Raw genomic sequence first — 138078 nt, 5'->3', positions numbered from 1 at the left:
AAAAAATACTTTTAGGCTAATTAAAAATTAAAAATATTTGTTAGCGACAGTCTAAACCATGTATACAGATAAAGTGTGACACTATATTATATGTAATATGTAGACATTGGCTAAATGTTTATAATAGTATTGATGTAGATGATGTTTCCGAGAATGTTCACAAAATGTACATATGAATAAATAGTGGAATTCTTCTCCATTTCGTTGATATCACATAAAGTACATAATCTATCTTTCCAAAGTATATTATTTCAGCGCCCAGTTTATACCGGAAAGTAGTGATTTGACGTTCTAAACTTTACAATAGTAGTGCATAACATTTGAGGATTAATATTCAAATATGTTTCAAAATTAAATTGTTGTTTAAAGAGTTTATAAGTATGTATATATTGCCTCTCGAGGATAGCGACATATTGTTACTCCAGGTTTGTAAACATTGATCCTCTTGTCTATATTTTATTTTTGTGAGAGCCAGTTGAGTGATTAGATTAGATTAGATATGTTTTAAACGTGCTCACATACCTTTATGGTTTCGAGCACGCCTATCCCCAGTCCGGCCTCCGATATAATCGGTGGTCTGACTCGGGGCAGGAAAAACCAACTATAATAAAATTTTGAAATTTTAAACTGGAGGTCAAAAAGAGTAAATATATTATGTCGACATTAATAATTTTGAATGCGTTCCCAAAAGAAATACAGAAATCCCTACTCTACACCTATATAATTATTTAAAATTAACGCAAATTTAGATGGGGAAGTCTAAAAGTAAAAATACAAACATTATAATTTTTTTTTTTTTTTAAAACAAAAAAACAACAACATTTATTTAGTCCCCAGAGGCAAGGGAAAGGGTATAGGGGTAAGCCCGGCCCATAGAAAAGTTATATTGAATTTAATATTTATTTAAAATGATTACCAATCGTATTTCGGGCCTTGGTGTGACCAGGAGGAAGGGGGGGGGGGAGGGGGCGAGAAGTGGGGCCGGAACTTTCACAGAAACCTACGGCCAAACCGCCTACGCCTTATGGCCCCAAAAAACCTAACCACCGGCACCACAACCACACACCCCACCCCCCACCCCACCGTGTCCAACCGCAGCTCGATCCAGTCATGGCAATCATTTGTAGAAGGTCACTAGTAGAGTGACCTAAAGCTTTAGTAGAAGGTCACTAGGAAAGTGTCCCAACCCAGTTACCTGCCCTGTTTAATTATATAATTGTTTAATTAAAAATCTAAAACATAGTTAAAATAATGATAAAAAATATAAAACAGATTAAATGAGCGAGCATGCCAGTAACCTACATTATATTTTATTTTATTTTATTTTTAAAATAGATATTAAACAAATTAAAAAAGACGAACTATATACATGTATAAGGTGCAGTTTCCGGAACGGGGAGGGGATTACTGCCAGATAAGCCTCCCCCCATAATCCAAGCAACAATCACACATTCAATCATACAACATATATACATTACACAACAAAACAAGACAACAAAAATTAAAACTAATCGGCTAAAGATAAAACCCCGCCCAGCCCCCCCCCCCCCGACAAAACGGGGGGCAAGGCGGAGAAACCCCAACCAATCTAATACATTACACAACAAAACAAAACAAAAAGTAAAAGTAATTGGCTAAAAATAAAACCCCGCCCGGCCCCCCCCCCCAAATAAAACGGGGGGGGGAGGGGGCAAGGCGGAGAAACCCCAACCAATTTAAATATTTAAAAAAAAAAAAAAAAAAAAATTATATATATATATATATATATATATATATATTTAACTGCACCCCCCCCCCCACTAAAATGTGTGTGGGGGGGGGGAGCAACGGGCATACAAATCAAATAAAATAATATAGAGTTAAAATTTATTATATATTAAAAACTACAATAAACAAGTAGCCAAAAAGATTAGCCTATAGATACCCAGTGTTATCCCAAGAATAACCCTAGAATTGTACAACAAGAAGGTGAGAATTACCCCTAGCTTAATATTATAATGAGAAAATAAGGTTAATTAATAATAAATAAAAAAAATTAAATTAAATAAATTATTAAATTCCGGGGAGAGCGACTGGGGGGTAAGAAAGGAAAAATAAATATTAATTTTAATTTTATTTTAATAGTTTTAATTCATCCAGGTACCGGACTAAGCGAGATAGCACTCCCAAAACGCATACCCTAATGGACATTACGTGCATATAATAAGGGGGAGTCCCAGTCGGGGCCGGAGAAGCAGCAACCAAGTATTGCCCCCGACCCCCGGGAACTTTCCAAATGCGATTCCAGGACCGCCGCTCGGTGCTGTTTACCTGATTATGAGCCCGGCGCCCAGATGCAATTTAATAGAAACAAAACATTAAATAAAATATTACAAATAAATGATACACGGTAAATCAAATATTTAGATATTAACCTTTGTCTCCATCACATAGGCCATTAATAACCTATCTATAGTTAATTTATACTGTTTATTTGGATTTAATAAAAAAAATTGGATTAAAAACAATATTATTTTTATGAAAAAAGTTTTTTAATTTAGTTCTGTTATTTGTATATTTATTGCAGAAGAATAAAAAATGATTTACATCTTCTGCCACATTACAATGGGTGCAATTAGGACTGCTACTTTTTTTTCATTTTAAATTTAGTTTGGTTTAAAGCGACAGAAACACCCATACGTAATCTAGTAATTATTTTAGTAGATTTAATATTAAATGATATAGGACCCTGTGAGGAGACAACAGGTTTAATATTAGCGTGCCATGCTCTCGTCCTATGGTTCCACTCTGTTTGCCATAGACGGTCAACGCATGGCACAATTATTGAATAAATTTCACTATAATTATACTTAATTTTAACCTTAACTTCCTCATCCAAAACGGCTCTTTTAGCACACTGATCAGCCATTTCATTGCCATGGATACCCACTCAAAGACGACCTCCACCCCTGCCTGAACAATTTTATTGTAAAACACGATAATATTTTTAACAATTTCGGGCCTGACACTGTGGGAACCATCTATGGCATTAAGGGCACTCAAGCTGTCAGATAATATTATAAATTTATTTTGGTCGTCCAGTTTATTATGGTTATTTAAAATCCACACCAGGGCATATTGTATAGCCAACAGCTCCGTGGTGTAGACCGAAACATTATCAGTCAGTCTGGCTCTATAATAACTATATCCATTTAATTCCTTGACGGCAAAGGCCATACCAGTTCTTCCATTTATGGGGTTCTTGGAGCCGTCTGTATAAATTTGTAAATAATTTTTGTATCTTTCCCCCATAATAATTCTAAAAAGAGTATTTTTAAACACTGGTAGGTCTATTTGTGCTAATTCATTTTTAATAAAAAGATTTACCTTAGGGGGTATAAGAACCCATGGGGCTTTGAATCTAGCACTACAATCACTTATAGGTAGATTCGCCACTCCAAAATCATTAGCAAAACGTAATAGATAAGAATAAATGGATATATTGGAGTCCCTGACTGACTGAGTATGTAGGGAAGTAAGTTTATTTATTGGGTTATCTCTAACCAAGTTTTTAGTTTTATATAAATGTTTTAGTCCCTGCTTTATTCTTCTAAGGGTAAGTGGTAGCACTCCAAGTTCAGCTAGGACACTATCATGGGGCGTGCAAACAGAAGCTCTAGTAATAATACATAGTGCCCTGTTATACACGCTCTCAAGCCTCCTAAGCTGGGTGTCACTGGCACACCCAAAGGCCTGCGCACCATATTGAAGTCTTGAGACTATGAATGCCTCAAAAATCATGAGCAGAGTTTTCCTATCATTGCCCCATGGGACAGCTGATAATATTTTTAATAAATTTATATAATATTTACAATTGCCAACTACATTGGCTATATGCTCGACAAAAGAGAGACGCTGGTCAAAGGTCACTCCCAAAAAGCGGACCGATTTGACTTGAGTAACTTCTTTACTATCATACATTAAATCTAGTTTTGGCATGGGCTGACCGATTCTGCCCAGAAAAGAAATAGAACAAGTTTTAGATTGGGAAATGGTAACCCCCCAGTCCTCAGACCAATTTTGTAAAACATTTAAATCCGACTGGAGGTCTGTTTTAACCAATTCAAAAGTATTCCCTACCCTCCAGAAGGCTGTATCGTCCGCGAACAGACCGATACTTAATTGAGAATTTTTAGATACATTGTCAGTGAGTGATTTTGCCAAATCATTAATAAAGATGCCGAATAACGTTGGAGCTATCACTGACCCCTGGGGGATGCCATTTTCCAATTCCAAACAGGGTGAAGAGTAACCTTTAAATATTACCGTAAAACTTCTATTATTTATAAATCGATCAATAAAATTAAACATAGATCCTCTTACACCCATTTTATATATTTTTTGTAACAATCCGTGCCTCCAGACCATGTCGTATGCCTTTTCAATGTCGACGAAGACACCGGCCACCTTGTGTTTCCTCCTAAAGGCGTTTTTTACCTCGGTCTGTAAACGAACAAGATGGTCAGTGGTAGAGTGGTTTTTTCTAAACCCACTTTGAAACTCTGTAAATAATTTATTGAGCTCCAGGAAGTGGGTAAGGCGAATATTAACCATATACTCCATGGTCTTGCAGACACTGGATGTCAATGAAATCGGACGGTAATTCTTTGGATCCGTAAGGTCCTTTCCCCTCTTTGGGAGAGCAAACACTTCTGCGTGCTTCCAATTGAGGGGAAGGTACCCTTGTTTCCAAATTAAATTAAACAACTCCAAGAAAAGTTCAAGTATATTGGTGGGCATATGTTTAAAAAATAAATAACTAAATTTATCTGGCCCTGGGGCTGAGCCTTTACGATGCTGAAAAGCTTTGAGCAATTCTTGGAGTGTAAATGGAGTGTCATAATCGTTCCCGCTTTCACGGAACTTGGAATTCAGGGGAATTTTATTATATTGTTCCATAAATATTTTACGTTTTTGAAATTTTTTAGAAAAATTAGCAGTTGCAGAATTTTGTTTAAAAATTGCTCCCAGAATATTTACTTTATCCTGATTTGTTGTATATATTTTACTATTTTTTAAAATATTAGAAAAACTGCCCGGTTTCCCCTGAATTCTTTTGATCCTAGACCAGACCTCCCCACCAGTCGTGCCTTCGCCAATAGAGCTGACAAATTTCTGCCATGAGGCCTTTTTTCCCTTAGCTATTGTATGGACGTTTATATTTAGCATTCTTAAATTTATTTATATTTTCCTCATTTTTATGTTTTTTAAGTTTATTTCTTAATTTATTTATTTCTTTTTTAAATAAATTCAACTCATCGGTCCACCAAGGGACCGAGTTTATTCTACCTTTTTTCCCTCTTACCGGTATAGTTTTTAAAGCAATATCAATTATAGTTTTAATTAATTTATCATTAAAAACATCAATATTAGTATTTATAATCTGCTCAGGATTAATATCGGCACACATACTCTCAAAACGTGGCCAATCAGCTTTACTAAAATTCCAATTATGTTTTTGTTTATTCGGTTCTTCCCAAAGACAGTTTTTATTAAAAACGGTTTTAACAGGGAGGTGGTCACTACCAAATTCATTGAGCACTTCCCACTCACACTTAGCTGCCATGCCCCTTGAAATAAGGGTGACGTCTAGACATGACCAAGTGTGATAAGCATCTGAGAGAAAAGTCGGGGTGCCATCATTTAAACAGACCAAATCATTACTATCCATTAAATTTTCAAGTATTTGGCCTGAAGCATTGGTAACTTTCGAGCCCCAAACAGAATTATGACTATTAAAATCACCTGTAATTATTACATCCAAATTACTGTTACCAATAATTTTTTAATAATCATTAACATTTATTTTAGCATTACTGGCACCCGGATGTACATAAAAATTAAATATATTAAAATTATAATTAAGGCCATGTATAGACACGCCCAAAGATTCAATATTGGGATGAGTGGCAACATGTGGAAGTCTAGAGTGGGCGATGCCCTCCTTAATGAATGTAGCTATGCCCCCCCTAGAAGTGACCCCACTATTGAAAAAGAGACCAGTATAGCCTGAAATTTTATAATCTAAAAATACTTTTGATTGCCTCTGTTTATTTGTTAAATTAGTGATCCAGGTCTCTTGAATGGTGATCACATCAAAATTATTATTATTATCAGTTAAATATTTTTTTAATTCAGGCCCATGTGTGCGCAAACCTTTGGCGTTCCACTGTACCACTGTTAGACCTTTAATAACATTAGCATTATTCTTATTAAATTTACAGTTACTATTGTTATTATTAATATTATTATTACTATTTATCACTACTTTAGATCTTGTACCCATTATAGGGGACGAAACAATACTAAGTTAGAGTTAAACAAAATTATATGCAACCTAGTTAACTGTGTTGTTAATGTCTTGCAACAGGTCAACCAAGTTGCGTTCCCTAAACCATTTAATAGTTCTAGACTGGACCGACCCTATTTCTATTTTAACAGCTAAGTGCCTGTCAACAATTTGACATGCCACTTTAGTGGCTTCCTCAATGTCAGCAATATTGTATTTGGAAGGGGGGGTAATTTTAAGTGCTCCATCCAAAATAAGGCCTGAAATTATTCTAACGAACTCGAGCTTACTAACCTGATTATCTACGTTACCATTATAGATTGATCCCCCCTGAGTTCTAATGGGTCTTTCCTGGGTCAGTGGTCTGGGTGGGGGGCACGATTTACCAATGGGGGAAAAGAGCGAACAGAGGCGGGGGGTGCAGCTGGAACTCCCACGTCTCCACCATGATGGCGAACTCTTATCTTGGAGTCCGCCAACACCCTGATAGCTTTTATGTGCTCCGGGCATTCCTTAGAATGAGTGCAATGAGGACCCCGACAGTTCGCACAGAAGATTTCTCTTGTGCACGGACTGTCCGGGTACCTCTTGGGGTGGCTGGCCCCACACCGGAAGCATATAGGATGTTCCCTAGTAGATCTGCACCTCTTAACAGAGTGGCCCCACCTTTACGTGCCTTTACGTGTATTTATGCTGTGATTTGTGGGACCAGAGGGGTATCACTATGATTTTACTCTTGTTCATATCAACCCAGGGCCTCCTTTTGTACAGAATGTAGCACACACATCCATTGTCCAGATTAACGTGTGTGGTCTAGAGGCTAAGCTAGATTTAGCGAAAACTGAATTGAGTAACTTTGATGTAATTGGTATATCTGAAACCCATGAGTCCAAACATCCCAAATGACAAGATTTTCATTAAAAGATAATAAGAACCTTATCGTAAAGATAGATTGACTAACAACTGGGGTGGTGTAGCAGTTTATGTAAAATATTGTAATTTCGAAAGAACGCACGGATATGGGCATTCGTGGTTTGGAAGCTATTTGGGTAGAGTTAAATAATACAAATAGTAAATTTCTAAATGGGACCTTCTACCGAGCCCCGTCTTGTGGAGTAGAGTCGTGGAACTTAATCGAAGAATCATTTTATTCTTGGTTAGATGATGGAAGTGAAAATGTTATCATAGTTGGCGATTTTATGGCTAATGTTTTAGAACGAAATAAACCAAGAATTGATTACTTTTGTGTATCCGCTTCCAACTGTCTAATAACTAATAAGTAAGCCAACTAGAATAAATGAAAATTGCAAAAGCACCCTTGACCTAATTTTTGTTTCTTCGTCTCTCAATGTGACACATGCAAACGTACTGACTCCATTTTGAAGCGATCATTCTCCAGTATTTGTTAATTTTGGTATTAAAGAAAATAATAATAATAATAATAATAAATATGGGACTATACAAACGCCGATATGAGTGGCTTAAAAACGTTTATAGTAATTTTGATTGGGATGACCTTTTCAATCGAGAAAGTATCGATATTTAGTTGAACAATGTTCAGCTTTGGTTTTAAATACAGCAAAACTATTTATTCCCTCCAATGATAAACCCTTTATGAATGGACATCTTAGATAACTAATTAGGCAAAGACATAAACTGCATACTAAAGCTAAACATATGATGAACTTTATTCGCATTAGGCCTAATGGCCCTTGAGCACATATTATATACATATACACAGATATATAATGTTTGTATACACCGTGTAAATCGTACTGACATATAAATGGGATACATTAGCGACATGGCGCCCATGAGTATTAACATGATGTTTATAAAATAACTAAATGCAAAATTAAAGATACACATAATATATATAACAAACGTTCTACTTACGCATTCACATTCACATGCAGGGAAAACTTACTTGTACAAAATTATGTTTCTTTTTTCAAAGGCTTTAAAACAATACACAGCTAACCGTCTTACTATTCTTTTATTGTTGTTATTTATGAGTTCTATAAATTTGAACATACTAGGGTTATTTTTATAATATTTTGGTATGTAATGTCTGATAGATTTGTACATAGGACAAACAAGTATAAAATGGAATTCATCTTCTATTAAATTACAAGTAGCATATTTACGATTTTCCAGTGCAAATGGGTTAGGTTTTTCCCATCTTCCCGTTTCAATTAATAATCTATGAGCAGCAATGCGTAGTCTCGTTAAAGCAGTTCTATATTTTCCAACAGAAATACTGTCTAAATATGACTTATAAGAAAAAGTATTTGAAAAATGTTTTTAGTGATGCTCTTGAAGAAAGGTTTAATCGCGAGCACCATCCCTGTATAAACATATCTTTTAATCTTTGCTTTAATAATGATAAAAACACCATCTCATTCCCTACACCCTGATTTTTCCAGACTATAGACAAACCAGTATTATTTAACAAATTTCGAACACGCATAGCCCAGTTATTTTAAGTGGGGAACAAAATCATATTACTTATCATCATATCATAACATATTTTTGTAAATTTCCTGTTGTCACCTTTTATAATTTTCAACCAGAACTTAATAATTCTATAATGTCTGTGCACAATCAAAGGAAATCTACCTAATTCGCCATATACAAAATCAGTTTGAGTAGTCTGCTTTACACCAAGTAACTGCTTACACAATTTCAAATGCATTCTTTCTACTGCCGTTCCCTGAATAAACCCCCAGACTTTGCAGCCGTAGCTTAGAATAGGATGTATTAATTTGTCAAATATATCACACACATGAGAAGGTTTTAACGACACAAATTGTTGTAAATACTTTTACATTTAGTACATTGCTTTTTGCGCTTGTCCCACGAGAGTATTTTGCATATCAGTAAATGATCCAGCTGTCATAAATACAACACCTAAATATGAAAATCTGCGTACAATTTTTATTGGATAATTACCATATCTAAATTCTAAATCATTTGATAGTCTACCACCTTCACGAAATACCATAACTTTTGTTTTCTCAATATTTACATATAGCCTTCATTTAATACTATATTCATACAATGCATCCAGACAATTTTGCAAATCTAATTCATTTTCCGCTAATAACACTATGTCGTCTGCATATAAAAGAATAAATAGCTTAAGCATGCCTATATCCACTCCACCAACACCTTTGTAAATGATCTCATCCTCCAAGTCATTTATGTAGACAAGACAAGACTTTATTTACTCTCTGGCCGTTGCACAACGGCGTAGGAGGAATATATACATAATATTTTTATAAACACGTGACAAGATGAAAGAGAAATACAAAAGTTAAATTACAATGATTGTGAATTAATTCCTATGAACATTTGCATACAACATAACGCTGTGAATATTCATAAAAATACAAATATATAAACTGTTTAGCCGGTAGAACTAGTTAAAATTGTTATTAGTAAATTAATGTTCAATATATATGTAAAATGTACTTCTGGGGGTTGGGGATGTGAAATATCAAGGATGTTTAAATGCATTCATAATAAACTTTTATAAACTTTGCTAAATTATTTAGTGTACTGATTCGTTTGTTTTGCATTAGTTCTTTGAATTTATAAGTACTTGGTCTAGTATAGTAATAGGGATGTAAAAATTGAGTCCTAGAATTACTAAAAAAGTGGCAAATGAAAAGATAGTGAAACTCATCACCAATTTCACTTTCATTGCACAGGGTACAAATTCTATCTTCTAATGAAATATTATTCCAGCGTCCTGTTTCTACCGGTAAATAATGGTTTGATGTTCTGAATTTTAAGAGTGGTTTCCACAGTTTTTCTGGAAGTATATTAATGTATTTTTCTAAAATTAGTTGTTCCTTATATAATTGGTAGGTTTTGCCTCTCGAAGATATAAATATAAACCTGATAATTTTCAGCCCAATCTGTGAGGCGGCTGTTGAGGATTTTCGTAAATAACTTGCCCAGACAGCTTACGTTACAAAGTACGTGTTTACCACTCATAATAAATGCATTCAAAATACGATCTGGACTCTTAGAATTATGCAAACTATCAATTGCCTTCATAATTTCATCACAAGAAATAGCAATATTTAATTCGTCAAACATATTAACATACCTGATGATTGGGTAATTTTCAAGAAATTACGAAACTTGGTTATTGCCGAGGTGCGAAAAGCAAACGCAGATTACTTAAAAAGGTTAGACAATAAAATAAATAAGTCGGCTAATATAGGTGAGAAAGACTGTTGGAAGCTAGTACTTACCTGAAAGGGCGTAACGTTGCTAATTCATCAGCTACACCATTATTAGTTAATGATACTGTATTAAATAATACAAATGATATAGCTAACGCCTTTAATGACTTCTTTATTACACAGTCAACACTTGACCACATACCTCCTGAGGTTCCAGAAGTTGATTCTTTAACTAATGCAAATCTGGACCAAATATAATTTTCCACAACAGAGGTAGAAGATATTTTAAAGTCACTAAATCTTGCAAAGTCTACTGGTCCAGATCAAATTAGCAATACTTTATTAAAATTGCTAACTACAGAACGTTTCTACCCATTAACTCGGCTTTTCAATCTTTCAGTACGATGTTCATATTTTCCCTCCGTTTGGAATCTGGCAAATATTACATCCATCCATAAAAAGGCTCTGTTCACGATATTAGTAACTACAGGCCGATATCGATTGATATCAATACTAAGTAATTTATCAAAAGTTTTTGAGAAATGTATTTTAAAATATGTGTTCAATTTCATTAAAGATAATAATATAATAACAAAATTTCAATCGGGATTTATACCTGGTGATTCTACGGTTAACCAACTTCTTGACCTGTATCATTTTATTTGTCGAGCAATGGATGAAGGCAAGGAGCTTAGAGCTGTTTTGTGTGGTATCAGTAAAGCCTTCGAAAGAGTATGGCATAAGGGCATGATAACAAAATTAAAATCTGTAGGGATTTCAGGTAACCTCCTATCTTGGTTTGAAAACTATCTGTCCTTTTCAAGTACTAAAACAATTCCTGCTGGCGTTCCCCAAGGATCTGTTCTAGGCCCAATGCCATTTTAATATATATTAACTATATAGTAAGTGGAATAGAATCAAACATACGATTATTCGCTGACGATACTTCTATATATACTAAAGTGGGTGAACCATAAACTGCTAGCAATATTTTAAACTCGGATCTAAAACGTATAAAAAGCTGGGCCAAAAAGTGGCTTGTTAAATTTAGTCCTGCCAAAACAAAACCTATTACTTTCACACGAAAAACATCTCCCTTGGTTAAGCCCACCTTGTATCTCGGTAATGAGAAAATTGTAGAAGTAAATTTTCATAAACATTTGGGACTAGTTTTTAAACAGTCTGGCGGACGGCGAGTTCATGTGCAAACTTTATTGATAAAACGTTTAAAATGACAAGTTGTCTCCACTCGCTTAAATATAAGCTACCTAGGAAATCATTGGAAAAAATATACAGCACTTTTATCCTTCCTCTCTTTGACTAGGCTGATATAATTTGTGATAATTGTACATTGGTTCTATCTCAGCAGTTTGAAAATATTCACCTAGATGCTCTTCGCACACTTTGTGGTGCTGTTCGTGGAACGTCTTATCAATCATTATATAAAGAAACTGGCTTCATACCTTTAAGAGAGAGAGAGAAGAAAATGCCACAAATTATGTATGATGTACCGACTCTGTAAAGGTATGATTCCAGCTTATTTGTTCGAACAAATGCCTATAAACTCGATACCCGTTTCGTGATGCCGATCTCTTGCACGGATATAGAAGTCGAACAAAATTATTTTCTGATTCCTTGTTCCCTTCAGAAGTTAAATTATGGAACTATGAATGCTAGAAATTATTTATCCATAAGTTGCTTTAAAAAACATTTAAATGCAAGTAAAATTAAACTTCCATCATATTTCTACACGTGTAGACTGGTCTGAAATATTACACTGTCGTCGTCGCCTAAGTATTAGCGACCTTAACGGACATAAATTTACCCGTTTTATTTCAGACAATCCTGTGGCAGTTCTATTGAGAATTTCTAAACATTTCTTACTCCAATTTCCAATCTATGACAGACAACGTAGACAATTTTCATCTTCCCATTCCAACCTAAACTACAAAACACTTTTACTTGAAAACTCAAATTTCGACGATCAATGAAATGCTTAGTTGTTCAAAATGATTCAACAGTTTATAACCAACGCTTTGACAATTTCTGACAAATCAATCTCTCTCTCTCTCTCTCTCTCTCTCTCTCTCTCTCTCTCTCTCTCTCTCTCTCTCTCTATATATATATATATATATATATATATATATATATATATATTAAAAAATACGTCGTAGTGTTTAAAAACTAGTCTTCCATTGTGAATAACTTAATAATGTATGCAAAATGAAGTATTTCTACAAATATCAGTTTAGAGTACATACACACTTATACATTGGACCTACATGTATATCGGTGTTGTCTTACTATGGATCTCTCAAGTAACAGTGGACATTACTTTGAAAACACTGATCATTATTTCTTTGAATGTCAATTTTATGACCAACAAAGACAAATTATTTTTAAATAATTTATTTGTTGTTACTTTTAGTATTATATTGTTATTACTTACCAGTTGGGCTGTCTCAGAAGATAACATATTAATACTGAATACTGTTAAACCATCGATTACTTCTATCTGTTTTCTCGTCAGTTTATTCAATCTTTTTTCACAGACGTTTACTTTGATTGATTGATTGATTGATTGATTGAAAATTGCAGTCACGATTATTGTACAATTTAAAGTTTGTAATTTGGAGGACCTCGTAAGTTGGATAACTTGTGTCCATACTTGTGTATGCGTACGTGCGTGTGTATGTGTACGTGCGTGTGTGTGTGTGTATTTATATGCAATAAAATATATTTTCAATCCACAGTAGAGGAAGTGACTGTGGTAAAGTGACACTAAACAGAGTTATCTAACTTGACCTGTTAACGTGTGGCCGTGCTCATTTTAGGGAATACATGTACATGGAATAGCATATTACTGGGGTGGGGTGGGAGATGGGAGGGGGGACTTGTCCTGACTTTTTCTCCTTGTTATTTATGTGCCATGCTTTCCACAAAAGCATAAACTGACACAGTATTTAGAAATATGAGTAAAAACAGTCTCTGTCTCTGTCTCAATCACTGAATTGTATCAACGTTTCCTGACTATACTATTAACATCATCAGGAGAAGACTTTTATTTATATTTAGTCAATATTTAGAAATGACAAAAATAAATGCAAGCTTTTTAAAAAGCAACCTCAAGCAATACATCCCCACCCCATTCCCCAGAAAATAAATAAAAGTAAGTTGTGAAAAGTTAAAGTGAAACGGAAATGCTAACGACTGGAAATTTAGCAATCTGACTTGATTGTACACCTAAGACTTTATATAGCAGCGAAATCTTAGGATACGAACATTTGGACACGGAATATCCATATTAATTTTCTGGACCATCTTTATTACATTTTTAACATGTAGGTCTCTTCGTGTTAGCAGACGTCCATACACACACACACACACACACACCACACACACACACACCACACACACACACACACGACAGAGAGAGAGAGAGAGAGAGAGAGAGAGAGAGAGAGAGAGAGAGAGAGAGAGAGAGAGAGAGAGCACACATACATGCATACATACATACATATATATATTTGAAGAGTTCATGTGCAAAACGCCATAGACCATTTCCTTGTAATCCGCACAATGAGGGCTAGTTGTAAAGATGCCGTTTTGCCGCACAACGCGTTTTATTAAATCAGTTGGACAAAACCCGTTTTCTTTCAAAACGCGACATACCCATTCGATCAAAATGGCAGCGTCTATATCACAGGCATATATCTTCTATTTTATTTTGGAACATGAATGATTTTGAGCTGCTGGAAATTGCTGAATTGAATGAAGAATTGAAAACTTCCAGGTGTATATGAAACAGCCCAAAGCTAAAAGATTCCCAGTCTGGAGCTCCACGCGGTAAGACGTGTTTGTTTCGCATGTGCACACTGCACGTGCTTTCGTGTGCTCGACGTTGTTTTTGTCAGCGAAATGAAGTTTTGTACTGGGATGTATGCGGCCATTGGAACTGATTGAACGCTGGAACGCTTCTCATTTCGACAGCCGGCACCACCGGGTTGGATTCTTTTTTAGCGAGATTCCTTGCCTTCACGTCATTTCTCCGTCTGGCTGTCGACTTGGGTTTTTTCGTGACTCGTATGACGGCCATTCTGCAGAACGCCACGGTTGTTCGCGTTTAGTCTCTGCATGTCCGAGCCTGTCCTAGCAGCACTGGAAGATTGACCGCCCCACTCTAAGAAGAAATAGGAAGCGGGGTCGGCCCCTACTACTCTTTTTCTAGACTTTACCTTGCTTTATAGTGATACCATCTCGTATCCTCCGGAGTCGGGCCCGTCCGCACCACTATACCAAACTTTAACCTGTGCACCCAAACGGCCTTAACGAGGCCACTCGCGTGGACATATCGATCGGACTTTAAACTTTTAGATCTGCGTTCAAAATTTTATGTCGAAATTACTTCTTTTTTTAAAAATATTATTAAATAGTCCGATCCTCTCTTCTTTCTCTTATTTATTTTTGGACTGTCCTTCTAAAATGCTCGAAATTTATATAAATATTCGGCCGAGCAGTCAATTCTTTTTATTTTTGGCTTGTAACTTTTTTTTATTTTTTATTTATTCTATTAACTTTATTACTAATTGCTATTTTCAAAATTCTGCCCATTTTATATATATATATGGTATATGGGCACGTTAAACTAGTTATCATCATCATCCTGACTCGGGATGGGCGTGTTCGAAACCTTAGTGGTATATGGGCACGTTAAACTAGTTATCATCATCATCCTGACTCGGGATGGGCGTGTTCGAAACCTTAGTGGTATATGGGCACGTTAAACTAGTTATCATCATCATCCTGACTCGGGATGGGCGTGTTCGAAACCTTAGTGGTACATGGGCACGTTAAACTAGTTATCATCATCATCCTGACTCGGGATGCGCGTGTTCGAAACCCTAGTGGTACATGGGCACGTTAAACTAGTTATCATCATCATCCTGACTCGGGATGGGCGTGTTCGAAACCTTAGTGGTATATGGGCACGTTAAACTAGTTATCATCATCATCCTGACTCGGGATGGGCGTGTTGGAAACCTTAGTGGTACATGGGCACGTTAAACTAGTTATCATCATCATCCTGACTCGGGATGGGCGTGTTGGAAACCTTAGTGGTACATGGGCACGTTAAACTAGTTATCATCATCATCCTGACTCGGGATGGGCGTGTTGGAAACCTTAGTGGTATATGGGCACGTTAAACTAGTTATCATCATCATCCTGACTCGGGATGGGCGTGTTGGAAACCTTAGTGGTATATGGGCACGTTAAACTAGTTATCATCATCATCCTGACTCGGGATGGGCGTGTTGGAAACCTTAGTGGTACATGGGCACGTTAAACTAGTTATCATCCTCATCCTGACTCGGGATGGGCGTGTTCGAAACCTTAGTGGTACATGGGCACGTTAAACTAGTTATCATCCTCATCCTGACTCGGGATGGGCGTGTTCGAAACCTTAGTGGTATATGGGCACGTTAAACTAGTTATCATCATCATCCTGACTCGGGATGGGCGTGTTGGAAACCTTAGTGGTATATGGGCACGTTAAACTAGTTATCATCATCATCCTGACTCGGGATGGGCGTGTTGGAAACCCTAGTGGTATATGGGCACGTTAAACTAGTTATCATCATCATCCTGACTCGGGATGGGCGTGTTGGAAACCTTAGTGGTATATGGGCACGTTAAACTAGTTATCATCATCAAAGCTAAAAGGCGGAAGTGAGGCTGAAAAGATGACTTAGGAAGTTAGGTAAATTCTACTCGCAGTCGTTCATAATCCTGTACTTCAACATTCGTAACAAATAATCTCAATAATCATCTATAGTAATAAGATGATAAAGTTAATTAAGATTAATTAATTAATTTATTTATTAATTTATATACGAGTATTAATGACATTAACACGAGCAAACGATGCAGGATGGAACAAGTGATAGAACATGGCTATACATCTAACGGAGATGCGTAGTCACCCCCCCCCCCCCCACGCACACACACACCACCCGCACCTCGGAATAATGTGTCCCTTTTATTTTAAAAGTGCCATTTTTGTCTAACTAGAAACATTCTAAATTACTATACACTGAATGGTTTTTTTACAATCTTCTCGCTATATATATTTAGGTTTGACACAGCCTTGCAGAAAGAAATATCTCTATCTGTTTTCTATATAGACTAACAGTGTTCAAACATCCTTCCTCATTAATTTAGATGTTTTCTTCTCTAAACTCTGTTGAGGTAATACGATTTTCTTATTTTAATATCTTCATGATTTAGCTCTTTTTTTAAATGTCTGGTTTTGTAGAAAACAACTGAAAATAGGGATATATATATAGATATATATATATATATAGATATATATATATATATAGATATATATATATATATATATATATATATATAGATATATAGATATAAAAATGTATGTATATATATATATATATATATATATATATATACACACACACACACACACACACACACACATACACACACTTAATGTTTAAGTGACAGTGTATGACATTTGTTTTTAGATGAGTTTTAGCGTCGTCCACCCCCCACCTCTCTCTCTCTCTCTCTCTCTCTCTCTCTCTCTCTCTCTCTCTCTCTCTCTCTCTCTCTCTCTCTCTCTCTCTCTCTCTCTCTCTCTCTCAATCTATCTCTTGTTGTTCATGTTGGGTTTTCGTCTCCGCACTCTATCTTCATAAATGTGGAAACTCTGCCTAAAAAAAAAAGAAGGCAAAAATCTGTGAAAGTCCATTCCCGCAGTAACCCTACAGTGAGAACTTGCGACCAACACAGGCGTGCGCCACCATCGCTTGCTCTGAACGTGCACGTTCAATTATTTCCAAAGCCATCAGTTCTGCCCCGGGTTGAGTCACTGGCCTCCAGAGGCCGAACCCGGGGTGGTCATGTTCGAAACCCTAGTGGGGAGCATGTTAAAAACATTATAACATAACCAAAGCCATCTCAGCCGATTCGTGAAATAGGCCGAGAAGTTCCGAGTGCGATGACAGCGTTTACGAAATTGACCGAAGTATTCCGAACACTTTCGAGGACTTCCAAGTGTAGTGACCGGAAGTTGTGTAAATCTGGGTCGCATTTGATAAATGACAGTCGTGCGAAGAGTTAACAAGATATAATAGGTACTTAGCTTGTCACTCGTGTTGTTTTTGCTCAACGTAACACTTACATAATCAGTTATCTTTTTGCTACTCAAAATTCTTACTCAAATCGCCAGTATATATTTTAAAGGATTCTGAAATGATAATCGCAGCAAGCTTCTTTTTCATTTACTAAATAATAAATTACTGAGCTTCCGCAAAAAATCGGAAATATTTTTATTTCTTAATTTTAAAGGGGTAGTGTCACCTTTTATTAATAAATATGACCTTTTATGAATATACTTATTTAATTAATACAAAACAGTGCAAATTGTTCTTATTTTCTAACATGTTTTTTTTTTTTAATATATGTTTTAGAGTTAAATATAGTTTTAAGTTTAACCTTCTGAGTACTGCAGGTGAGATATATCTCTCCCGGCGTCACACCAATGGGCATACTGTACACTGTATACAGTGCATTCCCCAATTGGCCTCAGACCACAATTAATTTCGCTATATGTTTCTATATAGCCTTAGTGGCTATAACATTTTTATTAATATAGCAGGCCCGTGGATTTTTGTATGTACCTTTGCCTGCCTAGGGGACACATACCCTGAAAAAGGACAACCCCTGTTGTCAGCTTTTTCTCCCAGCATATTGGTTTAAACAAACACACCCTCTAAACCAAGCCAGAGTACTCCCATTTTACACAAAAAGCACTACTTTTGCATGGGCTGGAATTACCACAAACAAGTCTTCAGTGTCAACATTGAACAAGTTACACATGTTTACAAACTACATGATCTCTCATGTCACTTCAGTCAAATAGTTGACACTTTATAGCTATCTGCCATGAAATAATCACAGTCAAACAGCAGACTACTTGCGCAGTCAAATTTCCGGATTTTGGACAACCAAATGGGAAGATAACTAATCTGAGGCCTATCAGTCCATTTTTTCCCCTAAAAACTGGCACACACTAATGCATTCCAATGATATACATATTAAAGCAATGCTCAGTAAGTATCGGGATGTCATCTTTAAAATTAGAGTATATAGAGGCTGTGTTAAAACACCTACCACAGTGCCTTGTCATAGCCAGTTTTAGCAATGGAAACTTGCGGGACACCAACTTCAAAATGTAATAACTTTATCAAATGTTTGAATTTTTTCATACAATAAATAGCTATGTTACATATGTTCTATCTGTCTTGGAAAGATTTTGAAATATTTAAAGAAAACAAAATCAATCATTAGATTTTACTTCATTTTTAATGAAATATTAAACTTAAATTCAAATTTAAAAAAAAAATTAAAATCTGTATCTGTAAAATTTTGCATTTTAGATATGATAATTGGAGGCTTATTAAAGATATGTTGACTGAATTCATGGTACCTTATTAGAAATGTGTCAGAGGGATGGTGAAAGTCACAAAATTGGGGCCATTTGCAGCAAATTTTTATACACTAATTTGAGGGAAAATTAGACATGATAGGCCTCAGATTCAATTTTGACCTGCTACATTTACTGAATCTACTTCATTTACTGTATTAGACATGTAGCCACTTGGTAAAAGGCAAAACAGCCCCTATAAATGCATATGAATATGCCCTACAGATGTTACTTAGGTATACACCATAATATGTTTTTTGTTGACAACAACTTTGAAAATGAAGATTTTGGCACAAAATGCCAATATAAATCCTACCAAGAGGTACTTGCACCATATTTTTCAGTTTCCAGTGATTACTGTTAACAAGTGTAAACATGTGCCAGTGTCTTGGAGACCTCAGTGTAGTATTTCTTGATTGGAAGGATGTTTGTAATAATGACCACTGAATATGCATTATGGATTATTCTGCTATATGTATTACAAGCCAAATGTTAACCTTTTTGGCACATTTTCTGCAATAAACTTGACAGGTGTACCAGCATCTGCAGTAGTCTAAAGGTTAATATAGGCATAATAGGGCAACGACCCCAGTATTTGACCACTTAAGACAAAAAGGATTATATAGGTAGTACTAAACCAAATAACTTCCGGCTGGGACAAAGTTCGAGGTGCACCCAACTTTTGATGGAGAAGTGAACACCACAAGTCCTGTGATTGATTATAAATGTGAGTGTGTTGGTTGTAAAAAATAATAGTTTCTTCTGGGTAAAACAAATATGCAATTTTATTTGATACGCTGCAGGTAGGAGTTTTAGCCACATATGTTACTATTGTCGTCTATGGGATTTGATTTGGTAGTATACACCCTATTACATGTTCATTTTATTGGCATTTGCTAATATTTGTTTTTCTTTGTAAATACTTACTGGCAATGCTATTCATTGAATAGACCCAAGTTTTGTTCATGCGGTATACGCCGACTAGAGTAGGTTTGACTTGTTTTTTAAGTTTGAGTTCTGCAATGTACAGTATGCAGTATTCGACCACTTTCTAATTAACTAATAAAATTAAACTTTGAAGTTTATTTTATAGTAAATGCAACATATATCAAACAACTAAATCCAAAAAGTGTTGATTTTAAAAAGTAACACATATCCATGCATTTACGCATGCATGCACATGCTTATATACACATTCGCACACGCACATTTATTTTGTGATGAACAGTCTCTTTGGTCCTATCTCAATTTACAAATAATGATATTAGACTGAAAATAAAAGAACACAATTGTGTAAGTCCTGACAAACAGCACCAAAAGACATGAAAGTAGTAAATTTGTGGTTCTTGGGAGTTTATTTTGGGAATGTATCCTCAAGCTTTTCTGTTGGTCAAATGCTGGGGCAACCCTCTCTATCATATGTCATTATTTGATCACGTTGTCACGTGATCGAAATTATAATGATTGAAGTCGGATTGCATTGCCAGCAGCTCCATTTGATTATAAATAAAAACATTAAAGACATTTTCAAAGATTTCAAATAGATTAAAAGTATTGAAAATGTTCACGGGATGTTGGATGGTGTAATAGTATGCTATAAAAATGGCCGACATTCATATTATTGCTATAGCTGATGACTATACACATATGTTCATTCACATGGTTATCGTCTGCTATTGCGTTTCCAGAAGAAAGAATGTTCACCCTGTCGCGTATGTTCAAAATACGTTCGGAAAATATATATACTATTCAGTTTAAACGAGAATAGTAATTAATTAAATACACTGGTCGAATACTGGGGTCACTGCCCTAATTATAGTCCGTCCCATCATCCTGCAAAACTTTCAAAAAAAAAAAAATTCAGTTTGGTTTGACATAAGAAGAAAAGTAAAAGTGTTTTAAAAATAACACAAAATTACTGTTTGTGTGTGCAAGTTGCAAAATAATTAGTTCATCAAGATAAACGTCTCCGGCACGATATTTATTATTGTGATGTGTATTGCTGTGGCGTAATGTTTATCCATTGGATTGAATTTTCCATTTGCAATCACGATTTAATAAAATCAAGCATATGTGCTTTATTTAAGAACCTCAACACATACAGCAACATATTTTAATAAATTTTAGACTAAAATATTAATTACAATACCTTTGGTAACCTGTCCAGGATTACTAGTAGATGTTTGAAGATGACACATTTTCACATTTAAAAGTTATTAGTTATTTTAAGGGTTTTATTTATTTATTAATTTTTACTCTTTTTTTTTAATAATTTTTTTAGTTATAATTACTGGTTATTAGAACTTATTTTAAGGTTTTATTGAATTTAAAAAAATAAAAAAATATTATAAATATTTTTTAATTAACCTGCACAACCCCCAACCTAAAAAGTCTTTGATAAATAATAGTTTCATTAATCTTTCATAATATTTCTATTAATCTTTTGTAGCAAGTTCTGGGAAAAGGTGAATAGACACCATCCATCTATGTCTGTCTCCCCCACCCCCCTCTGTGTTGTGTGTGTGTGTGTGTGTGTGTAAAGGAAACAAATGAAAAAAGCATGTTTTTATTTAGTTAATAATTTAATTAATTTATTATTATTATTAAATCAATAATTTATTTATTGTTATTTATTTATTATAATTACTAATATTATTCAGTAATTTATTATTATATTATTATTTATTAATTGATTTTTTAATATTAATTAATTAATTAGTTTATTATTATTTATTTTATATTATTATTATTGTTATTAAACGTTATATTCCATTAAATATTGTATATTGTGGATGAAACTCGTGAACCTGAGACGAATAATTGTAAAAATAATCCTATCCCACCAACAGTTTTCAATCACATTTTTAATGTGCTTATAATGGCTGGCGGGAATATTCAAGATTTTGTTCGTAACTGAAAATTGGATTAATACAGAATTACTATTTGAACAAACTGTCTATTGATACGTAAAACGTAACTCGGGAAGTTTTCTTTATACAGTAAGTGTTTATATTTATTGGTACATCACATATTTCGCCACAAAATAATTAATTCCATGATTGTATCGATTCTGCCTGAAATCTGGGTGGAAAATGCACGCTTGTTTCGGCCATTAAAGTTGTAAACATAGCAGGTCCAATAAATGTCAAAATGTTAAAAAAACGGACCGTAGATGTTTACCTTGGTGAACTACAAAATAATCTGCTGAGAAATAATAGTATGAAAAAAGGTGTTCCCTGTGGGACGGACTATAAAGTCTGAACTACAATAACAACTACGATAAATTATTCGCCTCCTTTTAATTACCAATAAATTTTACCCACATTTTGTCAGGACAGAAATCATGAAAAAACATTGCAGTCATGGATGGGTGAGGGTGGGGGTATGTGGGTGGTAGTGGTGTAATGATATATACTAGAATATTCGGTGCACTGAACAGCGATCTATATTGGTTGTTGCATTCGTATTCATCACTAGCTGAACCTAATACACGAATACACACATATATATATATATATATATATATATATATATATATATATATATATATATATATATATATATATATATATATATAATGCTTACTGTACAATTTATATTTCTAATTCACACAAACCAAAACACAATACCGATTTGATTGTTTTGATCATTTCCAGACCTGTTTTGTATTAGATCAAGGACATAGACCGATCCTTTTTCATTCAATGCACTGGACTGGTATGCTACATGTACCTTCATTTTGCTTCTGTGAAACAAAATGTATGACATCGTATAAGTCTTGTGCAACCAGCCTAACGTGAGTCACGGGCGAGAATATTTTGTTAGTGTATGCAATGTAACTTCAATATATGCAAGAGTCTAAATAGCTGATTAAAGCAAAATAATTTTGTATTTAATTTTAACAAGAAGTTTGGCAATACAAATAATATGGTTGTATGGTAGAAATACCACAGTGCCGCCCCCCCCCCCCCCCCCCCTCCCCCCCCCTCCATCTAAGCCATGTAGCCAAACATCCCTTACGCATTGCAGCAACAAGTGTGAAAATGTTGACATGTTAGTGTTCCTTAAAAACAATGTAATTCTGGACTAGACAATAGACACCCATGATTAATCAGTTTTTACTTTAAAAATATAAATAAATACTGTTCTTTCATTCTGCAAAACGTTTTCACTTTTGTATTCATGGACATGAATATTTGTATTTGTTACCTCATATTTGTGATATATATTGTATTCGTTACACCCCTAGTGAGTCAGTGAGGATTGGGGGAGGGGTTGGTTGGTGGTGGATTAGGTCACTCAACACCAAAAAATGTGTAGTATATTTTGTCAGTATAAATGATGGAAAAATGATGTCGCTAGATTATGTCATATCCTTTCACCCCTCTTGGAGAGTATTCCATACAAAAGCCAAAATATCACTTGCTACTAGTGGAAAAATGTGGCAGGTTTCCTGTCTTAAGACTATATGTCAGAATTACCAAATGTTTGACATCCAATATCCAGTGATTAATAATACATCAATGTGCTTTGGTGGTGTCTTTAAACGAAACAAACTTTAACTTGATGTACATGCATGTATGTTTGTTGATTAATACTATAGTCTTAATAATTAATGCTTTTTATTATATGCCAGTCTATCATGGGTCGTATTATGGTATGACGTTGTCAGTCCATATGTCCATCTGTTAACTTTTTCTTGTCTGGACCGTATCTTGCATACAGATGCATACTAGGTTTGGTTTTTTATTTTCGGTTCAGGTTTTGGTCCACATTTCGATTTATTCGCTGTTCGATTTATTCATGATACTTTTCAGAAGTAGTACAAGTATGCCAATTATCATACATACATTTTTATAAACTATTTTAAGAGCAAGACATTTTATTTTTAATGGTCATTTGTAAAATAATTCTTAGTATAAAATTATATCTTGACCAGAAAACAAAAAATTGCATTTTTACCATGCCATGTTAGCGTGTTGGGCCTGGGATACTTGGGCTATGTGTCACCCAGGATTTGAGTTCAGAGAGTTGTCGAAATAATTCGGGGGTGAGAATGCTAATGATAGTTTCTCCGTTATTTTAAAAAAAATTCAGTTGTCTTTAGGTGCATTCTGGAGTACGGTACATAATATATGGGTGTAACCATGTCATGTACACATTGTAGAAGTTTAAAAGAAAGATATATGTCAAGACATATTTCTGTAATGTTTATTATTACTTTGATGATGTCAAATCTTTGATGAAAAGTATATATATATATATTTTTTAAAGTATGGATTACTTGTTATAAGCACAAATACATAAATATAAGCCTACTGTTGATTATTAACTCAACACAATTTACATAAAAAGCTATCACTGATTAAAAAACAAAGATAAATAAGTACATGCACATAATATTTAATAGTGAATTATTTAACTAGTTGTGATTATTTTTTGTTTCTTTTTGCTTGTACTGAACGTTAAAAAATAAATCTGCAAAGATTTATTTTTAAAAAAGTGCAAAGTAATTTGCATACATTGTAGTTCAAGAACTGCGGACGATTTAGTCCCGATAAAAACTTACGGAAATGATCAATGTTGAATCGTTTTAAATGACTGAAATTAGGCGCCATTTTATAATTCTTGAAGTTAACAAATCTTTACTTTTTTTCAAATTTGACAACTGGGACGAAACATACTTAAAATGTTTAATCTCATGGCGGATTAATCACTGAGGTCAGTCCCTATTTTGGTATATTACAATTTTTATGGTCCCGGCAAGAAATTTGTGGTTCTGTGCAGGATCCGAACAGCACCTATCGCCAATGCAAACATGTCCAGCTTAATTAATTACGGGAATCGAATGCTGTGATTGGCTGAAATACTTTACGGGTCATTGGGATTACCATCAATATGCGGAAATGTTTATGTATGTATCGTTAAAAAAAAAAAAAGCGAATTGAATCGCCGTTCGCAAATTGGGAAACGGTGCACTGAACCGTGGGCCTAAAACCACGGTTTTCGGAAACATCGAATAAATGTCCCATCCCTAATGCATACAGGACCATCAAACCTCACATGTAGGAACAAGTTAGGATGGTGGTGTGTCACATATAATTACTAGGTCACTGTGTTTAACATTACATACATAAACTATTTCTCTGCCAATATAAATGTGTCACCAGAGTACCCATGCTAAACAATATTTCCCTTTCTAATAAAGAACAGTAACTTCAGTTGTAGTTGGTCCAAAACAAACTGTTCATCCATCCCATTGCAAAAATTTCACATATTTATAATTAAATCATACCTGTAACATATTCATTAATATTTACATGGTTTTCCGTCAAACTCCTGACCGGCGTATCATGTACCTCACCAGTACTCTTGTTTATAAGATGTTTTATTGCATGTACATGGATTTATTGCTTTTTAATAATAATTACAATCATTAATTATTTAGATGTGTTATAATTATGATATTATATTATATAATAACTGTTAAGCAACATATTTCCGAAAGTTGCATCTTTATGGAAAGGGAGATAACTCATGACAAATTTGCTACACCAGCTAATTTGATATATACATGTAAAGACAAAGTGATCTGGCTGATATTCTAAACCAAGTATACAGTATTTAATATCTAATAAAACCTGTCTAAATCAAGTTTACAGTATTTAATATTTAATCAAACCTGTCTAAACCAAGTGTACAGTATTTAATATTTAATCAAACCTGTCTAAACCAGATTAAGCTGGGGAACTAATATTTATCCGATTTAGATTCAGGTTTGTTCAGTATCCGGTTTAGACAGGTTTCACTGTATAATAATAATAATAATAATTAAAAAATTATTTATTTTCAGAGGGTAAACACATTAGTAAAAAATGACTAGTCTCCCTTGAGGCTCTCTCTAATCTACATATATATAATTATACATACATACACAGGGCTGGCCAAAAGTACTCATCCGCTCGCTTCAGATGAGTAAAAAGTTTCTCGGACGAGCAAAATTTATAATTCAGTCGTCCGCCGGTCAACCGAAATTTCCAAATACAAAGTACCTGTTTATTCCTTTTGTACACTTACAATTTTTATAATTTCGTAGTCTGCAGCAAACAAGCGTGTGTGTGTGTGTGTGTGAGGCCCCTGATTATTATATTGAGTACCGTATTTGACCAGAAGTAGGCCAACGTCTTTGAATTAGCACTCCTCCATTTTAAGGCATTTAAGAAATTAGGCATTTATTCGTAAATCATGGTATTTTATGTCGGTTTCTGTGAAGTAAATTGCTGAAAATGTTGAAGAATCGAGAAAAATCTGTTAAGAACATTACGATCCAGTACGTTACTAAAATGGATAAGTAGACTCTTTGTAAAGTTAGTTTTCTCTTTATCTGTGTGAGCTCGCACAACATACGTGTGACGTAAAACGAGGTCAGGGAATTTCCACCGCACGGTCGGTTTTTCACTAATGTAGTAGTATTTTATATTACGAAATTAGGCTGTCCATCTTAGTTTTCACATTTGTTTCCCAATTAAATTGATATATTAAATATACACATACATGCAATTAACATTTAATTGACAGTGAGTAGGCGTACATGCAGGAAGATTTGTAACGTGATCAAAGCAGTCTCAGACTCACGTCGAGAGTGCCAAACTTTAGAATTTCTAAGGAAAACCGAGTGTATACTCCCCCTGAAATTGTGAAAATTAAATGTCCAGAAATGCAATGACCTGCATCTACAAGTAAAATTCATCCTGAAAAATAGTGGGGTATACGTTTTTTTAATATTTAAACTCTCCCCTCCCAAAAGAACAAAAAACAACCCAGTCACACACACACACACACACACACACACACACACCAAAAAAAATGTTATTCACTGTGAATAGGTACTGGGTTTGGATCCCAGTCGAGACATGGGATTTTTAATCCTGATACCGACTCCAAACCCTGAGTGAGTGCTCCGCAAGGCTCAATGGGTAGGTGTAAACCACTTTCACCGACCAGTGATCCATAACTGGTTCAACAAAGGCTATGGTTTGTGCTATCCTACCTGTGGGAAGCGCAAATAAAAGATTCCTTGCTGCTAATCGGAAAGAGTAGCCCATGAAGTGGCGACAGCGGGTTTCCTCTCAAAATCTGTGTGGTCCTTAACCATACATGTATGTCTGACGCCATATAACCGTAAATAAAATGTGTTGAGTGCGTCGTTAAATAAAACATTTCTTTCTTTCACTGTGAAATTGTTAACCCACAGTAGCATATTATCGATGATCATTCTAAAGTAAAATATTAAAGTTTTAAAATTTTGCTTCATGCCAATAGCAATTTTTTTTTTTTTTTTTTACATTCACAAATTAAAGAAAATAAACATATTTAGTAATACAGGGCTTACAAGTGCTTTGTATTATGTAAAATTGTTTGAAACATACAGTTTAATTTTGATTTAAACTGCTTACGTTAATATTTTTATGGGCAAGTGAAATATGAGTTACTTGCCCAGCGGGCAATTGAGAATTTTAGGATATGGCCAGCCCTGCATTAATACCGATTAACTAGACGAGGTTGATATTTTACATATTAAAAAACATGGGTAGTGAATTCTAGTTATTCTTTAACACTTTTAAAATAACATTTTATAATCCAATTTTTAATAAATCACAGTACTAAAGTTGCCTCCATTGGTAATATGATGTCATCATAATTAGCACAAATTAGTTTGACGTCACGCATTTTAACTAAAACATATGAACACATTACGCTCAGGTAACGATGATTAATTAATCAATGTGCTCAAGTGGTGTCGTTAAACAAAACAAACTGTAAACTTATTGGGATGAGAGAGTGAAGCTTCTGCCCATGTTTTAAGGTGCTCTTCATATAGAAAGAAGATCACACATGTACATGCATGCAAAACAGTTTGACACTAACAGTTGAGTAGTGCACCAAAGGTTAACAAATTATACTGAATACTGAACAAGTCCTTTTTAAAACTAAATGGAGTTTGTTGATTATTTTTCTCATTAGGAACAGCCATCATGAGTGTACTTGCAGCAGTAATGTACACATAGGCTTGTGACTCGCATAGATAGGATTACAAGAAGATAGGATTACAAGAAGATAGGATTACAAGAAGATACATGTAGGATTACAAGTACTATATGGTAGCACTTTCTAGATGAATAAGAAATGTACACCAAGATCTATTTCAAGGTAAGATTCTTAATTGCACATGCATTTGCTGAAAATTCAGGAATACTTTCTATATTTATAAAACAAGGCACACCTACATGTAGATATGTGTGGGCAGAACATTTTGCCAAATCATTTATTAAACTTCAAAACTTGCGGAAACCCATCTATTTTCAAACAAAATATCAAGTATTACATTCAGTTATTTTGCCAAATACAAAGTTACATGTAGTTCACATTCCAATTGCACATGCATGGATTCCTGGCAACTTGTAAACCGTATCATAGAACATTATGACAGACTACTCAACAAAACATGTTGATGGGGCATTGGAGGATTTTATACTCGCTGTTGGTGATTATACAGTCATTGTCCAATTATTAATTATTCTATCAGTAAGGAACACAAAAATTCTGTCCACATCCAACAAATACTTATCAGAGACATTTGTGAATTATTGCTTTTCATGAAATAAAAACTATTTTGTTGTTAACGCCCAAGAGTTCGGATTCATATGCAATAAATATCAGATATGGGCTGAAATAATATTAATGTGTGTGTACGCCTATGTATATTTGCAGATATTTATCTTACCTTAAAGGAAGGGACTATTAAGGCATTTGGCCTGGTATGCATAGTCAACAATATTATATATAATGCACGTTATTGTTTAATATCAACAAGTATAATCGTACAGTTAATTAATAAAACGTTTAAATGTGATGGCTATTATATATAACGGGCGCAGCCATTTTGTACCATCCCAGTGAATACGCCCTATGGCGAGCTGGTGGTTACGTAATACCTAACGTCACATCACGTCAGGAATTGGTCTTCGAACTGAAGAAACAAAACATACCTGATTTTTGCGGATGCATCGCAATGTTCTGTAATAATATCCATCCCAGTAAGCCAGCAGCAAGTATATATTATTTTTCAATACAAAATAAACCACCATTGTCAAAGTGTTGAAATAACTTTATTGTTTTGTACATAAATTAACCCACGTACTGAAATAATAATCAGTGTTTTCTTGGTTAATTGGTCTTTTCTTTCCATGGCCTGTACCTGTGGTTCCTGATTGGCAGGTGTATATTTAGATGGTCCCCAGACACTGTCTAGACACACTTAAAAAAACGTGCCTCTTTTATTAAGATCATAGGGTATTGTGTGATAACCGCGTGGACACCCCTTAAATTGTAATAGCATATCAGCCGTCCTGCTTTATTACTGTAAGTAATTCTGTAAAACCCTTGATTAAGTAGAATTTCCCATCTAAAATCGCAAAACTGACCAATTACGTAGTCCCAAAGAAAAGAAAATTATCACTTGGGTATCGTGAGTGGTAGTTTTTGCTCCAATAGCCCTAATAATATGCATTTTTTCTTTGGATTTTTTCAAAGAGAAAAATACTATAACTCAATTTCATTCTATTGATGCAAATTGAAATATATTTAGTTAAATAGTTTATTATACTATCAAGTCATTTATGTTGTTTTACAAGTCAGGTTGATGAAAGCGAAGCACCTTGTCGGAAATTAGAGCGTTTGTTTATACTGTGCATAGAGGAGTTGGACAGAGCTGACGTCACTTCGCCCCAAGCTATACCACTGGATGTCACAAAAACGAAACAAAATGGCTGCCCCCAGTTAGCGGGAATAATTTTGTTTTTTATTAACTCTAATATTACGCGTTTTTCATTTGTTAAAGTGTCAGTATGTGTTGGTGGTCCGGGTATGCATCTTTCCAACACATACGGCTCTTGTTTGAGTTGACCCTACCTTTAACCTGATTTATATATAGAGTATTATTCCGATAAATACATGTACTGTACATTCTGGATTCTTGTCAGTATTTCTTTTCACAGAGTTATTTAAAATTTCTTTCGGCATTGGGAAGAAAAATAAAATGATATGCATGACACTTGAGCTACTATAGACCATTAGAATGAGGCCAGGTGATTTTCTTCTTGGGTTTCTGATAATTGAACATGTGCGTAGCCTACATATATGTATTTATTGGTTACACTAAAGTAACCCAGTTTCCTTTTGCATAACCTGACCTGCCCATGTTTATTATATCCTATTCAGACAACAATTTGTTATAAAAACATTCATTGATTGAATATTTCATGTCCTGTAAAAATTTCTAAAATGTCCTGGAAAAGTGTAAGAACCCTAAATAAGTTCTATAGTATAAGCTAGTATCTGTGATAATGTTTTTAAAGATTCATTTTTCGTTTTGTGTTGATAATTCGGTGCAATATTGGTGTTTGTTTACCACAGTTCCATACACTTGTTTTTCATGGACTGACAATAGCATTTATTTTTGTCTTTTTGAAGATTAATTTAAAAAATTTTTTTATCTTTCATACTACATTCTGCATGTACATTGTACAATGTAGCTGTCTAGACTATTTTCATTAATAATTTTAGAATTTTAAATTGATGTTGATCATCATACTTTTGTATAGCCTATTAATGTTTGTTTGCTGGGGTATATTTCAACATTCATTCCCAAAACAATCCACCCACTCCACCCATCCCCTATATCAATCATTGACCCAACACAAGAATACCTTTATATCAAGCGTACATTGTAGAAAACAAATATTGGTATAGTTTGATAAGAATTGCATCAAGTAGGGGAAGGGCACCAGTTAACACTGGGTCAGGTGCAATGTTACAAAACATTTATTAAATTGTTAGTCACACCACTGCAACAGGAAATAAGATGTAAATAGTAAGTGACATGGTACAGTATGACCAGTCTGTTGACGTGGCACACTGGGGTGGGTGTGTGGGGTTGATAATATGCGATAATAGCTCATCACACATGTACATGATGGGGGGTACACACTGGATGGGGGAGTGGGTCAATTATATGTGATACCCAGTGATGTCATTAAAAATAAAAATAGCAGGTGAAAATCAAATTATAGGCGGCCATTAATCAACAAAAAGTCGACAAGCATTGTTTATAGGAAGTTCGATACCCGGCGACAATTGATTCGATATCTGGTGAATTAATGATACCCCTGATACCGGCTCATCCCACATGTACATGATGGGGGGGTACACACTGGAGGGTCAATAATATGTGATACCGGCTTATCCCAAATACATGTACATGATGGGGGGTACACACTCTTTTTCAGTTTTGCTGTAACTTTGTATTTTATTCACGTTTTATTTTAATAATAAAAACTGAACAGCATAAATGCTAAATCTTTAAACTACAAATGTATGTGACGTCATTGTGTATGTTTGCTAAGTTGTGATGACCTCACATTTAATATCGAAAATGTCATTGGTTTGTAAGTATCAAATCAACCAATAACACATTGTAGGCACTGATTATACGTTACACTAATTCCAAACAGTGTTTGTAAATTTGACCCATATTGTAGTTACAATCTCAAATATACATACATGTATGCATGATTGCTGTGATGAAATCAAACCCAGAAGTGATAAAATTATGCATAAATTATCTGTGCTTTTATTAAGCTGGAATTCACTCCTTTGTTGCTATTAATACAGCTGTGTTTCTATATATGTATCTGTATGTGGATTACCTGCCGGCAGGTACAGGTACGCCGCAGTACATCATCAAAAATTAGAGGAGGAAACAGCTTGCCTGTGTGATTAAGTAGCTGTTGTTTATTGTCTGACTAGGAGCAGCAGTGTTGAAATTACCATACATATGGCTAGGTACATCTACATGTTATACAAGTTACAGTACATTTGTACACATGTGTACTATTGTTTATATTACCATACATGTGGCTAGGTACATCTACACTTTATACAAGTTACAGTACATTTGTATACATGTGTGCCATTGTTTATATTACCATACATGTGGCTAGGTACATCTACATATTATAAAAGTTACAGTACATGTTATACAAGTTACAGTACATTTGTACAAATGTGTGCCATTGTTTATATTACCATACATGTGGCTAGGTACATCTACATATTATAAAAGTTACAGTACATTTGTACACACGTGTGCCATTGTTTATATTACCATACATGTGGCTAGGTACATCTACATATTATAAAAGTTACAGTACATGTTATACAAGTTACAGTACATTTGTACACACGTGTGCCATTGTTTATATTACCATACATGTGGCTAGGTATATCTACATGTTATACAAGTTACAGTACATTTGTACACACGTGTGCCATTGTTTATATTACCATACATGTGGCTAGGTACATCTACATGTTATACAAGTTACAGTACATTTGTACACACGTGTGCCATTGTTTATATTACCATACATGTGGCTAGGTATATCTACATGTTATACAAGTTACAGTACATTTGTACACACGTGTGCCATTGTTTATATTACCATACATGTGGCTAGGTACATCTACATGTTATACAAGTTACAGTACATTTGTACACACATGTGCCATTGTTTATATTACCATACATGTGGCTAGGTACATCTACATGTTATACAAGTTACAGTACATTTGTACACACGTGTGCCATTGTTTATATTACCATGCATGTGGCTAGGTACATCTACATGTTATACAAGTTACAGTACATTTGTACACACGTGTGCCATTGTTTATATTACCATGCATGTGGCTAGGTACATCTACATGTTATACAAGTTACAGTACATTTGTACACACGTGTGCCATTGTTTATATTACCATGCATGTGGCTAGGTACATCTACATGTTATACAAGTTACAGTACATTTGTACACACGTGTGCCATTGTTTATTGTGTGCTGGCTTTAGGTACATTGTATATGTACATGTATGTCCACCTTGCATATAGTATATGGTCAACCCCTGCAATTAAAAAAATGTCCATGGCAAAACACATGCTTAGGGAAAAAATTAAATATAGTCCACAGCAAAAAAAGTGATGTGGAGAATTATAAACTTCATGGCATTGCCAGTTGCCGTGGGCAATAGCAGGGGCTGCATGGTTCATAAACTTGCCCACATGTCCATCACCATTGGTTTTTTTTATGTTGATATGAAATGTTGTAGTTTACTTTATAAAAACAAGTCTCCATTTAAAAAAACAAAATTCGCTGAAATACAGGGACGTGCAACTAAGAAAGGTTGTTTTTAATTAATTTATTTGACAATTTATATGACAATTTGCTACATACACACACACACACATGTAAATGTATACAGTATAAATTAATTGCCTTGGTGCAGTAAATTCAGCTGCATATACCTTTTGTGCATGCTTGCACTGTAACTGTACTCCAGCTATCACCTGCATTTATGCTGCAAACAGGATGCATACATGTGCACAGATCAACCCCTGCAGTTACCCATGGTAATCGGCAATGCTGTGGAGATTTTAATTTTCCATGGTACGTTTTTGCCTTGGGACTACATGTATATTCAGTTTTTTTGTCACGGGCATGTTTTTTTTTGCTGTGGGTTGCAGAGTGTTTGCTGCAATTGGTAGGAGGTACATTTCAGTTCCACAGTAAGTGCTGTGCAAATCAACTGCATGGTACAGGCAGGGCTAGCTCTGGGCGAGCAGAAACTTTCGCCAGATTATCCACGAAACTTCAATAATGATAAAAACCCACTTTATTTTCCAACGAAATATCAATAATTACATTAAATGTTTTCGCCAAATTCAAATAAAATTCAACAGTTTTTAAAATTCGCAATTGGTGAATTTGTCGAGTGACTAACGGTTACATGTTTACATGTAGTTAATATTTCGTGTTATTTCAGAGTTAAAAGTAATGTCAAACATACTAGGTACTGGGGTGGGGGGACGCAGCCCAGTGGTAAAGTGCTTGCTTGATGTGCAGTCGGTGTGGGATCGATCCCTCTTGGTGGGCCCATTGGGCTATTTCTCGTACCAGCCAGTGCACCATGACTGGTATATCAAAGGCTGGGGTTTGTGCTGTCCGGTCTGTGGGAAAGTGCATATAAAAGATCCCTTGCTGCTAATGGAACAATGTAGCAGGTTTCCTCACAAAGACTATATATTAAAATGACCAAATATTTGACATGCAATAACCAATGATTAATAAATCAATGTGCTCTAGTGGTGTTGTTAAACAAAACAAACTTTAACAAGCAGTTCACCACTGAGCTGCATCCTGCCCCAACTAACAACTCATCCCTGTTCTAGTTGGGACAGCCAGGGGTCAAATTTTTCGCTATTCTGCTAATAGTAAATTTCGAAACGGAATAGTAAAACAATTCTTCCAATATTCTGTCATGAAAGTGAAAATAAAGCACAGAATACAGAAAATCGCCTGCGACTATTCTGCTTACACTTTTTCTACAACTACATTTTTCTGCAGAACAAATCCTCGCGCTACTAAGACCGGTACAAAATAAATGTCTTTTTGATCAAGACTAATGTTTGGAGTGAGTTCGTTTGTAATTCCAGCTGGTACGCAGTAATGCATAGACTGGTTTATAAACAATTGTTCGTTACGCAATGTTGTTCAGGGCAACGTAGCACAGTCAGGAAAACTAGTGGTACATTAATAATTGAAGGGATAGTACATTTTTAGACGGAATAGTGTTTTTTGAAATTCACTATTCCTTTGGGATAGTGGTAAAAAAAAATTTCAACCCCTGGACAGGCCAGACTTTAATTGAATATACGGGTGTCAAATAAGTGGAAGGGGTGCTATCAAAACATTAAGCAGTTACTGTCTTTTTAAATATTTATTAGAAGATTTGGAAGAATATTAAGATGGTTTCTAGCTGAACATACCGTAGATGCATCGCCAATTGTCCAGGCCTTTCCACGCTTGTAAACGCTGCAATAAATCATGCGACGTTGGACCAGGAAATGTAAAATGACAGTAGAAAATGTATGGGTGGTTTTTTTTTCTCAAACCACAAGAATGTGTTTATGACTGCGAATATCGGTATGACATTGTAAGCATATATTGTTGTAAATATGGCAGTAGGTCATACATTGTATATATAAAAATTCCAAGTAGCGACTCTTGGTTTGTACATACTTGCTGATGAATTGCAGAGATTTTGAAAAAAGTTAGGTATCATGTGAATGTAATGAACGACGTTTATTATGGCGTGGTGTCTACCCATTCAGCAACAGTCATTGTTTCATGTTGTCCACTTCTCACGTGCCACCAGGCAGATTTTAACAAAACTATTGGATGTCAAACATTTGGTAAAATTTTTTACGAAACCCACAACATTTTTCCATCAGTAGCAAGGGATCTTTTATATGCACCATCCCACAGACAACATAACATAAACAGGCCATATATTGTGAGAGCGATGGTTTCGTTCATGCATTGTTTGCGTTAGTATAGTTTGCGTAAATCATTTTTCATTTGCATATTGAATGTATGACATCATTTACATGTTCATGATGGTTTACCTAAAAACAAAATGGGTTAGCTGAATTTGTTTTTGCATAACCCATCAATGGTTTACACAAATGTTCACTTCTCAGAAGCTAATAAGCCTCAGCCTTTGATATACCAGTCATGGGGCACTGGATTGATAGAGAAATAGCCCAAGGGTCCCACCGACGAGGATTGATCCTAGACTGACCACGTAACAGCCTTTGATATACCAGTCATTGTGCACTGGATAGATCGAGAAATAGCCCACGGGGACCACCGACGGGGATCGATCCTAGACTGACCGCGCATCAGGTCGAGCACATTACCAATCAGGGGTGCACAAATCGGGTATTTTTAATCTTGGATGAGCCCTGAGTTCATCAAGTATTATGACTGTGACAGCCCAATTTAAGCGAGATCGAACCACCTCTGTGGATCCATTCAAATGATTGGGTTGTTTCTCGTTCCAACCAGTGCACAACAACCGGACAAAGGCTGTGGTATGTGCCTTCCTGTCTGGGAAAGTGCATATAAAAGATCCCTTTCTGCATTAGGAAAAATGTAGCGGGTTTCCTCTGATGACTACGAATCAGAATTACTAAATGTTTGACATCCAATAGCCGATGATTAATTAATCAGTGTGGTCCAGTGGTGTCGTTAAACAAAACAAACTTTTGTTCAGCCTAAGCGAAGATGACCTGTAGATAAATAATGTTAAAAAAGAAATAAAACTAAACTGATAAGTAATGATAATAATAAAAACATTTTAAATTTCAGTTTCATTTTAAAGACGGTTCAAAATAATATTCATAAAATGTTTTATGAAATATGTGGGCAACCAAGAGATGATGTTGGGCAACCAAACTTCAGCTACTGGTTGCCCACCGGGCAACTATCACAATTTCACATTTGTGCACCCCTGCCAATGGGCTACATCCCACCCCTTTAAAGTTTAACAACACTTGGTCCAAATGATCCTTTCATGGAAATCACAAAGTACAATAAAGTACACTTAGAATGAACACATTTACAACAAACTACTGCATAGAGCGACCTGGTCACATGCAAAGTCCCATTTATTTTCCATTATATATTATCAATAAATTTTAATGTTTAGAACAAACTATGTATAACAAACCAAATATTTTTTTCCAAATTGTTAATTACTATATAAATTAATGTGTGTACAACGAACCAAACATAACTGAAATGTTACTTTTCAAGCAAAAACTAAGCATGACCACACCAAACAGATAAAAGAATGTTTGTTTACAAATACTTAGTAGAGTGCATGGTTAAGTTATTGAACAATTAACAGAACGTTCTCACTTCACTGCCGTTGTTTTGCTTGTGGTAAGTCCCTTTTGCTTTTTCTCACCATTTGAGCGGTATCCAACACAAGCCTGACACGTGCAACACGCTATAGCCCTACCCACCCCAAATTCCCTGGACTGAAAAATAAGCCCTGGCCCTTTTATCCTCAATACCAAATTTAAAAAAATGAGCCGATGGATCAGGGGATTATTTCAAATTTAAAGCAGCACTGCTGGCCAAGATGAATAGTGACTGTATCAAGGCATGCAACAGAACACATTCATTTCTATCTTGGTGACAATTAGCATGGCTAATCATGGCCTCATTGTCTATCATAACCCAGTGGTAAAGCACTCACTTGATGCGCGGTCAGCTGGGATTGATCCTCGTCAGTTTGCCGATTAGGCTATTTCTCGCTCCAGCCAGTGCACCATGACTGGTACATCAAAGGCTATGGGATGGTGCATATAAAAGATCCCTTGCTGCTAATCGAAAAAAGTAGCCCATGAAGTGGCGACAGTGGGTTTCTTTTCTCAATATTTGTGTGGTCCTTAACCATATGTCTGATGCCATGTGTTGAGTGCGTCGTTAAATAAAACATTTCCTTCCTTCATTGTATATTGTCAAATGCTTTGCAAAGAGTAGTTCAAAAGAACCGTTTCTTGTAACAATCAACAAAGTTTAAAACAAGTTAACGGTGACAGATGTAGAGTAAACTGGCAACCCTGGTTTCATGTGTTATTACCCTGACCAACTAACTGATGGCTGATTAAGAATTATCGTCGCTGAGGAGCTGACACACATGCACTGATATTGTTAGAGAAATTATTGTCAAATCATATATACTGATACCAGACATGTAACATAATGAATGACAATGCGACAGTTTTGAAAGTTATAAAGCCCACGCTAAGTAAAAAGACAAAATCAAATTATAATTTTAAAAAAAAAAAGTGATTAAATTAACTTTTGATTTAAAGTCCTGTTTATGCATTTTTGTGTTTATTGATGAGAATAAATTGGTTTAAAATTTGTGTATGCTATATGTAACATTGTAAGGTGTTTTAAATGAAAACAAATTCAATATGGCCGACTTTGAAATGAAAATAGCCAACTTCAGATGTGTACAATAAACTACTATACTATAATGCACTAATTATCATGGTCCGAAAGTAGGTTAAATAAGAGTACTTTACTATACTATAATGCACTAATTATCATGGTCCGAAAGTAGGTTAAATAAGAGTACTTTACTATACTATAATGCACTAATTATCATGGTCCGAAATTGGTTAAATAAGAGTACTTTACTGCATTCTAATTTTGTAGAGGTGGGATGTAGCCCAGTGATAAAGTTCTCATTTGATCTGTGGTCAGTATGGGATCAATGCCTATCGGTGGGCCCATCGGGCTATCTGTCGTTCCAGCCAGCACACCACGACTGGTATATCAGAGGCTGTGGTATGTGCAATCCTGTCTATGGGATGGTGCATATATATAAAAGATCCCTTGCTACGGGTTTCTTCTAAAAGACTACAGGTCAAAATTACCAAATGTTTGACATCCAATAGCCAATGATTAATAAATCAATGTGCTCTAGCAGTGTCGTTAAACAAAACAATTTTTTTTTTTTTTAATTTAATTTTGTGGGCCAAATCAAAATCATTTGTTACAATATTATTAAAGAAAAATACTCTTAAAAAAATTACTCTTATCCAAACCCTTTACTAAACAACATTGAGACTAAATTTACAAATTACCCCTCCAGCTATAATACATACCTATGACTCAGACATTATTACCTTGAAACATACCTACTTAACATCGCCCAACTGACGACTTTGATCACAACAAAACCGGCCTCGGTGGCGTCATGGTTAGGCCATCTGTCTACAGGCTGGTAGGTACTGGTTTCGGATCCCAGTCGAGGCATGGGATTTTTAATCCAGATACCGACTCCAAACTCTGAGTGAGTGCTCCACAAGGCTCAGTAGGTAAGTGTAAACCACTTGCACCGACCAGTGATCCATAACCGGTTCAACAAAGGCCATGGTTTGTGCTATCCTGCCTGTGGGAAGCGCAAATAAAAGATCCCTTGCTGCCTGTCGTAAAAGAGTAGGCTATGTGGCGATAGCAGGTTTCCTCGAAAAAACTGTCAGAATGACCATGTTTGACGTCCAATAGCCGATGATAAGATAAAAAATCAATGTGCTCTAGTGGCGTCATTAAATAAAACAAACTTTACTCTTCTTTTTATCACAACAAATACACCAGCAGAGTACTCAAGGGTGATTTCATTTATTTTCGTGCTTATATCCAATTAAGGTTCAAGGATGCTGTCCTGGGCACACACACCTCTGCTATCTTGGCCGTCTGTCCAGGACAGTGGGTTAGTTGTTAGTTGGATAGTGGTTAGTGAAAAAGAAGAGGGTGTAGTGGCATTACACCTACCCATTGAGACCTTAAGAATTTGCTCTAGGTTGGAGCCGGTACCAGGCTGTGAACCCTGTACCCACCAGCCTGTAGTCCGATGGCTTAACGACTGCGCCACCGAGTCGGTCACTTGACCCGAATCCGAGTACCTGTACGTTGTGTCTGGTATACTTGTACATTGTGTCTAGTATACCTGTACGTTGTGTCTGGTATACTTGCATGTTGTGTCTGGTATACTTGTACGTTGTGTCTAGTATACCTGTACGTTGTGTCTAGTATACCTGTACGTTGTGTCTGGTATACTTGTATGTTGTGTCTAGTATACCTGTACATTGTGTCTAGTATACCTGTACGTTGTGTCTGGTATACTTGTATGTTGTGTCTAGTACACCTGTACGTTGTGTCTAGTATACCTGTATGTTGTGTCTGGTATACCTGTACGTTGTGTCTAGTACACCTGTATGTTGTGTCTGGTATACCTGTACGTTGTGTCTGGTATACCTGTACGTTGTGTCTCGTATACCTGTACGTTGTGTCTCGTATACCTGTATGTTGTGTCTGGTATGGTATACCTGTATGTTGTGTCTGGTATGGTATACCTGTATGTTGTGTCTGGTATGGTATACCTGTACGTTGTGTCTGGTTAACGTGTATGTTGTGTCTCGTATACTTGTATGTTGTGTCTAGTATACCTGTATGTTGTGTCTGGTATACGTGTATGTTGTGTCTGGTATACCTGTATGTTGTGTCTGGTATACCTGTACGTTGTGTCTGGTACACCTGTATGTTGTGTCTAGTATACCTGTATGTTGTGTCTGGTATACCTGTACGTTGTGTCTGGTATACCTGTACGTTGTGTCTAGTATACCTGTATGTTGTGTCTAGTATACCTGTACGTTGTGTCTGGTATACCTGTACGTTGTGTCTGGTATACTTGTATGTTGTGTCTAGTACACCTGTACGTTGTGTCTAGTATACCTGTACGTTGTGTCTAGTACACCTGTACGTTGTGTCTAGTACACCTGTACGTTGTGTCTAGTATACCTGTACGTTGTGTCTAGTATACCTGTACATTGTGTCCAGTATACATACCCAGGGCTCGAAACGGCCTGTGGCCAGGTCGCCAAATGCGACCAAAGTCCCGTTTGGGCGACTTAAATATTAAAAAATAATGGCTTACCGTGTTTTGCCAACATTCATTTATATTAATTATAAACATTGATGTTGTAGACCGAATGCAGTTAGGTGTAATTTTTATAAAGCAAAGGCATTCGGATCCAGTTCATAACCATTCAGAAAATCTCGGGCAGAACATTCCCGAATGCTGTCTTAGTTTTTGTCATCTACTTCATGGTGTTCTGATTTCTGGTTTTTTTAAATCTTGTTTTAATTGGGGGTTTTGATTGGCCAGTCAATTTGGTGCCTATTGAATTGACTAAAGATATGATACAAGTAAAATCACAATCATGATGTCATCCGCCGGATGGAATTTTCTTAAACACACATCAAGAACCAAAGGGAAAAAGCAAGCATACCAAGGAAGTTTACTTTGTTTTCAGTTCTGTCTAGCGCAAATGAAGGTAGGTTATGTTAGGATAAGGAGAACTTTACCCCACTTGGTTTGTATCTATTTCTTACAAATACTTATACTATCAAACACTGAACACGTGAACAACACTTCGCTAACATGTGAACAATTGTGTAGCCCAGTTGGTTGTACATTATGTTTTTGTATTATATGTGAGCTACCCCTGGGAGACGAGTCATGCCATGCAATTTTGTGTTAACGATGTAAACAAAAAATTATTAAGTTCAGACATTTTGTAAAATTGTACAAAATAAGTAAATAATTTGCTCAAGTCGTGTTTTCTTTTATTTTTCATTTCAATACTATGTATGTTGGTATCTTTGCTATGTAGAAAGGGTTCTTCAAATCAATATTATTTTATTGAAGCACATTTCAAATGCTTACTTAAATATTTGGCTTAAAACCTGAAATATGATTATTTTATATTTGGGCTACCTAAAGCAAGTTTGGGCCACTGAAAATGAAATTTTAGTGGCCCAGATATTTGTTAGTTTTGAGCCCTGCATACCTGTATGAGATCACTGATCCTCACCAAGCCATACACTTGTGATGCCAAGAACAGCTGTTTTTTATTTATTGCCTATAATTCACATCTCTCTGTCTATACAGGTACATATAGCTGTTATTGCTAAATTATAGTATGTCATTTTCTACTTTTATTCTTGTTCGGTATATCAGTGTGTATTGCACAGGTCAGAAAGAATGTAAGCCGGATCAGTTTACAGAGAACTTGATAGCCACAGAGTGTTCATGTATGTATCATTGTGTGTGTGGATGCTGCAAGTGACACCCAACCCAGTTGGGAAATACACAAACATACATATATATATATATTACTGAATCTGATCACAGGACCACTGAAGCATGCGATGGGGAAAATTACAACAGGACATGTAAGTACAAACACATGTACGAATTGACAGTACAGTGCAATGTTGGTTTTGTCAGAGTTCTTTTAATTCGCCACTCTCACACAACACACTAAACTGTCACCCACCTTATCACTCTTGTCTCTTTACAAGACTACATTGTAGTTCTCACCTAGTGTGAGGTGTAGCTCTGTAGTACTACTAGTACTAGTAGTAGAATGCTCACAACATGTTTGCAGTGCAGTAGGCAGTCTTAAAAAAGTGTGTTTTGTTTAACGACACCACTGGAGCACATCGATTATTTAAATCATCGGCTATTGGATATCAAACATATGGTACTTCTGACTTGTGGTCATCAGAGGAAACCTGCTACATCTTTTATATGCACTTTCCCCACAGACAGGAAAACACATACCATGGCCTTTGTCCAGTTGTGGTGCACTGGTTGGAACGAGAAAAAACCCAATCAGCTGAATGGATCCACTGAGGTGGTTCGATCCTGCAGCACAATCACCTCAATCGAGCACTCGACCAACTGAGCTAAATCCTGTCCCTAACAAGCACTAGTGTGTATTACATAGTTATATCATTATAATTTTGTCTTATGTGGAGTTTAATGCCTGAAATATCTCTCCCAACTCGTAATTCCATTACTGTTGAATTACCCTACTAGTATTACTAGTAGAATTCTCACTACATATAGCTTGAAGTGCACTGGATCAAAGAATCAATCTGTATCAATGGACTGACCCATTGGGAATTTTCCTGTTCCAACCAGTTCTCCATGACTGCATAATGTGCACATCAAAAGCTGTTGTGTGTGCCTGTGCTATACCACTTATACTATACTAAATGGGAAAATAGCTGTGTGTAGGTTTCCTTTCATTATTCAGACCAAATATGTGAAAGTTACATTGTGTACCATAAAGGTGTGTTAGATACATGTATGTAAAGTAGTCTGATGTAATTTGGAAGAGGAAGGTCTCATGGGGGTGGTCTGTGTGTTTATATATATATAGTTTAATGAGAGCACTCGGCTCAAGAACTGCATTTCAGTGACCTATTGGGGATTTTTCCATTCTAACTAGGCACATCAAAATCTGTGGTATGTACTGTCCTTGTGGAAAATTGATTATAAAAGACCTCTTGCTGATTGATCACACGGGTAGCAATGTGCAGGTGTTTTTCATTTTATATGTATGTAGAGAGAGAAAGGCAGAGAGAGAGACAGAGATGGTTAGTCATTGTTACGCCTCTAGTACAAGGCTGTACCACAACCTTTGATTTTATCAGTCATGGGACTTCATATTCCTATACTTACCTTTGTTTGATACCCAATGGCTGATGTGTTTTAATGTGCTGATAGATACATAATAACTTACATTGTATATACTATTCATCTATAGATAGATATGTAATAAATTATATACTATTCATGTTTAGATAGATATGTAATAAATTATATACTATTCATGTACTGGTAGATATGTAATGAATATTATACTGTTCATGTATAGATAGATTTGTAATAAATTATATACTATTCATATATAGATAGATAAGTAATAATTATATACTGTTCATGTACTGATAGACATGTAATAAATTAGTGTTTTCACCAGAAGGAAGGTGACCTCATTAGATTTGCAAGTAAACAACCAGCATGTCATAAAAATAAGCAAACTATACTTGTGTTTTTGTGTCATCGAAGGGCAATCACCGACCTGTTTTCGCACACAGTCTATACAGTTCAAATGTGGGGGAATCATGCATAACTGGTGGTGGGCAGGACCTGAAATATTAGTATTTGAGCAGTTTGTCACATTTTGTCATATACATGTAATACAGTCTTTAGTCATGCAGCTTTATGTTTCACATTGCCAGTGCTGAGTGACTCGACATATCCCCACAGAGGTGTGAACTTGTTCTTCTAGTTGTAAGCTGGTACTGTGATCTGAATCCATCACCCATCAGCCTTATAGACTAGTGGTCTTACCTCTCTGCGTTGAATATTTCTGATGACCTACATACACATGAACACAAATATACATGTACATATATACAAGTACACTGTTTGTAAATAACAATGTGCTATTTGATATACACATACTATATTTACGGTGTTATTAAATACATACTGGGACGTTATTAAATATATACTGGGGCATTATTAAATATATATTGGGGGGTGTTATTAAATATATACTGGGGTGTTATTAAACATGACTTCTTCCTTTCATATCGAGTGTAGGTGGGTTACAGATAAGATGAATTTGGTATTTTTAATTGACTAGAAATGTCACTAATCAAACTTTTTAAAACAGACAGTTTCCTGTAAAGCAAGTGTCAAAATAACATGTTATTAGTTTCTATATATCTTTACATGCAGTTTAAAACGTCCTGCACTGTCATTTATTCATTAAACAAACACTCTCTTCTTTTCCTTTCACTATATACATATGATTGATCTGTTAGCTATTACTTGCATAAACTGTGAAAAAACCAAAAGCATTTTATTGCTTTAATATCGAGTTAATCATGTCTCAAAGCAGGACAACTTCACTCAGTCTGTCTACATATCTTTGTGCATGTTGCTGACATTCACTTCACATCATGTAACACATATTGAATTGGTTCATTTGTCGTGCTGAATATTTATAGCTGCAGCCACTGCTTGGTAGTTCACTTTATTTTACATTAGCTTAGGTTTAGTAAATTTACATTTATTGATTTTTGTTTACATCTTGCAATAAGAATAAGTGGTAAATGTTTAGCCAGATGTTATTATGGGATGCAGTGGCATATATACCAATCGGGCTGTGAATGTAGCAGAATTTCATGCTTCTGTGAATTTCCATGCTTCTGTGAATTTCCATGCTTCTGCGAATGTTACAGAATGTTACAGAATTCCAAACGTTCCTTTTTTTTTTTCTTTTTTTCTTTTTCTTTCATTGTTTTATTTTCTTTTCATTTTTTTTGGAAATGGTGGGGTGGGAAGGTGCCTGCCCCCGCCCCCCCCCCCCCCCCCACCACCACCATCAATTTTCACCCAGCAAGAACACTGTATACACATTTTCATCCATAGAACAATTTTCATGTCATATTCACCGAAAACTTGGGCAACTTAGCTTATGCTAGTAGTCCATGATTCCATTTATAATAAATTCTTGTTTATTGAAGGTTATTGACATAAATTGAAGAAATGTACATACAGAAAAATAACCTTTCAGTCAAGTTCATTTGCTGCAAAAGTCTGTTAAAAAAATTGCTGTCGACATACTCAAAATTGCCATCGGTGGGCCCTTTCACCAATGCCAGTTTCTTTTTTTAATTGCCGTGGGTGATAAATTCTTAAGTTTGAACCATGACATGTACCTGTATATATGTATATATGTAATTAATTGATCTGTCTGCAGGTATGTGTGTACATTAATTATTAATTAATCTATAAGTATTCATTAATTTGTTAAGTGATCTATTCAGGTACAGACAGATGCACATGTATGTTAATTAACTAATTATTTAATTAACTGGTCTGTACCTGCATATGTCTGTAATTGTAAATTAATCTGATCAGAAGAATTTACAACCTTAGTGTATTGTATCTTTTTCCATTGTGTACGTTTCCATGGTACTCTTGTATATAATCACTGTTTACCATTAGAGTTTTTATTTTTAGAAATACAGCTACAAACATACAAGACAATCATGTGGTAGAAAGTTATTTTTGGTGGCAGTTATCTTTAATTAAGTACATCTACATGTATATGTGACTGACTCATACAAGTAAAAACACCAGGACAATCTTACAGGTTTGATGTTACTTATATACTACCAACAAAAAATAAGGGAATGACTGATGTGAATGTAACTATCGTTGACATGCACTGTTACAATACAGTGGCGTTGCATCTGAACGCTTCATCTGATCAAAATAAAATTTCACATCATGCATGAACAGCATGTGATGCACGTGCACACAGAAGATCACGTGTATGTGCTTATCATGGAACTCACAATCACCGATGCAAATGAGGTAATCACATGCGTGAAAATGGTCCCAAGACAATACCTTGATGAAGAGACGAAATGACGAATTGTCGGTACGATAGAAGGAGGTACGTCAATATGCCAAGTTGCCCGAATGTTTGGTAAATCAAAAAGTGTAATTTCTAGAGTGTGGGATAAGTACCGTCAAACTAGCGGGGTTGCAACGAGACCTGGGCGTGGCAGGCCTAAAAAGACGACACCTCGACAAAATTGTACCATAACATTAATTGCTCTACGCAATAGATTCAAATCAGCTGCTGCTATCAACAGTGAATTCCATACAATAACAGGAAGGCGAATTTCAACATCGACCGTCGAGAACAGACTCTACAAAGCCCACCTGAAAGTGAGGCATCCTCTGAAGGGTGTGACCCTAACAGCTCACCATAGGCGGCAACGATTACGGTGGGCTAGGCAACACTAGGGACGGACTGTGCGACAATGGCGTTACACCTTGTTTACAGACGAATCGAGGTTCTGCCTCAGATTCACAGATGGCAGAAAACGTTGTTGGCGACGTAGCAGCGAGAGATATGCCCGGGCTACAATTCTAGACCATGATCGGTATGGGGGTGGTAGTGTCATAGTGTGCGGAGGGATCACAAATGACAGGCAAACAGATTTGATTATTGTTAATGGAAATTTGACTGGCCAGAGATATCTGGACCAAATTTTGCGTCCTGTCGTTGTTCCAGTGGCGAGAAGTATTGGCAGAAATTTTGAATTTCAAGATGACATTGCCAGACCACATCGCGCTCGGATAGTCACCGATTACCTACGACAACAAGGCATACCGATAATCGACTGGCCCGCTAAGTCCCCCGATATGTCCCTTATAGAGCACCTGTGGGACGTTCTCGGGCGGAGAGTGTACGCCAGGGACCCAGCACCCTCCAAAGTGGCCCAGCTTGCGGTAGCCCTTCAGAAGGAATGGCGGGCAATACCCAGAACAACCATACGTACATTAATCAACAGTATGCCATCAAGGTGTCGAGCATGCATCGCCCAAAATGGTGGACACACCAGATATTGATATACACGCCCCAAATTGGTTTTCCAGATGTTAATCGAAATAAAACATTCACTATCATTTCACCCGTTCACTTATTTTGTGTCGGTAGTATACATACATTAACATTTATCAGGGATGTGATTTTTTAACTTTTCATCTGGTTTCAGCTTTTTTGGTGCAATTTGTTTTCTTCACAAATTACTGTAGGTAGGATTGATCTAAAATGGCTGACAAATTACCTTTGTGTGTAAACATAGTTATAGAATAGAGGTGTCAGCTTTTTAGAGATTATTTTTGCTTTTATTCTTAAATGTGTACCACATCCCTATTTATGCATTTCTGTTGTTTGATACCAGTACTTATTTAGTGTGCTGTTAAGATAATGGTACGTAGTGTTACAAGGCTGTAGATTACAACAAGTTTATTTTGTTTAACGACACCACTAGAGCACATTGATTTATTAATCATCGGCTATTGGATGTCAAACATTTGGTGATTTTGACATATAGTCTTAAAGAAGAAACCCACTACAATTTTCCATTAGTAACAATGGATCTTTTATATGCACCATCCCACAGACAGGATAGCACATACCACTGCCTTTGATACACCAGTCATGCATGATGCACTGTCAAGAACGAGAAATAGTACAATGGGCCTTCCAACGGGGATCAATCCCAAACTGACCACGCATCAAGTGAGCGCCTTACCGCTGGGCTACGTCCCGCCCATAGAATACAACAAAGTTAAGACGATAAACAAATTGTGGATTAAAATAACCTGAAGTACTTTTCTCAGTATTCTCCAGCAGCTGTTAATGACAGTATTGAACTAAAATACCTTGCTGCACCCAGAACAGACAAAAGACTGTGTTGCAACATCATCCATATCAAAGGCTACCCTGTACATACACATGAATGTATATCTGACAATGATAAACTGTGTGACTGATCTACATTGGTATGCCAGACACACAGCACCACTGATGTGGTCAAGTCCTGCTAAAAAAAACCTGTACCACTGTTGCAATGCAAGGCGATCAATCATCTGTTATAAATAATATAATCGGTTTGCACGAACCGATCAGCTTTCAATTACACAATCCGTTACAGGGCTTGCTTGGGTGGACAGAAAAGTTTGCCAAATTATTATTTTTTTAATTCAGCACCTATATAGGCTATTTTCCAACAAAATATCAATTATTACACAATTTTTTCTGCCAAATTAACTGTTTTTAAAATTCGTAAATGGCGAATTTGGCGAGTGGCAGAGATAGCCCAGGGTTAAAGTTATATGAACATACAGACCCAGGCTTTCTGCCAGAGGGTAAACAGGTAAGGTGCCATACACAAATATTTTTACAGATTTTATTTTCTTAACCCTAACCCTAAACTTAACCCATTTTCTTTCTGGGGGAGGTTGAATTCAATTCCATAGCGCCATACCCAAAAATTTCTTCTGGCAGAAACACTGATGTATGAAGGATTTGAACTATAACGACCATTCACCTTTAATTGTATTCACGGGATAGCATCTTTAACATTTAATATCTTTTTGTTTATGTACATGTATGTAAAAGCAAACACAAACCCCAATGTATTTACATCTAAACTTGATAAACAATTATAGTTGACATTTTTCCATTCAACTGATGATGGATTTTATAATCTATCATCGCATCTGTAGGGCCAAGCCAATGTTTTATTACAATTGATCAATGGAAGTGATGTTCCAATGATCAATTGGAATAAAAGCTACACAATTTTAAAACTTTCAATAATAATTGCTAATCTATTTTCACTTGATTAGAAATATCACTAAGCAAGATTTTGAAAGCAAAATGTTCCATGCATCACTACACTATCCTCAAAACAAATAATTATTTAAACTAGAATGCATAGTGAACAAATTGCAGCAAGCCATAAAATAATAACTGTGGTACCCGCAGTCTCCCCCTGTATTTTAGAACAGTCCTAATTACATACTATGTCTGGTCGGGTATATTCTTATATTATATAGCTGATTTACTCCACCCACACCTCTCCTCTTGAGGAAATCAGTAGCCCTCCCTGTTGTTAGGACTTGATTAATATGTTTGTTTTTTCTGGTATAGGTAACATGTGCTATAGTTACGACCCTGTGTATCCTTGTATTAAACTTGATTTCCCCCCCCCCCCCCCCCCCCCCATTCCACCCAAACCTCTCCTCTTGAGGAAATCAGTGGACTTGTTGTTAGGACTTGATTAATAATAATATGTTTCTTTTCTGGTATAGGTAACTTATGTTCCTAGTTACGACCCTGTGTATCCCTGTATTAGATCGTATTTCCCCCCACTGACTGCACCCAAACCTCTCCTCAGATTGAGTTTATCAGTGGCCCTCCCTGTTAGGATTTGATTAATGTTTCTTTTCTGGTATAGGTAACGTGTGTTCTAGTTACGACCCTGTGTATATATCCTTGTATTACACCTGGTTTCTCCACACCCTCTCCACCTGTTGAGGAAACCAGTTAACCACAGCATAATCAATGTGCTTCTTTTCTGGTGTATTGACAGGATTTGCCACGTAGCTCAGTCGGTTGAGTGCTCGCCTGAGGTGCTTGTGCTGCAGAATTGAACCACCTCGATGGATCCATTCAACTGATTCGGTATTTTCTCATTCCAAGCAATGCACCACAACTGGTCAAAGGCCATGGTATGTGCTTCCTGTCTGTGGGAAAGTGCATATAAAAGAACCCTTGTTGCTAACAGAAAAATCTAGCGGGTTTCTCCTAATGACTACATGTCAGAATGAACAAATGTATGACATTCAATAGCTGATGATTAATTAATCAATGCGCTCTAGTGGTGTCGTTAAACAAGAAAACATTAATTTTTAACTTTTTTTCTGGTGTAGTTACATGTAATACAAGTATGACCAATCATATTGTTCTGTTGCAGTTAGTCCACCCCTCCCCGTAAAGAAACCAGTTAAACATGGTCGCGATGAGACATGATTAATTTACGTTCATTTTCAGGTAGGTCATGCAGTCTCTTCTTAAAGGTGACCCTGTCCCAAAAGGCCTACCTCTTTTGAGGTAAGCAGCCCTGTCTCTGTTGTGAGGTGATTAATGTGTTTATTTTCTGGTAAAGGTGATGTACCAATACCAGGCTGGACCCAATGCAGTGTCCCTGTGTCATAGGTGACGCATCAAACTGTGACTTCTGCGTCTTTTATAGGAGAGATAAATTACATCATTTAGTAATGGTTTACAGTTGAGTGGCTGGGTAAATCAGGGTTCATTCAGTTACGGTTATCTATTTCGACACACACTGTGACGCATGTTGACCCGTTTCCTGAAAAAAGTGTTTGTGTTGTAAGTAATATAGCACACACATAACAGCAAAATTAATTGCATCGTTTACATATAGAATATACATGTATAGTTACTGTTACAGTAGTGATTGGCTAGATATTTTCATGTACTGACATCTACTCAGTCTGAATAATGTATTTTGACATTCCCTTTGACACAGGCACATTACAGGGCACAATATTTCACGAAAATTGGTGTTCTGTTCGCGTGTCAGTTACACAACTTTAATTCATGAGAACCACCAATCGGTTACGTAGTCATAAATTACAGTCTAAAATTAATATCAGTAATGAAAGTGATAATTAGTTTATGTTTTTAAGTACATTTGAACCACCTATGTAGCACAGAACCCGTAGTTCAAGTGTTTTAGGATTATGTAGGCCTAACTCATCGGTTACGAGAACTTTATTCACTAAACTGAATAATCGCTTACCTAAGTAATCCTCATGTGAACTGACTTCCGGTTACCTAAGATTTTGAAATATTGTCCCCTGCATTAACAGTGATATGTGTCTGAAATATAATATGATTGGTTGTTGGGAACATGCTAAACCTATACAGTCCCTATGACACAGGCATGTTGACAGTGATATGTGTCTGAAATATAGCGTGATCGGTTGTTAAGAACATGTTAAACCTATACATGTACATATAGGTGTACAATGTAGTGCCATAAACAGCTGACCTGGGGCCTAATTCACAAAGGTCTCTTAGGCTCTGCAAGACAACAAAGCATCCTCTTTGTAAGTCTTTTAGCACTGCACTGCGAGATCGCAAAGTTGTGAGAGTTTAGTGAATTAGGCCCCTGCTCAATAACCTGACACAGTACTGCATTAACATAGTTTAATTTGATTTGTCCTGCACAGTACTTTACTCAGCTAGCAACATATCACTGAATTTGTTAACAACATTTTGGTAATTTAATATGGCTATATACAGTTGTGAAACCTCTCAAAACCAGAATTACCTCAAAACCGGACGTTTTTCGCAGCCCCTTTTTAAATATCTGTACCGGAGAGAACCTCTTTAAACCAGATACCTTGTAAAGTGGACTTTTTACTTGGTCCTGAGGGTGTCCGGTTTAAAGGAGTTTTACTGTACATGTGTGTAGCCATAAATTCAATCATAAAAAAGTTCAAGCACTGGCTATGTGTGTGGTAAAATAGAAGTTACAAATCTAAAAACAAAACATTGTCTCATACCCACACATACACAGTATGCACATGCATGCATGCACACAAACACACACAGACACACCACACGCACATGCACAAACACACACACACACACATACACACACAAACACACACACATACACACACACACACACAGATTGACACACAAACAGACACACACACACAAAAATACACACACACACCTCATTACAACATATTAGTAAAAAGGTAACGTCCATGTACAGATACCACAAATAAATTCACACGTGAACACATGTATGCGCGAATGTACAAATACACATAAATATTATATATGTATATATTTATAATTTATATAATTATAAATGTGCATACTCATACACAAACGCACACAAACACAAATGCACATATTACATACACATGTATGTATATATACAATGTACTACAATGTACTTGTATGTTGCCAGTACAATTTCCAATATCTACGTCTACAATGTACATACATGTACATTATTATTTTATTTGTTCAATACATCTTAACAGGTTATTATATTTGTGGGTTTTATAAACAGTTGTGGTATATTTTTAATATCCCTATATCTTTGACGTACTGTTCCCTACAACTCGGGTATACATACGTAGATAACATTGTGAATACAAAATGTTTAAATGTTACTTAAAAGTATAATTATAACACATAAATGTACCTGTTTAATATATATTTTTTGTGTTTGTCTGTTTGTCTGTAATATTTTAATTATTACCCTCCTGCTAGAAGTCAAGACTTCATTTTTATGAAGTTTGACATGGGAATAGGATCATGTTATGTTGAACGAGTTCACTTTTTGACTGTCAAAGGTCAAGGTCACTGTAAAATTAGGATTTATGTCCTTATTAATATATTCATTATTAATATATTTTTATTCATTATTAATGTATTTATTTATTATTAATATAGTTTATTTGTTTGTCTTATTAATATAGTTTATTTTGTTGGTTTTATTAATACATGTATATCTTAATTTAATTTAATTTAATTTCTTTTTATTTAAACAAAGCAAACATTCTTTATTTTAATTTGTGTATTGCTATACAAACATATATACATGTGTAATATATACAAATAGTTTACAAAATTTAATTTAATTTAATAATTGCAATCATTTCAGATGTGTTCTGTTCAACTGGCCGATGATTTCCACCCACACCTCAAGTAATCTGCCTGTGTAAGACTGCGAAGAAAACACGAGGGGAGGGTAAAAACAATGTAATTATTTACCCGTCTGAATCACCTTGTTGACTTGTCTCCCAGTTTCGCTCTTTGTCTTAGCCGAGCCACTTCCTGGGCCTCTCGTCACGTCTGACAACCAATGATGCATGGTGTCACGCTGGGTGAGCACGCGTCACATGACTCGGAGAACGGCGTCGCGAGTCACTCATTTGACGCGGCGCTCGCACAGGAGACGGAGCTAGCTGTCGAAGAGGAGAAACCAGAGGAGGACGAACACTGCACCAAGACTAAGATCTGCGTAGAGAACGTTTCGCCGTTCACGGAATATGTGAATATGGACGACTACCGGAGGGAGAGTCAGTCATCGGTGGAGTCAGACGAGAGTTACGAGGGCTCAGAGGATCAGCTGATGATGCTCTTCAAGATGGGACATGTCAAGCAGCTGAAGAAGTTCCTGCGCATGACGACGTGGCCCGACGACCACCTGATCCGACACTCGCTGTGGCTGTCACTGTGCAAACACCTCCACAAGGCAGATGGGAACCTGTACGATGAGATGGAGAAGGAACTGTTCAGTCAGTGTGGTTAGTGCAGCTTTTACATTTGTTTGGTGGCCAGCTTACAGTCAGTGTGGTTAGTGCAGCTTTTTCATTTGTTTGGTGGCCATCTTACAGTCAGTGTGGTTAGTGCTATTTGGTTTCAAACATTTGGTAGTTTTGATGTCTAATTTTAGAGAGGAAACCTTCTAAAAAAAATTATTGGAAGCAAGACATCTTTTATATGCAACACATCTTTTATATGCAACATCCCACAGACAGGATAGCACATGCCACAGCCTTTGATATACCAGTCATGGTACACAGGTTGGAATGAGAAATGGCCCAGTGGACCCGTAGAAAAAGATCGATCCTAGACCGACCACTCATCAAGTGAGCACTTTACCACTGGGCTACGCCCTGACCCCCAACAGGTATATGCCACGATTAAAAAAAATAAAAAATAAAAATCTTTATTTATAGAAGATAGCTCAATTAGTTCTAGACTATTCTTTTAGAGGCCTTCTTAAAATTCAATGTGTCGTTAAACAAAACCTATTAACTTTAATTAATAGGTGGACCTATTTCTGACAGATTAATTTTAAATTGTTTAAAATGATATGAAAATGAATGGTAAATGTTTTCAGCAAGAGGGAAGAAGTGTTATGGTGTTTGGGATGATTAATCTCCCTCTGTCTTCCTTGGAACACTCTTCAACAATGTACTTTGTAGATGTTTAGAGATCAAGCATTTTCACTGGCCCTCTCTCTGATCCACCATTACGATGAATACCGGTACATGTTCTCATGATCACAAACACAGATCCAAAAATGTATTTCCTATAAAATTTGTCTTTGCAATCTCTGCAATTTCCCACGGCAGTCGACAATACCATGGAGATTGCCGTGGAGTTTTCCGTTCTCCATGACACTTTTTTTGCTATGAACTACATTAGAAATGTATTTCATGGCATGTTTTTTTGCAGTGGACATTTTCTTAATTGCAGGAATTGCTTTGCCATACTTAGAAAAAGTGCAAGTAAATGATTGCTTGCTGCTGTTGCTTGCTGCTGTTCATTAGGAATAATCTACATGTATATTGCAGCAAAAGGCTTTTTCACCAAGTTTCAGAATATTCTACATGTATATTGCAGCAACAGACTTTTTCACCAAGTTTCAGAATATTCTACATGTATATTGCAGCAACAGACTTTTTCTCCAAGTGTCAGAATAATCTACATGTATATTGCAGCAACAGACTTTTTCACCAAGTTTCACAATAATCTACATGTATATTGCAGCAACAGACTTTTTCACCAAGTTTCACAATAATCTACATGTATATTGCAGCAACAGACTTTTTCTCCAAGTGTCACAATAATCTACATGTATATTGCAGCAACAGACTTTTTCACCAAGTTTCACAATAATCTACATATATATTGCAGCAACAGACTTTTTCTCAAAGTGTCAGAATAATCTACATGTATATTGCAGCAACAGACTTTTTCTCCAAGTGTCAGAATAAATGTACCTTTTTACATGTTCCTGTGAGACACCAAATAGCCATAGTTATAAATACAATGAGGTGCTGTATAATAATCTTTTTTCCTTTCCATGAACATTGAGAACAATTAAAAAATGTTTTTGAAACATCAAGTCATTGACTCATAGCTAAGTTATTCTTGGCCTGTATTCATATTTACCATGCATACAGCATCCATCAGTGTTACTGTTACTTTATTAACGTGGTTTATGCACATATCTATCATTAAATGTCGGCTGTCGACATCAGCTTAGACAATAAAGACATGACAGTGAGCTTCATACCTGACATCTCGTGTCACTCGCGTCTTTCCTACACCGTGTTAAGCCTTTCTTCTGTGGACTTTCACATGTTGCGTGCTCAGACTTGTCCTGGAATTCACTGTGTGTACTTTGTCTTCACCACCAAATGATGAATCTCTTAAGACTGCCTGGATTAGACAGGCCATTGAGAGCAAGATGAGGCCCAGTGGGTATACTGTCTGCTGTACACCAAAACAGTACTAATCAGTGGGCAGGTAACTCTTTAATGAATATTAATAAAACCCGTATACACCAAAAAAGATTATTAAGTTTTAAACCTGCTCCAACTTGCATAATTGTTGTGGGTTTTTTTAATTATTCAGTGTAATTTTAAACAAAAAGAGAAGAAAAAAAAGTTCCTTAAAAGGTAATTTGAAAGTAAATTGCTTTGACCTACAGGTTGTCTGACCTGTCATTTGCAAACATTGTGTATTGGACCATCCTAAAAACAAACTGGCATGGAAGTATATGTATGTTTCATCTAATATTTAATGAGAAACATAGTAATGTATATGTAAGTCGGGTTACGGCAAACATTAAGACTCGTTAACCTAGCCTGTTATTAACTGTCCTGTACTACCATCACCAGGCATTAAAACTCATTAACCTAGTCCGTTATTAACTGTGCTATACTACCGACATCAGACATTAAAACTCATTAACCTAGTCCGTTATTAACTGTGCTATACTACCGAAACTGCAGTCACCTAGCAGGCATTAAAAATAATTAACCATGTTGTACTACCGTCACCAGGCAATAAAACTCATTAACCTAGCCCATTATTAACAATGCTGTACTACTGACACTACCAACACCAGACATTAAAACTCATTAACCTAACATGTTATTAACTGTGCTATACTACCGTCACTACCGACACCAGGCATTAAAATTCATTAACCTAACCTGTTATTAACTGTGCTATACTACCATCACTACCGACATCAGACATTAAAACTCATTAACCTTGCCCGTTATTAACTGTGCTGTACTACCGACACCAGGCATTAAAATTCATTAACCTAGCCTGTTATTAACTGTGCTATACTACCATCACTACCGACATCAGACATTAAAACTCATTAACCTAGCCTGTTATTAAACATGCTATACTACCGTCACTGCCGTCACCAGGCATTAAAACTCATTAACCTTGCCCGTTATTAACTGTGCTATACTACCGACACCAGGCATTAAAATTCATTAACCTAGCCTGTTATTAACTGTGCTATACTACCATCACTACCGACATCAGACATTAAAACTCATTAACCTAGCCTGTTATTAAACATGCTATACTGCCGTCACCAGGCATTAAAACCCATTAACCTAGCCCATTATTAACTGTGCTATACTACCGTCACTACCGACACCAGGCATTAAAACTCATTAACCTAGTCCATTATTAACTATGCTGTACTACTGACACTACCGACACCAGGCATTAAAACTCATTAACCTAACATGTTATTAACTGTGCTATACTACCGTCACTACCGACACCAGGCATTAAAATTCATTAACCTAGCCTGTTATTAACTGTGCTATACTACCATCACTACCGACATCAGACATTAAAACTCATTAACCTAGTCCGTTATTAACTGTCCTATACTACCGACACTGCAGTCACCTAGCAGGCATTAAAAATAATTAACCATGTTGTACTACCGTCACCAGGCAATAAAACTCATTAACCTAGCCCATTATTAACTATGCTGTACTACTGACACTACCGACACCAGACATTAAAACTCATTAACCTAACATGTTATTAACTGTGCTATACTACCGACACTACCGACACCAGGCATTAAAATTCATTAACCTAGCCTGTTATTAACTGTGCTATACTACCATCACTACCGACATCAGGCATTAAAACTCATTAACTTAGCCTGTTATTAAACATGCTATACTACCGTCACTGCCGACACCAGGCATTAAAACTCATTAACCTAGCCCGTTATTAACTGTGCTATACTACTGACACTGCAGTCATCTAGCAGGCATTAAAAATAATTAACCATGTTGTACTACTGTCACCATGCAATAAAATTCATTAACCTAGCCCATTATTAACTATGTTGTACTACCGTCACTACCGACATCAGGCATTAAAATTCATTAACCTTGCCCGTTATTAACTGTGCTATACTACCGACACCAGGCATTAAAACTCATTAACCTAGCCCGTTATTAACTGTGCTATACTACCGTCACTACCGACACCAGGCATTAAAACTCATTAACCTAGCCCATTATTAACTGCTATACTACCGACACCAGGCATTAAAACTCATTAACCTAGCCCGTTATTAACTGCTATACTACCGACACCAGGCATTAAAACTCATTAACCTAGCCTGTTATTAAACATGCTATACTACCGTCCCTGCCGTCACCAGGCATTAAAACTCATTAACCTAGCCCATTATTAACTCTGCTATACTACCGTCACTATCGACACCAGGCATTAAAACTCATTAACCTTGCCCGTTATTAACTGTGCTATACTACCGACACCAGGCATTAAAATTCATTAACCTAGCCCGTTATTAACTGTGCTATACTACCGACACCAGGCATTAAAACTCCTTAACCTAGCCCGTTATTAACTGTGCTATACTACCGACACCAGGCATTAAAACACATTAACCTAGCCCATTATTAACTGTGCTATACTACCGACACTGCAGTCATCTAGCAGGCATTAAAAATAATTAACCATGTTGTACTACCGTCACCATGCAATAAAACTCATTAACCTAGCCCATTATTAACTATGCTGTACTACTGACACTACCGACACCAGACATTAAAACTCATTAACCTAGCCCATTATTAACTGTGCTATACTACCGTCACTACCAACACCGGACATTAAAACTCATTAACCTAGCCCGTTATTAACTGTGCTATACTACCGACACCAGACATTAAAACTCATTAACCTAGCCCATTATTAACTGTGCTATACTACCGACACTACCGACACCAGACATTAAAACTCATTAACCTAACATGTTATTAACTGTGCTATACTACCGACATCAGACATTAAAACTCATTAACCTAGCCTGTTATTAACTGTGCTATACTACCGACACTGCAGTCATCTAGCAGGCATTAAAAATAATTAACCATGTTGTACTACCGTCACCATGCAATAAAACTCATTAACCTAGCCCATTATTAACTATGCTGTACTACTGACACTACCGACACCAGACATTAAAACTCATTAACCTAACATGTTATTAACTGTGCTATACAACCGACACTACCGACACCAGGCATTAAAACTCATTAACCTTGCCCGTTATTAACTGTGCTATACTACCGTCACTACCGACACCAGGCATTAAAACTCATTAACCTAACATGTTATTAACTGTGCTATACTACCGTCACTACCGACACCAGGCATTAAAATTCATTAACCTAGCCTGTTATTAACTGTGCTATACTACCATCACTACCGACATCAGACATTAAAACTCATTAACCTAGCCTGTTATTAAACATGCTATACTACCGTCACTGCCGTCACCAGGCATTAAAACTCATTAACCTAGCCCATTATTAACTGTGCTATACTACCGTCACTACCGACACCAGGCATTAAAACTCATTAACCTTGCCCGTTATTAACTGTGCTATACTACCGACACCAGGCATTAAAACTCATTAACCTAGCCCGTTATTAACTGTGCTATACTACCGTCACTACCAACACCGGACATTAAAACTCAATAATCTAGCCCGTTATTAACTGTGCTGTACTACTGACACCAGACATTAAAACTCATTAACCTAGCCATTATTAACTGTGCTATTCTACCGACACCAGACATTAAAACTCATTAACCTAGCCTGTTATTAACTGTGCTATACTACCGTCACTACCGACACCAGACATTAAAACTCATTAACCTAGTCCGTTATTAACTGCTATACTACCGTCACTACCGACACCAGACATTAAAACTCATTAACCTTGCCCGTTATTAACTGTGCTATACTACCGTCACTAAGCATTAAAACTCATTAACCTAGCCCGTTATTAACTGTGCTGTACTACCGTCATTACCGACACCAGCTATTAAAACTCATTAACCTAGCCTGTTATTAACTGTACTGTACTACCGTCACTACCGACACCAGGCATTAAAACTCATTAACCTAACCCGTTATTAATTGTACTGTCACTACCGACACCAGCCATTAAAACTCATTAACCTAGCCCGTTATTAACTGTATTGTACTACCGTCAATACCGACACCAGCCATTAAAATTCTTTTACCCTGGGCCATTATTAACTGTGCTGTACTACCGTCATTACCGACACCAGTCATTAAAACTCATTAACCTAGCCCATTATTAACTGTGTTGTACTACCTTCACTGCTGACACCAGGCATTAACACACTAATAACTTAGACATGCATTTCACACTGGCATCACACAAAAACAGGAAGTAGTTTGGAAAAAATTATGGCTAAAAGTAAATGGGGAAGAAAATGTGAATCATGTTTGTGTTTACCAGGCTGAACATGAACTAACCACACGTCCTGAACAGCAGTCCTGAACAGCAGCTTATTTTCACGTGTACACGGAGCTTGATATTCTTGCCGTATTCATTACGGTTCAAGTACATGTATGCTGTCCAGGGCATAGTCCTCCCATTCACCAGGCTAAACATGAACTAATGACACATACTGAAGAGCAGCTTATTTTCACATGGAACTTGATATTCTTGCTTATATTCATTTGTCTAAATTGTTAGGACAGTTGGTTAACTTTGGTTAACTTTTTTATACTCAGAGACAGAGAGGGAGGGGTGAGGGTGTGCTTAAAATTGGTTATTAGGCTTATTGGTGTTATGTTAGAGGGCTTCAGAGGAGATTAGCTAAAGAATTTATTATTATTGTTGTTGTTGTTCAGTGTAGTGGCCGTATTATTATTGTTATTATCATAAATTGGTGTAGCAGCCTTATTATTATTATAATTATTATTCAATTATAAATCAGGAGCCCATTAAAACTCACTGTGAGTGGGAGCCCATTAAAACTCACTGAGTGGAAGCCCATTAACTCACTGAGTGGGAGCCCAATAAAACTCACAGTGGGTGAGAGCCCATTAAAACTCAGTGGGTGGGAACACATTAAAACCCAGTGGGTAGGAGCCCATTAAAACCCAGTGGGTGGGAGCCTATTAAAACTCACTGTGAGTGGGAGCCCATTAACTCACTGAGTGGGAACCCAATCAAACTCACAGTGGGTGAGAGCCCATTAAAACTCAGTGGGTGGGAACCCATTAAAACCCACTATGAGTGGGAGTCCATATTGAAATCTTACAGACGAGAATAGTAACTACTTACAGAGTTTCAGTGTTACACAACATTCATACATGTATATGCAATACTAAACCTGTTTTCACTAGATATATAATTTTTAGAGAACAATTTAACTTAATTGTCATCTTTGCATCTGACTGAATGAAAGTTAAGTCAAATACAATGCACCATGGGAAGTTCACAAGTTTCATAAAAATTATATTTAGCAAAAACGAGTGTGGTATTTTATTTATTACCTACCTTCAAGTAATGTAAAATCTTACAATTACTTCCGACATAACAAGACATGGGAATGTGCACAGCTAAGAGGGAAGACAACGTAGCTCAACACAATGACATCATTTAGCCACTAATATGCACCTGGTGGTGTGTATGTAATTTGTATGACACACCCAGACATTCACCAGGTGAGTAATAAATATAATTACTACAATCCCTCACCATGACAACCAGTTCTGAACATTACATACATGTATCTCACCAACGGCAAGTGTAGCCCTATTTTAATACAGTGTTTAAAATTGGATGCACATCAAACTTTGAATCAGTTTGATCCACCAAGGTGCTTTTTAGTGTACTGGTACACCTACATGTACATTGACGGTTTAACCACTACCAGACTTAGCCATTGTTGGAGTGTTACACATGTGTGGCCTCATTTACTAGAGTTTAAGGTTGTTTTGTTTAACGACACCACTAGAGCACATTGATTTATTAATAAGCAGCTATTGGATGTCAGGCATTTGGTAATTTTGATATATAGTCTTAGAGAGGAATTCCGCTACATCTTTCCATTAGTAACAAGGTATCTTTCACAATGTATATGCACCATCCCACAGACAGACTAGCACATACATGTACCACACTGGCTGGAACGAGAAATAGCCCAAGAGGCCCTCTGATTGGGATCGATCCCAGACTGACCGCGCATCAAGCGAGTGCTTTACCACTGGGCTACATCCCGCCCCTTGATCCACTGAAGTATTATGTAGTGTACTGCTATGTACATTGACGGTTTAACCACTACCAAACCAGACTTAGCCATTGTTGAAGTGTTACACCTGTGTGTGGCCTGGTTTACTAGAGACAACTGTGTGTGTAGAATGTGATTGTTGTTAACAGCTACATGGTATTACGCTGACAAGTCATATATAACATATATATATCACACCCACCTATATATTTACTTGTCATGTTGGTCAGCGAGAGTCACAAGCACACACTATATTAACCTTTAGACTACTGGATTAATTTTTAACAAAAACCATGTTGAGTGGGTACAAGTTTATAATTTTTACTCGCATATATTCACTTAAATGTTTTATAAATACATGAAATAAAGTTCATATATGAATCGGTAAGTATTATTTACGTGTCTTTTTTTTGTAATTTTTATTATTTTAGATCGGCTAATGGTGATTAAAATTAGGCAAAAAATCGAAAAAGTTGCATTTACTTACGGGCATTTGTGGCCAGCTGTCCAGTATTTATGTCCATTATTCCCGATAACAGTGGTTTTCTGACCAGAATTGTTTTTTAAACCCGAACTACGATTCATATTGCAATATTTGGTAATTTTCGTTGTTGGTAAAACTATCAAATTTATTATCAAATTAGCCGTTACAATCAGCTATCGATCCCTGAAAATGACCGCGACGTGCCGCCATTGTTGTCAAGCGAAAATACTTGCCGAAAACCACTTTTTGAACTCAAAATTTCAAGGTATTCTCAGTTGAAAAAATCTAAACAAAAGCCACCATTTTGAAAAAAAAATCTTTTTTCTTTAATTATATTTCCGTTTCCGGTGAGTGTCATGTGCAAAACGGCGGGAAATATGAATTGGGGAATGCACTGTATACAGTGTACAGTATATTGACTGAGTTGGGCGAGATATCTCGCCTGCAGTACTCAGAAGGTTAAGCACCTCTGTATACATTACATGTACATGTATGGAATACATGTTTTCTGAATAATTTGCATGTAGTCATAAAGACAAAATGTACACATACAGTGTATACTGACAATGTTGTTGTTGCAGTCATGATGGTGGAAAATAACACATGCTGAACTCTATTAATATGCCCATAACCCAGAAGAGGTTCTGGCATGTCTATCCCAAGTCCGTTGTCTGGCATAGGCAGTGATTTGACTTGGAACAGAATGATGTGTGTGTGGATGGGTGGGTGTGTGCTGAAAACATCTTTTTCTCTTTCATTGTGCTTTTTAAAATTGATTAGCCAATGATTAATAAATCAATGTGCTCTAGTGGTGTTGTTAAACAAAACAGACTGTTACTTTATTTGAGAAGTTTCCATCATTCCTCCTCTGTTTTATTGCAGATATGAGTGAGAATATTCCACTGCCAGGCTTCCTCGATCAGACTCACCTGACGCCGTACTACCTGTCTGACCGCGGCGTGCACCTCATCGGCCGAATCATCGCAGTCATCAACCACACCAACCCCGACATCACCTACAGCCCGGCCACGTTCGCTATCTCCAGTCTCTTCCTGCACTACATGGGGCCGTCGGAAACCTTCAACTGTCTGTACGCGCTGCTGCACAGCAAGGAACTCATGTACATTTCTCAGACGAAGGTCTCACTCGAGGCATCCAAGTATGTCCTTCGAGATCTCACCAAGAAATTTGCAGTAAGTTGTCAGATTTAAAGCTGCACTATCTCACATAGACATTTGTAGTAAGTTGTCATATTCAGAGTCGTAATATCTCGTCAAGAAATTTGCAGTAAGTTGTCATATTCAAAGTTGTAATATCTTGCTAAGAAATTTGCAGTAAGTTGCCATATTTAAAGCCACAATATCTTTGTAAGAAATTTGCAGTAAATTGTCATATTTAAAGCCACAATATCTCGCTAAGAAATTTGCAGTAAGTTGTCATATTTAAAGTCACAATATGTTACCAAGATATTTGCAGTAAGTTGTCGTACTTAAAGTCGCAGTATCTGGTATTTTTGTGATATTTAACCATATCGAGCAATTAGTGATGTTCCAGTGATCGATTGTAATAAAAAAAATTGATCGGTTTGGCTCTACCGATGTGATGATTGATCAGTTTTGATCTGAAACAGAACATGATGAAAATTATTCATAAAATTTCATCTCAATATCTGGACAGACAGACAGAAGGACGGAGACGAAACCTATAGCAGGCATCGAAATAAGCATTGTGTCTGGTAACCCATTTACAGGTTACCACAGAATATAGCCTGGTAACCTATAGGTTACCACAACTATATGAAAGTTAGAATTAAATTCCTGCTACTACTACTTTTAACATGGAAGTTCTGATATTGTATCGAGGCGCGCGAACATCAGTACGAGAAATGAAATGCGGAAGTAACTTTATCTAGTGGGTGCTGCTTAAAAGCGGATTGCCGAAATTGCTTGCAATTACACAAGTGCGCACGAACATCGATGCAATTTCGTACAAGAAAACGAAACGCAGAAGTAAATGCATGTAGTTGACGCTGCTTAAATGCGGAATGACTATAATTGCTTGCAATTGCATAAGTGAGCACGAACATCGATGCAATTCCTTACGAGAAAATGAAATGTGGAAATCCTGGATTACTACCGTTCCTCGTTGAAATGTTTGTTGAGAACGAAACACCGTTCTCGACTTTTCTTACATGTGGTAACCTTCTGGTAACCTGAACGACCGTTCTCGACTTATTTCGATGCCTGTATAGTCCCCTCCAGTTAGACTGGTAGAGTACTAATAACTGTTCTCCATTAAAACACCAATCACACTACACCATTATGTAACATTTTTACTCCTGCAAAACACAAATGCAGCTACATGTATGTTAAACATTTCAGTTATTTTTTCACTTCTTCAGTCTTGGAATGGCAAAACACATAGAGTATAAGACAATTATTTATGAACAGTTCCAATTATTGCAACAATATCTTGTTGTTGCCTCACATTACCATTATTGACCAGGGATCTGTTACACTAAGCAATCTTAGCACCATGTGACCTGTTGTGATATTTTTTTGTCAGTTGAGTGGATGCACAGTAAAAGTTTGTTTTGTTTAATGACACCACTAGAGCACAAATTTACTAATCATCAGCTATTGGATGTCAAATATTTGGTAATTCTGACATATAGTCTTAGAGAAGAAACCTGCTACATTTTTTCAGTAACAGCAAGGGATCTTTTATAAGCACCATCCCCCCACAGACAGGATTACACATACCACGGCCCTTGATATGCCAGTCGTAGTGCACTGGCTGGAATGAGAAATAGCCCAATTGGCCCAATGTCACAGATCGAGCCTAGACTGACCACGCATCAGGCCATGCATCAGGCCACGCATCAGCCCACGCATCAGCCCACGCAAAAGGCGAGTGCTTTACCACTGGACTACATCTTGCCCCCTGGATTTACAGAGACATCATTAAACGGACAGTGTGCGATTTACAGAGACATCATTAAACGGACAGTGTGCGATTTACAGAGACATCATTAAACGGACAGTGTGCGATTTACAGAGACATCATTAAACGGACAGTGTGCGATTTTGGTTTAAAAACTTTTAAGTGTCATAAGGACTTCCTGTTTGCAAATCTTTAGAGTCTGCCACCAACCCAGCGAGCCTCGCCGTGTGTCTCCAGTAGAAGAGAAGATACACTAAAAGTTTTGCATGAAACCATGGAAAAGATTGCTATTCAAGACTGGTTTCCCAGAATTTGAGACATATATTGACTGTCATTTTGAAGAATCAATGTACTTTGTACAGATAATTTTTACGAGCCATGCAGGCTCGTATGCTAGCCAAGCTAGAGAGTCCTATGTGATTTTTGTGAGCCTCGGGCTCCCGGAATCTACTCAAAATCGCACACTGAACAGATATTCCTTTCTTTTACTTTGTGTTGCTTACATGTAATGTGCAGTTTCTTCACAAGACTATTTAGCAATTTGCAGACAGGAATCTTTCTTTGTTCTTCATATCCTTATGATCAAAGAGGGCAACGACCCTCCAGGTAAACAGTCTACCTGTATTACCTGTTTATACATGTATACATACATGTACACCTGCAAAGTACATGTATATAGTACATGTAGGCCTCGGGGCAGGAACATTAATTAGCTTGTCAGACAATATCTGTCAACTGACTTTATTCTGCATGTCAGAAAGTAATATTGGTCACATATTTTGATGATGATATAGTTCTGGCATTAGCCATGACAGTTTATCCCAAGGCAACATACATGTATAACCTGTATATGTATTACTAATACTATAGGTGTAATACTATATGTATTACTAATACAATACGTGTAATACTATATGTATTACTAATACAATACGTGTAATACTATATGTATTACTAATACAATACGTGTAATACTATATGTATTACTAATACACTGTGTAATACTATATGTATTACTAATACTTTAGGTGTAATACTATATGTATTACTAATAGTAGTAATACAATATGTGTAATACTATATGTATTACTAATACAGTGTGTATTACTAATACAATACGTGTAATACTATATGTATTACTAATACAATACTATATGTATTACTAATACAATACGTGTAATACTATATGTATTACTAATACACTGTAATACTATATGTATTACTAATACTTTAGGTGTAATACTATATGTATTACTAATACAATATGTGTAATACTATATGTATTACTAATACAGTGTGTATTAGTAATACAATACGTGTAATACTATATGTATTACTAATACAATATGTGTAATACTATGTGTATTACTAATACAATACGTGTAATACTATATGTATTACTAATACAATACGTGTAATACTATATGTATTACTAATACAATACGTGTAATACTATATGTATTACTAATACAATACGTGTAATACTATATGTATTACTAATACAATACGTGTAATACAATATGTATTACTAATACAATACGTGTAATACTATATGTATTACTAATACAATACGTGTAATACAATATGTATTACTAATACAATACGTGTAATACTATATGTATTACTAATACAATATGTATTAGTAATACAATACGTGTAATACTATATATATTACTAATACAATATGTGTAATACTATATGTATTAGTAATACAATGTGTGTAATACTATATGTATTACTAATACAATATGTGTAATACTATATGTATTACTAATACAATATGTGTAATACTATATGTATTACTAATACAATGTGTGTAATACTATATGTATTACTAATACAATATGTATTAGTAATACAGTATGTGTAATACTATATGTATTACTAATACAGTATGTGTAATACTATATGTATTACTAATAAAAACATATACTGTAACACAGCGTCGCCTCTTTTGAGCAGCCACATTTTGTTGTTGAGAAGTCACTTTTAAATGTGTTGGGTTTGTTGTTACATATAACTTTCCTATTAAATTGGTTTCTTGGTACCGGTTGCTCTATCCAATCATGTTAACAAACATGTCTACAGACCAGCCAGAGAACTTCCATATACCAGGGCCTTCAACCTGTATCATGAGGTTTTTAGGGGTTTTTTAATTGGGTGGGTGGGGGGGTGTAGCCCAGTGGTAAAGCGCTTGTCTAATGCGCAGTCAGTCTAGGATCGATCCTGTCTTATAGGCCCATTGAGCCATTTCTTATTCCAACCAGTGCTGTGATATAGATATCTGTTATATGCACCATATTAGACAGGATAGCACATAGCACGGCCTTTGATATGCCAGTTGTGGTGCACTGGCTGAAACAAGAAATAGCCAAATGGGCCCACAAACTGGGATCATCTCAGGCCGACCGCATGAGTGGTTTACCACTGGGCTACATCCCATCAACTTTTCTTTCTACACAAATGATTATGTATATTGATGTAAACTTTTCTTTCTACACAAATGATTATGTATATTGATGTAAACTTTTCTTCCATGTATTAGACTAAACTCTGTGATGTTGTTTGAAGGACTTGTAAATACGTGGACGTATATTTATTTTGAGAAATCTATCTATCTTGATACACATTACATACAATATATATAATATTATGTACTAGACAACAAAAGAAATTTAAATATCAATTTAATTATATGTAAAATTATTCAGCTTTAATCCCATTGTTTTTGTGTGTTAAAATGATCAATGTCTTGTGAAGAGTTTAAGCCCATTTTGACAGTCTTATTTACTGAACTAATTTATTGGTGTATTTTTTTATATTTTAGAAATCTGCATACGTTCATCTGGTGAGGCACAGCAAGAATGTGGAAAATATCTTTGACAACTGGATCTGGTGGATTTACAGAGATCTGCCATTCTCTTTTCTAGTAAGTTAAACATTAAAAACCCACTCAAAACACACACAGATCTATCGCAAACACACACACACACACAGTTTAAAATTGAATTTGATGAATATATCTACTAATTCGCCAAAACGCTATATTTAGTCATTTGTGACTCGTAGTCTTAGGGAAAACCAGCTACATTTTTCCAGTAGTAGCAAGATATCTTTTATATGTACTTTCCCACATAGCACTTCTTTGGGTATACCATTACCAGTCATGATGCACTCGTTGGGTCGGGGAAACAAACAATCAGAGGGCTCTAGTGACTGAGCTAGAGACCGCCATAATTCGAAAACTGTGTGTCGTTTGTACATGTTTATATAAATGTATGTGTAGCTATTTTTTATTTAAATAATTCTGTTTTGTTAAATATTACTTGAATTTGCTACAGATTTTCTCATCAAATTCACCGAATTGCTGTTAATATTTGTCATTCAGTTTAAACCCTAACACAAACATGCAATCAAAAACATAGTCAAACACAGACAGATTGTTTGGTTGGTTTTTTGACAGCATTATCACACAATAGGAAAACATAATAATATAAATTTATATAAAGATATCTTGGTGACCTTTGTTCTATAACAATATAAATTTATGTAAAGATATCTTGGTGACCTTTGTTCTATAACAATATAAATTTATATAAATATATCTTTGTGACCTTTGTTCTATAACCGTATAAATGTATATAAATATATCTTGGTGACTTTTGTTCTATAACAATATAAATTTATATAAATATATCTTTGTGACCTTTGTTCTATAACCGTATAAATTTATATAAATATATCTTTGTGACCTTTGTTCTACAACCGTATAAATTTATATAAATATATCTTGGTGACTTTTGTTCTATAACAATATAAATTTATATAAATATATCTTTGTGACCTTTGTTCTATAACCGTATAAATTTATATAAATATATCTTGGTGACCTTTGTTCTCCACAGGGGCTGTTTGTGAGCTGTTTTTACAAACAGCTGGTGGTCAGTAATAGTCTTAACTCTGGGCTGGTGTCTGTGTTTACACTGCACTTCACACTGGGCACAGTCCCAGTTGACCAGTGTTTGTGTTCTTCTTAGGCTGACCATGTCCACTTCCAATCAGCAGGACCTCTTTAAACACACCACGTCGCACAGTCAGTGCACTTTTCATACTATTTATAAACCCTATAGTGTGGCCTTTTTTATCTACCACAAGTATTGGGGGTTTTTTCTTACAAGTTTAAAGCTAGGCAAAGTTTGAGCACATTCATGCTGTTAGTGTTGATTTTGAACTTTGTTTATGCCCAGATTATCTTGAACACAGCTAGTTTAACATCACATCTCTCTGTTGGAGGAGGTTGGTTACTATTTATAAATCAATAGTGCTTTGGGTGTTTTTCTTTCTTTGTATTGTTAGGGTTTTAAATACCAGTACACATGAAGGAGTTTTTCCATTCCGAAGATGCTTTATTGTTGCATACTGCAGTGGCCTTTTCCCCATTGTATTTCTTGCTCTAGCCAGTGCACCAGGACTGGTATACCAAAGGCTGTGGTATGTGCTATCCTGTCTGTGGGATGGTGCATATAATAGATTCCTTGCTACTAATGGAAAAATATAGCGGGTTTCCTCTAAGACTACATGTACCAAATATTTGACATCCAATAGCTGATCATTAATAAATCAATGTGCTCTAGTGGTGTCACTAAACAAAACAAACTTTAACTTTGGACATTGTTTATGGCCAGATTACATGCATGTTGACCACATTCATTATAAACATCATAAACACTTTAAAAACATCACATACTGTTTAAAGACATCACATACTGTTTAGAGATCACATACTGTTTAAAGACATCACATACTGTTTAGAGATCACATACTGTTTAAAGACATCACATACTGTTTAAAAACATCACATACTGTTTAAAGACATCACATACTGTTTAGAGATCACATACTGTTTAAAGACATCACATACTGTTTAAGAGATCACATACTGTTTAAAGACATCACATACTGTTTAAAAACATCACATACTGTTTAAAGACATCACATACTGTTTAAAGACATCACATACTGTTTAGAGATCACATACTGTTTAAAGACATCACATACTTTTTAAAGACATCACATACAGTATACACTGCAATAATCTCAAGTAGCCAGCCATCGTTGGTTTCATGAAGTCAGTAATCTTCCAAGTTGAACTCTGGGAACTTAATATTGTTACAGATTGTCTGTCCGTCTGTCTGTCCATTGTACATATAGTTTTCTGGATGGTGTTTTTTACAATGCCACAAGATATTGAGCTGAAACGTGTATAGCTTTATTGTGCACTCTTACAGATGAAGTTTAATTTTCATGGTGATTTACCCATTTTTCACAGAGTTATGAATACCAAAGAGGCCTTTGAATTTAGGAGATAAGAAAATGTGTTGGCCCCGGAAGGGCATATGTAGTGCTTTAAAGTAGTAGTACTCCCAGAATGTTTGTTTCTTTTGAATTCATCTGGGATTGAAGAAAAAAACAAACCTGCACAAACTGAAACTATTCATACAAACGTTTGTCATGCTTTTTTCTTTCTTTTTTTTCATTCACAGATGAACCTACATATGTACATGTAAAAGAAATATCACATAATCCTTGTAATTAAATATTAAACATACTTATCGATTAAAAAAACACAAACAAGATCACAGTTTATTTTGAATACATCTCTTTTTTGGGGGTCTTTGAACAATAATGCTTAATAATACAAAGTAGCAATAGATATACATTGAGTTGAAGTGCACAGTAATGAATTGATACAAGTTATGTGCTTATGTTTGTAATTAATTCTTGTCCTATTTTCCTCCAGGTAAAACTCACTGACTGTTTTCTCGTGGAGGGAGTCAAGGTGTTGTACAGAGCGGTTCTTGCAATTCTAATCTTATACACCAAGATGTCAGGTGAGGATCACAACCTTGAGTAGAACTGTAGTACACTAAACTATTCTAATCTTATACACCAAGATGTCAGGTGAGGATCACAGCCTTGAGTAGAACTGTAGTACACTGAACTATTCTAATCTTATACACCAAGATGTCAGGTGAGGATCACAAACTTGAGTAGAACTGTAGTACACTAAACTATTCTAATCTTATACACCAAGATGTCAGGTGAGGATCACAAACTTGAGTAGAACTGTAGTACACTGAACTATTCTAATCTTATACACCAAGATGTCAGGTGAGGATCACAACCTTGAGTAGAACTGTAGTACACTGAACTATTCTAATCTTATACACCAAGATGTCAGGTGAGGATCACAACCTTGAGTAGAACTGTAGTACACTGAACTATTCTAATCTTATACACCAAGATGTCAGGTGAGGATCACAACCTTGAGTAGAACTGTAGTACACTGAACTATTCTAATCTTATACACCAAGATGTCAGGTGAGGATCACAACCTTGAGTAGAACTGTAGTACACTAAACTATTCTAATCTTATACACCAAGATGTCAGGTGAGGATCACAGCCTTGAGTAGAACTGTAGTACACTAAACTATTCTAATCTTATACACCAAGATGTCAGGTGAGGATCACAACCTTGAGTAGAACTGTAGTACACTAAACTATTCTAATCTTATACACCAAGATGTCAGGTGAGGATCACAACCTTGAGTAGAACTGTAGTACACTAAACTATTCTAATCTTATGCACCAAGATGTCAGGTGAGGATCACAACCTTGAGTAGAACTGTAGTACACTAAACTATTCTAATCTTATACACCAAGATGTCAGGTGAGGATCACAACCTTGAGTAGAACTGTAGTACACTAAACAATTCTAATCTTATACACCAAGATGTCAGGTGAGGATCACAGCCTTGAGTAGAACTGTAGTACACTAAACAATTCTAATCTTATACACCAAGATGTCAGGTGAGGATCACAACCTTGAGTAGAACTGTAGTACACTAAACTATTCTAATCTTATACACCAAGATGTCAGGTGAGGATCACAACCTTGAGTAGAACTGTAGTACACTAAACTATTCTAATCTTATACACCAAGATGTCAGGTGAGGATCACAACCTTGAGTAGAACTGTAGTACACTAAACTATTCTAATCTTATACACCAAGATGTCAGGTGAGGATCACAACCTTGAGTAGAACTGTAGTACACTAAACTATTCTAATCTTATACACCAAGATGTCAGGTGAGGATCACAACCTTGAGTAGAACTGTAGTACACTAAACTATTCTAATCTTATACACCAAGATGTCAGGTGAGGATCACAACCTTGAGTAGAACTGTAGTACACTAAACTATTCTAATCTTATGCACCAAGATGTCAGGTGAGGATCACAACCTTGAGTAGAACTGTAGTACACTAAACTATTCTAATCTTATGCACCAAGATGTCAGGTGAGGATCACAAACTTGAGTAGAACTGTAGTACACTAAACTATTCTAATCTTATACACCAAGATGTCAGGTGAGGATCACAACCTTGAGTAGAACTGTAGTACACTAAACTATTCTAATCTTATACACCAAGATGTCAGGTGAGGATCACAACCTTGAGTAGAACTGTAGTACACTAAACTATTCTAATCTTATGCACCAAGATGTCAGGTGAGGATCACAACCTTGAGTAGAACTGTAGTACACTAAACTATTCTAATCTTATACACCAAGATGTCAGGTGAGGATCACAGCCTTGAGTAGAACTTGGGGTGGGATGTAGTCCAGTGGTAAAGCATTCACTCAATGCATGGTCGGTCTGGGATCAATCCCCATCAATGGGCCCCATTAGGCTGTTTTACGTTCCAGGTTATGCACCATTACCGACATATCAAAGGCTGTGGTATGTGCTATCCTGTCTCTGGGATGGTGCATATAAAAGATCCCTTGCTGCTAATGGAAAAATGTAGTGGGATTCCTCTGAGATTATATGTCAAAATTACCAAATGTTTGACACCCAGTAGCCGATGATTAATAAATCAATGTGCTCTAGCAATGTCGTTAAACAAAACAAACTTCAGCTTTACACTAAACTTCTTGCATGTACATGAATACATTGATAAATCCATCAGTTATAAAAAACGTTTCTTCAGGACTTTATGTTAACACATACATGTTCGCTTACTTCGGACAAGTGATTTTGGGTGTAGGATAAGTAAATAGTTGTGATTTGTCCAATAGGACAAAAATGCTGATGCAACTGAATCCAAAAAAAGACTAGGTTAGACGTAACCCTTCATTGTTTTAAACTAAAAAACATGTTTTAGTATTAAAACACTTTTTCAAATATGGATGTAAAAAGGTGTAGTATCAGTGATTTAGAAATAAAACAGGTTTGTAACTACACATGTATTAATTTTTGTTCAAATATTGTTTTATCGATTTAAAACTGTTTTACCGTTAAAACACGTTTATATATATAAATATGGGCCTTAGTGTTTTAGTGGTATTATCAGTTGAATCATATAACAGCAGAGAGTTTGTAATTCATATACATATAATTCACACCTGACAAGTCCCACATGCTATTTCATTTCTAGTAGGGTTTTTTTTGCAATAAGATTCAAGCATGCTGTCTTGGGCACACACCTCAGCCATCTGGCAGACTGTCGAGGCCAGTAGATGATGGATAGTTGTTAGGGATTATTGAGAGAGACGTCAGTGAAGGGGCCGTATACTTCCCTATCGGGGTTTCTGCCAAAGGGTACTAAGGTTAAAATTATGTACCCTAAAATTGTGGAAATTAATGGATATATTTTGATAATTTTAAAAATGATTATAGTAAGAGAACGGCTGTTTAAAATGTATCAAAGTATATCAAATGTAACATTGAATTTCAGATTATTTCAGACTCATAACTACTTAGTAGGGGTACTTATGATCTGGGTTTTTTTAATTATGTACCCTCAAATTATTATCTGGTAGAAAGCCTGATTATTCAGTCATTTAAACTTCGCTCTGGATGGGATCCCGTACTGGGATGTGAATCCACAGCCTCCATGGGATCCGGTACTGGGATGTGAATCCACCGCCTCCATGTACCACTGGAGCCATTAGAACAGAATGAATGAAGAAGGAAGAAAGGAAGGAAATGTTTTATTTAACAACACACTCAACACATTTTATTTACGGTTATATGGCGTCGGACATATGGTTAAGGACCACACAGATATTGAGAGAGGAAACCTGCTGTCGCCACTTCATGGGCTACTCTTGTCGATTAGCAGCAAGGGATGTTTTGTATGCACCATCCCATAGGCAGGATAGCACATTCCACAGCCTTTGATGTACCAGTCGTCGTGCATTGGCTGGAGCAAGAAATAGCCCAATGGGCCCACCGACGGGGATCGATCCCAAACCGACCACGCATCAAGCGTGCGCTTTACCACTGGGCACTGACCACTGACAGAATGAGTGTTAAAGCTGGGCAGTGTGCAGTACATGCACGTTGCTGTTGATTTATAGTTTCATCTCCACTGAAACACGTGTAATAATCTTCTGAATAAATGAATCATAAATGAAAAGTGAAGTAACATCACAAGGTCATTTTCAAGGTGAAGTCATTGTGCAATATGTGTCTACTTTAAATAGCCTGGATTATGAGTTAGCTTCATGTGGCATGGGTTGGTGAGCAAAACTGACTTAGACTCCACATGATGTTTACAGGAGTCAACACAGGGGTCAGTTAACTACAGCAGTTTACATGCTCATTAACAGAAGACAACCCAGGTGTTCAGACGGTTTAAAGTAGGAGGCTATGAGTGTAACATAGACTGCAATATTTGGCATTCAATCTAAATGATGTAATTAATCAGTAATAATGCAGATAAATGTTTGGCAGCAGCTAGTGAAATGTGTTGGTTGCTAGCTTTTTGTAAAAAAAACATAGGTTCATGTTCCAGTATCCCATCTAATACTTGGTTGAAGTGGGGCAGTGTAGGTCATTGTTAAAGTATCCCGTCTAATGCTTGGTTGAAGTAGGGCAGTGTAGGTCGTTGTTAAAGTATCCCGTCTAATGCTTGGTTGAAGTGGGGCAGTGTAGGTCGTTGTCAAAGTATCCCGTCTAATGCTTGGTTGAAGTAGGGCAGTGTAGGTCATTGTCAAAGTATCCCGTCTAATGCTTGGTTGAAGTGGGGCAGTGTAGGTCATTGTCAAAGTATCCCGTCTAATGCTTGGTTGAAGTGGGGCAGTGTAGGTCGTTGTCAAAGTATCTTGTCTAATGCTTGGTTGAAGTGGGGCAGTGTAGGTCGTTGTTAAAGTATCTTGTCTAATGCTTGGTTGAAGTGGGGCAGTGTAGGTCATTGTTAAAATATCCCGTCTAATGCTTGGTTGAAGTGGGGCAGTGTAGATCCTTGTTAAAGTATCCCGTCTAATGCTTGATTGAAGTGGGACAGTGTAGGTCATTGTTAAAGTATCCCGTCTAATGCTTGGTTGAAGTGGGACAGTGTAGGTCGTTGTTAAAGTATCCCGTCTAATGCTTGGTTGAAGTGGGGCAGTGTAGGTCGTTGTTAAAGTATCCCGTCTAATGCTTGGTTGAAGTGGGGCAGTGTAGGTCGTTGTTAAAGTATCTTGTCTAATGCTTGGTTGAAGTGGGGCAGTGTAGGTCATTGTTAAAGTATCCCGTCTAATGCTTGGTTGAAGTGGGACAGTGTAGGTCATTGTTAAAGTATCCCGTCTAATACTTGGTTGAAGTGGGGCAGTGTAGTTAATGTAAGTATCCTGTCTAATGCTTGGTTGAAATGGGGCAGTGTAGTTAATGTTAAATTATCCTGTCTAATGCTTGCTTGAAATGGGGTAATGTAGTTAATGTTAAAGTATCCTGTCTAATGCTTGGTTGAAATGGGGCAGTGTAATTCAGTGTTAAAGTATCCCATCTCATGCTTGTTTAATTCACACAGTTTGCTGATGATTTGGTTGTGTCATGCATGTGTTGTAGATTTATTTGTGAAGACTGTGTTCATCATTTCAGGTAAACTGAAGACGTCTTCTCAGGAGCCTGTCAGTGTGAACATATCCAACAACATCAGCCGATTCTGTGAAAGAATGCCTGTGGACATCACTAAATTCCTTAAGGTATTAAATGCAAGATGGAAAACTAGTTTTCACAAAATCTCAATTTTATAGTGATTCAAAAAATGTCTCTCCTTGATCAATAATGAAAAGCTCCATTACTGTTCAGGGGAGTTGGCTGTCACTAAGGGATAATATACATGTATGTATGTTTGATAAATCCAAACCGTATTATTTACTTGCAAGATTTCTGATATTAAACTAACATATTTTGTTAAATATTTTGTACAATAGTAGACTGTATTATTTTACTAAAAAATTATTATTTTGAAGTCATTTCATTTTATATTTTGTATAACTGCATGTAGATATACTTTTACTTAGGTTTAAACACTTCAAAATAAAATAATTAAATTTACGTTACATTAATTACAGTATAACATCATCCCATTGGTTTGTTCATTTATCGATGAGCATAAAAATTACATTGTCAGGTAACATATATCTGATGTCGTCATTTTACATGGGAAAGTTGGGTTTTTTAGCATTGTCGTTTATGTATGAAAAATAAATCAAAATAAAGTATGAACTTTTAGTGTTATTATTAGATTCAGATTTAATTATACGTATTGTCTGTTATTTCTTTTACGTTCATATGGTAAAAAAAATCATCTGCAAACTTGTTTGAAAACGGCTTCGCCAGTTCACACAGTTTGCGGTTGATTTTTTTGTTTTCCATACCCTGATGAATGTAAAAGAAATAACAGACAAGTCTAAGTTAATTGTTTTGGAACTGGCCAGCATTAAGACTTTGTCTTTGCATTTTATGGCATTAACTTTATTTAACCCATACTGTGACATCACACTGTTGTTCTAGGTGTAGACTTTTTGTCAGAATCAACACCTGTGAAACGAAGCAATTTGAACTATGCGTTCAGGTTAGGGATTCGAACCCATAACTGACAGAACTTATTGATTGTCAACAAATACAGCGCTTTAGCCCCTGAGACAAACATCTGCATCATCAAACAAACATGTAATTTAAGCCTTATAAACCTGATACTAGTGAAGGTAATATAATCTGGCAGAACACAGTGAAGATTGCAACAGGCATGCTTCAAGCTTAATTCCAGCTGTCCACTGCTGAGGATTTCCTGACTGAATAGTTCAGGTTAGGTCCAAAAGGATCCTACCATCTTGGGTTATTAGTTTTGTAAATATTCTTTGCAATGTTAACCAATATTTTCATTAAAAAAGATAAAATAGATTTTAATTTATCTGTTTATTTAAATGGATAATGGATCAAGTTGAAGAATGCACTTGGAAGTGTAGATTCATGAAAAAAAAGATAAAATAGATTTTAATTTATCTGTTTATTTAAATGAATAATGGATTAAGTTGAAGAATGCATTTGGAAGTGTAGATTCATGAAAAATAATTAACTCGCCCCTTACGGGCTCGTGACTTGTTTTTTCACAAATTTACACAACCTCATACATTCTCCATTACACAGTCAATATGACATCAGCTGCTATTTCAAATATTAGAATATTCTTAAAGAAGCAGGAAAAAAAAGCTATTGTTTTTACTTTGTAGATAGCCTTTGGTATCCGAGGGTTGTCACGCAAGGAAATCCACAAGCTGCAAGTGAAGCATGAAATGTACATCAACAGTCGTCAGATACTTACCTCGAAGGAAATCCCCCGCGTGGCATCCTCCATCTCTCTGTGTGGCGTGCCAGTGTCCAGGACGTTTACCGGACCAGTCATGCTGCAGCAGAGTGCTGGCTCACATATCTTAAGCAATGAAATGGTAAGTCTAGTTCGTTATTTAAACTGTGCAGTTTACAGTTATCGCATTATAGTGGAATTAAAGTCACACACCCTAGTTTTTCTAGTTTGTTCTTTAAACTGTGCAATTTTACAGCTATAGCATTAGAGTGGAATTAAAGGCGCACACCCTAGTTTTAGCATGTATAAATGGACACTAAGTTTAGTTAATCTACAAACCTGCAACACATTTGGATATGGTTATAACAGAGAAGCTAAAGTCTGTGATGTTGAAACGGGGAAGTATATATACTGTCTTAAAAATAACTAGTGCTTGTCTCGATAACCATTACTTCTCGGACCCAATTTTTTTTAGCATTAAATTTGATGAATTTGGTGAGAAAATCTATCCAAATTACAGTTAGCGAAACTAATAATCAAATCAAATGTCGGATACACTTCATTTTATACAAAATGGCTACAAAATTTAGGCTGGCTAATAAAATATTCCTCATATTAGGTAGTTATGAGTTAGAAATGTTTTGAAATTGGATGCTGAGTTTGATGTACTATGACAAATTTAACAGCTCTCTTAATGTGATTTAGCTGAAAATTATGAAAATGTATCCATTAATTTCTAGGGGCGGAATGTAGCCCGGGGTAAAGCGCTCACTCAATGCGTGGTCGGTCTGGGATCGATCCCCGTCAGTGAGCTCATTGGGCTATTTCTCGTTCCAGCCAGTGCACCACAACTGGTATATCAAAGGCTGTGGTATGTACTACCCTGTTTGTGGGATAGTGCATATAAAAGATCCCTTGCTACTAATCTAAACGAGTGGGCCCACAAAGTGGCGACAGCGAGTTTCTTCTCTCAATGTTTGTGTGGTCCTTATAACTGTATGTCTGACGCCATATAACCATAAATAAAATGTGTTGAGTGCATTGTTAAATAAAACATTTCTTTCTTTTTCTTTCCATTAATTTCTAAGATTTTAGGGTACATAATTTAACTCTTTGTACTCTCTGGCAGAAACCCTGAATGGGGGTTTAAAATACACATAAAAAGATTCTGTAAATTAAGTCTTGATTGGCGGATCAGCAGATTTCTTCCATCATTAAGACTTATAGTCACTATAACGGTACAATATTTCATGTGAACCATCATATTGAGGCACATGTTCGTTTTAATGCAATTTTAAATCCATGCAAACTTCTAATCAGTTATGTGTTGAACGATTACATTCTAGTAAATCTTTTGTCTAGACTAGTGGACATTATCAACTGTATGACTATAGTATGTAGGGCACTAGCTAAAGCTTCTGTGAGGGCTAGTGAGTAATTATGTGTTGAACGATTACATTCTAGTAGATCTTTTGTCTTAGACTAGTGGACATTATCAACTGTATGACTATAGTATGTAGGGCACTAGTTAAAGCTTCTGTGAGGGCTAGTGAGTGTCAAACATTTGTCGAACACTGTGTAATTTGTGTAACCAAACTTCAGATACCTATAGTCTTTCTCACAGGGAACACCTTTTTTCATGCTACGCTTCACTACAAGTTATTTATTTCTGAGCTTATTGTTCAGTAAATTATACATGAAAATGGTATATTTTTCTTATTTTCAAAATAGTTTTAATTTTCTTGTCACGTCAAACCAAACTGAAATTATTTACAAAAAACTATAGTTGAAAATCACGTTAATCGACTTGCATTTATGTAAGATTTTGAAATATTGTCTCCTGCAATATTTGCTTTTGCAAACTTATTAGCTGTAGATTAATATGTTCTCAATAAACAAACACCTTTTCGTTTTCCTGCATTTTCTTGGGGTATTGATTAAGTTAGAATTAACAAAACAAATTATTGCTATTTGCAAGCTGCCAGAGATGAGGGCTAGGTCAAGGTCACTAGGGATGCATGCTCTTCATAACATTCACAGTTCCATAGTGACCCCGGAGGAAGTAAGTGATGTTGAAGTTCACACCCAGTTTTATGTTGTTATAGCAATGCATGATCAGGGCACCATTTCACAAAGCAATCTTAGTGCTAAGATCACCTTAAGTTCATAAGGTAGTTATGCATGTAAAGTGATCATGGAGCTAAGATCACTTCATGGAACGGGGCCCAGGACCCGTGCTTATAAAACATTTAGAGTCCAGACTCCATCGTTAATGACGTCATTCGCATACAATTTGTATGGCATTGTCCTGACATAAAAGTCTCAGACTCCATTACAGTCTCGGGGCTATAAGACTGAAAAGGTTTTATAAGCAAGGGTCCATGGCAGATGGTTTCTTGTTTGCAGGGTGGTTTGTACAGTAAATACATGTTTGTATGATACCTGTATAGTACATGTACCAGGTCCTGTATTTTAAGTTACTCCTATGTTCCTCTGTTTCTTCAATCTGAGTGTAATAAAGCTTTTAGCCATTTTAATCAATTATTTTCAGCTTTTCTTTAAACAATCACATGCATAAGACAACACCACACATTCAATCATAAGCACACACATATGCATATGCAGAAACCAACCTTGTCATAGAAATTCTGGTTTAAACAATATTTATTTCTGTTTATATAATAAAAGAAGGGATTGGTCAACAGGCATAGCCTATATAAAGATCTTTCCCTACATTATACAGTTGACATATTAACTGGTAAGCTTGGACATTTTGAGAAAAATACTATTTAGTGTTGAAAAAAGTTAAACTATTGTATTTTAAACCTGTCAAAATATAAATATTTGTATATAGATTAGAACAGAGAAACGAAGAATAAAGGAGAAAGGTGGACAGTTTTATCAGTCAAAACATTTGTATTCAGCATTGAAATTGTGGATTGGTTTGAAGATGAGACTACTGTTTTGTAGTGTTATGTTGACATCGCCATATATTAATGTGTTATTTAAATTTAAATGATTTAACATGGATAAGTAGGTCTGGCGCTCTCTATTGTATAGAGGGCAAAATAACAGGAAATGTTCTGAATTGTCATGACCACAGGTATATGGATTTTTTCCAACAAAGCGTGTAAATTTGTGGCCAATTAGTCTGGCCATGGAAATTCTGTTAGAGGGCTGAAATTCTTTAAAAGCTAGTAGATGTGCAATTGCTGACTTAGTAAAATGGTGAAGTAAAATGGTGAAATGATTTCTTGAGGTACAACTGATAACAGAATCCTTCTACTTCAGTTTTCTCGTTTCAACCAGTGTCCCAAAATTGGTATATCAAAAGCTGGTATGTGCTGTCCTATCTGTGGGTAGTGCTGAATCGATGATAGCAATAGCTGCAGATTTTTAGTGTTTTACTTTTAGTATGTACAGTAAGTAAATCTTTATTTAGTGGGTTTTTTCTTTCTGTTTGTTATAAGTTATAACTGTTACATCTTTATTGTTGTTATTTTTATTTTGTTTAGATAAATGCATGCATGATAAATTATTTTCACTACTCTCTCCATAAAACTGTATAAAGTTATTATTTAGAAACAGGTAATAATAATAAACAATAGTTTTGTTTAAGTTTTTAGACTTCATACAACTTGGTTGTTTTTTATGCAATTTATAAAAAAGTTTACAAGCAATCAACTGAAATGGAAGTTCAAAAGTAAATATGTCTTTACTTAACAGCAAAAATAAATTCTGTGAAATACTTTATTTTCGCAAATACATTTAGTGTGAAATTTAAGATCACGTGAAAAATAGAACCTACATGTATCAGACAGTGAATACTAAAAAAAAATCAGTACATTTGGCAAATGAATATCCAAGACAACAGTGTTTTTATATGATGGCGTTGTCCGTTTGTACGGCTGTCTGTTAACCTTTTCTTGAAAGGACAGTATCTTGTATACAGATGCATACAGGACCATCAAACCTCACATGTAGGAACAACTTGGGATGATGATGTGTTGCGTACCATTACTAGGTCACTGTGACCTACTTTTCACGGTCTACTGCATATAACAGTAATTCCTTGTCCGGACCATATCTTGCATACAGATGCATACTGGACCATCAAACCTCACATGTACGGTAGTAAGAAATTGGGATGGTGGTGTGTCGCGTACTATTACTAGTTTATTGTGACCTACCTTTCACAGTCTACTGCCATAACAGTAAATCCTTGTCCAGATCATATCTTGTATACAGATGCATACAGGACCATCAAACCACATGTAGCAACAACTTGGGATGGTGGTTGGTCCAAAACAAACTGTTCATAGATCCATCTCATTGCAAAAATTTCACATAATTAGAATTGAATCATACCTGTAACATATTAATTAATATCTATGGTTTTATATCAAACTCTTAATGGGCGTATCATGTACCTCACCGGTACTCTTGTTTATTCTCTGATATTCAATTCTGTCAACTGTTTTTGATATAAATGTTCTGTCGGCAATAAAACAGAAAACCATAGACTACAAGTTAACTTAGCAGGAACCACTTATTCTTCTTTAATCTCCTCCAATAAAGTACGGAGCACTCAAACAATTAATAACAGTATTGTAGTGCTCCCAGAATAATGGATGCCACATGTGAGGAAGAAGAAAAAGGACGATTTTCAAGAACTTTTACATTAATTATGTGGACAGTTAATAATGGTAGATTGTGTCTCGCTCAAGCATTTCTTTCAAGGAGAAACATATTTCGTATTGACAACAAATGAAAATTAGTTGGTGCAAATAAAAGTTGATAAATCGTGTATTCATCATAAGTGTTTTTTAATATGGAAAATATCAACCGAGTCTATGTTAATAATAGGTATTTGTCAATTTTCTTTGTTAACACTTAATTGATAAAAATTATGTGAATGGTTGTTGCACTGTAATTAATGTTTCCGACAAAAATATTAAAGGTATTATTGGAAAATACATTATTTATTTTTGAGTTTAATGAAGAAAATGCAAAAATATAGTTGCAGGAAGATAGTGATTTTTGTTTTGCACCAAAATTATGAGCCATGAAAATAAAGTGTTTTACAGTATGTTAATTCCAGTCATTTAAGGGAATGAAAACTGTGTATCATTTATTAGCTTGGACTAAATGTATGAAAACAGTCGGTCTGGAGCTGGTTGCCAGGGTGACATGTATTTTATGACCCATCTTGTGTCGTAGACACAGGATGTTTGGCAAAATCTTCCAAAGCTGAAATGAGATGTTATTTATATACATTAACAGTGTGGGTATATATATTATTAATTGAAATATTGAAGTGGAACTATTTGTGTGAAAATGTTGAAATTTTATGAAATAGTACCAAAGAAATATGTGCTAATTTTATTTTATTTTTGTTAAACTACAAATTTTTATGTAAATAACTCAACATTTCTCATTGCCGTGGGCATTAATAAAACCTTGTAAATTAACCAGTGAGTGCTGTTCTGTATGTACAAAATTATTTTAAAATGTCTTTCAGCTGCAGACGATATGGAGCTGGTTGCCGGCGCGTCTCGCAGTCTGTCAGCCAGAACTGCTGTACACATCCGAGGAACACGGCACCAGTCTGAGAACACTGTATGCCAAGATAGAGTATCGCTCACAGTCCATCATCATCATCAAGACCACTAACAATGAGGTTAGAATACACTGGCTTTATTAACTTAGCTCACATCCAAGATAGAGTACCGCTCACAGTCCATCATCATCATCAAGACCACTAACAATGAGGTTAGAATACACTGGCTTTATTAACTTAGCTCACATCCAAGATAGAGTACCGCTCACAGTCCATCATCATCATCAAGACCACTAACAATGAGGTTAGAATACACTGGCTTTATTAACTTAGCTCACATCCAAGATAGAGTACCGCTCACAGTCCATCATCATCATCAAGACCACTAACAATGAGGTTAGAATACACTGGCTTTATTAACTTAGCTCACATCCAAGATAGAGTACCGCTCACAGTCCATCATCATCATCAAGACCACTAACAATGAGGTTAGAATACACTGGCTTTATTAACTTAGCTCACATCCAAGATAGAGTACCGCTCACAGTCCATCATCATCATCAAGACCACTAACAATGAGGTTAGAATACACTGGCTTTATTAACTTAGCTCACATCCAAGATAGAGTACCGCTCACAGTCCATCATCATCATCAAGACCACTAACAATGAGGTTAGAATACACTGGCTTTATTAACTTAGCTCACATCCAAGATAGAGTACCGCTCACAGTCCATCATCATCATCAAGACCACTAACAATGAGGTTAGAATACACTGGCTTTATTAACTTAGCTCACATCCAAGATAGAGTACCGCTCACAGTCCATCATCATCATCAAGACCACTAACAATGAGGTTAGAATACACTGGCTTTATTAACTTAGCTCACATCCAAGATAGAGTACCGCTCACAGTCCATCATCATCATCAAGACCACTAACAATGAGGTTAGAATACACTGGCTTTATTAACTTAGCTCACATCCAAGATAGAGTACCGCTCACAGTCCATCATCATCATCAAGACCACTAACAATGAGGTTAGAATACACTGGCTTTATTAACTTAGCTCACATCCAAGATAGAGTACCGCTCACAGTCCATCATCATCATCAAGACCACTAACAATGAGGTTAGAATACACTGGCTTTATTAACTTAGCTCACATCCAAGATAGAGTACCGCTCACAGTCCATCATCATCATCAAGACCACTAACAATGAGGTTAGAATACACTGGCTTTATTAACTTAGCTCACATCCAAGATAGAGTACCGCTCACAGTCCATCATCATCATCAAGACCACTAACAATGAGGTTAGAATACACTGGCTTTATTAACTTAGCTCACATCCAAGATAGAGTACCGCTCACAGTCCATCATCATCATCAAGACCACTAACAATGAGGTTAGAATACACTGGCTTTATTAACTTAGCTCACATCCAAGATAGAGTACCGCTCACAGTCCATCATCATCATCAAGACCACTAACAATGAGGTTAGAATACACTGGCTTCCCCAGTTCTAGCTCAGACTGTGCATGTGAAATATGATGTGATTTCATTGTCTCTTAGTTGTGGTTGAAACATTTTGAGACGGCCCTTGTTATTCATTAAAACAATAACAATAATAATATGAATAATAAAGAAATTGTTACACTGTGTCGTACTGATTTTACAAAATGTTTGTCAGTAGTTATGTATTACCCTTGCACTTGCTATGGCAAAACAAGAATCCTGACATGCGTTTTGTAAAATCAGTACGACACACAAGCTCATATAATAATCTGTCTATGTTAAATTTCAGATTTTTGGTGCCTTCTGTTCGGCCGCGTGGCAGCAGAGAAAGTCGAAGGATAAGAACCTGAGTTACTTCGGTACGGGCGAGACGTTTCTGTTCTCGCTGGCGCCGACCATGATGAAGTACGAGTGGGTGGGGCTGTGGAAGGAGGACGTGCCCAACACCGGAAACATGTTCCTGGCTGGGGATACGAGCGAACTCACCATCGGCGGAGGGTATGTCCGGCTTACATTGGGGGGAGGGGGGGGAGGGGGAACCTAGCCCAGTGGTAAAGCACTCACTTTATGTACGGTCGTCTAGGATCGATCCCCATCGGTGAGCCCATTGGGCTACTTCTCGTTCCTACTAGTACACCACAACTGGTATGTGCCATCCTGTCTGTGGGATGGTACATATAAAAGATCGCTTGTTATTAATGGAAAAATGTAGCAGGTTTCCTCTCTAAGACTATATGTCACAATTACCAAATGTTTGAGATTCATTAGCCTATGATTAATAAATCAATGTGCTCTAGTAGTGTTGTTAAACAAAACATTTACAGGGAAAAATCGCTACATTTTTCCATTAGTAGCAAGGGATCTTTTATATGCACCATCCCAAAGACTGGATTGTACATTTCACAGCCTGCGATTTACCAGTTGTGGTGCACTGTTTGGAATGAGAAATAGCCCAATGGGCCCCACCAAGTTTGATTGATCCCAGATCGACCACTGATGTGTTGATGTAGTTGTCACACTGTCTCTTGGTGACCTAACATGCTGATTGCTCTTAATCTATTTAACATAATCCCTCCATGTTTGCAAACCCACCCCAAAACAACATTTTCTCACAAATTATACACAGTTTGTCTCCCAGCCTCCATGAAATTGCATCTACCTTTCATAATTGTTCTAGAGAAAGCATAACAATAAAAGTCTACCACAAGTTTGTTCTAGAGAAAGCATAACCAGCGGTTGCAAAACAAAGTACTAGTAGACGTTGGAACTGACAGAGTAGGAGTTGCGGGTTTATCGAGAGCTACAGACACTCAGTAATGGGGGCAGACGGGGGGGGGGGGGGGGGGGGGGGGGCTCTACGGGCCGGAGTTTACCACAGAAGTGTGCAATGTGGTCCACTTGTAATGTATATAGTGGCCAACGATTTTCCATTTCATGTTTTTGTAAATTCCATTTCATTTCCGTTTCAGACTACAATATGTAATTAACAATTGAACTAACATAAGTTGTGACAAATTAAAGGGTCAGAAAATTGACTCGTGTCGCTATTCCTCATTAAATCAAAGTAAGCCTACATATTAGTAGCGAAAATCACACCAGGAGCAAAGGCTACAATGCTAATAACTACATAAAGCATGATTGTCCGACAGTTAAGTGCACTGCTTTATTCAACGAGGCTTAGGGTTCACAAAACGTAAACATTTATTTTATCATCTCTTTGACAGTCTAACGTAGTCTGCAAATTGAAGTGTGCATGTGACACAGCGGAAATAAAGTTTCATTGCAACGTTCAGCCAGCCGGGTTTTTTTTTGCTAAACGTTTGCAAACATATTTTGACTGGTGGTTCCCGAAATGGCCATTCGGTTTAATGTGTAGCGTAAAAATCTGTCTTCTAAGACGAGCGTTAGCGACAAACCGCTGGCTAAATTTACTCCTGGAAAAAGAACTCCCATCTGCGCAGGTGCAACAGACTAAGCAGTAAACCAGCCCCAAGTTCAGCCAGCAAACGTTTCACTAACGTTCGAGGTATTTGATTGGTTCCCAATGTGACCATTTGGTTTACCGTGAAACGCATAATCCAGTCTAGCGTTTGCCAGTAGTACTGTGCACGGGTCAATCGTCAGTTTTACAGCGTGTGGCAATAGTAAAATAGTGTTAATTTTTTTATCTTCACGGAAAATCGTAATTCTGTTTCCAAATGTAAATTCCGTTTCACAATGGGAATTCCGTCCGGAAAATCACTGGGTCTACTGTGTACATGAATCAAAACAAAATATATTTTAAAAACAAAGACAATGAGCAGTAATGGACACTGTATTCATGGGGAAACTCAAAATTTTCCTGAAGAAATTAACCCATAGAAACCGAGCTATACATTCAGACAAGAACCAAGCAAATATGAACTGGAGTCTGAGCAACTGTGGCAAAAATAGACGTCGGAAATGAGGGTAGTAAATGTCGCATGCGACGCCTTGTTCAGTTTGTTCTAGAGAAAGCATAACAATAAAAGTCTGCCATAAGTTTGTTCTCTAAAGAAAGTATCTGTCCTGTCGGTCTGTCCCACAATATGTCCTGTCGGATGTTTTTCCACAACATGAAATTTGGTGTATAGCTTTATCAAGTACTGTTACAGATCAAGTTTGACTCTCATGACGATTTACCCATTTTTGACAGTTATGGCCCATTAGGAGATATTCAAAAAAAAAAATCCCTGACTTTTTTTTCTCTTTTTTTTGGCAATACCTGAAGATGAGATAAAATTTAGTATATAGCTTTATCGTGCACTGTTACAGACCAAGTTTAATTTTCATGGTGACTTACCTTCTCTTTTTTTTTACATATATTCATTCATTGCGACTTATTTTGGTGCTTATATCCAATTAACGTTCAAGCACGCTTTCCTGGGAACACACCTCAGCTATCTGGGCTGTCTGTCCAGGACAGTGGGTTATTGTTGGTTAATGGTTAGTAAGAGAAAAGAGGGTGTAGTGGCCGTATCCCTACCCATTGAAACCGTAAGAACTTGCTCTGGGTTGGAGCCGGTATCAGGCTGCAAACCCTGTACCTACCAGCCTGTAGTCTGCTGGCTTAACCACTGTGCCACCGAGGCCAGTTTTGTATTGCTTTGCTCTCGGAATACTTGTTTTTCTCTGCAGTGTGGGAATAAATCAGATTCTCTATTCTCTGTTTTCTCTGTCTTTTCAGAAACGGTGAAGCGATCAAACTTGATGAGGACCTAATGCACTGCAGAACTGAAAGCTGTGACACATTCGACAACGAGCCATTTTGTGAGGGCAAAGACTTCACATGTAAAGTCGTTGAAGCGTATGGATTTCGATGATTTGAGGCAAAGACTTGACGTGTCAAGTGATAACGGCATCTGCTGAGTCATCGTCTGACATGGTTGATCGACTCACGGTCGAGTAACCACACGCCTTCTGTGAGGACTGAGATGTCTGGTGATCTGAGGACGAGGACCGCGTCCCATCCTAATGTGTACGTGCACTGCATGCCTAGGTGCGTTTTATTGACATCATACGCATTGGTTCAAGACATATTACAAGACTGGGCACATATCAAAAGCTTGTATGTGTAGTAATGTGTTGGTGTATACACATCAAAAGCTTGTATGTGTAGTAAATATGTTAATGTATACACATCAAAAGCTATATGTGTAGTAAATGTGTAGTACAGACTATGTAGGTGTGAGGTACAGACTAAATGTGTAGTACAGACTGTAGGTGTGTAGTACAGACTAAGTGTGTAGGACATAATGTGTGTAGTACACACTGTATGTGTTAGTGTTCTACAAGGATAAGAACACATCAAACCTGAAGACATGTACATGTTGCTGTGTGTATAACATATGTAAGTATCTGTGACAAGTGCTTGAAGCAGTGTAGAATATTTCATACGATGTTCATAAGAATAATTTGTTTAACAAATGTTAATGGACGTAACATTCGGACTACATGTTTGTATAGTATCTTGAAGTAATACATATCAGACGTAACATACAGACTACATCTTTGTCTAGTATCTTGAAGTAAACTTAATAGATTTTGGAAGTAACATTTGGACTACGTCTTTGTCTAATATCTTGAAGTAATAGATTTCGGACATAACATTCAGACTACGTGTGTCTAGTATCTTGAAGTAATAGATTTCAGACGTAACATTCGGACTATGTGTTTGTCTTATATCTTGAAGTAATATATTACTGACATAACATTCAGACTACATGTTTGTCTAGTATCTTAAAGTAATAGATATCAAACGTAACATTTGGACTACGTGTTTGTCTAGTATCTTGAAGTAATAGATTTGGGACGTAACATTTGGACTACGTGTTTGTCTAGTATCTTGAAGTAATAGATTTCTGATGTAACATTTGGACTACATGTTTGTCTAGTATCTTGAAGTAATTTAGATTTCAGACGTAACATTCGGACTACGTTTTTGTCTAGTATCTTGAAGTAATAGATTTCTGACGTAACATTCAGACTGTTTGACTGGTATCTTGAAGTAATAGATTTCGGACGTAACATTTGGACTATGTGTTTGTCTAGTATCTTGAAGTAATAGATTTTGGACATAACATTCAGACTGTTTGTCTAGTATCTTGAAGTAATTTAGATTTCAGACATAACATTCGGACTATGTGTTTGTCTAGTATCTTGAAGTAATTTAGATTTCAGATTTAACATTCGGACTATGTGTTTGTCTAGTATCTTAAATTAACAGATTTCAGAGGTAACATTTGGACTGTGTTTGTCTTATATCTTGAAGTAATAGATTTCAGATGTAACATTCGGACTATGTGTTTGTTTAGTATCTTAAAGTAACAGATTTCAGATGTAACATTCGGACTATGTGTTTGTCTAATATCTTGAAGTAACAGATTTCGCATTGAAATAGGATGTGTTGGCAATATTAAACTGACCAATATGTTTTTGCATAGCAGTGATATCAAAATTGTGTGGTTTATACCTTGCTCCCAGTGAGTAAAAGTGCAATAAGAAAGTGAACGGTGTGTTTGAAAGTAAGGACGAGAGGACAGAGCTCCAGTTTTATCTGATTATATTAGATCAGGCTTTCCTCTCCTCCATGTCTCGTGTTACAGTACGTGACCCAACCATAAAGACAACTAACCACCCATGGTTGGTTTCTCTACATGCCGGTGTAGTGGTGTAATAGTTGTTTATCAAAGTAGGTCATTGCCACATCAGAACAGTTTGTGTTTTCAGCAGCAGGCTTCTGAAAATTATGAGAACGATCATTTTCTTCGCGTTTTGCTCCAGTAAATCTAATTTGGAGTAAAGCATTTTTCATTTGCGCATTAAATTAAGCACATCCTTTACGTGGACATAACGGGTCACGCAAAAAGGACATGGGCTACTAGAATTTGTTTTATGCCAAACGATAAATGGGTGATGCAAAATTTCAATTCTCAGAGGCTGGAACAGTTACTCTATTAATTGTGTACATGTATACAGACTTGTTGAATAATTGTGGACGTTCTCTTTTGGGCTATAAACCAACATGTACACTTCAACAGTCTGGAACATAACAAATAGACTATTAGCAACCTATGGTTATTTTTTGATTACCCAAACGGAATACACCAGACTTCCAGTTTTATTGCCCCAGAAAAATAAAAATCCTAATTTTACACTGAGAAATTGTTGTAATTTACAATATCATTAGATGATTTTGCACTTGTATGTATGTAAAGATTGTGACAAGTGAAAAACAAAAAATTCACTTTGAAGATAAATTTAATACAAACTATTTAAAAAGTAGTTTGTTAGATCTCTATATAATTATTAAGACATTCCTAGCACCTACAATTGTTGGTATTCAGAGTAAAGTTATTTTTGTTTAACGACACGTCCAGAGCACATTGATTAATTAATCATCGGCTATTGAATATCAAACATTTAGTCATTCTGACACGTAGACATCAGAGGAAATCCGCTACATTTTTCCCAATGCAACGAGGGATCTTTTATATGCACAGGTAAGCACATACCACGGCCTTTGACAAGTTGTGGTGCATGTACATCCCAACTTTGAGTGTCTTTGTTGTCTTTTGTTTGTTTTTAAAATATGTTTGACTGGTTAAACTATGTACACCTGTAGGTAATGGGTGAAATGGTCTGGAAACCACCCAACTGACTGGAAACCACCCAACTGGCTGGAAACCACCCAACTGACTGGAAACCACCCAACTGGCTGTCTGGACCTAGACGACTTTATTGTTGGTTTTACCGGCCTCGGTGGCGTCGTGGCAGGCCATCGGTCTACAGGCTGGTAGGTACTGGGTTCGGATCCCAGTCGAGGCATGGAATTTTTAATCCAGATACCGACTCCAAACCCTGAGTGAGTGCTCCGCAAGGCTCATTGGGTAGGTGTAAACCACTTGCACCGACCAGTGATCCATAACTGGTTCAACAAAGGCCATGGTTTGTGCTATCCTGCCTGTGGGAAGCGCAAATAAAAGATCCCTTGCTGCCTGTCGTAAAAGAGTAGCCTATGTGGCGACAGCGGGTTTCCTCTAAAAAAAAATAAAAAAATCTGTGTGGTCCTTAACCATATGTCTGACGCCATCTAACCGTAAATAAAATGTGTTAGTGTGTCGTTAAATAAAACACTTCTTTCTTTATTTTTGGGTTTTGGAGCGGGACGTAGCCCAGTGGTACAACGCTCACTTGATGCACAGTCGGTTTTGGATCCATTGTGCTAATTCTCGTTCCAGCCAGTGTACGATAACTTGTATATTAAAGGCCGTTCTATGTGCTATCCTTTCTGTGGAATGGTGCATATAAAAGATCCTTTGCTACTAATGGAAAAATGTAGCGGGTTTCCTCTCCAAGACATATAAAAATTACCAAATGTTTGACATCCAATAGTCTATTAATAAATCAATGTGCTCTACTGGTGTCGTTTAACAAAACAAACTTTTTAATTTATTGTTGGTTGAGCTGGTGCCATTTTTTGTCCAGAGGCCTTTTCCACGAAACATCCTTAGTGCTAAGATCACCTTCACTGCATTGGGTAGTCAATCAATCAGTCAACCATTTGACTCATGCTTATCAAGCACAACTGTGTTGGGCACATCCTCTGAGATTCCCTGGTGGATGTATCCATGACAGGCATACGGTAGTAATACACTAATGGTGATCTTAGCGCTAAGAATCATCACTTCAGTGCCCTGGTGTCCTTTTGTGGTGAACAGTCATTGCCCATGCTGTAAGCTGCTGGCAGCTGAAAGACAATGGGGCTATGATTGGTCAAGTGAAAGGTCATCAGGTCACGAGTTAACATTGGTTTTGATCAGATGTTATGAGACAGGGTGGAGTGGAATGCAGTTTAGAATGGATAGAAAATTGACTTATGAGAAATTCATTGCAATGATTTAAATGGACTTGTGGGTAATGAAGTTAAAAAAAAAAAAAGTTTTGCTAATTTTGCTTTACTTGGCTAATGGTACTAATTTGGTCCTATCTTATCAAATGCCATGTGTTGTAAAACAATGTACAACGTAGTTCTTTTCTAAAAAAAACACCTTTTGTTTTATTGTTATTAATACATTCATGTATAGACATGATAACAGTACTAATGTTTATGTGACTCAAAGAACTGACATCCAGTAGCTGATGATTAATGTATTAATGTACTCTAGTGGTGTCGTTAAACAAAACAAACTTTGAAGAACTGATGAGGGTAATACTTGCTGGACTAAGTCTTTTGAGCATTTATGTATGCCTTATGTTTATGACAGTGCTGAACACTTTCACAAAATGGTGGTTGTGCTAAACTTTCCTTTGATCATTCCAGTCAATATTACCAGTGTGTCATATATACAGGCTTGCAAGCGGGCCCTTATTTTCCTTATTTTTTGACAGCAGCCCTAATATTCTTTATTAAAGCTTCAAAATCCTAAAAAGCCCTAATTTTTTGGTGAAAATCTGAAATTTTCACATTTTCAAATTTTTGGATAAATGCAACATAAAATAAGTGTTGGAATTAATTAAATCTAGCCTTAGTATACTTTCAGATAATGAATATGTTGAATTAATTTATTTCTCAGAAGACATCTTGGTGGTTATCAGCATCATATTCAGCATGGATTTGCACCATATCAGATTACTTTAATCTGGTTGTATTGATATGCTGAATATCGCTGTTGATGACCATTGGCATGATCTTCTGAGTTGGTAATTAGCTTTTGTATTTATGTTCTCCCAGGAGGTGAGTACAGAATGTTTTTCTTTTATATTGATTATTGAATTTCAGTCCTTATTTTTGTCAAAAAATTCCTAAAAGTTCCTAAAAATAGCCCTTATTTTTTAAGAATTTTGCTTGAAAGCCTGTATATACTCATTTCCATGTTGTTAGAAGTAATCATGTGTAGGTTTAGTTAGCTCGTCCAGAGAGTGACGTACCCGCGCGTCTGCCCCATGGTTGTCTGGCTTTTCATATTGTCATATAGCACATGGTAGTATTTAGTACTAGTAGATAAATGTTTCAGAAATTAGAAAAATTATAGTTACGTAAATTGTCCATCAAGTAACTGAACAGGGAATACTGTTTTAACATGGACTTTCAGGGCTGTATTTACGAAGCCTATTTTTCTTAAACGCCGGTGTAAGACTTAAACAGGCTTTGTAAATTGGGCCCCTAATGTTTGAATATAATCTAAATACTCCCACAGCTTCGTCAGTAATACCTACATGTATATACATAACTTTTCTATGCTGAGCAACAAAAGAAACATTGGGTAAAAAGTAATAAAAAAATTGGTACATGTATACGGTTTAGAACAACACTGCAATGTTGCAATTTAGTGATTTCAAGAAGATTTTCAAGGACGAGAGTTTTTGTTTTAATTAATGGTGCATATAAAAGATACCTTGCTGCTAATCAAAAAGAGTAGCCCATGAAGTGGTGACAGCAGGTTTGCTCCCTCAATATCTGTATCGTCCTTAACCATATGTCCGATGCCATATAACCGTAAATAAAATGTGTTGAGTGTGTCGTTAAATAAAACATTTCTTTCCTTGTAATTACACTGGGGATTATGTACAGGGTGTTTATTTATGTTCTTTTCTTGCTCAGTATATTTTGTCATGTAAACGTCTGTAGTTTGATTGGTGCAATGAGTGTAAAGTCTAGATCACAGTAGACGACGCGACTCAACTGGGCAGTTGCGTCGCATAATAAGCCACAACTCATTCACACCATATGATGGCTGTTGTCTGCGGCCGAACATGTTCATTCGTGTCAAATGCTGGTCGCATATGTGAAAATAAAAATTTCACAATTTCTTTTCCATTTGGTGACTAAAACATTTCATACTATCTATAAAAAAATTCAAGTAGGCGCAATCTGGCTCCTAGGTGGAAACGTTAACGTAGAGGGCTGCACTACACAATGCGACTCGACTCGATAGTTGACTTTTGCATCGTATAATGTGATTAGACTTAACAAATGCCAGGCTCGTCTGTTTCTTATGCAAATTGTTATTGGCCCTTGTTTTGCTTATTTCAAACATTTTTAAAAAATTAAAAATTAATATACAAGTCCTCAGTTGATGTTCACTGTAAAACCTTAAATATTCTCATGTCAAGATGATAAACTAATGCAATTGCTGTGACTCATGTGAAATTTCATTATATTGGAGCAATTCAAGCCAACACACTGTTTAATCCTAGAGAGAAATATTTTGATAAAAAACCCCCACAAAAAATGGAAGACTGGCAGCATTTGTGTTTTAAAAACAATTCAGTGTTTTTCACTGAGCAGCAACATGTATTATTTCACAAACATCCAACCAGTGAGAGATTAGCTTGTATACTCATCACAAACAAGGAAGCTTGCATTTCAGTGGACAATACAGCTGTTGAAAGAGTGTCGATATTTCATAGATCTGATCTCAAAATGGCTTCATCATCATAATGCTTGCAATTTTGGTTTAATATGTGATATTTAACTTACATCAGTTACAAAGAAATGTTATGTAAAAAAAAAAAAATGTAAATTTTCACACTCAAGATGAGAAATGTGGCTTAGCTACGCAGGGTCATTCCTACCTATAGTCTGTCCCAGAGGGATCGCATTTTTTTCATACTATGTAATTTACTGTATGGAAAAATGTAGCAGGTTTCCTCTCTAAAACTATATGTCAAAATTACCAAATGTTCGACATCCAATAGCTGATGATGAATAAATCAATGTGCTCTAGTGGTGTCATTAAACAAAACCAAACTGATACTTTATGATCATGTTTGGTCTGGCAGGTTTTTATTCTGTCTGGCAGAATTTGTAGCTTGTCGGACTGAATGTCAGGCAGGAATTTGAGTAATTTTCGACCCCTGCAAAACTACATGTAGAATATGACATTTTGTGGGGACCAACTGCCCCACTGACTCCTGCTAGGGATCGCCCTGATAATAACATTAAGCTTTGTTTGTAGCAACTACTGTTGATATTATTTGAACACATGTACTGATGGCGACAACATGAGAACCAACAGTATGTAGTCTCTTTGCCTTCAAATATATGGCATTGTGTTGGCATTATTTATTTCATATTGTTCGTACATACTTTGTTAGTATTGTTATTTTGTCATTTTGTTTCTTTATTTGTATGAATGTTGCTTTTTTTTCTCAGGAAACTAACGTGTATTGTGATATAATATACTAAAACTTACACATTTATTCATCGAGCAAAATAATTAAAATTCTTATTTTAGTATTGTTTATGAAATCTAACGAGTGGAGTCATAAATTGTGGCACACCCTGTACTGTATGTAATTGTACTAACAAGCTGGTGTCAATATTTATAAAATGTTTACAAGTGGGTGTCAATATTTATAAAATGTTTACTTGTGGGTGTCAATATTTATAAAATGTTTACTGACAAATGTTCGAGTGGTAGATTTCCAGAGTAGTAAGGGTTGTGATTAATAAAATATGGGTGGGGTATCTGCCCCATTTATCCAGTGGATATCTAGTTCTGACAGTAGGCCTAAGTCCTAGTTACTTTTTGAACTTATTTAATAATTAAAATGATACAGGGCTCCATAATAGCGGCCAGCAAAAAGTAAAAAATATTGTTTAGACATAGCAAATTTATTTCATAAGCTACATGTATGTAAGTTAGGCTGAGCTTGTGATTCTGTTATATTTTAATTTTATAATTCTCTAAAATACATGTCAGAGGTCACAAACCTTCTACATACTTCAGTTCAGGAAATCAAAACTATAAGTAGAATAGATTAGAATAGCTGTTTAACGACACCCCAGCACTCAAAACTATAAGTAGAATAGATTAGAATAGCTGTTTAACGACACCCCAGCACTCAAAACTATAAGTAGAATAGATTAGAATAGCTGTTTAACGACACCCCAGCACTCAAAACTATAAAGCCATGAATCAGGAAATCAAAACTATAAGTAGAATAGATTAGAATAGCTGTTTAACGACACCCCAGCACTCAAAACTATAAGTAGAATAGATTAGAATAGCTGTTTAACGACACCCCATCACTCAAAACTATAAAGCCATGAATCAGGAAATCAAAACTGAATTTAACAACTCAACTTAGTTGTTTGACACACATGGTAATATGAAACTCGGAACTATTTCCATGAATATATGTTAGTCAGTTTTTTTAATTAAAACAATGTGAGCTGACCAACTGAAGAATTTATAACAAAAAGAGTATTAATAGATTGAAACAACAGTGGACTATGTCTAAACCAGACTGAACAAATGTTGATGTGCACAGTGTGTTGGATCAGACAGTTTCCACCCAAGCTAATATCACTAGATGGGACATATTACGAGTTACACAGATGTCTGGATTTCACGTCTGGATTATTTGGATGTCTGGTTTATACGAATGTCTGGTTTACACAGATGTCTGCATTACACGGATGTCTGCATTACACAGATGTCTGGTTTACACGGATGTCTGCATTACACAGATGTCTGGATTACACAGCTGTCTGGTTTACACAAATGTCTGGATTACACAGATGTCTGGTTTACACAGATACATGTATGGAGTCCACTATATATTGAACAATGGATGTTTAAGAAACCCACGATCAAACATTCCTTTTTAATGGAATAGAAAGACTAAATGAAACCAAAAGGAATGAATATTTTATATAATATTACACATATATTTATCATTCAATCAAAAGTATTGGGGGGGTTTTGTAGCCCAAGTATTAATATGTAACTTAAAAGTACAAAATACTCTTATTCACTTTTCCACTTGTCATTAATTTCGCTTCCCATTTTTATTTTAAGAACAATGAAAACTACTAACTTACATATACCCCTACTATAATCTCTTACTATGGTGTGTTAAGCAGATGAAACGTTTTCTTGAGGTAGGTTCAAAATGCAAATAATCGAGGTATTGTGTATCACAAGAAATATTTGTACACCTTAGGACATTACTAGAGTCAACTTACAAGAGTTTATTTTTGAAAATATCTCAGAGAAACATATTGCAAATAATCATGAAGAAAATAATCAGGAAAATATACTCAAAAGACTAGACACAGAATCATATTAAACAAAACCCAGTGAAACCAGTGTATAAAGACCACAAATGGTGAAACCTCCCTAAACTGGACACCTTTGGGACTAAGTAAAATGTTTGCTTTTAAGGGGTATCCAGTTTAGAGAGGTTCTCTTAAAAAGTGACAGTGAAAAATGTCCGGTTTTGAAAGGTTTCACTGTACTTGTAAAGAAAACAACTAGTGTCCCTGTAATGGTCCGACTGGTCTCTCTGCTGTGGTGGTAGAACTCCTACACAGATGTATATCATTAGCCTTCGGTCTTCGACAGACAGATACATGTAACTAAGTGTGTGCCCAGGACAGCGTGCTTCATCTGCAATGGAGGGTGGTAAAGCACTCGCTTAATGCACAGTCAGTTTGGGATCGATCCCAGATGGGGGGCTATTTCTCATTCCAGTCAGTGCACCACAACTGGTACATCATAGGCTGTGGTATGTGCTATCCTATCTTTGGGAAAGTGCATATAAAAGATCCCTTGCTACTAATGGAAAAAGGTATTGGGTTTCCTCTGATGACTATGTCAGAATTACCAAATGTTTGACATCCAATAGCCTATGATTAATTAATTAATGTGCTCCAGTGGTGTCGTTAAACAAAACAATCTTTTAACTTGTTTGGAGAGACAGCCCAAATAGCTGAGGTGTGTGGCCAGGACAGCGTGCTTCAACCGAAGTGGATATAAACTCAGCGAAGTTGCAGTTGGATAAGATGTCTGTCTCGGTGATCCTGTTTAGTTTTCCCACACCAGTCCAGGCCTGTCATATTGTGCTGTGCTGTGTGTGGCAGTGAACAGTAATGGTTCCACTGCTGTTATTTGATAGAGGCAACTTATATGGCTGGCATGCTACAGAGTTTTTAAGCTACATGTATCTATCATATTGTAAAACCATCATAAGATGTGAAGTCACAATGACACATACCATAGCCTACGACGATTTTACGATAGCATAGTGCTAAGATGGGGAGACCTGGCCTACATCTTGACAAGTGTTCTCAATTACCACTAGACACGACACAACTAGGGCACATCAATTTATTAATCATCTTCTATTGGATATCAAACATTTGGTAATTTTGACATACAGTCTTAGAGAGGAAACTTGCGACATTTTTCATTTAGTAGCAAGGGATCTTTGATATGCACCATCCCACAGACAGGATAGCACATACCTCAGCCTTTGATATATGAGTCGTGGTGCACTACATGTAGCTTGAACATGAAATAGACCAATATAGGCCCACTGATGTTACCTCGGGCTACACAAACATTCAGCAGCTGATCGTAACACACATTTATTTATTTTCACTTTGCATCGAGTTTATACCAAAATACAGATCTATAGTCCGTCCCATATGGAACACCTTTTTTCATGATGTAGAATTTACTAGTTTATTTATTTCTGAGCTGATTGTTTTCTAAATTTACAAAACACTTTTACTTTTCTTTTCACATTAAACAAAACTGAAATTATTTTTAAAATAATTTTTGTAGGAGGATGGGACAGACCATAGTTGGGTGTTTTCACTGGGGTCTGTCCAGCACGGTTCACTGTTTTCACTGGGGTCTGTCCAGCACGGTTCACTGTGTTTTGTGTGTATACTGAACAAAGGGAAAAATGAATGGTAATTTAGTTTTATTTACTTATATTAACAAATATTCACTTTGAATCTCATTAATTAATGTTTGGGTCTATTAAAATTATCAAATGTATGTGAACATTTTAGGTTCATTTTGACAGTCTATTTACCAAAATATGTGTATGATGAAACAGTATAGATACATTTTATTATCCACATGGTTCAACGTAACCGAGTTAATAAAAACAATATGAAGCACATGTGTAATAACAAGTGTAATGATGTCAGTTTGGTCTTTATTTATTTTAAAAAAGAACTAATATGGATTATAAAGAAATTATTAAACTTGTGTGCAAGTTGCACTGATTTTACAAAACTTGTGTCAGCATTCATGTGTTACCCTCACTCTCACTCCAGCAATAGAAGAATCCTTACGTTTTTCGTAAAATCATTACGACACAAGCTCGTATAATAATCTATATATATTAAAATGTTCAGTATATAGTTAATATATGAAGACGATTAAGGTCTGTGTGAGTGTGCCTGTGTATTACATGTCATATTGTTAGTATGTATTGTAAATAGAACTGCTGCAGTCAATTATCATTTTGTTTTTTATTATTTTGTAAGTACAGCAATATTATTGTTATTCTATACTTCAGTGTTTGTTTTTCTTTCTATTGTTCCCGTCGATGGCCCATTGGGCCGTTTCTCTTTCCAGCCAGTGCTCCACAACTGGTGTAACAAAGGCCATGGTATATACTATCCTGTCTGTGGGATGTTGCATATAAAAGAGATTCCTTGCTGCTAATCGGAAAGAGTAACCTATGGACTGGCAACAGTGAGTTTCCGCTCTCTATATGTGTGGTCCTTAAAGGGATACTGTCACAGATTTAAGGACTTTATTTCTCTAAAAATGGATAATAAATAAAAATTACATAAATCGTTAGAAACCAAATCTAGCTATCGCATCAACTTAACTGAACCATGATAGAGTGAAATCCATGTCATATCTCTGGGCAATTTTTGTTTTTGAATTATGGACCATTGCCATAATTCAACTATTTTTTACAAAATGTCATTAATAAATGGAGTATAGTGGTTATGAAGATGGTTGAATAAAGTACATTTAGGGACAAATCAATTTATTTTTGTCCAGGTAATAATTTGTTAGACATTAAATAGGTCAGTGATCTGTGACAATATGCCTTTAACGTATGTCTGATGCCATATAACTGTAAATAACCTGTGTTGAGTGCCTCGTTAAATAAAACATTTCCTTCCTTCCTTTCTGTCATTTGTGGAATGAGGTTTACATGTGTGCAGTGGGTCATGGGATCAATCCTGGAGTGGGACAGTCACTATTTTCCCCCTGTATATCCTGGCGACCAGACACTTTATCTTAACTGTACTGTCTCTTAGAGTGGGCCAGAATGATAAAATGATTATTAATGTGTATCTAATATCTATATCTGAATCTACACTTGTGAACAATGAAATTTGAAGTTTTGGAGTGTTCAGATCAGGGATTCGAACCAACAAAAAATTTGTTTTGTTTAACGACATCAGTGGAATTGGGATCTCCACAAGTGTAGGGTACTCTCATGTTTGACCCTCGAGAACTTGAGTCCAATATTTCAGACTCGTAGAGGCCCTGCACTGGAGCACAAAGTTTAACTTTAGTCTCTTTCCAGACATGGTTTTTACTGTACTGTTTCTATCAAAATGAAATTTTTTCCATGTTGTCTCAAACTATACAGACATCCAAAAGAAACTACAAGGCTTGAAATTGTATTACAGAAAACCAACAGAAAACCAACAAACGGTATGGTGGAATATGAAAGTATCATGAAGTTCAACATCTAAATGTTTGCATGTATCACAAAGTGCACCCTAAGTGCTTGTAACATTGTTTCTAAATCAGTTCTTTTTGATTAGCAACAATATTTAGCAAATTATTCAAATTTTATGAATGTAACATTTCTTTTAGACATCTGTATATTTGGTAGTGGTTTAAATGACAAAAAAGGTGAAAAGACGAACAACGTCCGTCGGTTTAAAAGAATCTGGTAATGAAAGCACTGAAGACTTATCACTATATGTAGACCAGTGTTTGTGTTTTATATCGGTAAACAAGAGTGCCGATGACGTATGTGGTATACCCATCAAACCGGTCGCAGTGACCTAGTTATGGTATGCAACACACCTCCATCCCAAGTAGTACTTGCAGCAAGGTTTGATCATCCTATATGAATTCATCGATACGATATGGCCTGGACAAAGATCTTTTTCAATGTGCAGTAATGTATGAAAAGTAGGTCGCTGTGACTTAGTTACGGTATGCAACACACGGCCATCCCAAACTGTACTTGCATGCAAGGTTGATGATGCTATATGAATTGATAAGAAATATATGCACTGGAAACAAAATGTTTTATAGAAAGTGCCAAACCTACTTATCCAGGTTAAATTATTTAAATATCAACACATTAATTTAATATATGGCATCCCAACCTAACACTACAAGAAAATAGTCTCATCTTCAAAGTAATCCACAATTTCATTGCTGAAAGCAAACGATTTGACTGATAAAACCATCCACCTTCTTTATTCTCTGTTCTAATCTATATACAAATATATATATTTTGACTGGTTAAAAATATAAGTTTTACTTTTTTCAATACTAAATGCACATCTTGTATTTTTATCAACATGACATGACCATGTTGACCAGTTAATATTTCAGTTGTATAATGTAGGGAAAGGTCTTTATATAGGCTATGCCTGTTGACCAATAGTTTCTGTTAATATATAAACAGAAATAAATATTGTTTAAATGAAAAAAGTTTACAGACGGACAACACCATACCATAAAGCTGGATTTATACTTTTGATGCCGTCACCCGCCTTAATACACTAGCATACGCTTCACCGGTTGGCAGCGTCAGATGGCAACTGCCAGCTGACTTCACCGCGCATTTAGGGTCATTGTCGACGCCAACCTATTTTCAAGGCTCCATGTAGATATTTTAATTTTACCAGATGTTAAGATAGCCGACATAAATGCTAAAATGCAGCAGTTATATTTAAAAGTAAAGTTTGGTTTCATTTAACGACGCCACTATAGTACATCGACTGTTTAATCATCGGCTATTGGACGTCAAATATAATGGTCATTCTGACACAGTTTCAGGGAAACACACTACATTTTTCCATTAGTAGCAAGGGATATTTTATATGCATCATCCCACACACAGGATGAAACATACCACGGTCTTTGTCCAGTTGTGGAGCAATGGTTGGGATGGGGGTAAAACACAATCAGAGTATGAGTAAATGAGTAAAACTCCCCATTATATGTGTTGTGGAATGATGTGGTTACTTCTGATTGGCTGAATTGCAGGTGTTTGCAAGTTCAACACAACTGAACTCTGGAAATGTTTATGCCGACATAAGCTGGTTTACGTCAAGTATACGCAGGCATTTAAAGTATAAACCTATGCACTGGCAAACGCATTACGGCGGGTGAAAGCGTCAAAAGTATAAACCCAGCTTAATACGACCCATCAAAAGACTGGTGTATAAAAAGGTTAAATAATGGCAAGTAGGATAATGGCATGCAAAATAAAAACTCTGATAAAAAATGTAATCTTTTTTAATTCTCTGAAAATTACTCATTTACAAAACTGTAAAGTGACAAACTTGAACAAATTTTACATTCTAGTTCTACATGATTGTATAACTAAAAGAACTATCCACCAAAATTCATCAAGTTAACCATCTAGTCCTTGGAATGTTAAAATGTTTAGGTAACCAACAGAGGCCTGTTTAGGAAAACTTGTTGGTATTAATTATTGCTGCCAGCCTCTTCAATCTTTGCCATGGGTATTCAAGAAATCCCATGAATCTTCTGTACGAGACTGGGACACACAGACACAACACACACACAGACACACACAGATTATCTTCAATCAACCAACAAAAATGACATTTATTTTATTACAAAATAACTGAGTGTTTGTAATTGTAAAGTTTAAACAGACGATTTGGCAAAATGTGCTCACCCAGAGCTAGCCCGTGACCACATTCATAAATCTGTTGTTCCATGTCCCAAGGTTGATGGAAACAAAATTAGGTTGGAATTTGCTAAGTGGTTTTGGAGAAGAAATAACACTTTAGATACATTTCTCATACAAGTTCTATAGAAAAACTTGAACCCTCCCTGGGGACAAATGGGGGACCCAATATTAATGTCATTCACAAAATGAGATCAATCTTTTATTGACCTTTGCATATATGAAGACAATTTGGTTGTAAGCTTTTCTGGAAGAAGGAAGTTAGGAAATGTTTTATTTAACAACGCACTCAAATATTTTATTTACGGTTATATGGCATCTGACATATGGTTAAGGACCACACAGATATTGAGAGAGGAAACCTGCTACTCTTTTTCGATTAGCAGCAAGGGATCTTTTATATGCGCCATCCCACATACAGGATAGCACATACCACAGCCTTTGATATACCAGTCGTGCTGCACAGTCTGGAACAAGAAATAGCCCAGAAGAGAAGATTTGTATTGTGTTTTCCTTTCTTGTGCCACACTCCTCAGGCCCCAGGGGTTCAGAATGACCAAATTCACAAATTTGTTTTCTAATATGCCAATGATCAGTTTCGGGGGGAGTAATTAGCAGATATTTCAAGTATTTTTAACAATTGGGTTTTGATTTGTTATTTTATTAATTTAAAGTTGTACAACATAAATAAAAGTTATATAAATTTTAATGTTAAAATATATATTAGGTGATTCGTAAAAAAAAAAAAAATGTCCTACTCTTTGAGGTTGAACATTTACACTTACATGTACACAAATAATTTAGATAGAATTTTCACTCTGTTACATATTGTGTAATTTACTTTTAAAATGGAGCATCATACAAAGGTTAAATGTTGAAATAAGCTATACCATTACAAAGCTACTGAAAAATCTTATGTACATACTAAAATGATGGTTGATTAGCCCAATATTTGTCTTCTTCCACAGACTGTAAACTTTTCTTAAATTTCCACCCATTGGGCAATTTCTCGTTCCAGCCAGTGCACCACGACTGGTATATCAAAGGCCGTGGTATGTGCTATCCTGTCTGCGAGAGGGTGCATATAAAAGATCCCTGGCTACTAACGGAAAAATTATTAATAAATCAATGTGTTCTAGTGGTTTTGGTTAAACAAAATAAATTTTCTTTTTTTTAAGTTTTCTGTCAACATTTTATAATTTCCTTCTCACATTCTTCCATGAATATATCTGCACGACCCCCTGATGATATTCTCAGAAAGAGTTAATGTTTGTTTTGTTTAACAACACCACTAGAGCACATTGATTAATTAATCATCAGTTATTGAATGTTAAACATTTGGTAATTCTGACTCATAGTCAATAGAGGAAACCCACTACATTTTTCCTAATGCAGCAAGGGATCTTTTATATGCACTTTTCCACAGACAGGAAAGCACATACTATGACCAACTGGTTGGAACAAAAAAAAAAAACCAATCAGTTGAATGGCTCCACATCGGTGGTTCAATCCTGAGACACTTTCACCTCAAGCGAGCACTCTACCAACTGAGCTAAATCCCACCCAGTGCACCATCCTAAATATAAGTTGGGTACTGAAGAAACCTTAAATATCAACAAACAACATAATAAACAGGTTTTGCATAAATTTTTGATGTTCTGTTCCATATTTCTTCTGTTATTCAACTTCAAAAATATACACACATATATGTACACATCTTTAAAAAAAAAAATTCTTTATAACTAATTATAATAAAATCTTTAATTTGAAACATATTTTATACATCACACACACGCACACACGCACGTGCACACACACACACACACACACTTATATATGTACACATCTTTTAAAACATAATTCTTTATAACAGCAGTTATTATATTAAATGCTTTTGAAACTAAATTTTATACATTATCATTTAAAAAAAAAAAATCATCTATTTCATCTATTTTCATGCATAGTTATATTCAATTAAGATTCCAGAAAGCGGTTTTAGCACTACTATCACCATAAATACCTACCATTGCGACCTTAATTTTTGTCTATGATCGACAGCCCTTTTAACAATGTGGCATAGCTTACTATCATTGTAAATTACGGTGGAAATTTACAATAGGTACAAGGCAGTTGTAAGCCGATAATGTAGCTGTCAAATGGCAGTTAGATGATGATTTGATCATTTTCTAAGAAGGATATTAACTTATTGTTAGTACCAATACCAATGAATACATCCAAGATGTTCTGAGAAGTCGGTAACCAATTTGTTAGTTAACTAATTTGCACCTCTTCACAAAGAAGATTTTAATCATTAAAGGGGTACTCAAGACTACCGTAAGGTTGCTTTGTAGAACAGCTGTAAAGTTTACGATGTCAGTTATAAAATTACAAGGTCAGGTCACAACAATTAACCTTAGCTACAATTCTTTCATGGAATGGGACCCTGATCTACATTCTCTGCTTTACCGAGTATCAGTACGGTACCACTGTAGCGAGCGACTGACTGCTCGTTCCCACTCGTGGTGAAAACAAGCCAGGGTTTCCTAGGTTCCCGGAGTATCAGTCCGGTACCACTGTTAGCGAGCAGCTGACTGCTCGTTCCCACTCGTGGTAAAAACAAGCCAGGGTTTCCTAGGTTCCCGGAGTATCAGTCCGGTACCACTGTAGCGAGCGGCTGACTGCTCGTTCCCACTCGTGAAATGTGTCTTTGTACTGATTCCAAGTGGGCCGAGGTGAGTAGATACAGTGAGACGTCCGAAGTCTGCGCAACTCTTCTTTGTTTTTCCATATACCTGCAGTTATATAACAAATTGTACACAGTTGTAGTGGACATTCTCACCTGTAGCTAGCGATCGAGTGACAAATTGTACACAGTTGTACCACACGTTCTCACCTGTAGCTAGCAATCAGGTGACAAATTGTACACAGTTGTACCGCACGTTCTCACCTGTAGCTAGCGATCGAGTGACAAATTGTACACAGTTGTACCGCACGTTCTCACCTGTAGCTAGCGATCGAGTGACAAATTGTACACAGTTGTACCGCACGTTCTCACCTGTAGCTAGCGATCGAGTGACAAATTGTACACAGTTGTACCGCACGTTCTCACCTGTAGCTAGCTATCGAGTGACAAATTGTACACAGTTGTACCGGACGTTCTCACCTGTAGCTAGCTATAGAGTGACAAATTGTACACAGTTGTACCGCACGTTCTCACCTGTAGCTAGCTATAGAGTGACAAATTGTACACAGTTGTACCGCACATTCTGACCTGTAGCTAGCTATCGAGTGACAAATTGTACACAGTTGTACCGCACATTCTGACCTGTAGCTAGCTATCGAGTGACAAATTGTACACAGTTGTACTGGATATTCTCACCTGTAGCTAGCTATCGAGTGACAAACTGTACTGGATGTTCTCACCTGTAGCTAGACCCGCCAGAAAGGCGGCCCCGAGACTCGTCATGTCGGTGTGCTTGGAGCGATCGAGCGACTTGTTCACCAGGTCAGACATCAGCTGCATGAGAAACGTGTTGTTACACACTCCGCCGTCAACTCTGTCAACAACAAAATGGTTCTGTTATCAGCCTTGTGACCTAACACTAGCTACACTTTCAGCAACTTAACAATAACAAACTTTGAGACAAAAAGTTAAAGTTAAATTAATATATTCCACATGTGATTTTTTTTTTATGGGTACAATTGTTTAGATTAAAACAAATTCAAATAAGATAAGATGCAATTTGGTAATACACTTCAAAAAAAAAAGATAATGCAACACTGACCTAAATAATTAGACTTTGATAATTTACAAGGGAGGTAACTGAAGCATGAACTTTCCATCTACAACAAGTTCCGGAATAAAAAGATACTAAATTTAATAGTGTTTCTATATTTTCACTGCAACCAACATACAGTAAAAATATGACTATAGTGAAAATATGAATTTTCACCTAAAACTGACCAGTTTTATGTTCTCGAATTTTGTAAATTCTATAACAAGACCCTCTGAACACCAGATCGTAAATGTGATCAATATTAGGTCTCCGGGGTGATTCGGTTTAAACAGTTTTCATTGTGTTTAATGGCTATGTATATCTAGAGAATACTACATGAGGCTGTGATTCGGTTTAAACAGTTTTCATTGTGTTTAATGGCTATGTATATCTAGAGAATACTACATGAGCAGCTGTTAGAAACTGTTTATCTAACGATGAGTTGTTTAGACAGTTTTCATCGTGTTTAATGGCTATGTATATCTAGAGAATACTACATGAGCAGCTGTTAGAGACTGTTTATCTAACGATGAGTTGTTTAGACAGTTTTCATCGTGTTTAATGGCTATGTATATCTAGAGAATACTACATGAGCAGCTGTTAGAGACTGTTTATCTAACGATGAGTTGTTTAGACAGTTTTCATTGTGTTTAATGGCTATGTATATCTAGAGAATACTACATGAGCAGCTGTTAGAGACTGTTTATCTAACGATGAGTTGTTTAGACAGTTTTCATCGTGTTTAATGGCTATGTATATCTAGAGAATACTACATGAGCAGTTGTTAGAGACTGTTTATCTAACGATGAGTTGTTTAGACAGTTTTCATCGTGTTTAATGGCTATGTATATCTAGAGAATACTACATGAGCAGCTGTTAGAGACGGTTTATCTAACGATGAGTTGTTTAGACAGTTTTCATCGTGTTTAATGGCTATGTATATCTAGAGAATACTACATGAGCAGCTGTTAGAGACTGTTTATCTAACGATGAGTTGTTTAGACAGTTTTCATTGTGTTTAATGGCTATGTATATCTAGAGAATACTACATGAGCAGCTGTTAGAGACTGTTTATCTAACGATGAGTTGTTTAGACAGTTTTCATTGTGTTTAATGGCTACGTATATCTAGAGAATACTACATGAGCAGCTGTTAGAGACTGTTTATCTAACGATGAGTTGTTTAGACAGTTTTCATCGTGTTTAATGGCTATGTATATCTAGAGAATACTACATGAGCAGTTGTTAGAGACTGTTTATCTAACGATGAGTTGTTTAGACAGTTTTCATCGTGTTTAATGGCTATGTATATCTAGAGAATACTACATGAGCAGCTGTTAGAGACGGTTTATCTAACGATGAGTTGTTTAGACAGTTTTCATCGTGTTTAATGGCTATGTATATCTAGAGAATACTACATGAGCAGCTGTTAGAGACTGTTTATCTAACGATGAGTTGTTTAGACAGTTTTCATTGTGTTTAATGGCTATGTATATCTAGAGAATACTACATGAGCAGCTGTTAGAGACTGTTTATCTAACGATGAGTTGTTTAGACAGTTTTCATTGTGTTTAATGGCTATGTATATCTAGAGAATACTACATGAGCAGCTGTTAGAGACTGTTTATCTAACGATGAGTTGTTTAGACAGTTTTCATTGTGTTTAATGGCTACGTATATCTAGAGAATACTACATGAGCAGCTGTTAGAGACTGTTTATCTAACGATGAGTTGTTTAGACAGTTTTCATCGTGTTTAATGGCTATGTATATCTAGAGAATACTACATGAGCAGTTGTTAGAGACTGTTTATCTAACGATGAGTTGTTTAGACAGTTTTCATCGTGTTTAATGGCTATGTATATCTAGAGAATACTACATGAGCAGCTGTTAGAGACTGTTTATCTAACGATGAGTTGTTTAGACAGTTTTCATCGTGTTTAATGGCTATGTATATCTAGAGAATACTACATGAGCAGCTGTTAGAGACTGTTTATCTAACGATGAGTTGTTTAGACAGTTTTCATTGTGTTTAATGGCTATGTATATCTAGAGAATACTACATGAGCAGCTGTTAGAGACTGTTTATCTAACGATGAGTTGTTTAGACAGTTTTCATTGTGTTTAATGGCTACGTATATCTAGAGAATACTACATGAGCAGCTGTTAGAGACTGTTTATCTAACGATGAGTTGTTTAGACAGTTTTCATCGTGTTTAATGGCTATGTATATCTAGAGAATACTACATGAGCAGTTGTTAGAGACTGTTTATCTAACGATGAGTTGTTTAGACAGTTTTCATCGTGTTTAATGGCTATGTATATCTAGAGAATACTACATGAGCAGCTGTTAGAGACTGTTTATCTAACGATGAGTTGTTTAGACAGTTTTCATTGTGTTTAATGGCTACGTATATCTAGAGAATACTACATGAGCAGCTGTTAGAGACTGTTTATCTAACGATGAGTTGTTTAGACAGTTTTCATTGTGTTTAATGGCTATGTATATCTAGAGAATACTACATGAGCAGCTGTTAGAGACTGTTTATCTAACGATGAGTTGTTTAGACAGTTTTCATCGTGTTTAATGGCTACGTATATCTAGAGAATACTACATGAGCAGCTGTTAGAGACTGTTTATCTAACGATGAGTTGTTTAGACAGTTTTCATTGTGTTTAATGGCTATGTATATCTAGAGAATACTACATGAGCAGCTGTTAGAGACTGTTTATCTAACGATGAGTTGTTTAGACAGTTTTCATCGTGTTTAATGGCTATGTATATCTAGAGAATACTACATGAGCAGCTGTCAGAGACTGTTTATCTAATAATAAGTTGTTCAATAACATATCCAACAAACAAAAGCGAGTTTGATACATTTTTAAATAACAAATTGTAAGATAAATGGTATCTAACGGACACAAATGTAGTATTCTATTTCTTACTTATCTTCAGAAAACAGTTTTAAAATAAATTTAAATGCCTTTTCCAACTAAAACCTATGTACGGCCTAGCACTTATAGTTAACTTGTGCATTACAGACACGTCAATTTCAGGTTACCTTGTACATCACAGAGTAATTGATTCGACCGTGGGGATGTTTTTTCATTGAATGGTATGGCATTGGTGACCTGGTCATCACCTAGAAGCAGCCAGTCGTATGTCTTTTAAATTTTATTGCACGTATGTGTGTTAACACTATATATGTTATCAAAAATAATGAATGATGTTCTCACCAATGGGTGTGTAAGAAACTAAATTAATATATTCCACATGAGATATGAGTATTTTATTATTCCACATGAGATATGAGTATCTTGGTCTCTGAGAGGAGCTGTGGCAGTGAGTGAGTGTGTGAGATACGGCATCTTGGTCTCAGAGGAGCTGTGGCAGTGAGTGAGTGTGTGAGATACGGCATCTTGGTCTCTGAGAGGAGCTGTGGCAGCGAGTGAGTGTGTGAGATACGGCATCTTGGTCTCTGAGAGGAGCTGTGGCAGCGAGTGAGTGTGTGAGATATGGGCATCTTGGTCTCTGAGAGGAGCTGTGGCAGCGAGTGAGTGTGTGAGATATGGGCATCTTGGTCTCTGAGAGGAGCTGTGGCAGTGAGTGAGTGTGTGAGATATGGGCATCTTGGTCTCTGAGAGGAGCTGTGGCAGTGAGTGAGTGTGTGAGATACGGCATCTTGGTCTCTGAGAGGAGCTGTGGCAGCGAGTGAGTGTGTGAGATACTGCATCTTGGTCTCTGAGAGGAGCTGTGGCAGCGAGTGAGTGTGTGAGATACGGGCATCTTGGTCTCTGAGAGGAGCTGTGGCAGTGAGCGAGTGTGTGAGATACGGGCATCTTGGTCTCTGAGAGGAGCTGTGGCAGTGAGTGAGTGTGTGAGATACGGGCATCTTGGTCTCCGAGAGGAGCTGTGGCAGTGATTGAGTGTGTTTAACTAACCTCATGTGAGATATGGGTATCTTGGTCTCCGAGAGGAGCTGTGGCAGTGAGTGAGTGTGTGAGATACGGGCATCTTGGTCTCTGAGAGGAGCTGTGGCAGTGAGTGTGTGAGATACGGCATCTTGGTCTCAGAGGAGCTGTGGCAGTGAGTGAGTGTGTGAGATACGGGCATCTTGGTCTCTGAGAGGAGCTGTGGCAGCGAGTGAGTGTGTGAGATACGGGCATCTTGGTCTCTGAGAGGAGCTGTGGCAGTGAGCGAGTGTGTGAGATACGGGCATCTTGGTCTCTGAGAGGAGCTGTGGCAGTGAGGGAGTGTGTGAGATACGGGCATCTTGGTCTCTGAGAGGAGCTGTGGCAGTGAGTGAGTGTGTGAGATACGGGCATCTTGGTCTCTGAGAGGAGCTGTGGCAGTGAGTGAGTGTGTGAGATACGGGCATCTTGGTCTCCGAGAGGAGCTGTGGCAGTGATTGAGTGTGTTTAACTAACCTCATGTGAGATATGGGTATCTTGGTCTCCGAGAGGAGCTGTGGCAGTCAGCGAGTGTGTTTAACTAACCTCATGTGTGATATGGGTATATTGGTCTCAGAGAGGAGCTGTGGCAGTCAGTGAGTGTGTTTAACTAACCTCATGTGAGATATGGGTATCTTGGTCTCGGAGAGGATGGTTTCGTAGAGAATCTTGAAACGGAAGGCGATGGACTCAAGGATGGCGCGGACGATGTGAGCCTTGGTTGTGTCCGGCTGCATCCCAATCATGGAGGACGTGGCGCCATCATCGTTGATGGGTGCCTGGGGAAAACAATCAATAACGAACATTCTCAGAGAACTGCTGAAGAAATACATGTCCCTACCAGGCACAACACATCGTTTTATCTCCTATTCTCTATGAGAGATGGATAAATCGAACATGATAAATAGAGATTATTATACAAGCTTCTGTGTTATACTGATTTTACAAAACGAGTGTCAGGATTTTCGTAACATGAGTTTCGTAAAATCAGTACGAGTCACATGCAAGTGTAATACCTTCTTTATTATCTATATATTTTTATTATTATTAATAACAAGGACCATCTCAAAATGTTTCAACCACAACTAGAAGGAGACGACGAAATTATGTCATATTTCACATGTACAGTCTGAGTTAGCACTGGGGAAGCAATGTCATGTTAATTATGATGTTGCTTCCCAAAATTATGTCATTACACTTATTATTACACGTGTGCATTGTATGATTGTTATTAACTCGGTTATGTTGAACCATATGGATAATAAAGCTATATACTAAATTTCATCTCAGTATCTGCAGGAATTGCAAAAACAATGTCCAGAACACAAATTCTTATATTTCTAAGTTCAAAGACAATAACTCTGTGAACATAATGGGCGTCTTAGCTCAGAACAGGGGAGATAATAAAACAGGTGGCGCGTCACTCGTCAGGGTCCAACAAACTCGGACACTAGCTGTATTTTTTCATTGCTTTGTCATTCTTTGTTATACCACGACGGTATATAGTATACGCTGCAGTGAACGGTTACCAGTCGTTACCAGTTGACGTTTGTCTTTACGTGTACTGAGATACTGAGATATGGGATGGGGGGAGGGGGAGTGAGTAATAATAAAGAAAATATATGTATATTGTGGATAATAGTTATAAAAAATATATATAGTGATGACGGCTCTGTACAGGATGTTCCTACACAGCACGGTTCTGAACATGACGGTCTATAGTATACACTGCAGTGAATGGTTACCAGTTGACGTTTGTCTAAACATGTACTGAGATATGAGGGGAAGTCAGTAATAATTAAGAGAAATATATATATATTGTGGATAATAATCAATAAAATATATATGAAAAGCCGGGATTGTTTTTATATATCGTCAACGTCCCTAACTGCATTATGCTTCAAATTCCGTTCACTTTGTTTTCTCGTGCACGGTTCGCGCAATCAACATCCGATTTGTTGTCATCGGCATGTCGTTCATTTATACGATTTTTCTTCACAGATCAGGAACATTTGTATAAACAATAAAGTTGAGAAAAGTAAGTATCTAAATACAAAACTTTACAAACCCCTAAAACCATTAATTTTACTAAGTCGTTTTTGTTTATTCCTTAAAATTACCGATATGGGGTCCACATGACTCGTAGAAATTGACTTAAAATGGAGAAAGATGAATTAACATTCGATGCGTGTCACATGACCTCACACGTGCCAGATCAACAAGGCCAAAGAATTTAATTTTTATGATTTTTAGGACCCCTGTTGTTAGAATTTGTTTTTTATTATTATATTCGATCTGCAAAAGGTATGCTACATTTTTGTTCCTCTTTTGTAGTGAATAGTATTCATAATCCATTCATAACAGTTGTAAATAATTTTGAGTATATAAATTTTGTTAATTTAGAATCAATTCATTAAAAAAATTATATTTGACAAACTATGTGCAGGTATGGCCTATCAGTATTGACATCAAGTGTGAGCGATGTGTGTTGATAAAATGCGTACCGAACCAGAACGCTTGACAAATTGAATTTTTCCTTTAAAAAATTTGAATAAATTAAGTGTTCGGCAACTGTGCATAATTAAGAAACATATATTTTTTCATGTAGTTGTCTTAAAAATGGAAAATAATGAACTGCACATGCGCATTACGATACTTTTTGCAAACGCATGCATCTGAACGCAGTTAGAAACGTTGCACTTTTTCCTGTTTACTGTAGGGTGTTTTACTTTTGTTTACTACAATGAATTTGTTTTACATCCAAATTGTTGATTTTTTTACGTTAAATGATTAAAATCTATTTTGTTTCACGTATCGTAGCTGAAAAATGTAGAATAATATTTCCGTAAATATCGTATTCGTGTTTTTGTTGTTAGGTGAACGCAGTTTGGGACGTCGATGGTATAACGTGTGGGTGTGTAGTATTAAAATATATATATATATATATATGTATATAGTGATGACGGCTCTATACAGGACGTTCCTACACAGGGCCGTCTAGTATTTTATATACTTAGATATGGTGGAAAAGACATTAACAGTAAAGGTAATAAATATATATTTTGTATAATACTCAATGCGTTCGTGTTGACACTGTATAAAAACGTGTGCATGGGTACACTTTGCCGCATAAAAACTCAACTTTGCCACCCCAAAAAATTTTTTATGTCCTTTTCCCAGTTAGATAGACATTAAGAAAAATGCAACAAAACACATTCTGATATTTAAAATATTACTTTACTGTTAAAACAAACTGATACGTAATTTCAAGTCACTCAGTTGGTCGCTCATAAACTGAAGCCAGTCAAAGACAAACCACGTTTCTGGGACCCTGTCGATCGTCACGCCATCTGGAATAGAGTTATCTCCACCTGTTTCAGTTAAGATGCCCATTGACATGAAAGTTAAATTTGATCTGTAACAGTACATGTTAAAGCTATACACAAAATTTCATCTCAATTTTTCAAGGTACTGAGAAACAAAACATCCGGAAGACTTATATGTGGGACAGCTGGACAGACAGCCTGATAGACAGACAGACAGCCTGATGGACAGACAGACAGGTGGACGGATGGATGGAGATGAAACCAATATTCCCCTCTGGTGGGACAAATAACATGGCCAAATTGTTCTATAGACCAAGCATAACAAAACTTGTGTAACCTCTTCCAATGGTTCAAGTAAACCATTTAGGCGTGTGCCAAGAATACATGTAGTTCCTGTGGTTTTCAGCCACTATTATTGCTTAACAACAATAGCAGAATATTTTGGTTATTTTGAGGAATATATAGTTGTTTGTGACTGCTAATTCGATAATAAATATGTCTGTTTTACGCAACCGGCCTCGGTGGTGTCATGGTTAAGCCACCGGACATAAGGCTGGTAGGTACAGGGTTCACAGCCCGGTACCAGCTCCCACCCAGAGTGAGTTTTAACGACTCAGTGGGTAGATATAAGACCACTACACCCTTTTCTCTCTCACTAACCACTAACAACTAACTCACTGTCCTGGACAGACAGCCCAGATAGCCGAGGTGTGCCCAGGACAGCGTGCTTGAAACTTAATTGGATATAAGCTCAAAAATAAGTTGAAATGAAAATGAAATGAAATGTTTTATGCACAAACATTTTTATGAAACAGTGACTGCGGATGGTCACAAACACTGGATACCTGGACACAAATAGAAGTAAGTGATCCTGACTTTTATCAAATTTTTTAATACAATTTTAAACAACATTAACCGTTCTAAAGTATCACAAAATTTAGAACAAGTCTTAGAGTACCTGTGAGGTATGCATGTCAAAAGTAGATCACGGTGACCTAGTTACGGTACATGACAAACTGCCATCCCAAGTTGTGATGATTTTATATAAATTGATAAGGAATATATGGGCTGGAAAAGGATTTCTGCAACCATACACCCACCTGTAACCATACATGTACCTGTAACCATACACGTACCTGTAACCATACACCCACCTGCAACCATACACCCACCTGCAACCATACACATACCTGCAACCATACACCCACGTGTAACCATACACCCACCTGTAACCATACACCCACATGTAACCATACACGTACCTGTAACCCACTGAAAGCTGGCACAAAATACACACCTCCACTGTCTGAAGAGAGAAAAACAATCAATGAACAAGCATTCTGAGAGTACTGCAGCTTAATACATGTCCCCAATTTGACCCAGCACATTTGTGTATATTCTAACTTCAAGGGCCATAACTCTGTAAAAAATGAGTAAATTACCATGAAAGTTAAACTTTATCTGTAACAGTGCATGATAAAGATATACACATATTTGGGACAGACGAACAGACAGACAGGGAGATGAAACCTATAGTCCCCTCCGACTGGACTCATAGGGGTCTCGTAAACAAACTTGTATGATAGAGGAGAAGAACAAGGAATAATCAACAGCACCTGTTTATTCTAAATTATGGCTATTTGTATCTAACATTGTTATTTCAATCAGTTGAACAGATCCACCGAGGTGATTCAATCCTGCGATGATGCAAGCACCTTAAGCAAGCACCATTAGGAAAAATTTAGCAGGTTTCGTCTGATAACTATGTGTCAGAATTACCAAATGTTTGACATCCAATAGCACCACACAGATTTTGAGAGGAAACCCATTGTCGCCACTACATGGGCTACTCTTTCTGATTAGCAGCAAGGGATCTTTTATTTGCGCTTCCAACAGGCAGGATAGCACAAACCATGGCCTTTGTTGAACCAGTTATGGATCACTGGTCAGTGTAAGTGGTTTACACCTACCAATTGAGCCTTGCGGAGCACTCACTCAGGGTTTGGAGTCGGTATCTGAATTAAAAATCCCATCCCATGACTCTGATCTGAACCCAGTACCTACCAGCCTGTAGACCGATGGCCTAACCACGATGCCACCGAGGCTGGTATGTAAATGTATGTAAATGTGTGTAGTCACATGCATGTAAGACTTAACAGGCATTGGAAATTTGGCCCACTATGTCCTTTGTTGACAAAGTTGCCAAATAATTCTGTAAAAGAGAATCTTATGTGTAATCTACTTAATTTACTCACTGGGAACAGATTCTGCTAAACTGGCCGTCTCCGAGACATCGTCAAAAAACCCTGAAAACACAAGTAACAGTGGTTTAAACCGGACCCTGAAAATACCAGAATCCTGTCAAAACCAGCAGAGTTTCATGGAACCAGATTTTCTAAATTCTAAAAGGTGACCCTCTAAACACAGGACCCTGTCTTAATTGGATAAACATTAGGTCCCCAGCATGATCCAGTTTAGACAGGTTCCACTGGTTTCATATAACAAATTAAACATTTAACATGATGTTTGACATCCAATAGCCAATGATTAATAAATCAATGTGCTCTAGTGGTGTCGTTAAACAACATAAACATTTAAAAATCAATAACATAAAATTAAATTAAAGAATCAATATATATATTAGGAGAGTGCTCTCCCCTTTTTATTTCTCCCCGGTTGTATGTGGACTCACCAAGAGATTGAGCCCACTCTAAAGTTATACCCGTATCAGCAGCTATTCCTTCAGCTATAAAAACCATCTCACTTCCAATCTTCCAGCCAATCAGAGGATAGAGACCTACAACAAAACAATAATCTTTATTACATACCCATTTATCTTATTATAGTAATAAAGACAATTCTGACCATGCAATAAACAAATATTTTATTGAATATATGTGTGATACAAAATGTCACATGCATAGTAGTGTTTACCTGAATGATGTCATGTTGCTAGCCAGGAATGACATGTTCCTAGTCTGGAATGACATGTTCCTAGACAGGAATTATATGTTCCTAGTCAGGAATGACATGTTCCTAGTCAGGACTGACATGTTCCCAGACAGGACTGACATGTTTCTAGACAGGAATGACATGTTCCTAGACAGGAATGGCATGTCGCTAGACAGGAATGACATGTTCCTAGACAGGAATGACATGTTCCTAGACGGGAATGACATGTCGCTAGACAGGAATGACATGTTCCTAGTCAGGAATGACATGTTCCCAGACAGGACTGACATGTTCCTAGTGAGGAATTACATGTTCCTAGACAGGAATGACATGTTCCTAGATGGGAATGGCATGTTCTTAGATGGGAATGACATGTTCCTAGACAGGAATGACATGTCGCTAGACAGGAATGACATGTTCCTAGTCAGGACTGACATGTTCCCAGACAGGACTGACATGTTCCTAGTGAGGAATGACATGTTTCTAGACAGGAATGACATGTTCCTAGACAGGAATGGCATGTCGCTAGACAGGAATGACATGTTCCTATCTAGACAGGAATGACATGTTCCTAGATGGGAATGACATGTTCCTAGACAGGAATGACATGTCGTTAGACAGGAATGACATGTTCCTAGATGGGAATGACATGTTCCTAGCCAGGAAAACCAAGAAAAAACCTACAAAAAGCAACAAACAAACAAAAAAGAGGAAAAGCTTGGTTACCATATATTGTGGTGTGTTAGTCAATTTTGTGGAAAGACATGCTCCTTATTTTCTCCCTCAGCATTTGGTACAAAAAAGTTGGTACGAAATACAAGTCAACTCAGTTTTTATGTACATAGTTGAAGCGGAGATGTTGTTGATCTGACATTCACACATTCGTTTTCCTGAACCGACCAAAGTTTTAGTATTATTATTTTAATAAATATCCATGTCATAAACCCATTTGATATTTACCATTATTATTTAGTCAGATAATAATGTGTTGTTGTCAAATGGGTCAATTGTTTACAGCCAACAAGACTCGTATACCTGAGTATAATGTTTTGATGAGATTTAGTTGCAGTGAGTGATGTCAAACTAAATTTGTGCTAATCATGATTTCATATTACCAGTGAGGCGATTTCAGAACTTTGATTTACTAAATATCAAATTAAAATGTTATTTTAGAAGTGTTATAGAATAAACAGAATTTGCAAGTCATGTAAAATATCAACCTCTTCTAGTTAATCAGTAACATACATGTAGACTCAACAAGTACTGATTAACATAGACTCGACAAGTACTGATTAACACACTCGACAAGTACTGATTAACACAGACTCGACAAGTACTGATTAACACAGACTCGACAAGTACTGATTAACACAGACTCGACAAGTACTGATTAACACAGACTCAACAAGTATTGATTAACACAGACTCAACAAGTACTGATTAACACAGACTCAACAAGTACTGATTAACACAGACTCAACAAGTACTGATTAACACAGACTCAACAAATACTGATTAACATAGACTCAACAAATACTGATTAACACAGACTCAACAAGTATTGATTAACACAGACTCAACAAATACTGATTAACATAGACTTCGCTGATATTTTCCTCGTGACGAATCCTCTATATAATATGTACTGTACCTGCTACGGACGTGTGTGGCTTGCTGCCTGTATTCAGGTCAATGAACCAATCCTCTATATAATATGTACTGTACCTGCTACAGACGTGTGTGGCTTGCTGCCTGTATTCAGGTCAATGAACGAATCCTCTATATAATATGTACTGTACCTGCTACAGACGTGTGTGGCTTGCTGCCTGTATTCAGGTCAATGAACGAATCCTCTATATAATATGTACTGTACCTGCTACAGACGTGTGTGGCTTGCTGCCTGTATTCAGGTCAATGAACCAATCCTCTATATAATATGTACTGTACCTGCTACAGACGTGTGTGGCTTGCTGCCTGTATTCAAGTCAATAAATGAATCCTCTATATAATATTTACTGAACCTGCTACATACGCGTGTGGCTTGCTGCCTGTATTCAAGTCAATGAAAGAATCCTCTATATAATATGTACTGTACCTGCTACGGAGGCGTGTGGCTTGCTTCCTGTATTCACGTCAATGAACGAATCCTCTATACAATATGTACTGTACCTGCTACAGAGGCGTGTGGCTTGCTTCCTATATTCAAGTCAATGAATGAATTCTCTATATAATATGTACTGTACCTGCTACGGACGTGTGTGGCTTGCTGCCTGTATTCAAGTCAATGAATGAATCCTCTATATAATATGTACTGTACCTGCTACGGACGTGTGTGGCTTGCTGCCTGTATTCAAGTCAATGAACGAATCCTCTATATAATATGTACTGTATGTAATGGACGCGTGTGGCTTGCTGCCTGTATTCAGGTCAATGAATGAATCCTCTACATAATATGTACTGTACCTGCTACAGACGCGTGTGGCTTGCTGCTTGTATTCAAGTCAATGAACGAATCCTCTATATAATATGTACTGTATGTAATGGACGCGTGTGGCTTGCTGCCTGTATTCAGGTCAATGAACGAATCCTCTATATAATATGTACTGTACCTGCTACAGACGTGTGTGGCTTGCTGCCTGTATTCAGGTCAATGAATGAATCCTCTATATAATATGTACTGTATGTAATGGACGCGTGTGGCTTGCTGGCTGTATTCAGGTCAATGAATGAATCCTCTATATAATATGTACTGTATGTAATGGACGCGTGTGGCTTGCTGCCTGTATTCAGGTCAATGAATGAATCCTCTATATAATATGTACTGTACCTGCTACGGACGTGTGTGGCTTGCTGCCTGTATTCAAGTCAATGAACGAATCCTCTATATAATATGTACTGTACCTGCTACAGATGTGTGTGGCTTGCTTCCTGTATTCAGGTCAATGAACGAATCCTCTATATAATATGTACTGTACCTGCTACAGATGTGTGTGGCTTGCTGCCTGTATTCAGGTCAATGAATGAATCCTCTATATAATATGTACTGTACCTGCTACAGACGTGTCTGGCTTGCTGCCTGTATTCAGGTCAATGAACGAATCCTCTATATAATATGTACTGTACCTGCTACAGACGTGTGTGGCTTGCTGCCTGTATTCAGGTCAATGAATGAATCCTCTATATAATATTTACTGAACCTGCTACAGACGTGTGTGGCTTGCTGCCTGTATTCAGGTCAATGAATGAATCCTTTATATAATATGTACTGTACCTGCTACAGATGCGTGTGGCATGCTTCCTGTATTCAGGTCAATGAATGAATCCTCTATATAATATGTACTGTACCTGCTACAGATGCGTGTGGCATGCTTCCTGTATTCAGGTCAATGAACAAATCCTCTATACAATATGTACTGTACCTGCTACAGAGGCGTGTGGCTTGCATGCTTCCTGTATTCAGGTCAATGAATGAATCCTCTATATAATATGTACTGTACCTGCTACGGAGGCGTGTGGCTTGCTTCCTGTATTCACGTCAATGAACGAATCCTCTATACAATATGTACTGTACCTGCTACAGAGGCGTGTGGCTTGCTTCCTGTATTCAAGTCAATGAATGAATCCTCTATATAATATGTACTGTACCTGCTACGGACGTGTGTGGCTTGCTGCCTGTATTCAAGTCAATGAATGAATCCTCTATATAATATGTACTGTACCTGCTACGGACGTGTGTGGCTTGCTGCCTGTATTCAAGTCAATGAACGAATCCTCTATATAATATGTACTGTATGTAATGGACGCGTGTGGCTTGCTGCCTGTATTCAGGTCAATGAATGAATCCTCTATATAATATGTACTGTACCTGCTACAGACGCGTGTGGCTTGCTGCTTGTATTCAAGTCAATGAACGAATCCTCTATATAATATGTACTGTATGTAATGGACGCGTGTGGCTTGCTGCCTGTATTCAGGTCAATGAACGAATCCTCTATATAATATGTACTGTACCTGCTACAGACGTGTGTGGCTTGCTGCCTGTATTCAGGTCAATGAATGAATCCTCTATATAATATGTACTGTATGTAATGGACGAGTGTGGCTTGCTGGCTGTATTCAGGTCAATGAATGAATCCTCTATATAATATGTACTGTATGTAATGGACGCGTGTGGCTTGCTGCCTGTATTCAGGTCAATGAATGAATCCTCTATATAATATGTACTGTACCTGCTACGGACGTGTGTGGCTTGCTGCCTGTATTCAAGTCAATGAACGAATCCTCTATATAATATGTACTGTACCTGCTACAGATGTGTGTGGCTTGCTTCCTGTATTCAGGTCAATGAACGAATCCTCTATATAATATGTACTGTACCTGCTACAGATGTGTGTGGCTTGCTGCCTGTATTCAGGTCAATGAATGAATCCTCTATATAATATGTACTGTACCTGCTACAGACGTGTGTGGCTTGCTGCCTGTATTCAGGTCAATGAACGAATCCTCTATATAATATGTACTGTACCTGCTACAGACGTGTGTGGCTTGCTGCCTGTATTCAGGTCAATGAATGAATCCTCTATATAATATTTACTGAACCTGCTACAGACGTGTGTGGCTTGCTGCCTGTATTCAGGTCAATGAATGAATCCTCTATATAATATGTACTGTACCTGCTACAGATGCGTGTGGCATGCTTCCTGTATTCAGGTCAATGAATGAATCCTCTATATAATATGTACTGTACCTGCTACAGATGCGTGTGGCATGCTTCCTGTATTCAGGTCAATGAACAAATCCTCTATACAATATGTACTGTACCTGCTACAGAGGCGTGTGGCTTGCATGCTTCCTGTATTTAGGTCAATGAATGAATCCTCTATATAATATGTACTGTACCTGCTACAGAGGCGTGTGGCTTGCATGCTTCCTGTATTTAGGTCAATGAACGAATCCTCTATATAATATGTACTGTACCTGCTACAGACGTGTGTGGCTTGCTGCCTGTATTCAGGTCAATGAATGAATCCTCTATATAATATGTACTGTATGTAATGGACGCGTGTGGCTTGCTGGCTGTATTCAGGTCAATGAATGAATCCTCTATATAATATGTACTGTATGTAATGGACGCGTGTGGCTTGCTGCCTGTATTCAGGTCAATGAATGAATCCTCTATATAATATGTACTGTACCTGCTACAGATGCGTGTGGCATGCTTCCTGTATTCAGGTCAATGAATGAATCCTCTATATAATATGTACTGTACCTGCTACAGATGCGTGTGGCATGCTTCCTGTATTCAGGTCAATGAACAAATCCTCTATACAATATGTACTGTACCTGCTACAGAGGCGTGTGGCTTGCATGCTTCCTGTATTTAGGTCAATGAATAAATCCTCTATATAATATGTACTGTACCTGCTACAGAGGCGTGTGGCTTGCATGCTTCCTGTATTTAGGTCAATGAACGAATCCTCTATACAATATGTACTGTACCTGCTACAGATGCGTGTGGCTTGCTTCCTGTATTCAGGTCAATGAATGTGCCCGTTCCAAGAGTGCATTTCACGTCACCAATGTCAAAACAACACTGTCCAAACATCGCCCCTTGTTGGTCAGCCACCTACAATAGAATAAAAATAAAAAAGTGAAAAGTAATTTATTGTCATCCTAATGCTTGTATAGTAGCATCAGCACACACACCCCCCCCCCCCCCCCCCGATTTAAAAAAAAAAAGTCAGTTACTTTCATTTTGCCAGTAAAATTTGCATCTATGGTGCATTTTCTTTAAGTGTGCCTCACACCCAACCCCTCCCAAAAAGATAATGTAAGAACAATAAATATTCTTTATTGAAGGAAGAAAGGCAGGTAGGCAGGCCTTGAGAATGAATGAATGAATGAATGAATGAATGAATGGAGGGAGGGGAGGGAGGGAGGGAGGGAGGGAGGGAGGGAGGGAAGGAAGGAAGGAAAGAAAGAAACATCAGACTTACCACACAGGTAATGGGTATGGCAGCTCCAAGAATATCAGCATCAGTGTCGCCAAAATAACCACTGAAACAAGAGACAGATACAGCTCTGCTCAATAAACAAACATTCTGAAAGTAATGCTAAAGCCTATGTCCCCTACTGGGCCCAATACACTTTCATATCTCATAAGTTCAAGGCCATAACTCTGTGAAACTTGATCTTTAACAGTACATAATAAAGCCATAAAAAAATTTCAACTCGGTATCTGAGGCACTGTGAAAAACAACGAGTGGACTGATGGATGGACCAATCGACCGACAGATGTGAAACCTATAGTCCACTCAGGTTGGACTGGTAGGGGACTAAAAATATACTTTGTATCTCATACTTCTGGAAATATAGACATTGGAATGTTGATGTAAAAACAAATCAGTTAAAGTTTGTTTTGTTTAACAACACCACTAGAGCGCATTGATTTATTAATCTGTGGCTATTGGATGTCAAACCTTTGGTAATTTTGACATCCAGTCTAAGAAAGGAAACACGCTACATTTTTCCATTAGTAGCAAGGGATCTTTTATATGCACCATCCCATAGACAGGATAGCACATACCATGGCCTTTGATATACCAGTTGTGCACGAGAAATACAAGAGAGTTAAAGTGAAAATGTATACCTTGTATCCCGTACTTCTGGAAACATGGACATGGGAATGTTGATTAAGCTGCACACAATAGAACTCCATTCTATCTGAAACAAGCAACAGGATGTAAACATGATGTAACCCATCAAAATTTAATTAATTAACTTTTAATTCTTTTTAAAATGTTCGTTTTGTTTAACGACACCACTAGAGCACATTGATTTATTAATCATCAGCTACTGGATGTAAAACATTTGGTAAAATTTACATATATTATTAGAGAGGGAACCCGCTATATTTTTTCAATTAACAGCAAGGGATCTTTTATATGCACCATCCCACAGACAGGATAGCATATACCACAGCCTTTGATATACCAGTTGTGGTGCATTGGCTGGAACGAGAAATATCCCAGTGGGCCCACCAATGGGGATTGATCCCAGACCGACCGGGCAAAACATGAGTTTTGCCACTGCGCTACGTCCCACCCAATTCTTTTCAAATGCAGTGATGAACAACCATAAACAGGTGCAACCAAAAACCAAGTTGCATCGACCAAGATGTTAAGTTTGTGATGAACCTTTAATGTTAAACTTTTAACGCAAAAGCTGACGTTGTCTACTAAAATATCCTGTATAGATTTGATTTGTGTGCCTGACAGAACGCCATATATCTATACACCCAAATCTTAAACAACAGTTGACAGAAGGCCATATATCTATAGACTCAAATCTTAAACAACAGCTGACAGAAGGCCATATATCTATAGACCCAAATCTTAAACAACAGCTGACAGAAGGCCATATATCTATAGACCCAAATCTTAAACAACAGCTGACAGAAGGACATATATCTATACACCCAAATCTTAAACAACAGCTGACAGAAGGCCATATATCTATAGACTCAAATCTTAAACAACAGCTGACAGAAGGCCATATATCTATACATCCAAATCTTAAACAACAGCTGACAGAAGGACATATATCTATTGACCCAAATCTTAAACAACAGCTGACAGAAGGACATATATCTATACACCCAAATCTTAAACAACAGCTGACAGAAGGCCATATATCTATAGACCCAAATCTTAAACAACAGCTGACAGAAGGCCATATATCTATAGACCCAAATCTTAAACAACAGCTGACAGAAGGCCATATATCTATAGACCCAAATCTTAAACAACAGCTGACAGAAGGCCATATATCTATACACCCAAATCTTAAACAACAGCTGACAGAAGGACATATATCTATTGACCCAAATCTTAAACAATAACTTTCAGAGAGATATATATATTTAAAATTACCACCAATAGAGAATACAATCCATCAATATTTCCTTTTGTCACCATGGTCATACCAGTGTTCTGATTGGTTGAATGTATAAAGTAAACAGTTCAGGACATATAATCATATAATTTTGGCTTTGGTTACTCTTAACAAAGTAAAATGACCATAAATTACATTAAAAATTTTTTAGTTCTTGTCTGGGGTTTTTCCTAATCACGGTACTTTAAGACAGTCAGTAATTCTCACCTGAAAGGGGTCAAAGAGACCCGTGGAGCTGGCACAGGAGAAATCTGTCGCATGCACCTGTTTACCTGTCAGTTTCCATACCAACCAGGTGTCAATACACCCAAACATCACCTGACCTTCAGATGCCCTTATTCGCAGCTGAAAAACACCGAAAAAGGAGTTTTTCATTCGAATTTAAAAACATTTTTGCATTAATAAAAGAAAACAAATTCCACAAAGTTACATGTTTGGAGTTAAAACCCCCAAAACATTTCTTTATTTCATGAAATAAAATCTGAAAACTGGAGCTGCCGCAGGTAAAAGTATTATTAACAATTAAAAATCAAACAATAACATAACATGTTTATCACTCTGTACCCTTTCCTTTCTCTGAACTGGAATTTCATGTCTTCCTAATCTGACAGCACGGACAAAAGTTTGGCTTTTTTACATCCCTGGACAGCTGCTATCTTTCAACTTTTTTACATCCCGGAACAGCGCCTATCTTTCAACTTTTTTACATCCCGGGACAGCGCCTATCTTTCAACTTTTTTACATCCCGGGACAGCGCCTATCTTTCAACTTTTTTACATCCCGGGACAGCGCCTATCTTTCAACTTTTTTACATCCCTGGACAGCTCCTATCTTTCAACTTATTTATACCTGGACAGCTCCTGTCTTTCAACTTTTTAAATCCCTGGACAGCTCCTATCTTTCAACTTTTTTACATCCCTGGATAGCTCCTATCTTTCAACTTTTTTACATCCCTGGACAGCTCCTATCTTGTAACTTCTTTTTAACCCTGTACAGCTCTTTTCTTTCAACTTTTTTTTATCATTGGACAGCTCCTATCTTTCAACTTTATTAACACTGTACAGCTCCTATCTTTCAATTTTGTTTTTATCCTATCTTTCAACTTTTTATTCTTGGACAGCTTCTATCTTTCAACTTTGTTATCCTTGGACAGCTCCTATCTTTCAACTTTGTTATCCTTGGACAGCTCCTATATTTCCACATTTTTACCCCTGGACAGCTTCCATCTTTCCACATTTTTACCCCTGGACAGCTTCTATCTTTCCACATTTTTACCCCTGGACAGCTTCTATCTTTCAACTTTGTTATCCTTGGACAGCTCCTATCTTTCAACTTTGTTATCCTTGGACAGCTTCTATCTTTCAACTTTGTTATCCTTGGACAGCTCCTATCTTTCAACTTTGTTACCCTTGGACAGCTATCTTTCCACATTTTTACCCCTGGACAGCTTCTATCTTTCAACTTTGTTATCCTTGAACAGCTCCTATCTTTCAACTTTATTATCCTTGGACAGCTCCTATCTTTCAACTTTGTTATCCTTAGACAGCTATCTTTCAACTTTGTTATCCTTGGACAGCTCCTATCTTTCCACATTTTTACCCCTGGACAGCTTCTATCTTTCGACTTTGTTATCCTTGGACAGCTGCTATCTTTCCACATTTTTACCCCTGGACAGCTTCTATCTTTCAACTTTGTTATCCTTGGACAGCTTCTATCTTTCCACATTTGTACCCCTGGACAGCTTCTATCTTTCAACTTTGTTATCCTTGGACAGCTCCTATCTTTCAACGTTGTTATCCTTGGACAGCTCCTATCTTTCCACATTTTCACCCCAGGACAGCTTCTATCTTTCAACTTTGTTATCCTTGGACAGCTTCTATCTTTCAACTTTGTTATCCTTGGACAGCTCCTATCTTTCAACTTTGTTATCCTTGGACAGCTCCTATCTTTCAACTTTGTTACCCTTGGACAGCTCCTATCTTTCAACTTTGTTACCCTTGGACAGCTATCTTTCCACATTTTTACCCCTGGACAGCTTCTATCTTTCAACTTTGTTATCCTTGGACAGCTCCTATCTTTCAACTTTATTATCCTTGGACAGCTCCTATCTTTCAACTTTGTTATCCTTGGACAGCTATCTTTCAACTTTGTTATCCTTGGACAGCTCCTATCTTTCCACATTTTTACCCCTGGACAGCTTCTATCTTTCGACTTTGTTATCCTTGGACAGCTGCTATCTTTCCACATTTTTACCCCTGGACAGCTTCTATCTTTCAACTTTGTTATCCTTGGACAGCTTCTATTTCAACTTTGTTATCCCTGGACAGCTTCTATTTTTCCACATTTTTACCCCTGGACAGCTTCTATCTTTTAACTTTGTTATCCTTGGACAGCTGCTATCTTTCAACTTTGTTATCCTTGGACAGCTCCTATCTTTCAACTGTGTTATCCTTGTACAGCTCCTGTCTTTCAACTTTGTTATCCTTGGACAGCTCCTATCCTATCAACGTTGTTATCCTTGGACAGCTCCTATATTTCCACATTTTTACCCCTGGACAGCTTCTATCTTTCAACTTTGTTATCCTTGGACAGCTTCTATCTTTCAACTTTGTTATCCTTGGACAGCTCCTATCTTTCAACTTTGTTATCCTTGGACAGCTCCTATCTTTCAACTTTGTTACCCTTGGACAGCTCCTATCTTTCAACTTTGTTACCCTTGGACAGCTATCTTTCCACATTTTTACCCCTGGACAGCTTCTATCTTTCAACTTTGTTATCCTTGGACAGCTCCTATCTTTCAAATTTATTATCCTTGGACAGCTCCTATCTTTCAACTTTGTTATCCTTGGACAGCTATCATTCAACTTTGTTATCCTTGGACAGCTCCTATCTTTCCACATTTTTACCCCTGGACAGCTTCTATCTTTCGACTTTGTTATCCTTGGACAGCTGCTATCTTTCCACATTTTTACCCCTGGACAGCTTCTATCTTTCAACTTTGTTATCCTTGGACAGCTTCTATCTTTCCACATTTTCACCCCTGGACAGCTTCTATCTTTCAACTTTGTTATCCTTGGACAGCTTCTATTTCAACTTTGTTATCCCTGGACAGCTTCTATTTTCCCACATTTTTACCCCTGGACAGCTTCTATCTTTCAACTTTGTTATCCTTGGACAGCTTCTATCTTTCAACTTTGTTATCCTTGGACAGCTCCTATCTTTCAACTTTGTTATCCTTGGACAGCTCCTATCTTTCAACTTTGTTAACCTTGGACAGCTCCTATCTTTCAACTTTGTTACCCTTGGACAGCTCCTATCTTTCCACATTTTTACCCCTGGACAGCTTCTATCTTTCAACTTTGTTATCCTTGGACAGCTCCTATCTTTCCACATTTTTACCCCTGGACAGCTTCTATCTTTCAACTTTGTTATCCTTGGACAGCTTCTATCTTTCAACTTTGTTATCCTTGGACAGCTTCTATCTTTCCACATTTTTACCCCTGGACAGCTCCTATCTTTCCACATTTTTACCCCTGGACAGCTCCTATCTTTCAACTTTGTTACCCTTGGACAGCTATCTTTCCACATTTTTACCCCTGGACAGCTTCTATCTTTCAACTTTGTTATCCTTGGACAGCTCCTATCTTTCAACTTTGTTATCCTTGGACAGCTCCTATCTTTCAACTTTGTTATCCTTGGACAGCTATCTTTCAACTTTGTTATCCTTGGACAGCTCCTATCTTTCCACATTTTTACCCCTGGACAGCTTCTATCTTTCGACTTTGTTATCCTTGGACAGCTGCTATCTTTCCACATTTTTACCCCTGGACAGCTTCTATCTTTCAACTTTGTTATCCTTGGACAGCTTCTATCTTTCCACATTTGTACCCCTGGACAGCTTCTATCTTTCAACTTTGTTATCCTTGGACAGCTTCTATCTTTCAACTTTGTTATCCTTGGACAGCTTCTATCTTTCAACTTTGTTATCCTTGGACAGCTTCTATTTCAACTTTGTTATCCCTGGACAGCTTCTATTTTTCCACATTTTTACCCCTGGACAGCTTCTATCTTTCAACTTTGTTACCCCTGGACAGCTCCTATCTTTCAACTGTGTTATCCTTGTACAGCTCCTGTCTTTCAACTTTGTTATCCTTGGACAGCTCCTATCTTTCAACGTTGTTATCCTTGGACAGCTCCTATCTTTCCACATTTTCACCCCAGGACAGCTTCTATCTTTCAACTTTGTTATCCTTGGACAGCTTCTATCTTTCAACTTTGTTATCCTTGGACAGCTCCTATCTTTCAACTTTGTTACCCTTGGACAGCTCCTATCTTTCAACTTTGTTACCCTTGGACAGCTATCTTTCCACATTTTTACCCCTGGACAGCTTCTATCTTTCAACTTTGTTATCCTTGGACAGCTCCTATCTTTCAACTTTATTATCCTTGGACAGCTCCTATCTTTCAACTTTGTTATCCTTGGACAGCTACCTTTCAACTTTGTTATCCTTGGACAGCTCCTATCTTTCCATATTTTTACCCCTGGACAGCTTCTATCTTTCGACTTTGTTATCCTTGGACAGCTTCTATTTCAACTTTGTTAACCGTGGACAGCTTCTATTTTTCCACATTTTTACCCCTGGACAGCTTCTATCTTTTAACTTTGTTATCCTTGGACAGCTTCTATCTTTCAACTTTGTTATCCTTGGACAGCTCCTATCTTTCAACTGTGTTATCCTTGTACAGCTCCTGTCTTTCAACTTTGTTATCCTTGGACAGCTCCTATCCTATCAACGTTGTTATCCTTGGACAGCTCCTATATTTCCACATTTTTACCCCTGGACAGCTTCTATCTTTCAACTTTGTTATCCTTGGACAGCTTCTATCTTTCAACTTTGTTATCCTTGGACAGCTCCTATCTTTCAACTTTGTTATCCTTGGACAGCTCCTATCTTTCAACTTTGTTACCCTTGGACAGCTCCTATCTTTCAACTTTGTTACCCTTGGACAGCTATCTTTCCACATTTTTACCCCTGGACAGCTTCTATCTTTCAACTTTGTTATCCTTGGACAGCTCCTATCTTTCAAATTTATTATCCTTGGACAGCTCCTATCTTTCAACTTTGTTATCCTTGGACAGCTATCATTCAACTTTGTTATCCTTGGACAGCTCCTATCTTTCCACATTTTTACCCCTGGACAGCTTCTATCTTTCGACTTTGTTATCCTTGGACAGCTGCTATCTTTCCACATTTTTACCCCTGGACAGCTTCTATCTTTCAACTTTGTTATCCTTGGACAGCTTCTATCTTTCCACATTTTCACCCCTGGACAGCTTCTATCTTTCAACTTTGTTATCCTTGGACAGCTTCTATTTCAACTTTGTTATCCCTGAACAGCTTCTATTTTCCCACATTTTTACCCCTGGACAGCTTCTATCTTTCAACTTTGTTATCCTTGGACAGCTTCTATCTTTCAACTTTGTTATCCTTGGACAGCTCCTATCTTTCAACTTTGTTATCCTTGGACAGCTCCTATCTTTCAACTTTGTTAACCTTGGACAGCTCCTATCTTTCAACTTTGTTACCCTTGGACAGCTATCTTTCCACATTTTTACCCCTGGACAGCTTCTATCTTTCAACTTTGTTATCCTTGGACAGCTCCTATCTTTCAATTTTATTATCCTTGGACAGCTCCTATCTTTCAACTTTGTTATCCTTGGACAGCTATCTTTCAACTTTGTTATCCTTGGACAGCTCCTATCTTTCCACATTTTTACCTCTGGACAGCTTCTATCTTTCGACTTTGTTATCCTTGGACAGCTGCTATCTTTCCACATTTTTACCCCTGGACAGCTTCTATCTTTCAACTTTGTTATCCTTGGACAGCTCCTATCTTTCAACTTTATTATCCTTGGACAGCTCCTATCTTTCAACTTTGTTATCCTTGGATAGCTATCTTTCAACTTTGTTATCCTTGGACAGCTATCTTTCAACTTTGTTATCCTTGGACAGCTCCTATCTTTCCACATTTTTACCCCTGGACAGCTTCTATCTTTCGACTTTGTTATCCTTGGACAGCTGCTATCTTTCCACATTTTTACCCCTGGACAGCTTCTATCTTTCAACTTTGTTATCCTTGGACAGCTTCTATTTCAACTTTGTTATCCCTGGACAGCTTCTATTTTACCACATTTTTACCCCTGGACAGCTTCTATCTTTCAACTTTGTTATCCTTGGACAGCTGCTTTCTTTCAACTTTGTTATCCTTGGACAGCTCCTATCTTTCAACTGTGTTATCCTTGTACAGCTCCTGTCTTTCAACTTTGTTATCCTTGGACAGCTCCTATCTTTCAACGTTGTTATCCTTGGACAGCTCCTGTCTTTCAACTTTATTATCCTTGGACAGCTCCTATCTTTCCACATTTTTACCCCTGGACAGCTCCTATCTTTCAACTTTATCCTTGGACAGCTCCTATCTTTCCACATTTTTACCCCTAGACAGCTTCTATCTTTCAACTTTGTTATCCTTGGACAGCTTCTATCTTTCAACTTTGTTATCCTTGGACAGCTTCTATCTTTCAACTTTGTTATCCTTGGACAGCTCCTATCTTTCCACATTTTTACCCCTGGACAGCTTCTATCTTTCAACTTTGTTATCCTTGGACAGCTCCTATCTTTCCACATTTTTACCCCTGGACAGCTTCTATCTTTCAACTTTGTTATCCTTGGACAGCTCCTATCTTTCAACTTTGTTATCCTTGGACAGCTTCTATCTTTCCACATTTTTACCCCTGGACAGCTCCTATCTTTCCACATTTTTACCCCTGGACAGCTCCTATCTTTCAACTTTGTTACCCTTGGACAGCTATCTTTCCACATTTTTACCCCTGGACAGCTCCTATCTTTCCACATTTTTACCCCTGGACAGCTCCTATCTTTCCACATTTTTACCCCTGGACAGCTTCTATCTTTCAACTTTGTTATCCTTGGACAGCTTCTATCTTTCAACTTTGTTATCCTTGGACAGCTCCTATCTTTCCACATTTTTACCCCTGGACAGCTTCTATCTTTCAACTTTGTTATCCTTGGACAGCTCCTATCTTTCCACATTTTTACCCCTGGACAGCTTCTATCTTTCAACTTTGTTATCCTTGGACAGCTCCTATCTTTCCACATTTTTACCCCTGGACAGCTTCTATCTTTCAACTTTGTTATCCTTGGACAGCTCCTATCTTTCAACTTTGTTATCCTTGGACAGCTTCTATCTTTCCACATTTTTACCCCTGGACAGCTCCTATCTTTCCACATTTTTACCCCTGGACAGCTCCTATCTTTCAACTTTGTTACCCTTGGACAGCTATCTTTCCACATTTTTACCCCTGGACAGCTCCTATCTTTCCACATTTTTACCCCTGGACAGCTCCTATCTTTCCACATTTTTACCCCTGGACAGCTTCTATCTTTCAACTTTGTTATCCTTGGACAGCTCCTATCTTTCAACTTTGTTATCCTTGGACAGCTCCTATCTTTCCACATTTTTACCCCTGGACAGCTTCTATCTTTCAACTTTGTTATCCTTGGACAGCTCCTATCTTTCAACTTTGTTATCCTTGGACAGCTTCTATCTTTCCACATTTTTACCCCTGGACAGCTCCTATCTTTCCACATTTTTACCCCTGGACAGCTTCTATCTTTCAACTTTGTTACCCTTGGACAGCTATCTTTCCACATTTTTACCCCTGGACAGCTCCTATCTTTCCACATTTTTACCCCTGGACAGCTTCTATCTTTCAACTTTGTTATCCTTGGACAGCTCCTATCTTTCAACTTTGTTATCCTTGGACAGCTCCTATATTTCCACATTTTCACCCCAGGACAGCTCCTATCTTTCAACTTTGTTATCCTTGGACAGCTCCTATATTTCCACATTTTCACCCCAGGACAGCTCCTATCTTTCCACATTTTTACCCCTGGACAGCTCCTATCTTTCAACTTTGTTATCCTTGGACAGCTCCTATCTTTCCACATTTTTACCCCTGGACAGCTTCTATCTTTCAACTTTGTTATCCTTGGACAGCTCCTATCTTTCCACATTTTTACCCCTGGACAGCTCCTATCTTTCAACTTTGTTATCCTTGGACAGCTCCTATCTTTCCACATTTTTACCCCTGGACAGCTTCTATCTTTCAACTTTGTTATCCTTGGACAGCTCCTATCTTTCAACTTTGTTATCCTTGGACAGCTTCTATCTTTCCACATTTTTACCCCTGGACAGCTCCTATCTTTCCACATTTTTACCCCTGGACAGCTCCTATCTTTCAACTTTGTTACCCTTGGACAGCTATCTTTCCACATTTTTACCCCTGGACAGCTCCTATCTTTCAACTTTGTTATCCTTGGACAGCTCCTATCTTTCAACTTTGTTATCCTTGGACAGCTTCTATCTTTCCACATTTTTACCCCTGGACAGCTCCTATCTTTCCACATTTTTACCCCTGGACAGCTCCTATCTTTCCACATTTTTACCCCTGGACAGCTCCTATCTTTCAACTTTGTTACCCTTGGACAGCTCCTATCTTTCCACATTTTTACCCCTGGACAGCTCCTATCTTTCCACATTTTTACCCCTGGACAGCTTCTATCTTTCAACTTTGTTATCCTTGGACAGCTCCTATCTTTCAACTTTGTTATCCTTGGACAGCTCCTATATTTCCACATTTTCACCCCAGGACAGCTCCTATCTTTCAACTTTGTTATCCTTGGACAGCTCCTATATTTCCACATTTTCACCCCAGGACAGCTCCTATCTTTCCACATTTTTACCCCTGGACAGCTCCTATCTTTCAACTTTGTTATCCTTGGACAGCTCCTATCTTTCCACATTTTTACCCCTGGACAGCTTCTATCTTTCAACTTTGTTATCCTTGGACAGCTCCTATCTTTCCACATTTTTACCCCTGGACAGCTCCTATCTTTCAACTTTGTTATCCTTGGACAGCTCCTATCTTTCCACATTTTTACCCCTGGACAGCTTCTATCTTTCAACTTTGTTATCCTTGGACAGCTCCTATCTTTCAACTTTGTTATCCTTGGACAGCTTCTATCTTTCCACATTTTTACCCCTGGACAGCTCCTATCTTTCCACATTTTTACCCCTGGACAGCTCCTATCTTTCAACTTTGTTACCCTTGGACAGCTATCTTTCCACATTTTTACCCCTGGACAGCTCCTATCTTTCAACTTTGTTATCCTTGGACAGCTCCTATCTTTCAACTTTGTTATCCTTGGACAGCTTCTATCTTTCCACATTTTTACCCCTGGACAGCTCCTATCTTTCCACATTTTTACCCCTGGACAGCTCCTATCTTTCCACATTTTTACCCCTGGACAGCTCCTATCTTTCAACTTTGTTACCCTTGGACAGCTATCTTTCCACATTTTTACCCCTGGACAGCTCCTATCTTTCCACATTTTTACCCCTGGACAGCTCCTATCTTTCCACATTTTTACCCCTGGACAGCTTCTATCTTTCAACTTTGTTATCCTTGGACAGCTCCTATCTTTCAACTTTGTTATCCTTGGACAGCTCCTATCTTTTGAACTTTGTTACCCTTGGACAGCTCCTATCTTTCAACTTTGTTACCCTTGGACAGCTATCTTTCCACATTTTTACCCCTGGACAGCTTCTATCTTTCAACTTTGTTATCCTTGGACAGCTCCTATATTTCCACATTTTTACCCCTGGACAGCTTCTATCTTTCCACATTTTTACCCCTGGACAGCTTCTATCTTTCCACATTTTTACCCCTGGACAGCTTCTATCTTTCAACTTTGTTATCCTTGGACAGCTTCTATCTTTCAACTTTTTTATCCTCAGCTTATACTATATGCTGACATTTTGTGAGATTTACATATTTGTAAATTACTCATGTTTCAAATTTTTATTTAATTGATAACAGTATAAATAAATAATAAATCAATGTTGTTGTTTTTTTCTTTAAGTCTAATTGTAAGATGATGGTGTTAATTTGATTGCTCAGAATATAAGAGCTGGAGAAAACTGACAGAACAAGGTCAAAATTGATTGAAATTAAAACACTAACTTAAAAATAATTAAAATCATGACAGTCAGTGAGTCATAGATGAATCAAAGTTAGCTTATTGAATTACCTGGGGAATGTTGTCTAGTGCCCATAGCAATCTCAAAGTCACCTAAAAAAATAAAAAAATAAACTGTATGGGTGTATATTTTGAGGGAAACAGTGGAAATAACAAAATGTTAAAATTGACTGCAATAAAATTACTGTAAACTTCTCTACTTAACTGATAAATCAGAGATAGCATGTATCAAGCCTCTTTCAGCTTCTAACTTTGTAATGAAATTACCGGTATGAATTATGACCTGTATGGTGTAAATTTATTTTATTAATGCATACTTTGTATTTTTTTAAAAGAGTAAAAAGTGTTATTCTAACTGCTACTTTCATGAAAGCACTTCAAAGCATCTTACAAAATATACCAATGCTAAATGTTCCAAATTTTATCCAAAAAACAAGGATGCCATATACATAATTTCATTTTAATATTTTCAGTGTGTACACTACATGTATACACAAATTAAACAAACTATGTCACTTTTTAAGAGAAAATCATTCAAACTAAGTCACTATCAAAGAGTGTTAACTCTTGGTCCTTTTTCGTTTTAGATAAACCAATTTTAATGCAGGATTTTCTATATTTTTGTTATAAAACTAAAATAGCTTTATGGGAAATGAAAACATACATGTATGTCATCTCCTGATATTTGATTAGAACCTGGCAGAAAATATTTTGTCTGGTTTTAATTTTTAAAATGTTTACTTTATTATAAAGTTAACCTTTAAACTTTTCCGTACTTCGGTGTTTTCACCGAGGCCATATAACCGTAAATAAAAATGTGTTGAGTGCATCGTTAAATAAAACATTTTATCCCAAAACTGTAATTGGTGAAGCAATTCTCACATAAGTTTGTAGATTTTTTTTTTACATTCATACTCGGACAATCCTTGCATAATTAAATTTGAAACATACTTATCAATACCGTAGTAGTACTAAAAGTTGAATAATTTGTTTGGTTCTATACAATAACCCTCAATAATAAGTCCCAATATAAAGTGACATTATTTTTATGTTTATCATAAAATTAATAAACTCACTGCAATGACTGGACCAATGGGAAGATGTTAAATTGTAGTGAATGTAACAGAAGTTTAATTATTCACAAATAAACACCCACTAATTTGCTGTAACTGATTAAATATTCAACATATGTATTGGCATTTTACATTTTGTTCAATGTTAAAGCCATTTACTTCGTCTACCTCGTTGTGCAGTGAACAGTAATTATTGTAACCCACCTGCTTGGCCATGAATCGCAGAACACTGGCCGCAAGAAAGCGTTTCTTTCGTGTAATCAGATGAAGTAACTTTGATACACTGTTCAGCCCCTGAAAATATATTTTGCACATTACAGTCAGCCGTAGACCAATACAGCCAGCTGTAGACTAATACAGCCAGCTGTAGACCAATACAGCCAGCTGTAGACCAATACAGCCAGCTGTAGACCAATACAGCCAGCTGTAGACTAATAGTCAGCCGTAGACCAATACAGCCAGCTGTAGACTAATACAGCCAGCCATAGACCAATACAGCCAGCTGTAGACTAATACAGCCAGCCGTAGACCAATACAGCCAGCTGTAGACTAATACAGCCAGCCTTTGACCAATACAACTTTCCTTTGACGTATACTCTTCAAAAAAAGAAACACAAAAGGGTACAAATGGGTTATAACTCCGATTTTATGTTTCCTACCGGTTCATGCTTTGTGAATATAAGGTCATTGCATGTCCCAAACACATTCCCACGGTTACATTCGATAAAACGCAGCTACTGTACAATAAAGTTCCAAAATGTGAATATTCGCAAAAACGCAGCCACGTGCAAACCATGTCACCACTGCACGTGCGTTGTCTGCACGTGCAACATGAACACCGACAGTGTAAAAGTGCAGGGTGTTCGCTTGCCTGGCCTCTGTATCTGGCCGACAGTTGACAATCCAGGACATGCCACGTCTCAGTGAACCGCAGAGAAACAATGCCATCGGCCGACTAGACGCAGGCGAATCCAGAACGGCCGTTGCCAGGGCATTCCATGTGTCCCCAAGCACCATCTCCAGACTGTGGGACCGTTACCAGCAACATGGATCAACACGTGACCTCCCTAGATCCGGTCGACCACGGGTCACTACCCCCGGGCAGGACCGCTACATCCGGGTACGCCACCTTCGGGAACGATTGACTACTGCCACCTCCACAGCCGCAGCAATACCAGGTTTGCGCAGGATATCCGACCAGACCGTACGGAACCGCCTACGTGAGGTAGGAATTCGTGCCAGACGTCCAGTTCGAGGTGTCATCTTAACACCACAACACCGTCGACTCCGACTGCAGTGGTGCCAGATTCATCGACAATGGCCTCAACTGCGATGGAGACAGGTGTGGTTCAGTGACGAGTCCCGATTTCTGCTCCGACGTCATGATGGAAGATGTCGCGTGTATAGGCGTCGTGGTGAACGTTATGCGGCAAACTGCGTGCAGGAAGTGGACAGATTCGGCGGGGGTAGTGTCATGGTGTGGGCAGCCATCTCACACACTGGCAGAACTGACCTGGTCCACGTGCAGGGCAACCTGAATGCACAGGGCTACATTGGCCAGATCCTCCGGCCACACATCGTTCCAGTTATGGCCAACGCCAACGCAGTGTTCCAACATAACAACGCCAGGCCTCACACAGCACGTCTCACAACGGCTTTCCTACAGAACAACAACATTAATGTCCTTCCTTGGCCATCGATATCACCGGATTTGAACCCAATTGAGCATCTATGGGACGAGTTGGACTGATGCCTCCGACAGTGACAACCACAGCCCCAGACCCTGCCCGAGCTGGCAGCAGCCTTGCAGGCCGAGTGGGCCACCATCCCCCGGGACGTCATCCGTACTCTGGTTGCTTCAATGGGCAGGCGGTGCCAGGCAGTTGTCAACACACGCGGAGGCCACACCCGGTATTGACTCCAGATGACCTTGACCTTGGTGGTGTGTCCTATCACTTACTCACAATGGACTAGAGTGAATTGTGAACAATCCTACAACATTTGGTAATTATCGGACTCACCATTCAATAATTAAATCAATTCTCCAAATGTTACGACAATGTGGTTTTGCGTTTCTTCTTTTGAAGAGTATATATAAGGGCCAATATGAAAACACCCATTTAATAATATTGTTTATAATCAATTAGTCATGGGGGTATTTTGTGATGGGGGAGAGCTGTTATATCTTGATTTGTTGCATGTTTCACAAAGATTTTTCTGAG

The 138078-nt window shown here is 36.9% G+C and overlaps 2 protein-coding genes across 6 annotated transcripts in view; one reads left to right on the top strand and one right to left on the bottom strand.

Annotated features, from left to right (window-relative positions):
* The first annotated feature begins 17605 nt into the window (after positions 1 to 17605).
* Positions 17606 to 90835, top strand: LOC121374276 (GTPase-activating protein skywalker-like). Of its 4 annotated transcripts, XR_005958221.1 has the most exons (12): positions 17606 to 17678; positions 28055 to 28240; positions 52525 to 53170; positions 62669 to 62979; positions 67557 to 67658; positions 70530 to 70620; positions 75659 to 75762; positions 77296 to 77511; positions 82891 to 83049; positions 84738 to 84946; positions 87654 to 87965; positions 90591 to 90835. XR_005958221.1 is itself a non-coding variant. In XM_041501318.1 (11 exons), exons 3-11 carry the CDS (start codon positions 52726 to 52728, stop codon positions 87787 to 87789), a joined length of 1773 nt encoding a protein of 590 aa, XP_041357252.1. In that variant the 5' UTR covers positions 17606 to 17678; positions 28055 to 28240; positions 52525 to 52725; the 3' UTR covers positions 87790 to 90835. The 4 variants fall into 4 exon arrangements, 3 of the variants coding, with proteins under 3 accessions (XP_041357252.1, XP_041357271.1, XP_041357259.1); XM_041501318.1 differs by having other exon boundaries at positions 87654 to 90835; XM_041501325.1 differs by lacking the exon at positions 17606 to 17678 and adding an exon at positions 19705 to 19757 and having other exon boundaries at positions 87654 to 90835.
* Positions 90836 to 104523: 13688 nt separating this feature from the next.
* The window catches only part of LOC121374264 (putative glycerol kinase 5), a 53719-nt gene continuing 20164 nt past the window's right edge, over positions 104524 to 138078 (bottom strand). The window contains exons 6-17 of one of the 2 annotated variants that reach the window (XM_041501298.1): positions 136061 to 136150; positions 134835 to 134876; positions 124870 to 125007; positions 123359 to 123432; positions 122706 to 122766; positions 122209 to 122335; positions 116450 to 116554; positions 116013 to 116063; positions 115020 to 115063; positions 111047 to 111210; positions 106130 to 106263; positions 104524 to 105498 (exon numbers count right to left, since the gene is read on the bottom strand). In XM_041501298.1, coding sequence (XP_041357232.1) covers positions 105338 to 105498; positions 106130 to 106263; positions 111047 to 111210; positions 115020 to 115063; positions 116013 to 116063; positions 116450 to 116554; positions 122209 to 122335; positions 122706 to 122766; positions 123359 to 123432; positions 124870 to 125007; positions 134835 to 134876; positions 136061 to 136150 — 1191 coding nt within the window. In that variant the 3' untranslated portion in view covers positions 104524 to 105337. The remainder of the gene's footprint in view (positions 105499 to 106129; positions 106264 to 111046; positions 111211 to 115019; positions 115064 to 116012; positions 116064 to 116449; positions 116555 to 122208; positions 122336 to 122705; positions 122767 to 123358; positions 123433 to 124869; positions 125008 to 134834; positions 134877 to 136060; positions 136151 to 138078) is intronic. The other variant, XM_041501306.1, reaches the window with a different exon arrangement.

Source organism: Gigantopelta aegis, chromosome 1 (assembly GCF_016097555.1).
Source record: "Gigantopelta aegis isolate Gae_Host chromosome 1, Gae_host_genome, whole genome shotgun sequence".
Classification (NCBI taxonomy): domain Eukaryota; kingdom Metazoa; phylum Mollusca; class Gastropoda; order Neomphalida; family Peltospiridae; genus Gigantopelta; species Gigantopelta aegis.
This window is presented reverse-complemented; position numbering and strand designations above follow the sequence as displayed.

Coding starts and splice junctions, on each gene's coding strand:
- LOC121374276 (XM_041501318.1), top strand. CDS start 52,726: ATGATGCATGGTGTCACGCTGGGTGAGCACGCGTCACATGACTCGGAG. Junction 53,171..62,668: donor GGAACTGTTCAGTCAGTGTG/GTTAGTGCAGCT, acceptor GTTTTATTGCAG/ATATGAGTGAGAATATTCCA. Junction 62,980..67,556: donor ATCTCACCAAGAAATTTGCA/GTAAGTTGTCAG, acceptor TTTATATTTTAG/AAATCTGCATACGTTCATCT.